Genomic DNA, 144,179 nt, shown 5'->3' on the forward strand with positions numbered 1-144,179 from the left:
TGTATGTACAGACGCATGTAAGTACTAAATAATATGTGTTTTAAAGGTCCCATAGTTCATATTGTAAAACTTATTTATTTATTCATTTAGATACGCCATCCATAGTTTTACATATACTAAAGGTGACCCATCTTGATATTATTCAAGAAACAGCATATTTAATTTCAATTATTATAGATAAGAATTCTTATTCATTAAATACAAGATACTTAGTTGCGCACTTTTGTATATTTTTTCATTTTCATCTTTTCAGTCCCACTACTAGGCATAGACCTCCCCCAAAGATATTCTTTACTTATTATAAATTAAAAAGTAACTTCATGTTATCAAGCAGCCTTAGAATCCCTGTGGCACGTTTGCTCTAATTGTATGCCGATGTAAAGTGCCTCTGTTACCCTGATAATTGAATTTTGGATTTCACAGGCCGTGCGTATGCGTCAACTCCGTTTTCGTTTCAGTATCTGATTGGCCAATTACGACTGCAGCTTTGAAATTCACTTTGAGCGTTCGAGAAATTACCAGTGCTTTACCAGGAAACGTGATTGATCTCCTTACCGTGTTAAGACTGGGTAGAATAACATTATGTACATAATAAAAGTAAACGTCTTATATTTCGTCTTACTCGTGTTAAACTGAAAATAACTTTATAACTTTATAAATTTGAAATTGTCGCGTTCATCTGTACTTAATCTTTGCACCAGTTTTAAAATTACTGTAACGTTTTTCGTAAAATATATAACCTAAAAAAAAAAATAATTAAAAAGTTTTAACAATTATTTAACTTATGTAGTATCATTTAATAATTATTATGATAAATTTATTAACTCTGTAAACAAATGCATTATTAATATCATTGACAAATAAATAACTAATTTTCTGTATATCAATACTTATTACGGAGGCCTATGTCCAACAGTGGATGTCCAAAGGTTGTTTCGTAAATTTTTATATAACTCAAAATAAAAATATGTTTTATAAAAATTAAAATATGTTTTTTATATAACTCCGTCGATTTATTATTGATAGCAGAACGATTTACGGTGATATCGAAACTGTTCATTCATAGTAATGAGCGATTAAAAGATCAGTAGCAAATACGGACTCGCAAAAAGATTTTTTTATCATGCGATGTTGACGCTGGAGTTAATGTGAACATTGTTGTCAGATCGGACATGCAGTCGCATTCTGTTCATATATTGAGAACATCGTATAAAGTGGTGATAGTAAACAAAACCTTAGTAGATTTAAATTTATAATAATGCTCAAGTGTGTACTTAGTTTGGCATTTATATTTAACTTAATTCTTATTAATGCTTTTCATAAAGGTAATATTTTAAAATACATTAAAACTTTTTTTTTAGTTTAGATTATACGTCCCATTATGTGCAATGGTAGCCCAGTGGTAGCTGACAGCGACTTACAATTGTAAGTCTCGGGTTCGATTCCCGTGTTAAATTCTTATGTAATTCACATTTACCACGCTGCGATTGCCAATCCGCCTAACCAACGTGGCGATTAAAATTTATCCCTCCATAGATATCTTTAGGGAAGAACTATGCTTCTCAATGGATGACGATAACATTTCAATATTGTAGTTAACAAGCTTAAACAGCCTTTTAAATTGTTAAAAAAATTACTACAAAACTAGTGATACTTTAGGCTAAATTTTAAACTTGAATCACTTGATTTGAACCTAGAACGAGATATATGGCGTAATAATTTTAAATTCAATTGTAAGGAAACTTTTCAAAGCTAAGAATCCGATTGTAAATAAATGACGTGCGAATTTATTCTATATCATATTTCGTTATGCAGAACATTGTGCGCCATGTGTAAGTTCAAGAATTTGCCGACAATTTGTTAATATGAATAGAAGAGAACAACAGAATTGGCGAAGGCAATATGTTTGTACACAACCGATAGAAAGTCTTGGACCTATCAATGGAGGAGATTATGTGATTATATTTTTAATACATTACATAACATTATTAATTATTCATTTTTATTCATAAAAATCTGTTCCAGGCAATGTAGTGTCACAAAGAATTAAAATATTTAATGTTTATTATTGACCTGAAAATCCTTGAAATAAAAAATCCATCTTAATTGGTTATCAAGGTTAATTGAAATTTCTAAGTTTTAAAAATAAGCCAAATGAATCACTATATTTTTTTAAAAAAATCTGTTTTGTTCAATAACAAAAATATTATTATCTGACAGAAACAAGTATCTCACACCGGTTTTGTTGTGTATATTTAGGTATTTTTATACCGGCTCAGATTCATTCCGACTTTAGACCTTTATCTCACACATGTTATTAAACGGAAAAAAACTAGGTAATGGTCGTAGTTTAATCAATTGCTACAACTATTCATTTTAATTATTTTGAATTATAGTTACTCTTTTTCTTTAAAAAAAAAGAGATGTAACAAATAAGTAAAGGTGGCTTAAAAGAAAAAACCTCTTGATTTCGTGACATAAACCAGCAATTTCTTTGCTAGTCGCTTTAAGAAATGGGATTGTGCATTTTGATTAGCTACCTTTTTTTTTCTTGCGCTTTGCTTTTTGCGGTAGTGCACACCAAGATAACCATTTATAAAAAAAAGCCTACTGTGTTAATCTTGGTCAACATATATTTAAAAGAAGCGGACCCTAATATTCTTACATGCCAGAAAGAATTTTAGTTCTTACCTATGTAGATAAATTATTACCATTCACGTTCGCACATTTATTTACGAATAATTTTTTAATAAAAATAGTTTTTAAGTAATTATTTCTTTTAGGTTTGTTGCCCCGGATTAAGTGTCACGACTAATGTTAATGAACAACAAGGACGTACAAATAATTATAGAATTAAACCAGAACATCAACCGCAATACACTGACCAAAATTTTTACCGCAACAAATTTACCAACAATGAAAGAAAAAATATTCGAAGACTAAATAATAACAAAAATTTTGGAAAATCCCCTAATGTGACCAGTAATTTACGACCGATCGTTCAAAATCAATATCCACCAAGTTCTAATCCAAATTTAAAGTATTTCTTACCAAAAGTTACATCATCACCTAAACCACAAAATGTGTTTACAACACCGATGGTATATAATAGAACGATGAATAATCAAATTCTTAGTTCAAAGAATATCAATAGAAATATAGACAGTCAATGTCTAACTACCATTTTACCACCAGTCCCAACATCTGGTTGTTGTGGCGTTGATACATTTGGTACTGTAGGAATGCCAGGTATGTTATATTATTAGCTAATTAAAAGAAAGGTAACAACACACTATATTTGCCTAAGTGCACATTTCTCTCTATTTTTTACATATTGTGTATGTTATCTTTGCTAATAGTATAGTTTGTAGGCACCTGAATTAGATACTCACAAAGTAATTCCTACCAAGGGCAATGGGTTATTACGGCACTATTAATTTTATCTGTCCACGGTAGTTGTCAATGTTGATGTGGTCTATTCAGCGCATAAATTCATTAGTGATTGTAGTTTCTTTTTTTGTTTTATGGAAATAAACAAATATGGCTGATTGTATCAGATATCTACTAAAAAAATCCAATATTCATTTCTATACATTTCACATATTTACAATTTTATCGATAAACGTTGATATTATCTTGAATGGCTACAAAAAGATGTTTCGTAGATTCTACCTCTGTATTGACTGGGGTAACATATAATTATATACACTTTATATGTACTCGTACCTGTTGCCATTTTTACCGAAATAAATAGAAATTACCCTTTGTTACCATAACACATTTGAGAGCATTTATGGTTTTCTTTTTAATATCTATAATCCTTGTAATAATAAAACCCCGCCTTTACGACGAAAGCTGTAAAGAAAATTTCCCACTTAAATTATAACTGGCAATAGGTGCGTGCTTGTTTTTTGTATAAAATATTTATAATATTTTTGAATTAAATATTACAAAATGAAATAAATAATTACAGATATTCGAACATTTGTTTCTCAACGTGTCTCCGATTTATCTAACAACAATAATAGAAGAATAAATCGGCAAACTGAAAATGACAATGTTACTGTAGATTTGGACAATCGCATTGCAGGTACGTTCAAACTTCTAAAATAATTTATATACCATAGAACAGTCTTTCCCAACGCGGAGCCCAAGCCCCAGTGGGGGAAGATTTGATTATTAAGGAGGGAAATTCGAAAGTGGACTCGTCACAATGTCAACCCTTTCGCTTTAATATAAAAATATAAATGTTACGTAGGGGAGCGTAAGAGTTTTAGAAAGGGCATAGCACATAAAAGAATAAAAAATATTCCCATAGATTGAAACATGTTCAGTCGTTACGGTACAGTCCGTTCGCGTTAAGAATTAAGTAAATCATTATTGTCCAACGGCCTATTCGAGTCACGCGACCTATCCAATCGTTTCTTTCGGTGTTGCGTTCAACTGAAATTCACTACTTAACCCGGCGGACAATGACGGTTTGCTGCACTCTTAACGCGAATGTTTTTAATAATTAATTTTTAACAGCTCTACTATAAAAGGAACAAGCGTAAGCAACCTTTTTCGTCATATAATTGTTGTAATTTTTTTGTTTACATAGGTCCGTTTTCTACAAATATTAATTTTATCGTAGGTGGTTCCGAGACTGAGCTAAATCAGTTTCCATGGACCGTGCGTCTAAAAACTACTTATGATTTCGGTAACAACATAACTGCATTCGAATGTGGTGGAAGTATTATAAGTTCTCGGTACGTTCTTACTGCTGGGCATTGCGTATCAGAAGATGGAGCCACTCTCAGAGAGTAAGTAGTGAATGGTATTGAATCGAAATTACGTTGTTATTCGTAAATGTTGCAAATAGATTTTGAATTGATTTATGGCATATTTTCAGTCTTGTTGTTTATATGGCGGAATACGATAAACGCACTTTTCCAAGAGATTGCAAAGTCAGTACTAATGGTATGTCGTCATGTGTCAATAATGCGGCGGTTAAAGCTGAAAAAATAATTCGCCATTCAGCATTTGACAGTAGAACCCTCAACAATGATATTGCATTGATTCGTCTCCAGGAATTCGTTCCTTTTACAGGTAATCTACTAATTATTTAATTATTGTATGAGCGTCTATTTTCACCACAGAAAAACGATTCTGACCATCTAATGTCTGATTTTATACATATCCTTGTTTTTTTCACTATTTGGGTAAATCTCAAAAATATTACCAAACACAAACTTCCTCTAACGCCAAATATTCGCGCAATATTACGGCTATAAAGAGATTAAAAATCATCTTGCATTCTATAATTAACTATATTGCCATTTTACCACATTGCCATATACCAATAGGACCCGTTGGCAGTGGTGGTAAATAGATTGTTTCCACCCTATCTTTCCAGGGAAGTCGTAAAAATCGACTAAAGGAAAACCGCTCACAGATAATAGGTAGCAGCATCTTCCGAACATACTTGAACTAAAAAATCTTGAAATGAAGTAACCAGATATTTATGTCATAAAATAACTGTGATGGATATATTTATCAATAAAAAACATAGTTCACTATTATTTCAACACTTTTAACGCATTTACAGTGAGTCTATTTTATACTTATTTAATAAATGTAATCAAAACCACACATTTTATTTCAGAATTCATTAGACCTATTTGCTTACCTTCAATCAACATAAATAACGAAGCACTCTTCGGCTTGCCACTACCTGTTGCCGGATGGGGACGTAACGGACCTTACGTATCAAATGTCAAACAATCAACGGTCCTTAACCTTGTTGATCGTAATACTTGTCTCCAATACTACCCATACCTACAGCCTTCACATATATGCGCGGTTGGAAAAACCGGAGAAGACACATGCAAGGGAGATTCGGGCGGTCCACTAATGGCTCTGTCCGGGGGTGTATATTACATCGTCGGTATTGTAAGTGGCAAGAGATCAGACGTACCCTGTGGTACAGCTGTACCTACACTTTATACAAATGTATTCCAAAATTTACAGTGGATCAGAGCTCAAATGGAATAATTCATTAATAACTACGTTGAAATAATATTCTCAAAAATATGAAATTTATAACAATTAACTTAACAAGCGGTTTAAAGTTCAATTGCAATTGTGTTTTATTTTTCACGTATAAACGTTTATAAAAAATAATATAGTAACAAAGTTAATGGAATATTAATATAAATTGTCCAAGTATGTTGTATGATTAGAAACGCAGGTTATAAACCACTTAAATTATTTATAATAATATTTAATACTTTATGACTCTCTCTCCCTCACTCGAGTTTATCGCTCGATATTTAAAATTAAAAACGGTTTACGTTTTCTATAAATTTATATTTGGTAAAAATTATATATCATTACTATAAAAGAGTACACATATTTTATCTATTTAATAATTAAGTATCATTAAAAAAGTATCATAATATATTTGTATACAAATACGATTGAATTCAATAAATAATAAAAATGAATCACACGTTACTTCTACTTTACTAAATCGCAAGAATTTAACTAGAGTTATAAAATAAAATCGTTTTTTCTGTTCATAAATAAAATTCTTCGTTTTATGCAACCTGTGGAAAATTAAGAAATTTATTAATTAACCACCTATGTAGCCCATCAGATAAAGGTAATTTAAATAAATTGTAGTAAAACTTGTATCTCCATGATTCTACTTTATACAATTCTTTGGGCTGCTCATCCATTAGAGCCTTGACAAATGTTTCTATTATATTTTCATCTTTCATAGAATCGAATCTCGCTTCATTTGCAGCTGCACCCAGATATGTACAGAGAGTCTTGATTTTCTTCGAATATAGTGCTCTCTGTTCCTCTGACAAATGTTCCATCATATCATCACCTTGATCTTTTTGATAAGACATTAGATTACTGGAAGTAATGAATCCTCCTAGAATAAACATAATGACATGTTATTTTTCGGTACATTTTTAATTTAATGCGATAAACTTTAAGTCTAGCTAGACCAGTGTTTTCTAAGGTGGGTCCCACGCCTAACAAGTGGGCCATTCGATTGATAAGGGGAGCAGTTCTAAAACTATCCCGACACAAGTTAAATCATTTTGCTTTTATATAAAAATTATGACTGTTATGTTGGGGTCAAAAGCATTTTATAGAGACCTAGGTAGGGCATGACATAAAAAAGGTTGGGAAACACTGGTCAAAACCATATTCCTTTACATTTATTTTAAAATACATTAATGATAAAAATTTCAAGCACTTACAAGAGTTTATTACCTAATTTAACATAAATAATTACAATAGTGCTACCGAAACTGCTGTACTACGCCTTTAGTATGTCCGCGGCGAGATAGGAATAGTTTCGCCCGTGCTTTTTTTTCGCCGCCGCCCCCCTAACCGCGCTTTCCCAAGGCGGAGTACAGCAATTTCGGTAGTACTAAAATAAAGCAATTTTTAAAATTATTTTATTATTTAATTACTCTCAGATCTTATGCAACCATGAATAAAATATATAAAAATAAAACAACATATGAAAAGTGATCGGTAAAGATCTTACCGTTTCGGAAATTTTGCAGTAATTGCAGGCAAATGGTAATCACGATTCGGTAAGCAAACCTTTTAGTGAATTAATTCACACAGAAACGTAAGGTATTAAATAATGTTTAATGCATATTTGGAAATTGTTTAGTACCTGGTATAAAAGCAACGACGTTTAAACCGTATTCACTTTGTTCGTGGCGCAAACTTCTCGTCCAAGCCAACAATCCCGCTTTGCTCGCACTGTATGGGCCGAAGCCAGGGAGTGGCTGTAATCCGCAATGGCTTGCTACGTTTATTATACGAGGCCGTACTAAATTCTAAAATCAAAAGTATTAAATATATTACGGTTAACGATTAGGCACTAAAATAATACAATATAAAACTACAACTAGATAAAGTGCTGACTTTTAATCACGTTTACGTAATTAATTCATTGTTAATCTTGGTATCCGCTAGCAAGTTTATAAATCCAAATTTTAAATTCTGTAAAACGAATTAAAACTTCTAGAATAAACTAGTTACATTGAAAAACAAATGACTATATTCGAAAGTAATGATCGTTAAGATATATAAATGATCGATAAGCGGTGCAAAGATAAATTAATAAAGGTAGATGAATCAAGTTAATATAATAAAATACAAAGGTAAAATCAATTCAAAATTCAAAATTAAGAGGAAAAATAATCACAAGAAAACATCTTGTATAAATATGATAATGAATACTACTTACGATAATAATATATAAATATATCATAATATATGTATTTAAATGTCTACGTGTACTATTTATATAAACATAATAAATAATGAAATCGAATTATCGTAATGATTCCGTCAGCTTGTCAAGCAATTACCATTATGTATATTACTATTAAGAGTTGAAGTCAAAAGTTGTTTCAAAAACTTAATTTTTTGCAGTATAGATAATATATAAAAATAAATAACTGCATTAATTTATTTTAAAAAACCGACTTAAAAATTTAGTACATTAAAGAAAATTCATTCATTTTACGGGATATGACTACACATTGAGTAATAAATAAAGACAGAATAACTAAATAAATAATAAAATGTAATTATTTTATATACGAACCATTTATTTATTGATATAAATATTACGAGGCAATTGATTTGGCACTTCGAAAATAAGATCAAGTTCGGTTTTGTTAAGCGTTATGTTTGTCTATCGCGTTTACCAAGCTGTCGGAGCAATGTGTGATAAAGACAAATTTTACATAAAACTGAATCCCACCGATTTAAGCTATAGTCATAATCTTCTGCTTCAATATGGCAAATTATATGCCGATTAATACACATGCATTAAGAAATTAATACTAAAAATATATGTAACTACATTTTTTCATTTTCCTAATATGTGCACAGTAATAATTTTGTAGCAAAAAACGCAAGTAGATGTCAGCATTATGATAATTTTTAGCTTTAATACATACATCGCCTTTATTATAAGATATACGCCGAGCTTCACTTTACGTTCCTTAGTAAGGTACGCTATTTTCTTTTCTATGTTTATTTAACAAAAGCACTTCATTTCCATAAAAAAGTAAAACAGTAGATATTGAAGGATAAATGATGAGGGTGGGTTGCGAGCTCACAAGCCGTACTAATAGGTTTTTCATATCGGTCATGACCTTGTACCAACAAATTCTATGAATTTAGATGTTTTGTAAAACTACGAAATATCTTGTCTAATACCGCACAGTGCGTTAAAAGGAAGTTCTACGACCAATGTACTACCAGCAACCACTCTGACTTCTGGCCTCATTGGCAAGCACACATTCGCTTAACGAAATATGGTAAAAGCTGTACTTGAGACTTCTCTGCGAGAAAGATTTAGCAATGAGGAGATTCGGGGAAGAATTAAATAACCGACGTGGCTCATCTGCTTGGCAAGTTGAAATGGCAGTAGTAGTAATAAAAACTAAGAAGTAAATAATCACAATTAAAAATGTATAAATCTTATAATAAATTAAATAAATAAAAATAAACGAGATAAACAAAATGTACTACCTATATTTATTCATTGAAGCTAGGCGACGTAAGCGAGGCGAAGTATGAAAGGCATACAAAGAATGAAGTGGAATGCAAGAATTTCTGACAAACAAAAGAGGTATGAATGGATGACATTAAGAAGAAAGGAAAAAGCGTATGGAGATAAGAAATTTTAGTTAATAGATTATGATTGTAATCGTTATCTCTTTGTACCCAGGACAGGGGAAGTACGAGAGGCCCCCAAAATCAGATGCTATAAAAATGTGGCAGTAGCCAGACCATATAGCGCGCAGAACAGACGAGCCCTGGGACTTAAACTTCTGACTGACTTAACCTTCTTAAAGGTTCTGATTTCAAGGTAGGATAAACGACTTCCTAAAGGTCGCAAAAGACACTGAATGCAGACCGCTTCTAACTGCTTTTATTGAATATCCATCCAGGTCTTTGTTAAGCACATCTTTGGACGTTCTACAGTTGAAATGAAGAAGAGAGATAGATGATGAGGTTCTTTGTGATAATATGATGGTGCAAAGAAAGTTCTAGCTAGATTTTATAATAAAATTACATTGTCACTTACGTTTTTTGCGCTTTTCCTGAGTTCTGGTAAAAATGACGACACAACTCTCATAGGTCCAAGCAGATTGACATTAACAGTATTTTCTATTATTTTTGGTGTTTGCCATTCATAATCGCCGATTGTCATCACTCCTGCGTTATTGACCACAGCGTATAATGCTAAATAAAAAAAATATATAAGATTAAATGTAATATGAAACGTCTGTTGGCAAATGGTGAAGAAGGTATGGTGGTGAAGTCACTAGTAACTTTACCATTCGTCTTTAGTACACCCCTACTCACCAAAGTTAACAGAAATATTTTTGATTTATACACAACACATATTTTTTACAATTTGTAATAAGGGGCGATATACCAGTGTATCCTTTAATAATATCTTTACAACTGTCGTGATGACTTATGAAACTGAAACACGGTCTTTTACTTTGAACCTCATGAGCAAACTGAGATTGACTAAACAAGCCGTGGACTATAGCAGATTAATAAATTAAAGTCGCAATGAGCAGGCCACAGAGCACGTTGAACAGATGGCCGCTGAAGCCTTCTTAGTGTCCACCATGAATTGGCATGGACAGCGCAGGATATCCAAGAAAAGGTGAACAGACTACTTTGTTTAAAGGAAGACGTTGCATGCAGGCTACAGGCCGCTTTCAACCAGTCTTATTGGAAATCTATGTAAAGCAGTGGACGTCCTACAGTAGAAAGGATGATGACGGTGATGGACATCAATATATTCACCATCAGGTCATGCAACGCTTTAACGCAGTGGTACTGTTGTAAAGCAATAGCAACCGACCAAGATCCGGCTCTCTTTACCGCCCACTTGTCGGAATAATAAATAGGTTATATCGAGACGAGGTCCCCACTAGAAAGCCCTTAGACTTAGTCACTGAAGCGTCTGCTGAAGTAATCTAAGAGGTCGATAGCTTCCCAATCCGGGACGCTTATATGAAATTACGTACCTGTGAAACTTAATTATTTCACTTGTTACGTATTTCCAATATGTGCTAAATTTTTCTATGCACTCATATTTATCTTAGTTATGCATTTAGTAATTAATATATACTTACTGGAATCCGGGTGATCATTTATAACACTCTGTACATATTCATGAAATCCAACCACGCTGTTTATATTAGTCACATCGAGTGAATATGGATAAGCGGATAAGTTTTTCAAGGCACGTGAAGCGTCCGTTTCTGTTCCTCGCAACATGCCCGCAACGGTAATCAGACCTTCGCGAGCAGTCCGGGCTGCAATAGCCCATCCAAGGCCACTGTCACAGCCGGTTATCGCAACTACTCTCTTCAAAGGCATTGGTTTAATCTGCAAAATAAAAAAAAGAATATAAACATCTGCTAATAACTTACGATGAACTATTTTAACTAACTCGTTTCTAATTTCTCATACGTACCATATTTTTCAGAAATAATCAATTGTTTGTACGTATAAAGAGAAGGTCAGAAAGACACTGACCCGTACGCGCAAGATCCTCGACTTGGGATACGTAAAACGAGTATCGGGTATCGTTGCATATGTATTTAGAATATCATGTTTGAATTATTCCCGCTATCAGCTGCGCCCAATATTAAAAAAATTAAATCGACGTGTATTCTTTGTTACGAAAGTTTACATGGGTGATAACATTATCAGTGATTTTACTTTTAATAGAAATTTCAATAATAGAGGGACGAAAATATTTTATAGTTTATTGTAATCGCAGTGCATTGTTACTGAAACCTCTATATAGCGCCGTAAGAAAGTGCGGTAAGGTGGGGGCTAAGGAAAAAGAGCATAAACATCATTACTAATACTCCCCCTTCTCTCCCCGTCTCGCCGCGCGCTTACCTAAAGCGCGGTATTAAAACTGAATAAGTTGATTTGAATCATCCGGTCTACTAAATTACCATTCAAATATTAAATTATTTTTTATTACCATATATTTGATACTTTACTGTTATCGTTTGACCCACCAAGCAATGACGTATAAATGAAATTTGTACCTGGTTTGAAGTGCCGTATTGCCAGCGATTTATCGAAGTAATAAGTCCAAGTTGAGAGTAACGGTGACGAATGTAAATGTGTCGTAACCAAAAAATTATATTTTAATATGCTAAAGAGGTCATACTCTTGTAAGCGGTACTTAATTATATATAAGTTGATTGATTATGGAAATAAAAGCTTAGGTGTTAATGTATAGTTCATTTTCTGTCAATTTAAGTATGGTACACGGTATCCAAAAATCAATGGTTTCAGAAATAATAAATATCGTCACGGTAATATATCAATAAAAATTGTTTTCATAATTCGGATTATTTCATATTAAAATTAATTATTGTTTACAGATTGTATGTACAGATTGTGATGTACACTGCAATACCGGAAGTTATTGTTGCATACTATGGAAATAATAAATTAATATAATATATTTCAGAGTAATCGGAATACAAGATAATAGGGAATAGATCTAAAATCTTTAAAGTTGTTTGCTGACAAATGAGCTATAATAATCACTCCTTTAAACTATAAGTTAAATCTTATCTCTCAAGACATGGTAGCAAAAGAGACTAAAAAAATTGTGAAATAATTATAATATTATTTGGAATTGAATTGTGCCAATCACCGGAATTGATTTCAAATACTTCCTGTCATATGAAAATGCCGAATAATTCAACAAAGAGACGCCAATAAAAGAGGATCGTTTCAGCACGAATACCCAACTGAGAGATTAGACCTATTGAACGGAAACAATCTTGTATTTCCGGTTGACTTAACTCACAATCGAAATCAGCGAACTCTAAGTGTTACGTATAATAAACCGCAATGGCATTTCAACCCTTCAAAGCAATTTATAATTGTAAACAACTTTTCATTTGTTTAATGTATAGAAAAATGCAATATGAAATCAGTTTTTTAATACTGTGTATAAGGAAGGTAATAGAATATAGTAAAAGCTTTAAACAGTAGAATATTTAACTCTTCTCTTAATAGCTTTTACATCCATTTCCAATCATCCTGAATAAAGAAATCAGTCTAAAACTCTACTTGAATGCTTAATGTATATCTTCTGACAGTACAAAGTCTGCAAGGACAGATAGTAAACAATAATTGATTTTAATACCCGTTAATTCGAATTTAGAAACATCTTTTTCTTTCGTTTTAAACGCATGCAACTCGTCGGAAGACATTTGGATGATATACTCTTTAAAAAATTAAATCGCGAGTGCGTACCATACATTAATTGTCTCAAAATTAACTATACATTGATCCATTTGAAGCTTTTGTACTCTTGAAAATTTTGAAAATTTTATAAGGTTGAAAAAATATACCAAATTGTAAATTGTTTTTTGTTTAATACACGAGAAACTTATTTTCAAAAAAAACTTGCTAGTAATATGTAATAAGGAAGAAAAAGGCTGCTATCATTCTTTCTTAAATATTTGGCCTATATCTTTTTTAAAAAGCAATATTTTGAGAACTACTTATAAATTAAAACATAATGTTTAATTGTTTATAAATACGTACATAGGTACAGTTAAAGCAAAGTTATACTATTATTTCCAAAAACGTAAAAAAAGAAATACATTTTTTTTAAATGTACTAATAATATATACATTACAAAACATTATTCTAAGTACAATCTATCCAAATAAGTAAAAGTTGAGTGTCTGTTTGTAATATTTAAATAACTAATAAATATTTGTCTGTTTGTTCCGGCTAATCTCTGAAACGGCTGGAACGATTTTGATGGGACTTATACTCGTAGGTAGCTGATGTAATACGGGATAACTTTTATTTATAAAATTTATTGTAGAAAAATTCTTGAACGAAAAAAAATTAAACACGATAAATTTTTTATTGGTTGTACGAATTCCACACGAACGAAGTCGCGCGCACAACTAGTTATAAATAAAAATACCAAAGTAACTTGGATAAGTTATGTTATTAAGAAGATATATTTTTATTAAAAATTCTTTGATAAATTACGTCTGTATTCAAAAAGCGTTACACAGTGAAAATGAAATGGGAAACTGAATCCTTTCATTCAATTATTACGTAGTTCAACGACGCGAAAAACCAATTTATGAACTATTCATAGGATTGTATTTAATGAAAAGCCAAATAATTTCTGAACACTGTATCCACTATAAACTGTAAAATAATATCAACTAGCAAGTAATAATAGTAAGTGGTTACTAAGGAATTACGAGGATTAATAAATCCATCCTTTTTGAATTTTTGACGTTGATATAATAAATATTTATGTGAAGTGATTGGTCATTGCTTATGATAGTTTTAAAGGGTAAATGCTGTCAATTGATGTAAGGTGTACCTATCCAAAAATTAATACTTACTGAAATAATTAAAAATAATTATTTTTTGATCTGTCTCTACAGACTTTGTACTGCTAGAAGTTAAAACATTTCAATTTTAATGGTTTTTCTAACAAATTACCTATAATTTTAAAGCCACCAATAACCCTTTATTTAAAGGCTGGTCGAAAAAAGTACGATGCCAAAAATAAAAATAAAAGTTTGAAGGTTAATTCGTCCATTGTAAATCTTTTTAATGGCACGACAGGACAGGGTGCTGGGAACAACAAACCATCCCTCGCAGCGGGACATGCACTAATTGTGACGCGGTGCGGATGAAGCGACGTACCCTAGTTAATTTGTTGCATTGATTTTGCATAAATTTATTGACAAACGAGAGATAATCGCCTACATATATATTTTTAACATTTATGCGTATACGTATATACATAGATAAACATATATTAACAAGATAATTTGCTATAACAAGAGCTTATAACAAATATGAAATGTTACTAAAATTTCCAGTATCTTAACATCTTGATTAAACGTATCACATATTGACGTTTATTTACGGACATCAAAACAGCGCTACTCGCTTACATTAGTTGTTTTTATAGCACAAGGTTTCGGTATTCTATTATAGAGCAGTATAGCCGAAATTAATTTATTAAATAAATTAGTTATTAAAACTTTAGCTTAGATATTGTACTGAAGCTTAGATATTGCTTGAAAGAAGTTTTTAAATGTTTTTAAAGAAATTGGTGCTCTAACTATTGATTGAAGAAATAAAAATTAATTCGCGACCCCATTGGTCTGATTATATATACATTGCTATGCGTATATATTAAAGTTCATACAATATATCTTAAACCTTCTTTTTCATAGTTTGAAATCTAGAAATTAAAATTTATTATTTAAATAATACTTAAAGGATTCAAGAATTTTGAGTTGATCAAAATATGTGCAACTTGCATTGCTGAAATTGTTGATTTTATAATGCAACAGATTGTATATCTTATAGTAGTAGCTTATTTACGAACTAACTACACTGACCTTCGTATGATGTTAAAAATAATAAAGGATTAAAAAGACATGTTTTAACATAGATATATTGAATTTGGCTTTAAATAAAAATAAGTCATTATTGGTAGCACGGTGATTGAAAATATTAGTACAAATAAATGTTGTAAAAAAATTATGCATGTCGTATAACAGGACAAATGTTGTATGAAACATACCATTAACTATCCTGGAACACAATCTGGCGGAAGGACACTTAAATGAGCAAACATTATTACCACGACCAAGTCAAGGGAGGGCAAATTTCCCTCGAGAGCACTTTTCTTTAAAAGTGTAGGTCCGGTGACCGCCGTAAATATGAGAAACTATCTGTAGCTTAAAATCTTACCAGTAAAATTTTTTAACATAAACAAAATAAAATTAATACGTAAATTATCTCGTATGCTTCTATATAATTATTTTATAAATATATAAGTAGTAGTAAATGATAACTAACTAGTAGTAGTCGGTAACTAAATGATTGAATTTTGATGAACATTAGAAATAATTACAAATTGTTTCCTTAACAAGTTATCACGTTTCATTATCATATTCTTTTGTCAACCTTATTCGATTACATATTTACTTTCCGACTCCACAGCTTTTAATAAATATGTACAATGAATGTAATTTTTTAAATGTTCTTAGATTTTAATATTTTTTACGAATAAAATTAGCGCATAATCTTTTGTAACTTCTTAACTAACGCAATAATGTCATAATTAAGTAATACACAAAAAAGACCTATAAAATTCACTGAATAAGACAAAACTTTAATATTCTGAAGTGACGAGTAATATACTATATATTACTCGTCACTTAAAGACACAACATTGCCAAGTAATTTTTGCAATAAACCTGTTATGTAAGAGTCCGTATAAAACAATTTAAATATTTTTTTTTAATTCAATTAAAGATGATAATGATTCTAGTCTTGATTCGACCCTCTCTTGTACTCTGAAATCGAAATGCTAAACGCGTAACAAGTGATAGCTTAAACCGAGATGCTCTCTCAGTGACCCTTGCGCCCAGTCATTCTGAAAAGCGTTCGTCTAAGATAACAATCAGCTTTGATGTCTCCCAATCTGTGAAAATAACCATAGAATTTCCTGTAGAAGCTCACGAACCAAATTTCTATAAATACCTTAAGGTTCATCTTGTTCTCGGTCTAAACCTGAGGTTCTTCGTTTTCGACGGCGCCTTGCAAATCTCGACAGGTTGTAATGAATATGGAATACGCAATTTTTTATAATTAACAGTCGCTATAGTTCTTAAAATAACATCTGCCAACATCGGAACTTGATTTTAGAAAACGGATAAATTTTCGTAGACCACCGCTTACAAACTATGAAGGCCAATATTTTTTTTCATGCCAACGTAGATCCCCGTTAAGTTTTTTTTGAACTCCAGGGTATCCACGTGGACCATTTCGGGAAGTAATGGTCTAAAATTATAATGTCAAAGCGAACACCGCTGATTTGTGAAAAAAATGTACACCCTGATCACCTATTTTGCGCTTAAAAATTATAAAAAATGCCTATGATTTTTAATAACAAATTTTTAATAACCAATTTAGCAAAAATTTGTGAAATTCAAATTCGACTGCCATTTTTGACGAGAAATTCTTTGGGCTACGTCGGTGATCTAGATTTTTCCGCGAGTCTCCACATTTTTGAATCGATCTCGCATCGAAACTCCGAGTATAGCTCTCTCTATTACTTTCTGGGTGACCTTGAACCTTCTTATAAAGCCCGTGTTAAGCCACTAAGTCCCGAATCCTTAGGTCATCACCGGTAACAAAAGCCAGTCAAAAACCTTCGTTTCGCCAATACACTTTGTAAGTTTTTTAATCGTAGGTGAAACTATCTTCCGCCTTTATTTTGGCGAAACTTTATTTCTTCACGGTTTATTCGGTTATTTTAGAATTTAAAGCCACAACATGGAAAAACACGTTAATCTTTCGGGCACTGGGTAATGCATATTAAAAACGGAAACAAAAACATTTTTTATAATAAGTCGAACATTTTAGTATACTTTTCTCTGATTTTATCAATTTATTAACAAAAAGAGATTTAATGTTAAAATTATAAAAACAGTAACCAAAATCCAAGTGACAAATAATGACCTAAAAGATTTTTATTATGATAATAATATGATTTCCTCACATAGTTATAGATTCAAAATAACCGTCGTATAGTTCAAATTAATATGATCTAGTGTCTTTTATGCAGGCAAAGAGATTTAATACTCATTTAAAAATAAATTCGTTTGACTATTATGGATATTTTAAAGTTTACCTGTCTATAACAACCAGCAATATAAGCGTGATATAGCGTGTAATAGCGTGAGTGACAGTTGTAAGAAAAGCACATTACTGCTAAACAATCTGATTTACAAAGACTCGATGTTAATATTTATTTTTAGGAAATATTATGATTATACCTTCTAAGTGTAATCAAATCTTATCATATATAAATTTATTTACAATTTTAACTTATTATATTTTTTTAATAGTGCATTGTAGTATTCTGCTTTTATAAGAAGTCCGTGTAAAACAAAGATATTCACAATTGTGAAAATGCTCTAATAATAGTCTTTACTCCAAATTGTATCCTGGATTTATATGACATGAATGATTTTACACATTTCAGAGAATTCTTATAACAAGGTTTGGTTAAGAATATCCCATATCATATAGCCTCAATAATCGTACAGAATCGATATACTTTTATAAATAATATAAATCGATAAAGTCTCTTTCTTCTTCTTCTTTACCAAAATTTTATAATCTGTATTTTCTGTTTGACAGATAACTACAAAATTACTATGTCTGACAGTTGAGTACAGGTTTCTTCAAATTTGGTTTCTATTAGAAATTCTTAACTAAAAGATCTATTAGTTAATAAGAAATTATTTTATTTTGTTAATGAGGAACTTCTGAAAAATTGACATTCACGATGGAAGTGCAATTCGGCCCAAATGCCGTTGATGAACCGGTAATTATAATAAGTTAAGGTTTATTCGGCACTTATTCTGTCTTATGAAATAACGTTCTAATATCTTTTAAAAATATCTATTAAAATCAGTAATTACTCCTACTTATATAGTTATTAGTTATCGTCGGATAGAGGGTTATTAATGCAATCGGGCTAAATATCCGTTTATATTGGAGGGAAAAATAGAACTGAGGTTGTTTTAATGCTTAAAGAGAAAAATATTCTAATTTTTATAATTAATATCGTAAATCCTGATACTTTCAACGAATAACATAATAACAAATGTTTTGGAACCAAAGTACTCTTAGTACTACATTTACTCTTTCTAGTAATGAGTATATTAATGTTAAAGTATATTGCTAAGATTATTTCAATATACATCAGTGTTAATTAAATATTATTTAATATTTTAAATAACTAATTTTCAGGATCTCTTGTATAAATTACAACGAAAGATAAAAGTTTTTAACACAAACAACTCTTTACCAAATCGCGGCTACAATTTAGTAGCTAGCTGCAGCAAATATGGAATTGTATTTATTATTGCACCTAATTGCACATTATCAGGTAAATATGAAATTCTTCATCTTTGTTTATTCAAAAAATGTTTTCTATTTACATCCCAGACATGTTTACTATTAAAAGTAAATATTTTTAAAGTGTAACCTTTATATATTTTTCTTTATATTGCAGCTTACTACTTGAAAGACCTTGTAGATAAAGATTGTGAACCAAAGTTTGTAATGTTGAACCTCCAAGGAGAACCGTCTCACATTGCTGTAAATTGTGACCAAGAGTGGTTGGCAGTTATATGCAAAACTATGCTTTATGTTTATAAAATAAAAGATTTTCAAAATCAGGCTAGTATACACAATGAATCTAATTTACATACTTACCAATCTTAATTTTCCAAAGTACTGTGTGTAAAATCACAACTAAAATTAATATAATAATTTAATCTAATAAGTTATTAATAAAAGTTAAATTTATATATATTTATTCTAACATCAATTATTTTCCATTATAACCTTCTTTACTTTCATTTGTCATAAATTAGAATAATCTTAAGTTGGATTTATAAATTATATCATAGAACAATTATTATTTTCAGAACATATCACCATCATTTTCTATAAAATTGGAAGTTGACCCTTCAACATTTGTTTCTGCTGTACAATGGAATCCATGTATAACAGACACTATAGCTATTGTCTTCTTTGATGGCACTTTAATAATTGGACAAATAACTACTATGCAAGTGAAAAAACTGCTTTCAGCAGCAAGGTAAAGTGTATTAATAACATTGACTAACATTAAGTTTTTTATAACAAAAAATTTCATAAAAACAAAATTATAAATTTTATAATATTGGTACAATTCTTTCCTCAATTTGTTTATATTATTCAGACCAGTAATATGTCATTAAAAAAGAAGTACTAAGAATATTTTTAAAATATAGATGTTTAGTTATACTCGATCATAATCAGAGATTGCATATTCAGTTGCACACTCACTTAAAGTTATAAAGGTGGCTTTTTAATAAATAGATAATTAAACGTTTATTTCACATAACAATTACACATACAAAATAACAAAAAATGAAAAACTGGACTGACCAGAATCACCCAGTGGGTGAAACACTGTTACAGATCATGACCATGTAAGCCGTCAATGTGTAATAAAAACATAATTTGAAAAAAAGATTTTTCCAACACAAAAGGATTCTGTAATAAACCAATTATTCAACTTTAATTACATTTGCAGGCCATAAGTAAATGCCCAAACTGTGATCAAAATTTTTTTTAAGTCTTGGACATTTTCTGTGATACTTATTTAAAGAATTTTTCTAATAAATAATTCCATTTGCTGTGATTTAATATGACTATTATAGGTGTATTTGCTGGAGTCCGAAAGGAAAACAAATTGTTACTGGCAACAGGGATGGATCTCTATGCCAGTATAAACCGGATCTATCACCAATGAAAACAATACCACCACCAAAATTATTTGAAGGTGCTCCAGTTGAATCCCTTGCTATTTATTGGATATCAACATACCAATTTGCAGTGGTTTATAAAAATGCAACAGATAATAGTCGTCCAGGTAAAATACATTTTTAAATTATCATTGCATTATTACTTTTTGATTAGTTGGTTTGATTATTTGCTATATGGTACTCCCTATCGAAAAATCAATAGTTTAAACAATAATAAGTAATGTAATGATAATATAATTAGAAAAAGCTTTTTCAAATTTTGTATTACTTCATATTAAAATTAATTATTATTCTACTAGCTGTCCCTGCACACTTTATACTGCGATGAGATAGTAGTTTATTAACACATTGAAATAAAAAAACAAACAAACATATGTACTTTACTTTAGTAGTACTTTATATTACCGGAGATTGGAAATAGGTGTAAAATCTTTAAATTTTTTTCCTAACAAATGTCCTTTACAGTTAACTATAAAGCCTTTACACTTATTATTATATTATTAATGAAACTTATATAATACTTCACCTATAAGTCAATCATTTGTTAATATTTGGAATATTAAAATAATGTTTGCTTTTTCTCTTTATTTGTATATTCAATTTTTTATATTACTTTTCAGCTGTTACCATTGTAAACACACCAAAAGGCGGTCAACCGTTTTGCTATAATTATGAAGATATATGCTACAGTTTAGGTGCAAATAGACCGTGGTATTATTATCTACATGGATTAGCCCAATGGTACAAGAGTTTTTTTTATTACATTGAAATAAGAATAATTCTCAAATTTTCGTAGATAATAAAAAACACGTACACAGAGTGCTTGCCGCTAATTAGCCCTTGTGTTCGAAAGTTTGCATGATATAGGTTACTGTAAGAGTTATCAATTAGAAACAATTTGATTGGTTATAGGGTGTAGTTAAGCTTGAGTGTGTAATAGTAATCCAGTCTATCAGTTAATAACTATTTTATTGTTAAAGACTATTTAGTGGATAAGTGGAGGTAAGTGTAATAAGTGGTTCAATTCCTTTAAGGAATTGAATTATACGGTTAATTATTTATTGGTATTTACTTAACCATAAAATTTTAATTATTTATTTTAAAAATGTAAGGTTCAATTCTTGATAGGAAATTTATATAAATCACTTTTATAAATAACTTTATCACTTCTCTATGACGAATTAAAACAAGTAATAATCTGTATCATTTCCTCTCACCAAACACCATGTGGCTAAAGTAATTGAATAAAATCAGTGTGGATTTTGAGTAGAGCAGAATACCCTGAAAATGTTATCAATAAAACACTAATGATATTCCATTAATATGTATTTCATTTTACGGACAATGCGGTATTTATTTTTAAGGAACCTGATACTCGCAGCTTCCTCAAACAGTATGGAAATAGCAACTCTTAGTTCGACAGATGGCGCTAATTGGCTACAATGGTGTCAGGTAATAAAACATTGTAAAATTATTTATTTAGAAACTAAAACATTAAAGATTGTTTAATAATAATATACTTGAATAATGTAAAATTGATTAATCAATTACTTTGGTTGTTTAAACAGATTGATGAAGCAAGGCCTGAATTGCCATTAACAAATAAAAAACAAGAGAACTACCCTGTTGGATTATCTATTGATACATGCGCCATTCATCAGTTACCGTGGGGTAAGGAATTAAAAACAATTCTACTAAGTAAATTGTGCATTTAATATTTTTAAAAAGTTTATGTAACAACTGAACCAGTATCTCCAGTAAGGATTTCTGCAGCATTTTAAAAAGAAAAATCCTACGCAGCATAACCTGTGGGATTAAAATCTTAAATATAAAATTTTAAATATAGTGTGTCATAACCAGAGACCAGAATCCATATTTTTCTAAAGTAATTTATGCCAAGAAGTGATTGCTATTTAACATTAGATTTATTTCTCATTCTTATTTAAAAATGTGTAACTACCTTTCTCGACAGCTATGCTCTTAGCTATGAATGACAATAATTAGGAACAAGACTGGAACCACAATACGACATACATAAAATAGTTAAAAGTGTTATTCCAATAAGTTACAATTTATTTTTTTCAATTCTTTTACATTAACTAGTAAGTATACGGTATTAAGTATAAACACAAAAATAAAAGAAATTAAATCGATAAAGTCGTTCTCTAGTTATAGCGTGATTAAATGCAATTGGGTTCTATTTTTTTTTATTCATATGGAATAAGCGGAAATCATTTGTATGTTCTTGATATATTCTTAAACATAGTGGTACTATTTAATTATAAATTATTTGCCAGGTTTCCGGGATAAAACTATTTATTTATTTATTCACCCTTTTGACTATTTTTATAATGGCGAACCTAATGTTTTAGTACTAATATCAATTTCTTACTTTCTATAGATATAGAAAGTAAGAAATTTTATTTAATTTGTATTAAAAAATCTTTTTTTAATACAAAATGTAATTCTTAATAGACAACACCTAAACCAAATAATTACGCATCAAAATTCATGCTTACGGAATAAAATTTATCAATCTGGAAACTGCGATATTTTTCCTATATAAATATTCAGGGGGAAGATACTACAAAATAACTTAAAGTAAGTTCGTATATAAAGGACTGTGTGCTATATTCCAACACTAAGATATGCTATTAATAGATAAAATACTTTATTATTAATATCTATTGATAATTATAACATAAACATCTTTTTAATTGATATTTTGCATGTAGGTGAAAATGAGACATTGCCACCAATGCCTTTACTCCATGTAGTCTCTCAAACTGGTCTTCTCTCCATTTATAATGTAATCAACTTGAAAAAAGAAGCTGCACCTCTCTGCGCGCCCCCTCAACAATTTATTTTGCCTGCTAACATTATGTCAAGGTAGTTTTATTTTGTTTTCATAACTTAAATGGCACAATGCCCCAAGCAAAAATATTTTTTATTTAATTTAAAACTGCTAGTGTTGAACCACGAATCTGTCTAATGTCGTTTATCTGAAAAAAATAATGTTAAAGAAATCCAATGACAAAATTTATTAACTATCGAGGGAAGTCTCATATCTAATGTGTACATTTTTGATACTTATCAAATTATAAAAACTTATAAAAACTATATATAGCAAAAACTATTTTTAAATTGATTCTTTTTGAAAAATAATAAAAAATAAGTACTAAGGATAACAAAAAACACTATATTTAATTCGAAATTAATATTAAAATTATCATTTTTAAATATACATCATATACACAAATTAATTTTCATTTCCATTTTCATTTCAGCGCTATTCCAGATGATGTTCCACAAGCAGCCCCTGTCAGCCAGCCAGTGGTATTATGTTGTATATATTTTACACTAACTATTAACAAAACCTTTTACTAATAATATTATTTATACATTTGATGTCTTATTTAATTAATCAATTTAGTATATACAATCAATTTTAATTATTTTCAATACTTAAATCAAAATTTAAACTAAAATAATGTTAATTATATTACATATGGTAGGTAACAAATGACAAAAAACAAAGATGTGCACTGCAAAGCTAAGGCCTTCCCCAAAGATATCTCTGAGGGGTTATACCATAATCGCCATGCTTGGTAACCGGATTTGAAATCGCAGTGTGGTATTATGGTGCACAGACGACGCTGCTGCCCATCCTCTGAAATATTGTTTGTGAGCAATAGCAATCCCATTTAATTAATGCACAAAGTGTGATTTGTAAGATGGTATCCCGCAAATCGAACCCCCGACCTTCGGACGTAATTCTCAGTCCCCACCGCTGGGCTACTGCTCAATAAAATTTTATCTGCATGAAATCTATATCTGTTTTTAAATTAATTATTATTTATGAAATGTAATATTAATGGCAAACTACAAATAACTGTTTTATTCGGAATCGTTTCAGCCTCAGCAAATCCCACAACAGCCTGTTCAACCACCAACGGTTATACAGCCTCAACCAAAACCACAACCTGCACCACCTGCCTTAAATCAAATCAATGAATCACTTGATAATTCGAAAATGCAACCATTTGCTTCATTCCAAGCCCAGGCACCCCAGGGATTATTTTCGGGTATAAATTTTACTTTCTAATATTTATGTGTAACTATTGTTAGTACATAAGCTAATTCTTTCATTTTTATCTCATTCAAACTTCAATGTTATTTTTCTATACACCTACTTATTATGTTTCATGTCATACTTTGCCACTCTATCCTTTCATCTTATTGACACATTTAACTTGAACTCATACATCTCACTACTTTCATATAACTCTTTTTAGTTCATTTAACTTGCACACTATCTGTTTCACATTCATTTTCATTCAATATTAATTGTGTCTGATTGTAGTAATGATAATTAAATAAAAAATATTTCAGCTTCTACAACTCAAATTACTGGAACAAAGCATATTGAAGAAAAGCCTCAAATTTCTGTCCCTCAAAATGTAGCCTTATCGGTAAATATGTCACTTAAGCATTAAATATGTTTTATTAGTTTATAATAAAATAAGCTTATTAAATTTCCTGAGGTCCGTTATTATCCTTGGCTTTGCTTTTAGGCTCCAACTAAACCAGAAACAGTAGAAATCCTCAAAGCTCACTCACCGATCCAAAGTCAAGAGATTAACGCAGCATTAAAAAGTGAACAAGAGAGACTAAATAAAATCAAAGCTAATGAGGAATTAAACAACATGTTATTGAAGGAAATAAATGACTTTCAAATGGAATTGTACATGTTTATGGAGAAAACTAGAGAAGCGCATATTAAGGTATATTATAAGAGGGTTTCAAGTATCTTTCAACCCAAAATTAATTTACCTTGCACTGCATTCCAATTTTTTTAATTTCTTTAAAAATCATAATAACACATATTTAAAAGAGATCTTTATTTTTTAATAATAAGAACTTTTTGAGGTTCGTTCGAGTAAAAAATGTATTTTATATTATTGTAGATTTTAGTTACTTGAAAAATGAACTAACACCTAAATTTCAATATGTTAACAAATTTTTGTGTATGCATATGTAAAAAAGTTCCACAAGATATCTTAGACCTTTCTTTTCTTAGTGTGACATCTAAAATTAAGAGTTTATTATTAAATAATTCAAGAACAGTTTTTAGTTATTTAAATGTTTGGAACTTGGTTTGTGGACTGGTTTATATGGTTGATATAATTATGTACAAATCAAAAATGTTTAAATATCTTTTAAAAATAGTAACTGTCGATTTTCTGGTCTGATCTTCTCATCAGATCAGCATTTTGAGCCGGTGGTAACTTCCTACTTATAATGTTAAAATAATAGATGTTTGACATTAAAAATGTGAAATGCCTACTTAAATAAAGATATTTTTAATTGAATAATTATTGTCTGACCTAACAACGCCCCATTACTTAACAATTACTTGAAAACAACCATTGAATTCAAAGAAACTGAGCCTTCAAGTAATCATTTGATAATTTAATTATAAAAAATATATTGCTTTATTTATGCGAACGAGTTATTATTAAAGACAAGGTATAAATTTATCAAGAAAGCATTCTTAATGACTGATTCTTTTCATTATCATATTTTCATTTTATTATAATTTTTTTTAATTCCAGTTGCAACAAGGCTTAGAATCCATTGGGTCTGACTTCAAACTTCAAGGGCAAGACATTGTGCAATTAAAGATGGACTGCTCTATAGAAGAGTTACGCGAGTCGATTGTTATGCTAAAACTGGAGCTAGTTCGCGCATGCGCCGTCGTTGCGGAAGCTCGCACTCACGCCGAGTATGTAAAAAAGTTTGTTACATTTCTGCATAATTTTCAAACACTTACGCTTGGCCACTGACAACAATACCTTTGTTGTAAATCATTCTTGCGCGTTTCAAATTCGAATTGGAACAATTTGAATTCAGACGCAATCAGTCCTGTGGTCGAAGCCATTACGGCTGTCTGCGGCTGTCTAGGACTGTCTATATATATATATATATATATACATATTTATATATATATTTATATATATATGTGTGTGTGTGTGTATATACATATATAAATATATATATATATATATATATATATATATATATATATATATATATATATACATATATGTCGCTATCTATGTCTAAAGGTACGTTTATATGCTCGCGTGGTCTACCCGCCATACGCGTATACACATATTAAGGCCATGCTATGATCATCATATATCAGATATCTCACTAATGATAGTAATGGTTGTATAAATATCAGGAAGAAACCTGACCTTATACTAACTTCACACAATTTTTCAGGGCTAAGCATTTATATGAATGGAGCCAAGCTGATCCACTCACAGCAAAACGTGTTGCTTCCGTGAAGAAACTTGCATATTATGTTAAAAACCAACTTGATCAAGCACATAAAGCTCTCGAACGTAAATGGAACGAAATGTCTACAGTAAATACAGTTGATAAGTAAGAAATTAAATTTCAAGTTAACTATATGTTTGCATGTACTATAATGTATTCGCTGGACAGAGCTAATTCGATAAAACACAGCTTATTTCATTGGTTAATCCAAACAAGGGAAGGAAGCGTTTCTATCGATTATCATCTTTCAGACCAGGACAGCGTATGCTGCGTCCAATACTGGATGATATCTATCAACCACTCGTGAAGCAACAAGAGATACTCAGCCGACAGGAAGCGGTTCTGCGTACTTTGCGAAATACTTTAAAAGAATGCGGTGATATTTCACCTGTTTTTAAGTCCACTTCAATTTTAAGAAGCACACCTTTTAGAAATAAAGCGTATGTATACTAAGTTAACCTAAAGGTTTAATTATACTTTTGTAACAGAAAGTCATGAGCAATTTAGAGGACTATGCTCGGTCCAACCAAGGTAACCGATGTGGCTCGAAGAATTGTTCATCTGAAGTGGCAATGCTCGGGGCACATCGCTCATGCAACCGTCAGCAAAGATTCTCGAGTAACGGCAAACGAGCCGGTTTACGCAGCGTGGGGAAGTCCCCCACAAAACAGACCGAAGTCGCTGGATGTGGACAGTGCAATAGTCATCGAGGCGATCGTTAGTGGCAGTCTATGCCTTGCTATGTATATCGACTGACATAAATTTGATAATAAACAGAAAGTCATGACTATTTTGACTTTCACATGATGATTCAAAACTACCGCAAGGTCTCAAAATTTAAAATGTGCCTTATTTCGTCTTTGCGGCCAATATAAAATAAAACGATTATTAAACAATACATAGCAATATTACAGTGTTTAGATTTTTTTATTTATTTAATGAAACTTTGGAATGATTTGTGCTCTAATTACTACTACTACTCACTAGTAAAACCGAGCCTTATTATATACCATATTGATTTATTCTTGTTCAAATTAAAACTTATTGCCTTATATGTACAGGTAGTTAATTTTAATTTGCTATGCAGTAATAATGGCATAGTACAGGGTGGGTCAAGAATATTGTATCATTTTAATTCACACCCCAAGCAAACAATCCGGTCGGGGCTCAGGGAGAGGTACTGCCACTAGGTCGGAGCGTCAAGGGGCTCCAACCCGTTTGTTATGTAAAACGATTTTATTGACTATTTGTCACACATTCAATAAGTTCCGATACTGGTGGTCTACGTTTTCCGGACAAAGCCTCATCTCACGACCACCTAGGATGCTCAGATATATCCCCAGAAGACTTCTTATTATAGGGTTATTAAGAGAGACGTGTCTACTCTAATCCATAAATCAAATATGCTGCGTCCACCGAAACAAAAATCAGCGGAAAAATGTCGACGAGTATTTGAAAATTTCCGCACTCTCTTTTAAGAGTGCAAAAATCGAAAAAATGGTCGTTAATAAGATGCAATAATTTTTAAAAAATAAATTCTAAAGACCCTTTCTGTTAGTAAACAAATTTTAAATTATAAATTTCCAGGGACCCTCTCTCGAAATTAACAAAAAATATTCTTAACATGAGTATAGACCCCGAGAAAGATAAGACAAATAAGCAAAAATTATCGAATCAAAAGCTTGATGCTTTAAGAGACATGCTGTCCAATCATAAAACTGTCAAAATTAAACCCGTCAATTTTGAACTAACACAACAATTGGCAACTATGCGACTTAATTACGAAAAGAGCTTAAAGGAGAAAGAGGCAAGGGAGAATGAGAGAAACGTTCAAGCTGCAGCAAAAGTAGTACAAAAAATGCCAGCTAAGGAACCATCCACAATAACTGGTATGGTCTTTATTTAAATCTACTTTACATGCTTTATATAACGTTTTGTAATTTTAACCAATTTATTTGCAGCAACCATACCTAGTGACGTAAAACCAGTACCAAAGTTAGAAAAGTCGACTATACAACCAATAAAAATACCAACCGTCCACCCGTCATACACCCCTGTTAGTAACGTAGAATTGATTAAACCACCAATGCATAGTGTAGCAAGAACGCTATTTACCGCTGGTACGTACTTCAAAAATTTTTATTCTGGAAAATCCGATTTTGAGTAAACAGAATTTCCCATAATTCAACGTTAAATGACACAAAACCAAGAACAGTATTTTAGACTAAATTACTAATTTTATGAGGTATTAGAAAATGAATATGGGCTTCTGTTTCAGATTTTAATTGTGACTGACTACTACTAATATGTTTATATACAAACATAAAAGTTGAAATAATTATAACGATACAACTTTGTAGTAACAATAATAAAGATAATATTACTTGCATTATACTACTTCTTTAAATAGTTTTAAAAATAATAGTCTGTGGCAACATAAGTCAAGACGAGTCTTATTTGTATTAGATGCCATTTTATAACCTTTAAAATAAAACTTTATCATTTTTTATATTATCAGAAATATATATTTTTTTTCTTATTGAATTTGAGTATCTAATATATTTTAGATCCTGAGCCAAAACCGGAGCCAGTTAAACCCTCAAGTAACCAACAACCAGGAATATTTCCAATACATTCACCCATTAAGACAGAACCTGCAAAGCTCCCATCGAATACCGGAACAGTTACCAACACCACCCGAGGTCTGCTCAAAGATATGTTACAGAACAAATCTCAAGCTAACGCTGAAGTTAAAAACGACGCCAATACCTTCATGGGCCAAAAGATATGTTCACCTTCTCCTTTCAATTGTACGTATGGTTATTAATATTATATAAATTCCTATTACATTTAATGTTATAACAACATGTAAAATACGAAAAAAAAATATGCTTAGTTATATGGTTACAAACTCGCTTCCCTGACAGAGTTCATATTGTAAAAGTTACTGGCCTGTTGCAGTCCAATAGAAAAAAATAAAACGTATTTTAGAGTTATCACTTAATTTATTTTGTCTTATTGATGAATCATAATTACTTACGAAAACAATTGTTTCATTGAGTACCCCGCAATACAAGAATAATAAGGTGCTTAGTTTCGATTGTACCAACACATTTTATAAATTAAAATTAATTGTTTATTTGTAATAAAATAAACAGGAAAACATTTAAAAATGAAAAAAACATAGATTTATTTCTCTTTCGTTCTTAAGTTGTCTTGCTCATTTTTAATTTAATAGTTATATCGAATATTTGGTGCCTTTTTATTAATATTTAGAGATTTCTTTAATAATTATTTCTTTATATATGAACATATAGATGATCTAGCATAATTATGGCAAGAGATGTGTATGCTTACAATAGGCAAAGATCAAATTGAATATTATGCTTTGCTGTTGTTGCCTAATTATTAAAATAAATTTATGTAATTAGTGTTGTAATACTAAATATAAAGGAACTTTATCTTATAATATTTAAAACTGAATACTATTTGGTATTGTTTTTTTGTGTTGATAGTATAGTTTGCAATTATTAACTATTTTTTTTATATCAAGTTAAACTAAGAAAATATTTACAGTCTCTAATACACCTGCAACAATGTCAGCCCGCGCCGCTGTGTTTCCATCGAATAAACAGGAGCCAATTTCTTTTATGGCTGGTCTAGGATCACAATCACAAAATGCTAATAATAAATCTAGTGAAACTGGTGAACCGGAAGGTGTAGAACTACCAACTAAGACGCTTGAAGAAAAACCTGCAAATGCATTCATTCTAAAATCACCCACACCTTTAACAACTGCTCAATTACAAAATGTACCCGATGTTTTAAAAAGTACTAAATCTTTAAGTATTAGCAAATCAGATGAGAAAGTCATAAATAAGGGAGAGGCAAAACTTAAAGAAAATATTCCACAAAAAGATAGTGATACGCCGACTATATCCAGGGAGTTACAAAAGCTTGGAAGTGACAAGAATAATGAAACAAAACCTTCAAATGTGAACATTAAAACCACAAGTTCTATTTCCATTACGCAAGCCCCTGCACAACCCAGTAAGTTTATTTTTTTCTTTGCACTCGTTTAAAACGATTCCCTTTCACTAACGATTTATTTTTTAAATTTTAGCCCCAAAACCAAAAGAGGTGAAACCAGAAGTAACCATTACCAAAACTGAAGTCCCGGAAAAACCTTCTGTTTTTAATTCCCCTAGCATTGACGCTAAAGGTAATTCTAGATTTTTTAAGATTGTTACAAATAAGGCACTGACTTTTTCTGTCGTATCATAAAGTCCTAAATTGTATCGCATGATAGCTAGAGCAATATTGTTTTTACTCTTTTTCGAACAATTTTTCCATTTTTCGCCATGAGAAACTCCCTCGTCTCTTAATAAAAAAATTAGACCAATTGATCGAACATTTCTTAATTTTAGGATTAGCAATATTTTTTGTCAAATTACATGTTATCACCTTTGTTTTACAGTAATTTATCAAAAAACTGATGTAACTGAATTAAAAAAACTAGATATTTAAATTTTTATCAATAACCTTATCATTGTCTAAAATATAATTATTATTCATAGTGGCACAACCTCAAGCAGTATCTGGAGCATCAACAACTCAAGCTGCTACAATATTTCAAACAGATATTACGCCATCAACATCTGCAAATAAAGTATCAGAGAAAAAGGTAGAGGCAGTCTCTACGCCGTCAGCGTCTTCTATATTTGGAACTGCGGTTGCGTCACAGAAATCACCAACTTCTGATACAAAACAACCTCTAACTGGATCTATATTTGCTGTCTCGTCTTCATCTGCAATGTTTGGTTCGTCGAGCATTTTCGGAACATCAATTACAACTGAAAAGGCTAGCACCACAACTGCTAAGTCTATTTTCAGTAGCGCTGCTAAATCAACGCCTTTTACTCCACCCACTCCTGTTTCCACATCGGTAGATCCGAAAACATCAATTTCCGACCCTCCAGTTTCGACTACCCCGTCAATCACACCTCCGACAACTTCTTCTATTTTTACCACTCCTCAACCCTCTGTCTTTAGTAGTTCTGCAGAAACAGCCGTTACAACTCAAAGTTTATTTGCCGCTCCTAAATCTGAGCCAGTTTTTGCTACGACATCTAGCACTCAAAGTATTTTTAATACACCAACACCCTCTCCCTCTCTCCCCGTATTTGGAACTGTGCCTACTACAGCTCAGAGCGTATTTACAAGCACAGCAACAACTACAAATTCGTTTTGGAGTTCATCTTCGCAGAATTGGGGTTTCGCAAATGCAAACCAACCTGTATTTGGCGGTGCGACCACTCAGTCATCTATGTTTGGAACTCCAACTCCTACTACACAAGCTTCAATGTTCGGAACTCCGACACAAACATCACAAAGCGCGTTTGGCTCAACCACACCTACAACTCAAACTTCAGTTTTTGGAACACCATCGAACACTGGATCGTCCTCGTTATTCGGCGGTACAGAAAGCAATCTGTTTGCCGCTGCAACAATATCAACCACAAAAGCAGCTTCACCTTCTAGCGGGGGAAGCATTTTTGGGACAAGGTAAACTTAAAACCTTTTTAATTACCTAAAGTGAAAATAGCATTTTTATATTACCCCTGTTTAGTTAATATAATAGTGTACACTGTTAAAGCGATACATAAACTGAATAAATTAAGAACCATAAAAATATATTGTTTAGTACTAAACTCGAATTAAGAATTTTGTTTTTATTTGCAAAATGATGATGTATCAAAAATTCCTTTAGACAATTAATGAAAACATTCTTAAAATCTATTCAATGCATTCTTTAAATATGTAAATCATGATCACGGCAGAAGCAGTGGTAGCTCAGCAATGGAGGGCTGCGACATGGGATCGTAAGTCGTGGGATCGATTGCCGAGATGCAATCTTATATAAATCACGCTTTGTGTATTAATTAGGATTGCCATTGATCCCAAGTTTCCAGATGATGGCCAGTCGGGGGTTATGCCTAGCAATTAGAGTCTTTCGGACTTTTGGACTGTGTCCATCTTCTATCTTCAGTTCTTCATATTGAAAATCTCGTAGATTTCCAATATATAATAAAACCGATAGCATCTAGCATCTTCTGACGATTTAAACAAGGCCATGTGCCCACCTTGTGGATGTATTGCCTACGCATCACTTGCCACGCCGAGGTTTCCACTCCGGAACTTTAAGGCTCCAGCAGTCGTCAGACACAAAAGTTACCAATCCGAAATAATATTAATATATCATAACAAGTTTCATTAATTCATTTATTTTAACATTACAGCAGCCCTGGTTCACTCTTTACTGGTGGCAGTACAAACGTATTTGGTGGAAAAACTACATTTGGACAATCTAATCAGTCTGCGGCGTCAATATTTGGTGGAGCGAATTCCACATTCAAACAAAATACGTCGACTAACCTTTGGAGCGGTGGTAATACAAGTGGAAATACTTTTGGATCCACTGGATTTGGTAATTAAAACTATCACTGTTCTCTCTAACATCCTCCCTTAATATTAATTGAATGTCAAGTATTCAGATCCGATTTTAGATTGATACTCAAAAGCATGGTCAGATTATAGCGTTCATTTGGTCAAATATTTATTATTCTCCATTTATATTTCATAATTTTAAGAAAGCCTACAGATAAGTTTATTAGTACATAGTTTCACGTATTTTTATCTACATATACATGCATGCCCACAAAAATAATATGTTCTAAGAATAGTCATAATAAATAGATAACGTAAAGATAAAAAAAAAATATTGTAGAAGCTTAAATAAGCTATGTATAACTTAATTGTTTTATATATTATTTTCCCTAAAACGAAATGGTAGCCGCGGCGTGGGTAGGTCCACTGCTAGGTGAATCAACTACGCAGTCAAAGTTGAGGAAATGCGCTGCATGACAGCACTGTTAGACCGGTAATTGTAACGACGTTTTGAGTGAGGCTAATTTTTCCAATGAGCGTCTGTCATTTGACATGATGATAATTAAAACATATATCTTAACTTAAGTACTGTTCGAGCATATATTACATTACGATTGTTAAGAGATCCTGATATGAACATGGACACTCTGTTGGTCTTTATAGATTTACTTTCCCAGAAACTTGACATTAATCACTTCGACAGGTCAACAAGCTACAACACAAGCGTCAATATTCGGTGGCGGTACTGGCGGAAGTTTTAGTGCCCCGTCTACAGGCCAACCTTTAGGAAGCCCACAGCCGACCGCGTTTGGGGGCGGTGAAGCCAAGTCATCTATTTTTGGTTCACCTCAGCAACAAACAAGTGAGTGTTATTTATATTTTGAACACTACATCTAAACTCAAATTTAACTAGAATTTAACCAAAGTACTTACGAAAAACATATTTTACGATTGGTAAAGTAAAAGTACGTCATTTTGTATTTAACAGAGAATTAAAGTTACGTAAAAAAATCATTCCAAATCGGTAAGAAGTCCTAATTAGTCAATAAACTTCGCAATGGTGGTCGCAATATTTTAATCAAATTACAGTTCAGTAATTACTTGGCGCTTTACTTCGATTCACACCTCCAGACTATCTTCTTTGAGAGTTTATTTCGCCGATTCATGGACGAAACCACATTTCTTGTCGCTGTGGAAAGATTCTTCCGATATCGCAGCGCACCGTAAATATATGCGATTAATGTTGAGCGGTGTTAACGTTTCCTGTTTTCAGTTTCACGGCACTAAGCTTTTATATATAATGGAATGTTCCAGAAGACTCGAAAACAATGAACCGCGAATTATCTACTCGTATACAAAAATTTCCAAGTAAACGATCTATCGTTTACTAGTAATATTTTTTTACAGCATCTATGCTGTCCTGTTAAAAATCCCGACGCTGGTTAAAGTAATCTTTAGTTGAAAGTAATAAAGTTTAGTTTTCAACGTAGTACTTGCAATATGTAGACTATAGGTTCTCAACAGGAGGTGCTACTGCCTTAAAGCTAGACCTATTCTAATGCGCGGTAGCGACTCCTTGGGCACATTGTCACCGTTTTAGTAAACACGTTTTTGAAATTTTACTACATTAATAATGACGAACCTCGGGCACGAAAAGCACGATTAAATATATAGACAATTCATTCTATATTTGTAATTAAGAGTTCATACTAGACAGACATGTAAAATTTGTATAATTATTTTGTGATAAGATTGCGTTAATATTTTTTATTTGTAATAAAATGGGTAGTCCATAAAACCTATAATCCAGACTGTTCCAGAAATTTCGTTACATATTCGGTATTTTTCTTTGTGTGTCAATATATCCCACTGCAACATCGCATTCCGCTGATACTTGACTACTTATTCATAATATTATTAAAGTGTGATGCTATAAAATAAGTTTAACGACTGAAAACTATTTAATTTACAGCCCACTGCAAAGAATACATATTGCTGTTTAAGTTGGTACATGTTTTGTGTTGCTAAAATGTTGTGTACTATATATAGTTTTTTATCACAGCTCCAGCCTTTGGCGGGTCTCCTGTGTTTGGTTCAAAACCAGTGTTTGGACAAACTGCAAGGTAAACATAATATTAAAGTTTGTACTATTATCATTACATTTAAGCATTATAACTATAGTTCGTGAGCGTTAAGAATGTAGTAAATGATCATTGTTCGCCGACCTTAACACGTCTAGTAATCAGTCAAACCATTTGATTAGAAAAACAAAATAAAAATGGCACACTTTGAACACAATAGCTAGGCCGGCAGACAATGATGACGCATTGCATTCTTAACGCCAATGGACTATATACATATTCAGAGTGATTGGTTATATATGTATATCAGCAGAAAATTCGAAACTTTTCTTGCATGTATTTCCAATCACCCTGTAGTAGGCCAATAATTTCTGCTAGTACAATAGCTGCAGGGACAAACTGTTAAGAATAATTAATTTTAATATGTAGTAATCCGCATTTTGAAAAAAGCTTTTTGTTATTATAATATCATTGCGTTAATTATTATTAGTTAAACCAGGTTTTTTAATAGTGTGTACTATACATTAATTGACACCAAATAAGCTACTCATCTCTTAAGCTTTTACTACCTTGACTAAAAAAAGCTTGTATATCTTTCAGTTTTGGCTCACCTGCCTTTGGTACAAGTAGTGGGTTTAACAAGAGCCCCAGTGGTGGGTTCGGTGGTCCTGCAACGTTCGGCGGTGCCCCGTCCTTCGGGAGCTCCGCTTTCGGTGGATCTTCGCCCGGTAAAGTGTTTGGCGGCACTTCACCGACGCCAGGTAACTTTTTAATATCAGGTCATTTGTTTTAAGTCTTTGCTCGTGAAAATCCAAACGTACTAGTTTTACGGTTCTAAAAGATCTTAACGTCAAGAAAAAATTTATTCAATATCTTTTATATATTTTCTTTAATTGTAAAAGTACTTTGTCCTTATATTTCCTTGCTTAAAGGAGCCTTTTCAATTAATATTAATATATAATCTACAAACATACTATATAATATACTAAAATAAAAAATATAAATAATACTATATAATCTATAATACACACAATTACACACACATTACTTATACAAATATATATATTGCATTGTCAAACAATAAAGGTGGCAGTCCCGAATACAAGCCTTTATTTTATTCTTAGTAGCGTAACAATCTTTTCTATATTTTACGTGAAATGTCACATGTAATGACATCGACTTGACGGTTGGTTAAACGTCAAAAAAACAACAGTGAACAAATAAGGTACTTTTAAGAAGTTATAAGTAATAAGTAAATAAAAATTTTAAAATTATTTAATCTTTAATTCACATATATATATAATTGTAGTACATACTTATGTACAATTATAAACTAATCAAAGTAAACAATGTTTTTATTAATTTATTATAGATCATTGTTTCAAACGGGGCAGTATGCGTGCCAATGTATATTTAAAAAGTTACAGTAAGAATTATCAGTATTCGTCCCTTGCTATTTAAATTATAAAAACACACACTTTTTTATCATCAACAGGTTTCGGATCACCAACGCAGTCGAATTCTACGTTCGAAAGCCTAGCTACACAAAACACACTCACTTTCGGTAATTTGGCCCAACAATCACCGCCACAACCTCAACCTCAAACTACATTTAACACGTAAGTACAAATTTACCTGTAGCACAAATTCATTGTAATTATATTTATAAGAAGTTGGAACATTAAAATACACTATTAACATTTCAATACTCTAAAGAAAATTTTGTAAAACTGTTGAACTGGGTGAAAAAAGGTTGAATATGTATTATTTTACGTATTACTTATTTATACGTATACTTTTAGTATTTAAAGGATGGAACATTGGAAAACATTATTAATTTTTCAGGACACGTAAAAAAATTGTAAAACTATGTGTTATGGCAGTTTTTTTTAATCTTTATCTGGTGTCTTAGACATTACATGCCGTTTAATACATAGCTTATATATGTCATAGTTTATTCTTTAATATTAGACTTCCACATTTTTTTTACTAAATATCTTTAATTTGTTGTATAGATCACCATCATTCACCGGTTGGCGAGGCTGATGATTACATTACAAAGAGCGTGCGGTCCGAACGAAATTAAATTGAAAAGAATCATTTGATAATGACGCCGTTCGTGAATTATTTTATGAAACATTCAAACGTTTGTGTGAGATAAACAAACTTGCTTTTTGTAATTATTTTACCATGTCAAATTATAATTATTAATAAAGATTAAAATATTTGTAGTTTTTTTTAATCCTCCGATTGTTAATAAAGTTTTATCTAGTTTTTTCATTTTGTGCAAAGGCGGACCTAGTGACTTGCAGGCATTCTCTACCAGTCAACCTTTGGTGATGTAACCAAGCGCAATTATGTATTCATAATAATACGAGAACGGAGACCATAATAGATATTTTAGAAATAATATTTTAAAATATTTTGGGCTTGATAAATTACTAAACTAATTTTATCTCAAATGGATACTTAATTTCTTACCTATTATTACGTAATTAAGACTTGGTTAGGTTTAACATTGAATAGATTTTATACAAGGTGAGCAAGAAAAACGAGGAATTTCATATTATAATCGCTGTAAAGTAATGTTACGTCGTTTTTTCTTTCCACTATTGCCATCAAATTTTACCATTGCCAAACAGAGGACAATTGCCAATTTCAAAATTTTTATCATGAATAAATATTTTACTACACTGCGTTTTATATTTCCGCCTACTCTGTTTTTTTTATTTAAGTATAGTAAATTTCATAGAAATGTGAGAATGAATGATATAAATAAAATGATATATAGACGAACGAAAACGATCATAACGGTTGCCCCAGCGGATTGACCTGAAATGACGGCTCATCTTCTATTGCTCGGGGCGGAAGTTCTAAATAACACTGGATTTAGCTACTGAAGGTTTTACCTGGTAAGGTCCCTATAGTATTGGACTACCATAACTCCAGTGTGTGGACTCCTGCCCATTCTGGACAAGGTCCTGGAAAAAATGACGGTCCATAGGTTCCGGTAGTACACTGCGCCTTATATCAGTCGCCACAGAGCCGCAGAGGTGTACCGAGGACCTCTGTATGTCCTGGTCCAGCATCTGCGAACTCTGTTGAAGGAGAAGGAGATCGCAGTGCTGGTATCATTGGACATAGAGGGAGCCTTCGATAACGCCCGGTGGCCTGCTATAAGATGCAGTCTGTGTCCGTACGGTTCGCGGGGGCAGAGGGGGCCAGACAGACCACCAAGGGGTGCGTACAGGGATCCGCAGGGGGCCCAACGTTCTGGACTCTTCTCATCAACCCCCTCCTCGAAGAGGTGGCAAATACCGGGACATACTACCAGGCGTTCGCAGATGACATCGTGCTGGTCTTCTCCGGGCCGAAGGCTCAGGACATCTCGTACCGGGCCAATGCGGTTCTCGCCCATGTTCATGAATGGGGGGTCGAAAATAAGCTGAGGTTTGACAACCCATTATTGAACAAGGTAAGCCGCTTGGCCGGACTCGGGAGGTCCGGATACTAGGCCTCACAGTTGACGATAGGCTCACGTTCAACACTCGTGTGAATAACGTGAGCAAGAAGGCACAGGGCCTCTATCGTCAACTGTGCAGGGCTGCTAAACTGGCAGTGATCGAGCCGATCATATTGCATGCGGCGAGTGTATGTGCGCCGGCGGCTAAGAAACTGCTGGTACGCAGGCAGTTGGACGCGGTCCAGAGGGACTTCGCACAGACGATCGCGAGGACCTATAGGACCGCGTTCCTGAACTCGGCCGTTATCCTTGCCGGGCTGCTTCCTCTGGACCTTAGGGTCCGAGAAGCAGCCCATTTATTTGAAATAAAAAGGAGTTACTCTCGGCAAGTGGTAGGAAACCGGGATCTAGAGTTGCCGGTCAGCTACCTGAGACTTCCACACCCGTCAGGTCAGTTTGGTGTGGAATTCTCCTGCTTGGAGGTGGGTGAGGAAGCTGTCCAACTTGCCACCGCGGCAGCCGATCTAGTTATTTATACCGACGGCAGCCGCATTGAGGACAAGGTGGGTGCGGCGTTCTGCGTTATGTGAGACGCCGTACAGCTTTACAATAAGAACCTCAAGATGGGCAGCTTCTGCACGGTATACCAGGCAGAGCTGCTGGCTTTAGCAAAAGCAACAGGGTACGCAGTCAGCGGGTCGGCGCAATCATGCGCGATACTGAGCGACTCGCGGTCCGCCCTGCAGATAGTAGCAAGATCGGACACCCTCCATCCTTTTGCGGTAAGAGTAAAAGACAACTGTATGAAAGTAAGAGAGAATGGTTAGAGCGTTAGATTCTATTGGGTGAAAGCGCACGCGGGGCCAGAGGGAAATGAGAGTGCGGACCAACTGGCCAAGGGCGCGGCCCTAAAGAGTAAAAGACGACCAGAATATGAGGAATGCCCTATCTCATTCGTCAAACGACAGCTTAGGCCGGGAACGCTTGAGGAATGGAATAGCAGGTACATGAATGGAACGACGGCATCGACAACGCGGAAGTTCTTCCCGGACGCCGTCGCGGCCTATCGCACGCTCCGTAACATGGGGGTGGATGCGGTTTTGGTCCAGCTCTTCACGGGCCCCGCGAGTTCTCTGAGTACCTTCATAGGTTTAAGCTCAGGGAGGAGGTGCTTCTATGAACCGGGCGTGGACCAGACCGCGATCCACCTGGTAGCAGAATGTCCCACATTTGGGGGGCTCCGGTACGAGACAGAATGCCGGATAGGCACAAAGAGAGAATATACAGAGGAGGCCAATCGCCTCCTTTATGACCGAAAAAGAGAAAAGGGTGGCCTTCCTCGGTTACAGCAGGTTTGTGGTGAATAAAGTAATAAAGAGAAATAAAACTTAAACATGTAATCAAAGAAGGTTTAGATTTAGATAAATTATGGTAGAAGTAAATTAAAATGTAACTTAAGTAAATTATGATACAAAGCTACGATAAAAAAAAAAACTTTAAGAAACGTTATAAATAAAAATCAGTAAAACATCAGTAAAACAATAATAGACTGCAAAACCGCAGTTAATGAGGATGGATGAGAGGAACTGAATAGAAGGGAAAGAAAGATTGAATTATGGAATGAAAGTAGAAAAAAAGACAATGTGAATCATGAAAGATGAGGAAGAAAATTAAAAATAATGTAAAAAATTTTTTGAGGAAATAAAATACCCTGTTACCAAATAAATAGGGGTCGAAAGAGAGGTCCCCAATAGCGGGGCCAAAAAAAACTCCAGTGTGTACATTTGATTTGTAAATTTATTTGTGAATACATATCTGCAGAATGTGAACTATCAAAGGATATAATTACATAAACACAAGAGTTTCCAATTGATGTGAGTCAAGTTTTCTTCCGCAAGCTGTCTCATAAGTAAAGCATTTTTTGTACTTTATTTTAAAAGTAAATAAAGGAGTTATTAAAGTTTTTAAACTTAGCCGATACGTTTCATGTACAATGGATTTCAAAATTTCTGTTTTAATTTAATTATTTTTATTGATATAATTACATTGCTATTTATATACTCTTAGGAATAATATTATAAAGGATACGGGCAGTAGCGCGGCGTATCAAATGGCACATACATTTGTCTACGCGGAGTCCTGTTGCGGCAGCGTACCTTGTAGTGCCTTGTGGCGGCATTCTTGAAATCGAGTCGCAAGAAGGTTGTTCAAAAGGAGGCAACATCGGTCTGGCACCACGACTTAACTATATTTGCTAGACATAATGTATACCAGAAAATGTACTACCTCAATGGTTAGTAATAACGAACCAAGGATGCGTTTACACGCGTACCAATGTTATGTATATAACTGTCAATGTGCGGTATGAACTCGTTCTTTTACTCTTCTTATGTTGATTGATCATATAAACACTTTTGCCAAGGTATTGGACTGATTTCTATTTTATCAGTGTCTGAAAGAGGTTGACGTCATACTTATTCATGTGTAAATTTAATTATAAATAAAAAAAATCATGAAACTGACAACGAATCACACAATAGAATCTGTGGATTATTTAAAAAAAAGGTAATTTTTTAAAAAAAATTGAAGTTTCCATGCATAAATGTATTTTTTTTTAACTTATTCTGTAAGTTACAGTTAAACAAACTATAAAAACTTAATTCTGAAAAAAAAAACCACAGGAATACTTGCATATTTGGCAACAGAAATGCTCGCTATAGTTCCCATATTACAGTCCTAATGAATCCGAGGGGATTATTGGTTTTGTGATTGGTGGTTAGTTTATTTCTTAATTCATATTTTTGTTATTTAATGTTATGGGTGTAAATGTAAATATGAAAAAGTAAATGAAATTACAATTGAAATCCGTGATCATAATCACATTTCAACTAAATATGCAGACGAAAACAAAAAATACTCTCATTTTAATAACCTTGTTATTCCTTTGTAAAGTTATGAAAAGATAAGTTTTTGAGAAGCGGAAATCTATTTCATTTCATTAGATGCTCGCGTTGATCAAGTTTTTTAAAGTTCACTCGTTATTCGCACTCCGGGCGGATGCGGACTGTGCGGGGCTTCACGGTTTGTTAGCGAGTTATCTGAAAGTGTAATGAGTCCGGCCAAAGTTCAGAAAAACTTAGCCCATTGCAAAACTTTAACACTTCTCTCTTCCTTAATGATCATTCCAACAAATTACCAGACAGTGTTTGGCTATTCGGCAACCTTATGCTTCTTAATTGTTTCGAGAAAAGACGAATAAAGTTAATCAAACATTTAGACAATTTAAACAAAAAATCAAACAATGCACAAATTACAGCATTTTTGTAATTTCGCCATTTAATTACTTTATTATAAAGTTATGCAATAAATTTAATAATAAAGTTTTTCTCGGTATTATCATATACATCACTATACAATTGAACATTTTAACAGACAGTTTGTATGCAATTTTATATGAGGGAAATCTTATATCTTCAATGTAAGTATAAAACGGTTTTTTGTTATAACGCATTAAAAATAATATTGCAATGCTGTAAGGGGTTGGATAAAACTAAAAAAAAAAACAATCTTTAAAGATTGAATGCATAAGATGAAATAACAGATTTGTTTAAATAAATCATTTATATGTAATGGTGTTGATGTTTATAAGAGTAAAACATAAAATTGTTTGTCCTTTACAAAATTAGATAAAATTCGTGATTTTTGGTTTACTACCATGCTTAAACATAAAATAACATGTTTAACTAAGAAATTCTAACGTTATGTTTTTTTTGCTAAATATTTGCTAGAATACACAATTTTAATCACAATTTTCGTTGTTGTTTTATATACATCAATGATGCAAAAGTAAACTAAAATATTATTGAGCATTATAGCTCATTTCGAACAATGTACAAGAAAATTTGTTATTAGTTTAATAAGTGTAAAAGATTTAAAACTTTTACACCGTTACGTTGCAATATTTTACATTAATTTATTTTTCAGTTGAAATGCGACCTACAAATAACTTACCACAGTTCAGAGTTTGCGGGGATAGATAGTACACAATAATTAATTTTAAAGTGTGCCTTTCCCGATTTTTAAATCGCTTTTTACTGTATTATCGTTACAATAAATTATTTCTAAAACCATCGACATTTGGAAAGGACCATACATTGATTGACAGTGAACGAGCTATACATTCACCCCTGTACAGCTGTTACGTCTATAATCAATCACCAGTAGAGGTACGTTATAAAATCTGCTCAGAAATAGTCTTTTTTTGGAATTAATCTGATAATGAAGGTTACTGTATTGGATGTGAGTACTATATATTCATTTATTTATTTAAGCTTCTGATGCAAAGTAATCATAATATGAAGAATGATGTAGCATTTTAAAAGCCGATTTATATTGTAAACTCAAATTTAAAATGTACTATTTGACACATAGATTTATTAAAAGCATTAAACGATGGAATACAAATACGAATTTAATTTTTTAAAGAGTATGTTACCCAAATGTCTTCCATCGAGTTTCACACACTTTAAAAAAAGCCTCTCAACGAATATTTTCTTTTAAATTATTAAGATTGTTTTCGTAAACTTTCTCTTTGGAGGTAATTCTTTTAATAATCCATTTTATTTAAGACGGGTGATCTCGGGATGTCCCCTAAAGGACTAATCAGTTTTGTGGCAAAGCTTCCCGAAGTAAATGATGATGAAATAAAAATCGAAGCTCTGACCATGTCTCTAGTCGAACCATCCTGTTGGAATCAAGTATGTGATAAAAGTGACATTCGTCATCTAGCCTTGAGCATTTTGGAAAAAAAATGGTCCAATTGTCCCTTCCGTGGATAAGGCACGCCAAACAGTTACCCTGGATCAGTGTAATGGCTTTTGGTGTTTTTTCAGGGGTTGCAGGTTCTGTGAAACCAATAACAGCAGTTTTTCTTGTTGGCGTGGCCGTTTAAATGAAAATGAACCACGACGCTCCAAAAAAAGAGATTTACAGTGCGAAAATACTCCATCTTCGTTTGACAAGTTTTATTGTGTGAAATAAGTTAGTTTCTTTCAATTGTTGAAAATTTTGAATTTTTAAAGCATGGAACTTCAGATCTTTTTGAAATAATAATTGCCCTCGGAAATCCCAGTGAGACTGCTTTTCCGCATTGAAAGTAGTGTATTTTTTCATAAACTGCTTTCAACCAGTTCAATATTTTCAAGAGCACTAGAAGTTCAACTGGTCTATGGCGGTAGGATATTCCTAACTGAAGCAATCGCACAAAACCTCTGCACCCGGGAACGAATTAAATTTACATTCGCTCCATTACTTATCTAACGAATACCGAAGCGTAAAAAATTGTTGACAAACAGTTTCGTAAGAATTAATCTAATCGTTAATCTTAAAAAATTCCTCGACGGTGAATGCGCGATGCTCACTCGACCACTGCATCTTCATGACTGATAAATCCACTTCCTTTCGGTTCCAACCGCACCAACCTCTCCTTGCACCGATTATAATTTTTTGAAATATACCTATATCCTTAAAAACATAAATCGGCGACCAAATACTTCTAAAAAGATTTAATTAATCGTAAATGTATCCTTTTTTTATTTCGTTGTCTTCCGAACTGCTTATCTACATATATTTTAGGACACGGATTGCAGATCGGCAATCGTTGAAATTGTTACAGTCAAAATGAGTAACAATATTGTTCACTTCAATTTAACATCATCAATATAAACTTTTTCAATTTTGTATGAAATGTGCTACAACCACGTAATTCAAATGACGTTTAATTTTTACAGTAAATTAGTACAGAAATAAAGTACTATAGTAATGTACACCTAAATATAAGCGTATAAGAACAATTAAGCTCCAGAACAAATCACCCTCCTTACTTGTTTACAACTAGCCTCGTGAAGTAATTGCGGACCTAAAAGGATTTAAGAAATACATGTTTCCAGACGTAATTAAACGGCTCTTATATTGTTGTTGGAATAGTACACATTTGTCTCAGATGCAATTAGTGCGGTACAGGCAACCTGCTTTGTACGGGATTGAACACATTTACCTCGAACGAAGCCCGACCAAATAGGACACACTTTCGATAAATTTTACCAGGTGGAGATATAGTGTCTATACGTACAAGAACTAAATCAAGCCGTTACAGAGACAAAACATTCTTCGTTCCGTACATTGGTACAAAAACAAACATCAATCACATGTCATGTTAACTCTCTTAAATGTTTGTAATAAAAAACAAAACATACATTACAGACTTCACTAAGAAAAAATATATTTCATTTATTAGATAGAATTAATATAGCTCTTTTGATTACACTTTTATTGATTGAAAGGGACAGATAATTTTACATCAACATGAACGTCGACAATTGTAAAGCAATATAAAAACGTGTTCACATGTGACTACTTTTTCGAAACGGTGTAAGTACTTCTATATTCAAAATTCTTTTTATGGTCTCAGAACATTTATTTTGAACTTTAACCGAATTGTGAAACGAGTTTAACAATATGTTGTACACAATTTTTAAAAAGAAATCAGTCCAAAACGTCCCCGTAAACGCATTTTAGCTCGTTATAACTAAACAATGAGATATGATTTGTGATTAACAGAAAATGAATATCTTTCATCTTACTTTGTAAATTCAAACACTTTGAATTACCGTATTAAGTAGTTAAAATCTTGATTAATAGTTCCAACGAGCCAATTGAAATACCGATAGTATGTTAACTCGAATACTGTGAAGATAGGTTACGTGTTCGATAAATTTAGCGAAACACATGACTTTAACGACGTACTCACATACCTCTTACTTAATTCTCAACTTGTTTCATTTTAACATCAATGATACTTATATTAATTGGACGTTACTAGTGACGACTTCAAAAATATGAAGAGCTTCGCAAAGAGCTCTCTATCAATTCGAGTGTCGGCATTTCAAATGAATTTTTTTTCAATAAAAAGGATAAAATCACCTTTTACTTAAATTATAATTAAATGATACCAAAAAGTTTTGATAATATTTAAAATTTGACGAAGTATTAGTAATGTGCAATTACTGATAAATGAATTGCAATAATACACTTTATATTGATTAGAATGAATAATACAAAAAACATTATGAAAGATTAACAAGAAATTTGATTTGTATTAGAAATTCTCTCTATATTAGTATTCCAGAGGTCTACACCATTGACGTGGAAGTTATCCGGAAATTAAATCGATGTACTGCAACTGACATTCACTTGGTTGGGTCGTAACTAAAATCTAAATCCAATTATGTGCAGTAACATAAATACTTGTAGTACTAACTCTCTTGCCTGGTTTTAAAATTGCAACCTTGGGTTAAAGGATTAAGTAATAAAAGATATTAGAAATAAATACTATCGAGGTCTAAATTATTATATAATATAAAATTTATTTTCTAAGTTAAACTATTAATCTCTACTTCGTTCCTATTCCTATATAATAAAATAATACTTGTAATGTAGACCACATGTACCTATATATGTAGTACTTCAAGAACATCTCTAGACAAAACCCAATTTTATACAGACACTGCCTCGGTTGGTTTACCGCTCTTTAATATTTATCACTGAACATATTTACCAGAGTCATCCAGAAAATGTTTTAATCTAAAATAAATTTTATATATCATTCTGAACATACTTTTCAACATCTTTTAATTAAGGAAACGAATTAGTTAATTAATGGTTGTTTTTAATATAAACGTACCGATATATTTTGGATATTCAGTTATATTAAATACAATTGAAAATAGAAATGTGCAATTTTCAGCAATTTTTTAAAGAGTAAGTTATTAATTTCTTGTCGACACTTTCATGATACATCAAGTGATATTATTGTATTTTATAATAATTGTTTACGATTTGTTAATATGAACAAGTTACCTATGTAACATATAGATGTAGCTAATATCATAAACATTAAAACTTAATGGAAAAAAATAAATGGTAGATAGTGTCTTTCAATAAATTAAATGCGGTTTGTACTATTTTCACTTCTGGCGATACAGAAATTTACTGTCAATATCGAATTTGACAAGTGAATCATAATTCACAACACAATGTTTTCCACTTTATTTATAAGATAAAAGCGTATTTTTAAATAGGGAGCTTTTGGTTTACAGTTTCTATATAAATGTACAATAAATTTATTTTTTTAAACAAGCTATTATTTAGCGAAACGATATGTTACGAATCTTTCTACTAGTTTGTTTAGTTTTCTCTTATTCTTATGCGTCCGACGAAGCCAAAATAGAAAAAGTTGTGTCCGTAGACTGTAGCTCTTTACGCTTAGGACAATACATATGCCCTGATCCCAGTATAAATCAAATAGATCCAGATACACAACAATATCGTGGCTGCACGAAAGGAAAAACAATTCCGTCCGAAGGTGAAGCTGATGGTAAATTATTAATTTTATTATTGCGTAAATTCATTAGAATTTTTTCACTTTCATTGTTAAATTTATTTAAAAATTATTACAGTACAATGTATAGCAGCTGAGGGAATTATGTGCATTGAAACAAATAATTCAACTTTTACCAAGAAATTACCTTGTAAATGGACGTAAGTTATTACTAAAAAAACTCTTTTTATTGAGAAACACTACAACACATTAATAGTTTCATAATTTTAACTGAAGGAGTAAGATCATTTATTATCATCTGAAATATCAATATACATCATTACAATGGTTAAAAATGGTTTGACAGGGAATTAAATGTCTTTTCATATAGCTGATTTGCAGTTTTAACGATTTTTTTTGCTAAGCATTAAAAAAAGTTTTGTAAAGTTCTCAGAATAATTAAATAAATATTAACTATTAAATGGCTAAGAAATTTTATATAATTATGCTAAAGTGAGAAATGAAGGGTATGTTTTTTTTTAAGCAAAAAAATTTAATGCAGAGAGAAAACATCATCAGAAGTACTTACAGTGACTTGACCATCACTAATTAGCTTGTAATCTTCAACAATCAAAAAATCATTGCTGTACTTTTCAATATAATAAAAACATGAAAAGTTTTTGGTCGACTTCGTTTGATACTATAATTACTATGTGGCAAGCCTGTTTGCAGACATTATCGCTAATGTAATAAAGTATCATATTTATTAACAAAGTAGTTTATAAAAAAAACCAGAAGACATAGAAAGGTGCATTAAATAAATTCTTGTGTGTTTATAAACCTTTTTTCAAATGCTTACTAAAACATTTTCTATTTTATTTTAGAAATGGATATTCCTTGGAAATAGCCTTATTGTTATCAGTCTTCTTAGGTATGTTTGGTTTGGACAGATTCTATTTGGGTTACCCAGGAATTGGCTTAGCCAAATTGTGCACACTTGGATTCATGTTCCTTGGTCAACTGTTAGATATTATTTTAATTGCAGCACAGGTATGTATACATTTATTATGTTATTAAATTATGAATGTTTCCTGTCATTACTATAAACAATGATCAAAATTTGTAATAAAATAAAGGATATTTTATCAGGTTGTGGGGCCATCAGATGGATCAGCTTATGTGATACCTTACTATGGAGCAGGAGTTACAGTTGTCAGAAGTGACAATGAGACATACCTATTACCCCAGGCAGATTGGCATAACATCACCTGACAGTGGGGATTTATAACTTTTGAAGAAGATGATGATTATGAATGGACTTAAAGGACCTATATTTCGTGGAGTGAATGATGATATAGATGATTAATAAGTTCAACACCTTCTAAACAACTATGAACATTGCGAAGTCTATTTTGAATTTTCAGCAGTGTAGAACTTGATGCTAATATATATCAAGTGCTGAAAATAATATCTTCTAAGTAATAATATCAATACTAGTAAGAGATGTATATAATTTTCTTTAATAATTGAGGCTAAACTGTAATTAATGTTATCTTCATAATTAGATACATATTAGTTCTTGATAATAAAATTTTTTCAAGAAAATATTGTAGGTAGTCCATTAAATTAAAAAAAAATTCAGAGACTACATGAGCATGAGCAGATGTAATTTGCCCTGCAAGTGAGAGAATAAAGTACCCAACATTTGATTTGGCACATTGTCAATATCTTTTGTTATAATATATAATATGCTACAGGTATGTATATGTATAAAGGTAGTTAAAACTGTTTGTGTATATTAAATATTAATATTTCTGACATTATTAAGCCAGTACTTGAACTTTAGGTAAATATGATTCTTAAAATCAAATTTCTGTTCATAGATAATATTGTAAATATTAGTATACTGTAGTTATATTCAATTATGATTACTAGTAAAGTAATTTCCAAGATGGTTCTAGAATATTAATGTAAATAAATTGTCAACAATAGTTATTTTATTTACATATTAAAAAGATTCAACTACTAATAATTTAAATTATTTCATTTTTATATTTTATCTTCTTGTGTCGCTGGTTGTGTTTCTTGGATTGCAATGTCGGTTGGTGGTGCTGTTAGTGTAAAAATAACTGGTATATTTGATAACACGGGATTACCATGCTTTTCTAACAATCTTATCCATGACAGAAGAGAATCCCTAGATGAAGTTCCTGAAATATAAAATGTGCATTTAATCAAATAATCCTAATAAAGTTTGTCCAAATCTTGTATTTTATTCAAACAATTTATTATACGTTTATATACTTGAATGTAATGAGAGAAAAATGATTATCTATAATAGCAACAAATACAAGGTTAATTATCTTTGTAGTACAATTATTCAGTACCACAATAATAAACTGATGGGTAATGATTTAATTTGCTAACATGCATCTTGCATAGAAGAAGAAATGGAATTGTGCTGTTAAAATTAATCAAGAATTAATGTCAAATGAAAATATCCACACAATTAAGTTTTTATTGAAAAACCTATTTTGTTAGGAAATTTACATGGACTATAAGATGGTATAACTACTTCAAATCGAAGAATGGCTCTATCCAGAGATCTCAGTCAAAATATTTAAAAAGATGGCTCAGAAAACTAAATCATATTTTTGTTAAAATATTATTATACCATCATAGAACCCTTCACTAGGTGCACCAATGACCGTGTCAAGATTGTGAGAAATCCTGAATTGAAGGCAGCATAATATCAATGTGGAGATCTTTGATGGAGACCTATTCCCAGCCTGCAGTGGACATCATCGGCAGGCATAACCATAATAATGAAAATTTCAGAATTACCTGTCGCACATACTGAAAGTATTGTACCATCATCCTGTTCGTGTACTGTACATTTAATTGCTGGTAGTGTTGTTCTTCCTATGAATCCAGGTATACCAGGTGGCTTTTCAATATTTGAAACATCTGAAAATAGTATGAATGTTAAGCCTAATTAAAACCGAATATCCAAACCTTTATCCAATGTCAAGCAGAAATCAAGTGCTAGTGCAGGTAGTGGCTATGTGAGAAAACTATTTATATATATAATCTTATTTTGAAAATGACAAATGCTCTATATACTACTTGTAAATTCAACAGCAAATAAAATCAATACAGGTATACCAAAAAAAGAAAATAAAAGGATCATAAGTGGTAATAAATTTTAGTTTTTACAAAAATCATATACCAAGTTAACATTTTTAATAGTGATAAACAACTTACCATCTAAATCTTTATCATCTTTTTGTTCCGGTCGTATTTTACCAAGCAACAGAAAATATGTTACAGTTTGATCTCTTAAGTAAACTAAGTATGGACCCTTTACAGTTAGCGGTTCATCAGGAGGTTGTTCTTCTAGTAAAGTCAGCTGTATTCGACTTTGTGCGCTCACTATCCAAGTCTTATCTAAAGATGCATCTATCTCTTCTGTCTGGCACAAATATTAATTGCCTATTATTTAATTAAATTTTATAAAATATGTTATTACATAATAGGTATATACAAACATCATTATTATGGTTATTTAAAACATTTAATGCAAATTTTAATAATGATCCATCTCAAGTGTGGTTTTTAAAAATAAGTGTATTGGTGTCCTCATACATTTTTAGTTTATACTCATAATAGTTAATAATTACCATAAATATTTAAGTTAAAGTTAAACCAAAATAACAAATTAATAGGGCTGTATATTCCTTGTACAGGGTCCAACTGTTGGTTACCTAGACACTTGCAGGTAGTTTGGTTGCCATGTAATTGGTTTTCATTTGAATGATCATCATCATTTCATCACCCTGAGATTTCCAACAGGACCGGTTGGCTACCTTTGGATTAAAATTATATGAAAAAAAGTAATACAATTGAATATTTATAATTGTTATAGCAAGCATTCATTACTATAAGACTAAATATAATACCTACCTTTACATCAGATACACACAAATATTTTACATATATTATTACTTGTAAAGAAGATAACATAAGATTACTATGAATGAGTGAATTATCAAATGGTGTATTTATCTGTTGTATTTAATATCTCATAATAAAGACTAACAATATATTAAAAAACTTGCAATCAAATTTTTTGAAGATGAACAACAATGGAGTTATAAATCAAATGGCTTCTAAAACACATTTTGAATTCATCAAAATGTAAAATGTGCATTGTTCTGATGAACATCAACAACAAATTATTTTTTTTGGTAAAGGTAAACGATTGGTGTGTTATTTACTTTAATGACCAAAATGTACTATTTTTAAATTAAGGGAATTGGGTGAATAAATAGTATCCCAAAATATTTTTTGAAATGATTTCTTGTGTTACTAGATTATACTCATAACAGTTTAAATATTACTTATTATTGCTATTTTTCCTAAAAAATTACTATCACATCTATAATGAAATTACTGTCCTGGAGAAAACATGATAATTAAGCCTTGCTAAAAATAAATAGATGTAGGTCAAGTGGTCAATTACATACTTGCCATATGCTGATGTTTGTCTCAGGGTCTACTGATGTTATTCTTTGTATTGCAAGTTTTGCCAGCTCCAAGGTGTCATTGGGTAACTGATCAGGCAAATACCAAGGGCTTAAGTTTTTAAATTTAGGCATCCAGTACATCATTCTCCAAAATTTACGTAAAGGTATACCCCGTCTCCCAAATATATTTAAAAGCATTTGTTCCATTTCAGTATCTGGCATTACACCTGGAGATAAAAAGAATCAATCAATATCAAGATTGCTATTTCAATATGATATTATTAAGTACATAAAGTGAAAGAGTTGGAGAATGTGTGGAGAAACGGAGGAAACACCGAAGTACCAAAGCAAAACTAATGTGTCAATAGATCACTATTCCTCCATATTTCTGTACTCCTACAAAACCAGAATGCTAAATCTAATACAAGAAAAAGGATAGATACATTTGAGGTATGGCAAAACTTGTGTTATTGAAGGGCCTAAAATTTATTTCTGGCGTTAATTTAAGGAATAGATAAAATTGTTTCGTACTATTATCTTCCATTTGTTCTAATAGATCAACGGCGCATTGTTGTTGCTTAGGATAATGCATAAATTCTGCTTGAAATATATTTGTTGGTATAAATTTTCCTTTAGGTAATACATCAACTAAAGCTTTATACACTTCCAAGTCTTTTTCAACTCCAAACTCTTTCATTCTCGCAAGGGAAGCATAAATGAACTCCACATGGCCTCTTCTCCGAATGTCATGTCCCTCAAACATTTTTATAACTTCTAAGTATGTCTCTTTATTTTTCTTTGGTTTTGTTACGTAGGGATCGTACACAGTAACTGTTTTTTCTGTATTCGAATTTTTCCATCGTATTGGAACGTAACTTGATGTCCGTGTAGTCTTTAAAATATTGTTAAACAATTTTAAGGCCATTCTTAATTGTAATTTATAAATTTCCTAATTTATAATTTCCTATAAACCTATTTCATTATAACATTAAGGTTATATTATTTTTATTTAGTTTGACATAAGATAGTTAAAAAAACGGGATGTGCAACAGACTAAAATTTCCTTTACTACGAAATTTATAAATAGTACAATAAACGACATAAGCTTATTAAATTTTTATATGACAAAAATATTTATCATAAGATGCTTGCTTCTTCATTATTCGTAATATAAACAACAAATCTATTGCGAAATAAATTTTAAGCCTTTTCTTTGGAAACCCAACTACGTTCCTCAGCCGGGTATAGAGTTCATCACTATCTCTGTCTTTTTCGCTCGATTATCTCTCTCCTTCGTTTCAAACTTTGTCGTATAGTTCAGAAGACGAGTATCATTACGCTTATTTTATTTAGTTCAACTTTTGATAGCGTGAGGTGAAGTAGTGTCTCTTGCAATATTTTTCTCACGTATTTATATACGTTTAACGAAAAACTTTTTAACTAGTATTTTTTTTTATTAAAACGTTACAGATTACTTTGTGTGTTGCGTTATTGGCCATTTGATTTAAAGTCCGTTATTTTCATTATTGTTCTAAAAAGATTTCCGAAACTAAGTTTTTACAAGTGTTAAATTATTATCAACATGTCGAAAGCTTTAATTTCCAGTCTATTAGCATTTTTGGTGTTCAATGTCACTGGTAAGTTTTATAAAAGTTATAAATAATTTTATTACAGCTTTGTTACTGAAAGAAGTGTAACAAATTTTGTCATTTTAGTGTTTTAATTTAAAAATACTCTGGTCATCTTAGCCATCAATAAAAAGAAAAAAAATGTTTATTTTGAAAAGAGAAATCTTTTGAATAAAACGCATCTGGTGTACAACATAGTATAAGTTAAAGCTATAAATTTTTAGTTAATTGCACGTTCGTAAAAAAATTCTTTTATTTTTATTTCATATTACTAGTTTTTTATGAGGTTGATACCGTTTTAATGATTGTAGATATGTTTATTATTGAACACATTAAATGTTATGTAGTTTATCGTTATATCAATTGAAATTTAAAAAATACTTTAGAACTGGTCAGATAGACTGTCTATTTTTTATGTAAGACGCTAGTGTCGTCACATTGATGGGCATTATTCCAATGTTACCGTCACCTCGATCTCTTGTATCACCTGAGAAATGCAAAAATTTAGAATAATTATGCCATCTTAATTGTAATTATTAAACACTATTTAATTTTCCGGTTCCATTTTGACACTTAATGTTTTACCCACATTTTATACATAATACTTATACTCATTTAGTATTATTCATGGATTAATATCATCATTATGGGCATGATAATCAACAGTTTAAATTTAACGTATTCTGTATTGATTACATTATAACGTATTAACAGCAATTATAAAACAACCATTGGAACGTGCGCGCTTAACTTGATGGTTGAAGTATGGAAAAAAAATAGTTGTTTGTTTAACGATTGCCTTATCTTATAAATGTAATTGGTAAACAACCTCTATCCTGAAAATATTTGCTGTACTATATTTTGACGTATATACTAATGGTATAATCATGACATCATTGATATTTCTTTAGCGTCTTGTTCTGTTAAAAATTTCGTACGTAATTTGTCTGTTATTTTTAAAAGCATATAACTATATCTTTGCTAAATATATGCTTTGTAGTAGTAGCTTTGTGGTCAAGCACGTATCTAAATTTCGAAAAGACAGACATCATAATTGTTTGGGGCGGCGAAAGGTAATATTTAATCATAAACCTATTGTAAACAATGGTTTACTACTTTGTAGCGTTTATAAAAAAAATACCTTATATTAATCATCTTAGTCCTTGAGGAAAACAGTGAGTCTAAAACTGTTTTTATACATATTTCTTAAAGTATGTTAATTTATATGTTTTTTATTTATTCATATTGCTCAATCGTGTGTTTAGTTTGCTTGAATTATTCACACTCATTACAGACATAATTTTTGAATATAGGCTTTAAAGGGATGAATGTGTAGGTAGCTTCTTTGCTGCCAATTAATGTACGGTAAACTCTTTTTCATCAAAAATCATTAGTTTTGGAAATAATAAATAACGTAATGATATTATAGCAGTAAAAAAAGCGCCTTCAAAATTCGGATTGACTTTATGTTTATATTAATTATTTTTCTATCTGTACCTGCGGTCATCATGTAAACGTAAGACCGGTCTTGTCGATTTTTGGGGGAGGCCTTTTAAATTGTATAGGGCGTCTAAAAGCAAATATGATAATGATCTCTCCCTATATACTGAACTGCCAGGTATTTGTCACTCGCATAGTAATAGAAAATAATAAATTAATGGAACATATTTTATAGAGAAAACATTATACAGAGCTATTGAAAATAAATGTTAAGGATTAAAGGCTTTTTGCTAACAAAGGAGCTGTACATTTACCCCTTTGTAGGTTTTACAAATATAATAAATTATTCTATATATACACTTTTACAACAACAATAATTTACAAATATCCATAAATAAAATTGCAAAAAATAATATAAAATAATTTTATATATTTTATATAAATTATCGGTATTTTTCATTAATTAGATATACTTAAAATGTGTTTATTTTAATAAGGCAATGTTTGTTTCTATGTACTCGTGCGTAAGTGAATTTCGCGTTCGAAATGTACTGTATTTTAAACAGTTCGGATCTGTAGTGCGTATTAATTATACCTTTGATTGATTTCACGTGTTCCACAACATTACGTACTTATTTCAAATTAATTTCGATGTACAAATAATGATTAACGTCAATGATAAACAGTTTTCATTTAAGTTCATTATAGACTAAGAATTATCAAGTATTTGTGTAAATATACGAATGCTTGATGAATTATATAAAAAAAAATATAAATGGTGAAATACATGTAATTAAATGTGAGATTTATGTATGTACTAAAAGTAACTATACATAGACTTAATTATGCGTTAAAAATTATAATACTGGCTGTAATTATTTATATAGAATATTTTAAAAAATATATTTGACGAATGTAACCTTCGGAATATTTTATTGGTAAGCGTTTATAAACGTAAATTTATAAAAATCGAAAGCGTTCACGAATTCATAACGTAATTATTTATTTTTTAATAGATGTTTTGTTTCTTAACCGTAAAAATGTTATTGCAATTTCTAGGCAAACGTAAAATTATTTCACTAAAAATTAAAATATTACACAGCTTGATGATAGTTTATAATATATTAGAATAAATCTTTATGCAAATAGTTTGTATAAACTCTTAATAAAATCTCTTTGCTTATACTAATCCTATCTGGCTGGCTTTGATTATCTTAAAGAAAAACATTTATGAAATAGAAACAAGTTTAACATATTTTGTTATCTGCGTTTCATTTGTTTTTATTTGTGCCAAAATGAGTGAATCTAATGTACAATAGAAATTCGACACATTTTAAAATGTACTTCTGGAATTAATGAATAGAAAGGTGTGGTCTTTTATTACATATATAAATTCGATAAAGACCCATATTTAGTCGCTCAGACAAATTTAAGAGTTGGGCTGAGTGATTATAATAATATATTAATTACTATTAATATTAATACCTAACCTGGCCATGCACCTTCAGATTTCTACCTGTTATAGATCCTTAAGAATTCCTTAGGCAGTGTCAGGTTAATATCAAGATAATGCTGCTAACACTACTAGTCGTATCTTTTGGTCAAAAGTCTCGAAATTTCTACAGCAACTGCTTCTTGTGGTCTGTCATTCAAGATGGCAAAGTCATAGAACAAAAGACACCTAGATATTATTATTAAATGTTAATAAACGTAAAAAGACATGTCTAGAATTTTCATATTAGGTTATTAATATTAAATACTTACTCACTATTACAAGGTGTAATAAGTCGTACCATTGTAGTAAAATAACGTTATACATAAATGAATGTGTGTTATCAATTGAATCGCCTCATACTAAAGCTAATCGAGATTTATTACTATGACCGCATAGTTTGCGTTAGTCGGATGAAATTGTTTTGTCTAAATATATTGCCCGTAGAGGGATCGGATTACGGAAAATTGAAGCCGTTACCGATAAACAAGGTAATGATATACGTGTAGTAAAACTTGCAATTACATTTGTGCCAGTTACAAGTACGATACAACGGACACATGTCTCTAGTGTTGGAGCTTAAATGCAAATTAAACTTATTGACAAATCACACTCTTATTTTTCTCTGCTGTCAAAATAGCCTCTAAGCAAAATAAAGGTTACTAATTTCCTTTTTCATATTAAAGTACGTGGTCATAAGTAACCATACTAAGTTCATAAAAACATATTTTTAAATCGGACCGGACTTTCACTGCTGCTGGAGTAGCATTTGCAGAATCCGCGGGTTCTTATCGTCAGGACATAGAGTGGGCCTTGCTTAAGATTTTATTTAAGGTAGAGAAGGTCGAGGGCTCAGGGAGGGGTTCTGGTTGCTACATACTAGTATTTCACCGAATTAAGAGGCAGCTGAGTCCTTAGATCGCTACGACGGAAGCTCTTTGGGAAACATAAGATATATATTAATAAAGCTTTATTAATAATATTATTTTCATAGCAATAAAATATACGTAATACCATAGAATTAAATACGCAATTTTACTTTTCATTTCTTGATTCATATATTAACAGTTCTCCACGGTTGAAGACAAGGTCCTTGTTAAGTATTTCTTAGCAAAATCTGCTGTCATTTAATTTAGTCTCTATCAATTAACGATAACCCCTCTCAATGAAAATAAATGTGATGACGAGAAAAAAAAACACGTCGTTTTAAATAAGTTGATTTTTATTTATTAAATTGTTTTAATGCCGATTTATTTTTGATAATGAAAGTAATTTGCCAGATAGAATGTAAACATTGTTGATGGGATTTCCGTCAGAATATGAGACGAGCTTATTGTTCACAAGCGAAAAGTGATGTTAAAAATCATATGTATAACTATATAATCATGTGTGTATAGACCAGAGTATCAGTGATAGAGTAAACTTAGTTTTCATATATACGCTTCAATCTTAACTTTCTTTTAATTATAGTTAACAGAGTTAACTTTATAAAGTAACATCCTTTTATACTGTATTTGTGATTCTTATAATCATCCAAAATGTTATTATATGATTCAGTATTTTTTTTGCATTTTGATAATAAATAGCTATTGTCGAATAATATTGAGTGTTTGTAAAAGTTGCAGCCTTTAGCAGATTTTCGGACGCATTAAGGCTCGTAGGCAAGTCCCTGATTTCTTCACAAAACTCGGGATGAAGTCAGCGGTCCGTGCAAAAAGTTATCCCATTTGAGAGCGATGACAAATGATCCGAGGCTGGCGCGGATATCAGTGAGATGGCCGATTTGCTTCGCGATTATTCGTCGGTTTATGTGTCAGGGAGGGTATCCCGTCGGGGACAGAATTCAGAGTTACTGTAGCCATCATGATAATAATTTGCTTTGTTGACAATTAAAATGATTTAACATATACATACAGCGAAATAGTTATTTAATGATATAAAGATTTACACAATGCTGATCTTTTTGAATACCTGTAGTGAACGATGAGTAATTAAATTGTAGACAGAACAAGCAAAAGTTTTGATGTTAGGTTTAATTTATCGCTCGTTTAGATATCAATTATAAAAGTTTTGATATTATATTTTTATAATCACTTAAGATCAACTTATACACGATTAGCATTTACTTCTTCCTCGCATCGTAATCTTCATCTTTGAGAGTTATGATCCCTCCATGGATCACTTTACTTTTAGAGGAGTTTCCTTGAGAAATTGTTAAATGGAGCGTTTCCACCTTCGTCCACTCTCAGACTTTTAGAATTATTTACCTTACTTGGTGTTCTGCAGCCCCTTGGTATTTTAAATAGCGACCAAGTTGTTGGGTCACTTGACCGCCGTCTGATAATCGGCGTCCGTCTCCCTCTGATAATCCATTATCCTTTTGCACCTGGATGTGGGGTTGCCAGGAATTTACTGGAAGCTGGCACCGCAAGACCAGTCAAAGTGGCGATCCGAGGGTAGGCTGATGCTTGGCAGTGGGCGTCTAGCGGCTGAAAAAAAAAGATGGGACTGGCACGGTGGACAATATTGTCCTATTAGTGGCCTTTTGCGTTTACCTAAGAAGAGCAGTAATGGTGCTAATCTCCAATGTGGATCCAGGATGACTTTTACTACTTATTTATGCTAAACTGTATTTAGCTTTAAATCTATATCATCCATTTTTAATACTAATTTATAGTACCTAAATTAGAAAAGTTCTGCAATATATTTTGCATAGCGCGAGGTAAGGCTATGTCAAGCAAGTTAGTGCCTACTTCTATAGGTACAACCAACAGCAGCGATTGCTTTCGCTCATCGAAGTCGTTTTAAATAAATTTTAACAAAGTTCAATATCCAATAATTTCCGCACACACCCTTATAGTATATCTAGCAGATATATCTATTTCTTATCATTAGTAAAATACATAGGAATGAAAATGACAGTTCCTTCATCATTTCGTTAGTTTCATTATTCTTGGTAATTGAAAAAGGTCTAATAACAACTGAAGCACTGTAAATAAATAATAGCGACGTTCGTAAAAACGTGAAAGTCGGGACAACCGTCTGGTATATTTTTATCAAACGTAATACGACACGCTTCATTGGCCTTCAAAACAAAAGAGTATCATTTGATAAGATTATATTTGATCATAATAACTGTGATACTTGATGTGCAACCTGATACGATATTGTCAGTATTTGTAATAGAAATGTTCTGCGCCTTTGTCTCATTACTCATCGAATGGAATCATCTGATAAAAAGTGTAATAATTTAAAGTAATTGATTTTCTTTGTAGATTTTTTATATTGTTTATTTAATGTTTATATCAATTTGCCTACGTTGCGCAAATTACGATATATTACGAACTGGGAAAACTGTTTTTAGTCCTTAATTATTTTCTCCTCTAATAATAGGTAATACCCTGGAAGTTCTTAAAATAATTTGTGGTTTACTTTTTAGATTATCTTGTATAAAATAGTAATTGAGACGAGGCGTTGTTAAAGTAATTGGGGTACATTTAAATAACTTTTTATTAATTTTGTTCCGTAGCTATTTCTATTAGCCTTGTTAGGTCTAATATGTATAACATAATTTCAATTTTGGAACACATTCTCTCTCTTCTGATAGCAGTAGTATTTATTTTTTTAAAGGTGCTACGAACACACGTTGGTCATTGAGTCGTGGGACACAAAATAACGAGTAAAATAATTAGGCAAATACTTCTTAAATTTTCTAGGAATTTAACTATGAATGGATATACATCGCATGTTTTAATTTTAAAAAAATCGTATTGTGATCGTATTGCAAGAGTTAAATCCTAACAAGCCCTTTTATTTTGATTGTTTTCAAAATTTTAACAGCTAGCAAGTTTCTGGTCTGTTAGGAATAGAAATGTAGTTTGACGCAATTTTTCCCGTAAGAAAAGAAGATCCGTCGAATTAATAAGCCGTGTCTGCGTCGTAAAGCATCACTGAAATTTTTAACATCTAATGCGAGAATTATTTGATATAATATATTGTTTAATTTATTCACAGTAAAAGTTTAGGTTAATATAAGAGTTTAATGCTTTATTTAAAATGAACAAAAGCGTCCAGTTTTAAAGATCGTTGTAAATGTATACAGGTTGCTAATATAGCGTCGTGTTGTGTGCTGGCAGTTTGTTACAATTACATATTTTAATTGATTTAGAGAAAAAGTGTTTACCTTTGGTAATAATTTTATTCATTAAAAAAGGAAGGAGTTTAGGCAATGCATATTGTTAGATTACTACCCTTACATTGTAATAGGGCTATAGCGGCATTGTCCCGGGAATTGAATTTATGTTCTTCTAGGGATTATAGCCCGTTATTAGTGACACAAACCCGGGTAAGATTTCAAAGGATTAACCCGACTTAATATAAGATGAGACAGTGTTCCCGCCCTGTCACCGCAGCGTCCGATTGCTAAATTAATTGTTATGCGTGTAAAACGATATATTCAATGGAGGGAAATATTTATCCTTATGTTAATTAATATCATAATTTAAATTTAATATAGCGTATAGAACAGATGGCAGCTCGGGCCTTAACGTTTTAGGGTGTCTAGTCTGTGATACTCTCAAAAACGTAAGACATCCACGCACAATGCGAACAGGTGGCCTTGTTACGTTCTTCGGAAAAAGCTGCCTCAGGCCTTTGCCTAGCAGTGGATGTTTTACGGCATAAATGATGATAATGATATTTTAATTTTTAAAACTATTTATTGCTATAATATAATATAAGCCTTGTTTATTTTTCAGGATTATGAATTATATCTGTGTATATTTATACTCCGATATATTTCTGAGTTACGTAGAAGTGTTAGTAGATAATCGAATTCATTAAAAACCGGAATCACTATAGTCAAAAAAAACATAAAATATCAGACCATGGTGCGAATACTCGAAAATATTTGTATACACTAATTCTATTCACCTACAAATTATTTACACTCTTCTACATAACACCTGTACATATATATCGAGACCTTTATTTTCGTAACAGCTTATATGTGATATGTTGGTTGCTTAAGCACCACTCCACTGTGTTTGAATACATTTCTTTGTTCGATATTCCGAATGTATTCACTTTAATAATGATTTAATCACATAAATCTTAATATTGTTAGCGTATTAGGACTATAATGTCACAAGAACAAGCTCAAAGAGGAATATCAAAAATAATGAAGGTATAACCGTTATGAGTCGAACGATACGGGGTGTGTTCTGTGTCGGTGGTTCGACAAATTAAAAAAAAAAACTGCTAGTAAAGTGTCATAAGAATCGAATTTCCGTAATTATTCTCCATAGCAGAAATCTCGCCGACAATATTTCGGCAGTGGAATCCCATACTAAACACTGCAAATAATATTGTGTAGTGTAGATAAAAAGTACAAAATATGTTTTTTTTTTTAAATAAATATAATGTTATTACACATAGTTTTATTAGATTTAAATGAGGGTTGTGTAGTAGTTACTACAAAAAATTCTCAACTCACGTAAGTAAAGTGAATTTGTATAATGTTTATGTCAATTAATGTGTATTTCTGTTATCGCTCGATAAAGAAGTTAAATAATATAGGTGGGAATATGTTAGCGATTCTTGTACCTCCGAACATACTACATTGAAGGGTCGCTGAAGTTTCTTCTGCCATTTTTTCAGCGCTGATCATTTCCAAAGTGATAGTAGTGTTATTAGCCAGGCACTAGCAATAGAGCAGATCGAGATTCGGCCCAGGTTCCCCTGTGAGGCTCTTCCAGGAGCTTACCGGGTTCACGAAGGCGCCCTCTGCACCTCGAACCTTTAAATCTGCAATTTCCACTTCGGCAGCAGTGAAGTCCGTTCAAAATAAAATCGTGTCCGAAAATATTTTAAAAATTATGCGAATAGAAATGAGTAAGATTATTCTCAAATTATACAGTGTAAATATAATTATAATAATATAATAAAGCATTAAATATAAAAAATATTATATTTTTACGAGGTGTAAGCTGTTTTACTTGTTATTATTCAACCTCCTTTTGGTAGATTTATACCTTTCACAGTTCTTTTAATCATAATTGAATAAAAATATTCTAAATTAATTCAACTAATTAAATAATTTTTTGTTACAATATGCCGAAATAATCTATTTCTGTTTAGTCTTGTAGTTAATACTTATTGAATTCAAAGCCCTGCACGTTACAGAGAACCCACGAGTACATTTATTAATAGTAGCTGTTGGGAAAACGTTTCAATATTGATAATAGATGAGTAAATTAGGATGGTGTTGACCACAGAAAATCTAGCAATTTTTTTATTTAATCTAAAACTTGCAGGAATTCTCACAATGTTTATCAAGGAGTGTTTAGTATATAAGAAGGGAAAACAATTTCAACCGGTCTCTGAGCTACCCACGGTTGTTCTGTATCAGTAGTAAAAATAACAACCGGCGACCTTAATTTTTAACGTTCACTCGTTTAACACCTCAAAGTTTTAATCGTTCATGGTTTTCAAAGAAGATAAATGAATTATAGTAGAATAAATACAATTTTAGTACATTTATTAATATTTTCTTCTAAACGTTTCTTAGATTTTTCTTGATAAAACTTATGTTTTTATGCGATCGTGCGGTTGTAAGATTAAATAATACAATTAAAAGCAAGATGTAAAATATATTTAAAAGGAATAACATTATTCAGAGATGATATAATCATTCAAGAAATCATTTGTTAAGATTTAAACATGTGCTTTTTCTTTAACTGTTCTTAAATTGGCTCTCGATTACGCGCCGATTGACTGTGAATGTGTGCTGTGACATGTATAACTAACGCACACATCCACGGGGATCGTACGATATCGTTCAGCCAATAGTAGTGTGCAGTATGGTGGGCTTGGCGCCCCACCACGATTGGAATGTGTGATTGCGACTTACACCGGTAAAATTAAACACGTTTTACAACACAAGCATGAATTTCAAGGCCATTATCTAGACAGCTAAGAAAGGATCCAATTTTTATTGTATTTATCTTTGTTGATATGTGTAAATATACGTCAACAATAAAATTTATAACTGTAAAATCGTTTTTTATAAGAAGGATACTTGTTAAGTATCGCAGCATATAATATAAAATAGCTTAAACAATAGCAATAATGTTGAACAATATAGGCCCATAAAGTAATATAATCGGAACTCCGTAATTATTAATTTCGTTTTTATTTCTTGGAGAAAATGTAGGGATCTTCCATTAAGCGTAACATGCACGTGACACGTGGTAGTCAATTCGACTCGACATATTTATTACTTAAAAAATAAATATTGTAAATTAAATATTTTTTATTTATAAAATCGCATATATTTATCTATTTGCGCTATTAATACTATACCTTATAACAAAATGAATAAAATCATCTAATAACTGATTTGGTGAGACACTATACCATATATTACTAAATATTGAAAAAAATAACAACACCAAAATATTTTTTTTATTGTGTTAAAATTATACTTTCTAAACAAAATTATTTGTCGATTGTAGCACTAAAAAAATAAAGTATAGAACAAATTGAATAAAGTCGTTAATAAGTGAGCAAATTTTCTATAAACTTTGTGACTATTGATAATAATATTAATAGTTTCTTGCAAAGAAAGGCACAGATAAAATATATTTTAAAAATTGAAATATGGACACAGAGTATCATATTATGTTTCGTTTTTCAAATATTTGAATTATAGATTATCTGTAATATGTATATATATATATTTGTTCAATCTGTTCAATTTTTTCTTATTAATCAAGTCTATGCAATGGTTGTCTTTAAGAAATCGCGTTCGATGTTAATATTGCCTTCTGTACATAGTTTTTCGTCTATTACATATATTCAATTTTTATTTACTGTGTATGTATAAATTACACAATAAATAAACGAAGATTGTAGTGAACTATTGTAGCAGAACAGAGGTTCAAAGACGTTCAAAATTTTCCAATCGTTGAATACATACAAGTGTTCGTGCTCGGAGCATGAGACGCGTTTGTTCGCTCGTGACGATTGCGTGCACATCGTCTATACGTAGATAACATCGTATCTAATTGTTCAAACAAAAATATAAACAATGAAGTAATTCTATGGCTACGTTACATGGTAAAAATTAATATGTCGCTCTAAAGCCCCTTCTATTTCTTGTACTCATGTTATTGTGATACATAACTATTTTTTTATCTCGATAAAAAAGATACTATTAATACGTTATGTTTATTATTCATAATCTTCATTTTACATTTTACACGTAGAACTCCCAGTGATGTACATAGGCCTTCTATAAATTTCTATTTGTTAAAAGCGGTCTAAATCCAGTGTAGGAAGCGTTTTTACACCTTATGAATGAACGTCTTACGCTGTTGGTGCCGATCAATAGTCTCCACTATACAAACTTAAGACCCCAGAGGTCATCTGTTCTGTGTGCTGTGGCCTGCTCACTGCCATATGTTTAGTATTGATATGTTAACTACTTTCGTTCATTGGATCTCCATATTCCTGATTCGAAGTCGTAGAGAAATTCCTATCTTATGATAGGAATTTCTCGGATTATTCCTCTCCATAGCTCGTTGAGCTACTGCAAGCTTTTTAATGACGCCCAGGAGCTCCGGTTAAGGTGAAATAAATATAAATACAACACTCCGAATATGAACAATAACAACGTTTATTTCTGTATTTAATAGAATTTCTATGAGTAAATTAGTGGAATGATAATGTTTGTGTCCTTTGTAATGTTTTAGTTATGTTTGATTTAATCTTTGTTACTCAAATAACGCAACGTCTTGGTCATGTGCACCTTACAGTTGGAATGCAAATCGCGATTTAAATGACAGCTAATGCCGAGTTCACATCTCAGAAGCTTTTATACTCAATCACTCCATGAAGCTACTGTTAAAAGACCCTAAGTGTATGTCATCTTTCCAGTCGGATGCCATAAATAAAGCTGTAGATGTCAACAAGCACACAACATATATGATTAAAATTAATTTTGTTTTTGCTAAAATCATCCAATATTAAATCAAAAGGTATCATCCAATATTAATTTATATAGTATGATTCATTACAGGTGTAAAATAAAGGCATGAAAAGCGTGAATGTATAGCTCATTAGTCAACAAAATGGCTTTTATACCTACTTCCAAACGTTTTGCATATAAAAATCACTCTGAAATATGTTACCGTCATTTATTTTTGATATTGGAATTCGGCAGGCTAATAATATCTGGTAGTAAAGTCTGCAGGGACAAAAAAAAAACAATAATTTATTTTAATATGTAGTAATCAAAGGTTTTGAAAACGCGTTATCTTTCCAATACGTAATTTATTATTTCTCAAACGATTGATCAGTTATTTCATACATTAATTGACAATATAACAGCTATGATGTGAATGTAATATGCGCTGAATGTATCACCATTTAAAATTTAACATCTGCTACCGGTCTTTTCGTATATCACATGTTATAAAATTTGTACTAGTTTATTGCGTGAAATACATTGTCGAAAAGGTGGTCACCTTTCGAGGACTCTCATTCATCGAGTAAAATTCAAAGAAAAGCCACAAAGGCCCCGTTTACAAAACCTTTAAGATGTGCTTAAGTCAAGATGTAACAAATCTGAAACGATAAAAGAGGATGAAAAATATTTTTATATGTAAAGCCTTAGTATATTATTTTGATAATGCTCTGATATATAAACTTGTTGATATTTTTTTCTATACTAATTTAGATAAAATTTGATGTAGACATTTTGAGAGTGAAACATAGTTACTGTCAAAGAAATTTGAATTTTAAATGCTGATTTGTATACATTTTAATATTTTACAAGAAAAATCTGTGCATACAAAAAAAAATATGATATCCATGTTGAACAGACAGCCTTGTTAAGGTTATCGAAAGACCGTGGGTGTATGCCTATTCCAACACCGGTCCTATTAGAAATCTATGATAGAGACCGATCTGTGTTCAGCTGTGAACAATCTATGGTTCATAAATTACAAAAAAAAGAATCTTTTTCTTATATTTCTTAAGCATATGATATAATTGTACGAAATTATTAGGAGGACCGAAAAGTAATGTCGTGTCTGTCGATATATTTTACAGAAAAACCTATTGATTTTTATCACCTTGGTATTGAAAATTTTTATACTAGATGGCAAAAGGTTATTGATAAAGAAGGTGAATATGTTGTTGATAAGAAATAAAACTTATTAAAAATGTTGTCTTGTGTATTTAACTTAAGAAAGCGACATTACTTTCAGATTAATATAATGCATAGGTTTACAATTAAATTATAAACAATCTTTTCTAAAAATTAGAACAACTATTAAATCTAAAAAAAGTTTTACAGAACGTTTGAAGGTATACCTTCTACGCAATGATGACAGAGTCTAATTTATATTAATAATTAAACCCAATTAATTTTCCCCTTTGCGGTTATTGTTGCAGACAATGTGCAAGTTATGTGACATCTGTATGACTCTGTAATTACTGGATTGATGAATTGTCCTCAGATATTAAAGTTACAAGTATCTTATTAATTGTTTACGTGTTTCTGATAAGGGCCAGTTCAATGGTTTTAGCGTCCCGGGCAAAATTAAATTTGGCGCGGTAATGCAAGAATATACAAAAAAAATGTTAAGAAAATATATAATAATGTCAAAAAAACATATTATACAGTAAAATACCTGCGTAAAAAATATATTAAATAAAAAAATAACACAATAATTATTTACTTAAAAGTACAATAGACAATAGTAAAATAATTACAGATGTTGTGACCATTATGTGATATTATTTAAGAAAAAAAAAACAAATATTTCTTGTTGTAAATCGATGTCTCACGTAAAATAATCTATTTTATATAAATTCTAAAAAATATATTTTTATATCGGCTTCCCCCCAAATTTGTCACCTGTCCCGCCACATTATCCAGCTCTGTTTCTGATAAAAACGCTTTCTTTATTATTTTATTTCACAGGTGCCTTAAAAGAAAAATGCAACAAAGAAGAGGACTTGTTACAAAGGTGTTCTATGGCTCTACCAGTTTTAAGTTCGCCGGAGATTTCATTTGCTTTGACGAGAGAAGAATTGGACAAGAGTTGCGTGTAAGTCTAGTATTTTGCTTTATATATTTAAAAGTATTTTTAATTACTGCAATATTAGCTTATCAGAAGCTTAGCCTTTAGAGAATTTTATTCTTACACCGCCTATGTAAAATTCATAATTTTTAAATTAAAGAAAAACGCTTAAATTCGTGTCGAGTGGGCCCCACTTTGGGAAACACTGAGTGATTATGAAAATAAATGAAAGCTGTAATTATTTGGGGCCTCAAGGTTCTGAAGTGCAGATCTCTAACTGGCACGCGCAGTGTAGAACGTCCGTCTACAATGTGGACAGACAACCTTGTTGACGTTATCGGAAGACGCTGGATGCAGGCTGCTTTCAACCGGTCCTAATGAATCTACGGGAAAGACTTATATCCAGCAGCTGATATGCTACGGCTGAAATGATGATAATCATTATAATTATTTAATACCTAAAAGGGACATGTAAAACTTGCCAAAAATTTTATAACTAATTTTCAGAAAGAAAAATGATAATAAATTAGATGGTTTAATCATTTACTAGTTATTTTTCTATGCTAATTCATTAAAAAGATGGATTCATCTTGCAATTATTAGTTATAATCATTAAGCAATTTTTCAATGTAATGCAGTTTCTTTTGTTATATTAATAAATACGAATAGATAATGAAAAACTTGAATGAATCCTCTTTTAGAACATAATACATCTTGAGAGTTAAAAATAGTCGCATTAGATTAGTAAAACACGTTACGTCAGTTTGTTTACTTTTCAGTGCCAAATCTTACCTTCCTTATTCTATAATTGATCTTCAACTGACGCGTAATTATAAGTCTGCTACAAATAACATTGTTACTCTTATCGACTCTTGTCACAATGTATATATTTTTTTATGTTATTTTAATTAGTTGCTGTTTTAATGTTTACTAAACAAATAAAACAACTTTATTTAAGACTACAATAATGTAAAATATAAAGAACATGAAGAACAAAACAAAGAAAAATAAAATCAGTATTTTATGTATCATTTGCGTTGTTCAATTGTGTTTTATAAAATAATATTTACGTATAGTGAATGTTCACCGACGTAAATGTCAGTTTACTTTAATATAAAGTTTTTGCGTGTGCATGAATTAAACTTAAATAAAGAAAATGTAATCGACCTTTTGTTGATTTTATATCTTCCTCATTTAAATCGACTTACTGGCACAAAACATTTGTTAAACATAGAGCAACATTTTTTTTTATTCTTTATATGTGCATACTAAGACATTAACTAAGAAAAGAAAGCTTTTATAAGCCTTATTACGTGTTCCCAGTATAAGTGAAACACCTTTGGTTTCTTAATAAAACAAAAATAAAAGAGTGATCGTCAACGTTAGTGGAGTAAATCATTTGCAGTACTATAAAAGCTACGTATGTATTCGAATCCGTATTGATTGCTTTTGTAATGTGAATCTATTCAGATAGGTTCGACGTATTAATTTTTTCCATAAAGAATAGAATATATTGAAATTGAATTGAATCAAAAATTTTGTCATTTAAAAAAAAAACTGATTAAATTAAATTTGCAATAGTAGCCGTAGCAGTGCATAAAACGCTGCTAACTGTACAATGTTTTTAATTTTTAATTTTAACTTCACGGAGTAACGACATAGGTTTCGTTTTTAAAGATCCGAATGAATATTTCAAAAATACAAATTCTGAATTTATAAACTGTCTTGGGGATCTTGGACATCTTGAATTATTATTGTAAGAGGAGGGTTGTACATATATACACGTTTAAATTCATTTTATTTTGCACTTAACGAGTTATAACTTTTTTATTTACTTCTGTATTACAAAAAAATGTGGAGATATAAATAGTACAAGGTGAATTATAATTAGTGTAGATTACAAACTACAAACACATACATATATCTTATGTCTTGAGCCAGCTGTCACGTAAGACTTTTTTTGTTAAAAGATATAAAAGAGTTTATTAATTATGAACTTGTTTTTTTTTGGCGTTATGTCTATAACATTTAAACATGGCATAAAACATGAATGTTTAAATTCATGTGCTTTCTATTTATTTCGTGTATTTAATATGTCAAGAATTTTAAATTCAACATTAAATATCAATAATATAAAAGTTAACTTCATAAAATAGAAAGAGTTGAAAGTTAAAGTTTTAAATTTTGCGTAAGTGGCGCTATACAATGAGATTATAATAACTCATTGAATGCTTCGCAACTTAAAGGAAGTTGGTTTAAAGAGTTTCGAAGAAGTTTGCTTTGAGAATTTTCCTCAACTAAGCGTAATATTACTTACTCATCAACTTGCCATTAATTTATTTGAGGAAGAAGTAATTTTGAGCTTTTAATTTGTCTTATGAGCATTTTTTATTGAAGGCGGACAAGAAAAAAATGAGTGTTCACAATTTGTAAAAAGGGTTCTAGGAAAATTTATCTGATTTCAAAAGTCAACTTATATATTGGTTTGACTTCACCTTTCAATATAAGCAAATTACTTTAATTAACTAATAAATTTCCACTCTTTCTTTCGAAAACTATTTCCATAAGTATATCTTATCTCTGAATTTTGTTGACTTTTGGGAATATGGTAAATATATAGCTGCAGGCGGTCCAACGGAACCAGCTAAATTGTGAAGTAATCTTTGAAAAAAAATCTGGGAACCTCTGGGTTAAATAGTCATACAGTTAACTTGGAGTGGCTTAGAAAGTTTGAGTTGCAGGGATAAATATAAGAAAGAAGAAGTTTTACATCAAACAGGCCAAGTAAATATGGTTCTGAATAACTAAGATGTTCAGAATACGCCTTAATTTAATAAGTTTTGCGTATCCTGCTTAAGACAGTTTTAAATTTCTTGCTGTTCTTTAACTCCTTATTATGAGCTGGGCTGTTAGTTTTAGTTATAACGTATATTATTGTTTAGATAAAAACAAGATAAAAAGGCGTAGAAAATTATTGTTTTAGAACCATAACAAAATCTTTTGTAATATTGAATTTCTTTTACGTTTGTTTTAGGGAATTACGTGCTGGTATCAAATGCATAGATAATTATACAGAGGTCTGTATGGAGAAACACGAGCAGGTAGTATTTAGGCGGATATATGCCGGAATAACAGATGTAGTGCAAGAACTGTGCACGCGTGGTCAATATCAGGATGAATATTTGAGACATGCTGATTGTGTTAAAAACGTACGTCCGGAATATGAGGTCTGCAGTAAAAAATATGAGGTGACCCTTACTACACTAAGCAGTAACCAAAATGACCAGTATCATATGGACCAAGACGAAGGGGTCGACGAACAAGCACATACCATGAGGACGGTTTGTTGGTAAGTTATTTATGTTTTAGAAAAAGATATATGCGTTACATATCAACCTAACCAATGATGGTTATAATTGATTAATATTCTTATTTCTTAAAAGACTAATTATCAAAAAATTAAAGTTAAAAAGAAGCAGGAAGAAGAATTTTACGCACGAAAATACATGTGTATCAAAGGAACATTTTCAGATCATTATTTGAGTAATTTAAATAATATTAGTTCGAACAATCAGTTAAAATTACCACTTGTATGTTTCATTTACTACTATTATATAATTAAAATATACAGGGTTTTAACGTGTTTCATCATAATTTTAGCGATAATATGTTCACTTCTGGATATTTACCTCTTCCATAGATTTCTTAAAGGGTTGGAGTCTGCCTGTATCTCGTATTTTCTGACGACTTTAACGAGGTCTTCTGTCTACCTTGTGCCTAGAACTCCTATGCTGTGCTTGCCGCTCCGTAATCCCTACTGCAGAACCTCCTAACCAAGCGGGGTTACATTCTGCGCAGTATGCGGCCTGCTCATTATCACTTTAACTTGCAGATCCGCTGAGCTATTTCAGTTATTTTCGTTCGTCTACGGATCTCCTCATTCATAATACAATCAAGTAGAAAAATATCGAACATAGCCCTCTCCACGACTCACTGAGGATATATGAGTTGGCTAATTAGGCCCGAAATGTTCATGTTTCAGCTAAGCGATCACTGGTAATTCATTGGTCGTAGACCTTCGTTAAAACCAGGGATGACTAACACGCGGGCCGTGGGCTGCGTGCGGCCCGTTAAAGTATTTTTAAAATTGCATTAATTTTATCAATTTTCTCTCATCATATATTTTTATAATAATAATTATAATAAAATGGTAGTACATACTAAACCGAAAAAATAATCAAAAATGACCATCGATCAAGGCTTGAGTGATGCACGCTTAGAAAGCTGCGTACGTGTAGCTGCCTTATTAATACCTGCTGATATTAATCAACTTGTAATCGAAAAAAACTGTGCCGAACTTTTCATTAAACACTTGAAGTAATTTCGCTTTACTATTTTTTTTGTTTGTTTTTACATTTTATTTTTTAAATTTGTATGTCCCTACTTTTTATAAAAATAGATAATTATAATGTTTAATATAAATAAAGTTTTGCAAATTATTAATAATTTTAATTTTATATTGGACCGTTGATTAAAAAGGTTGCACACCCCTGGTCTAAACGCGTGTCAACATAGTGTTTCCAATTTTTTATGACTTAATTATTTAAGCAACATGATACACGATAAAGCAAATTATTAATTTTTGAAATCATATGTTTGATAACGTTACATCAATGTGTCTATTTGCTAAAAGTAGTCGTAATCCGCTTTCCTAAACGTGATTAATTATTCAGATATATTTTATACGAAATTATAAATACATTCAAAAACAATGCTGTGCGCGGATGATAATTATTGAGTATATTAAGTTCATTATTATAATTACCTACTTTCTGAAAATACTGAAAGATTTATAAATTAATATGAATATAATGAACAGCCGTAGCTTACCGTCTAACATTTTTTTATTTATAACATGCCATTAATTCGTATTCCGACAAAACAAAAATTACCTTAGCGTTACTAAGTACCGTTTAATATTCTTTTGGAATGCGATTGAACTCTTAGCGATTATTATAAATTATTGACGACGTTTTTACAAAAAGGTTCCTCTTTATTATCTCTTTATATACATTATCTATAAAGTTGTAAGGAATTATAAAGGATTTATAGAAAAAAAGAAGAAAAAAAGATAAGATCAACATTTTTGCGTGAAGGGTAAGATTAGGAAATGAACCGTTCATAGGGCTCTTTATATAAGTTTTGGTCACGTCAAAAATAGCTAACATAAACTACACTCACAATGCATTTACTACTACATAATGTACTTTAAAAATGTAAATTTAAGATAAATAGCACCATCAACGAAGTCTAAGGAATAAAAATTAACTTGCTGTACCCCCTATTAGACTTCAAAAAATGTCTTACTCATTCATAGGGCAATGTATGCTATTTTATAAGAAACTATCAAATGACGCGGAAATTTTAATCCTTTTGAAAGAAATTTGTTAAGCAGGGGTGTTGCAATAAGAATTATTATTTGAATGTTTCAGAGTATGTTTACAATAAAGACGTTTTGAAAAACGTGTACATATTTAAGAAAAAAAAAAATATTCGTAAAATCCTTGAAAAAAAAATTACAAAATTTCTTGTTAATTCTTCTGAGGCGCGTATGAACGAACTAACGTAAGCTAATTTTAAGCTGACAATTTAAATGACTGTAATGATCTTATATGATAAAGCTGTTAAGACAGAATATAAACATATCAACATTGTGTCCAAATTGCGAATCTATTTATTTAATCAATTCACGAACTTTAATCGATTAGATTGTCTCAATATAGACTGTTATTTTTAACATAACCTACCTTAACCTAAAAAAATAAACCGGCGTTGTTAAATCGCATGTTCGGAGCGGTCAATTAACAGTTGAATTATGCGATTGCGAAATTTAGTTTGTAATAAATTCATTGTTTCGATTGCTGTATGACGTTTCGCACGACACAATTCTAAACTATATGTTATGACCAATGCCCATATGATTATACTATTATGTGTAGAAAAATCCTTTAATTAATAAAATAACTTTCGTTCTAAACGTATTTATTCAAAGAGCTTGTGTTTACAACACTATAACATCTGTGAATACTATTAGTATTGATATTTTTTAACCTTTGTTTTTCAATTTATGAAAAATAAAATCAGGAGCGATCATTTGTGTGTAATTTTTAATCAAATTTTCCAGGTGTAGGCGCGTACCTAATATATATCGCTACGCGTCTCTCTAATTTACGTGATTTTTTATTTCACACGTGTACTGTTTTTTTTAAAGTATGATAACACATGTGAACACAGTGAAACACACTCTCTAATTTCGAGCTTTATGGCAAGCTTACACTCGAGCCATGGTTCTTTATGGCTATACTCAGAATATCTCAACGAGATAGGATCAAGAATTGACATATCCGTAGACAAACTATACTACGTAAGCGCGTAGAACAGATGACCGCTGGAGTTTTATGGTTCTAGGCAGTAGACATTGGTCATGTAAATAATAAAATTCTGTGAAGAAATTATTATTGTTATAATTTACCTGAGTATCCAAGACAGGGCCAGTACGAGAGGCTTCCAAAAACGGGGGCCATATAGAAAAAGAAAAGAGACCACGGATTGGTAAGCGCAGCGTGGGAAGTGCATTGACAAAGTGAACAAACTACTATAATAGGGTCTTTAAAGCGATAGATGCAGGCTGCTTTCGACTGGTTCTATTAGGAATCTATGGGGTAGGCCTATATCCAGTAATGTCACTTCTTATTGATGGAATGATGAAGATATTGTTTTCCGAAATAAATAAAGTAATAAGTTCATTTACTAAAATTTCCAATTTTCTGAACCAACCAACCAACTTTCAGTTCATTTCAAGAGTACCTGTTGTGCTCGGAGCAGACGGTGCAAAGATCCTGCGGCGATGAGGCTGCGAAGTTCACGAGTGCTTTCCTTAAGCGGATGGCTTCTAATATTATAAAAGTAAGATTCTATTGATCCTTAATATCTTTATTAAAAAAGCTTCTGCTGGCGGTGGACTAACCCGATATCTTAAAAATTATTGGTCATTGTCATTAAAAGAGAATTGCGATTTAGCTATTATTTAGAAGAGTGCATTGACAATAATAATATCAATCATGTATACAAAATACATGGCTTAAACAGTTCACTTAGAAAACTTTTTTAAAAAGTAAAAAAAAAATTAAATATTAGTATATTAAAAATGCTTGTCTCCTTTTCAGTTTTTGTCAATACCAATATGCTCCGAACATTAGTTGATGATGTTATAATATGGTTCAAGAGCCTAGCAAATTCTACAACGTAAATTAAATTGATAATAATTCAGATTTAATATTTTGACATATTAATTTGTTTTTTTTTAAAGTGTATGTAGTTGGTGTTTAGGCTTGTTTAATTATATGTTCATTATGTCTTTCAGACTACAGAAAAACGATTCTTTTAATGCATTATATATAGCATATCATACTCGGTTATTCTCTTTTTTGTATTGGTAAATAAAATATGTTTATGAAGTATTACTTTTAAATGTTAGATTATAAAATATTTAGTCGGAAACGTTTGAAACCGGCGCGTCTAAATTATTTTTTTGGTTCGAAGACCCAATGAGAAAAATTATTGTTGTGTGATAGCGTAAACACCATTATACACTCTGTTTTATAACAAAACAGCACTAACGCATAAAATATAATTATTTATTATTATTTAAAAAATTTTTTTTAGAAACAGTCAACATTTTGAAACAGGCTAATGTTTCCAACTTGAAGTTTCAACAGAAACAACAAAAAACTGAAACAGTTTAGATATAGGCATCATGCATGTTAAACTTTAGGTGTATCAAGCGATATGTCATTGTGCAAGTTAGCGACTTCAACGGCATAAAATTATAATTATTTTCACGATTTTTTTAAGTAGAAACCTTGATCAAATCATGAATATTAATAGCAGAGTATCGGAACAGGTATTTTTACGTAACGTTTTAAGCAAATGTCCGATTTTAGCGTTGTTCATTGAAGCCTAAAATTACTGTTTTTTTACAGAACTTCTGCCTCAAATACCGCGGACAGGTATGCGGATTGGCAGGGAAAGCAACCCGTACCCATCACCCCGCGTCTTTGGTAGGTGTTGTAATTTTAACGCAATTGCTGTATATAACTGGCAACTTGGTTCCGGCGTAAAGTTACATTGAACCCTGTAGGTAATGGGAGAATTATCTTTAAATTAGAACTTGTAGGTGGAAGCGTGGTTTCCAATAATTGGCGTGTCAGGAGTTTGTTGCGAGTCTAGTGTGTAATGGTTAGCGAACTGTAAATATTCAATGAAGTTAGTGAGTGTATTAGTTCCTCGAGTAAGATGAATCTATACTTGTAGTATTCACGTTGTGTTAAGTATTAAGTAATTGATTACGTAAGTTATCTTTAACGCATACGGCCGTGCTTTGACGTAGATCCATTCAAAAGGAAGAATATAAGAATCCTAATATTTAAAGAAGTAATAAATTTGCATATGCTAGATTTCTTTAAATACGGATTTATTATTTTAAAATATCCACACTTTACCATCTATAAAATATTATACAAGCTTCTACAAGCTTCATATTGCATTAGTAAAGTACTTGAGAGCATACATTGTTTCATATTATAGACAAAGTAGGGCTGAAACTACAAAGTTGAAGTATATGTAATCAGGAGTAAATAAATTGAATTAAAACTGGCATAATTCGGTTATTATTATTCAAATTGCAAACATCCAACTGTTTGTTCTAAATTTAATAAATTTACATCACATTAAGTTCGTATCGATACAGTGGCATAAGTACAGGGAAATATTTGGAAGAAAAACTCTCGGCTTTATGATCCTCATTTCAGCCACGAGTGGACATAGGCCTCCATAAATTTCCAGACCGTTAGGAAGCCCACATCTAGCTTTTTCTGATGACCAACAAAGATTTTATTTTTTTGTAACAGAATTAAGAATACTTATTATTATGTCTTACAAGTTGTGTCAAAAACGAAAACTTCCAGCCATATAGATGTCAACTCGGTCCACTTAGTCTTAGGTCCACTAGTCACTTATATACGGATGTTATAAATAAATTGTACTATAGAGTTTCTTAAAAATAATCATCTTCATCTCGCTTGTGTGATCTGTAAATTTGAAAAATAAATGAAATGTTTCGATATTTAACTGTCTGTGTTTCCTCATTCGTTCTCTAAATTCGCAATCTGTGTATGGTGATCAAGAGCTTGCGTTTTCGCTACAAAATTTATCTAACCGTATTGTATCATATACCATTAGATATTAATATCTAATATACTAATTATATAATTTTCGATCAAAATTTTGAAAAAAATTACATTGTCGAACAAAATCTTTGATAGAATAAACGTTTCTAGTAAAAAAAAAAAATTACCGGTATGGTCCGTTTAGTTAATATTTTCTTATGGGCGTCGAAAATTCTTCTTTCGTCACTGTATTGGTACTAATATTTTAGTTTGTAGTATTTTTAAGTTAAGCTCAAAACTCACTGTGATAATTGTTTAAATTCATTTGCAAATCATCATACAAATTCATAAATTGTTTATATGATATTCATTTCGTTTTAAAATTTTCGTCAAATTATGTTTTAATTTTGTAAAAGTTTTGTTTTTAAAATTAGTTATATATTTTAATTACATATAGAGTCATGTTAGTATATGTTTTAAACTAGTTTATTATTTTAAAAGTAAAAAATCAATAAAACTGAGAATTTTTTTTATTTTAAATATTATTATTTCATATATCTATTTAATGGTTAAGTACCTGATGTATTTAAAATCTTGAATTTGTGCTATATAAACTTTTCGAGTCCGTTTTAACTCTTGTAGTCGTTAATTTTTAATATTTAAAGTACCAGGTATCTGGGTAAGATTGAATTGGGTGTAATAAATTACCATAAGTTTCTTTTATTTCTATTTCACGATATTATTTATTTTAAAAAAAAATATGGAGACAATGCAACACTCAAATAAGAAAAAAAAAATAAAACGTTTTATACATGCAAAGACGGGACGTCTAGCGGACAATGTTAGAATATTATCTGTATTGAATATGTTGAAGCTCATGTACAGGCCATTTTAAATAGAATAGAAATGTGTTATGAATGGAAAACTGTAGAATATTTTATGCTTTAAAAGTTTATAAAAGTTTTAGACAAAAGAAATAAATTGTTTAAATTTAGAAAAAAATAATTTGTTAGTATTTATTATGTAGATTCTGAAACCTGTTTAAACATTTTAGTAAATATACAACCGTAATACATATATAATATTTGCAATGATTTTCTTGCATAACAGCAAAGGGTGATGCCATTAATTCGTATAAGTATTTATAGTATATATAGTTACCTTTATTAAATATTTTTTTTTGTAAAAAAGGTTAAAATTTACTTCTAACATCGTTACGTAACGTTCTTTGTTCATAACAAAGTATCTTACAAAAATAAAACCAATTTTTTCATTTACTTGTTGTACATGTTCAAAAGCGTTTCAATGTCAATATTCTATTCTTTGTAATGTATTTAAATATTATGTTTACAATCTTGAAATAAATATTTGTCTTTTTATATGCAATTTTGAGTATATTTCACATATGCATAAAGTTTATGTAATTAATAATGTCGTTTATTTGTGATTGTAAAGTATGTTAATAAAAATACTTATTTTATCGACTTTGTTTTTATTATCATAATTATTTCAATAACGGAAGTCATTGGTATATGAGTATATAAGGATATATTATTTTTAATGAAAATCTTTTTTATTATGATTGTTAAAAATTAGTAGTATACGACGTTTTGACATAATATTTTTGAATAAATAAATGTAAACACACACATGAAGATATTTCTTTGGTAACGAAATATTCACATGCAAGTAACTTCTCTTTAATTAACCGCGAGTGTTAATTATTACTGAGGTATAGAGTAACGCAGTATGATTTATATTACTTATTAATTACTGGTTGCTATACTAAGGTATACATATTTAATTATAATCAAATGTCATGATTATACTATATTAGTGTAACAATAACGACAATGAGGTTCTATTACTCAACATAACGACCTCAAACATAATGGTGAATAAAATTTCGTATGTCAAAAGTCTATGTGGATAAAAGGGAATATCATCATCGTGGCTATTACGTAATTAATTATATAAAATACGTATTTGTCAAATAATTAGTATGATTATAAAATCATCGATCAAGAGCTCCCTGTTCTTGCTGGACAAAGCTCTGTTCTTTAATGGAATAAAAATTACAAATCAAAATAACATGTAAGGGAGCGTCATGACTGATTATCATGGTGGTATTTGGAGAAGGCTTATGCAGTGAGTGTCTATCAACTGTCATCTGACATCTTGATCGCGATGAATCATTTATGTATATTTAAAAACAAAGGAAAAAATGAACGAAATCAGGGTTTCAAGAAAGTTTATACATTTAAATTCATTGGCTCGCCAACTTTGCCTAAACCATGGGAATTATTTGAAGAGTTTACGAGACGCTAGCGACATCACATTGACGAAACTTTGAGCCTTGCACGCACTCAACTCATCTTATTTTACTGCTCTTGTTTGCGGTAAATAGCAATTTGGAACTAGTTATCCAACTGTTTAAGTTTGCGGGTTGCTCGATTAAGTGTAGAATGGTCAATAGAGCAAGTTTGGATGACTGAATTGACGAAGTAATATTTTGGCTTAACAGATCACATAAACAAACTTTAATGAATGATTAACTTAGGTTTTTAAAGAACTTAATAAGAGTAACAGTGATGAACATGTGTTTTAAAATGTACCATTGAAACAGTTTTACGAAGCGCCTACATAAAATTAATAGCAAATTCACATGCGCAGAATTTTGCTTTATATAATTCTTTGAAATATGGAATGTGCAATACATAAATATCGCTAAGCTTCTTGAATTATTATCTGTCCTCATTAATAGGTAAAGTCATAACGACATTTTAGTTCTAAATTTTGGAAAGTAATTAAAATCTCGTGGACATTTCCTTACGAATTGTCAAAACCCATTTCTTGTCACGCCAACATAGACCCCCGTGCGCTCTGGGAGTCCACTTGGGAGGAAAGATTTTTTTTACTTTCTATCACCCTAATTTTTTATTTTGACTGTCGCCAAATGTATAACAATTAGGGACAGGTATTTTAATTTACTTATATACATCACCGTATATGGAATAAGAAAAAAGCTTCTTACATTGTTCTCGTGGAGAAAAAATTAAAAAGTATTTCCATTTTTTCTCTCCGTAAGAACCTTCTTTGTGTCTAAACTAAAAATAAATAAATGCTTAAAATACATACTTATAACATAATTGTCGACAAAATGCTTTGATTTCAGCCAAAATGAGATCAAAAGGTAAGTGTTAAATACACGGACTCAAAACTACACTCCCTTTATGTGAAAACAGATTCAAAAATCATTTCGCATATTTGCTTCCATGCTCAAAATATATTCTACGATATAATTCTTAATAATTAAGAATCAATTTAATATATTTATCTTTTACAATAACTCAAACTGGTTTCTACAAACCAGACACATAAGTTACTTACAGATTTTGGTGTACCACTTGTTTAAGCATAATTGCTTTAATCAGTTCGAAACAAACATCAAATTATACCAGCAATTTATTCAGTGTATTTACAATCGAGTGGCTTGTTAATCAATCTTTAATGTGTTTACATTAATTTTTTAATGTTTCATATTTATCTACATGCATATTTTTTATTTAACGATGTTGGCTTAAAACAGACAAGACATTTGTATCGAAAAATTCCGGCAAGCAAATAGACGAGTGAGACGATTACACTTGCTTGTGTGCAACTGAAACGATTGTTTCTTTTGGTAATTCACCTTTTACAACTCAATTGAAGCCGGTTACACAATTTCACCGGATAAACCGTTTTCTGTATATGAAAATTTAAAGCAGAAGTTTATAATTAATAAAGGTATTAAAAGTTTTTTTTCATTGCACTGGTAAGTGAGAAGAACATGTTGTAGACTGTGTATCCTTTTATCAACTAACAACAATAATAATACAATAATAATATTTCCTTACCCTGTATCATGGCGGGAACATTTTATCAGCAAAATAGATAAAAACATTTATATATCATTAACAATATCAATATCGTAAAAGTTTTTGTTGGTACGTTACAGTGTATAATTTCATATATTGCTTGCCAGGGAGTCCCGACCGACGCCAGAATAATTTTGTTGATAGAAAATAGAATTTAATTAAAATTTAAAATGCAACAGGTAGAGGAACTCTTCATAATATTATTCCCGCAGACATGTATAAACAGCCATGTAACTTTGCTGATAAAAGTAATCCGTAATACCTTTCCATATGGAACAGTTTTAATTAGGATGGAGAACCTCTCCCCACGCTGGTTCTCCGACTAGGTTATCTATTCCTAAATCATAAAAATGCACTATATTTATTTCATAAAAACAATTTACCATTTATAGAATTAAATACAATTGTTAGTTTATAACGCTGTGGAACATGTGCAATCAATTGCAAGTGTAATAAACATGCCCTACGTGTTCGAACTGTTTAAAAGAAACTACAATGCAGGTAGGAATTAAGTTACATAGTACGACTAAATAAAAATAAATATAATTATTAAAAGACAAATATTACCAAATTTGAATACATTTAAATAATAAAAGGTACAAGCTTACATAATTAGATAAGTTAATATTCTTAAAACATATTTTTTCTCGGGACACTTTAAAATAGTTTTTGTAAAAAATATAAATTTTTATAATTTATTAGTCTAACAGAATAGAAAATTTCGTGGTAACTGGTTCAGGATTCATAAAATTACCGCTTGTTTTTACTAAACTTGGCTCTTCTGTATAATTAGGATAAAGTAGATATCCGCTTTTAGTTTGCTGCCTTTTATTTTCAATTAATAAACATTCTTTAATTTTACCTTTATTATAACGAAATAATAATATTTAAACCAAAAACTAAATTTAACTAAATTTTTTCATAATGATAATGTTTATAGCAAAAAGTGAATTAAATGTTATAGTCCAGTGGCAGAAGATTTTTTAATCAGGAAACTATTCATTTCAGTCAGAGCGCTTTGAAACGAAGCCGTCCGGACTTCGCCTCGGGATACTTGTTTTTTACGCTCGACTGAAGCAAATAAGACGATTGTAAAGTATTATTATATAGTTGAAGTCTGTACAACCCATAGAATAAAATTTATAACATTCATTGAAATTTTTAAGTATGTTATTTAAGGCGATTAAAAGGTTTAATGATTTCCTATATTTACACAAATATTATTGAGATATAATTTATATTTATAGGAAAATACTCAGTTTAAATCACGGTTTAATTAACGCTTTAATAGATTTTACAAACAATACACCTAATATAAAATATCCTGCAAGATCAACGATAAAAGTTAATAAATTTGAATGTACCTCGGAATAAGTATTACATAGAAAAGTGAAGGAATGAGGAAATCTATAAACGAATGAATGTAACCGATACAGTCCAAAAGATTCGTAAGTTAAAGTAGCAGCGAGTAATGCACAAATTAGTGTACAAAAAAAATGACCGCTGTGGCCTGAAGGTTTTGGAATGGAGACCAAGGAGCCGCAAGTTGGACAGACGACTTTGTTAAGGTAATCGGAAGCAAGCCCATGCATAAAACGTGGGTGCTTTAAGACACTTAAAACGTCGAGAACATATAAATAAAATAAAACGCAGTGTAACGTTATTTGTTTCATTTCGATATAAAAGATTTTATTATATTCATTCTTGTTTTTACGCCAATCTGCTATCAAGTTGTACATCATAGATCAAATTGGTACAAATTCAATTTAATCCATTCTATAATAAACGTAAGTTATTTTTAATGACAATCTATCCAAACGACTTTGTAAAGATTGCGTAAAGTCTAAACCATAATAACGTGATTACAGTTTCTCAAGGCAATAAACAGGTTTTGATGCCAATTAGTTTTAACATATTTATAGAATACAACAAATGATTCGCTTTTAAATGTTATGAATACATGGTTAGATGTAATTTTGCTCCATTTTTGTGTTCTTATAAGCGAATTACTTAGAAACATGTTGACGATTGGCTGATATGGTTTCCGTATGAAGGATTTATAACAACCATTCTTTAACACTATATACACATTACTACACTATCAATACTTAATTGTAAAAACATTCATGTGCAAATTTAAAAAAAAAATGTTCTTTATATATGCTGCAGCTGGTAGACATTATATGCTGAACTTGCATATAACATGAATTTGTTTTGAATATTTGAATAAATAGCTTACATAATAATATAACATTTATTATTCATCGCATACATTTGTATGTAATAACTATAGTATTAAGATAAAAAAATAGAGGAAATAATTTGCAAAATATGAAGAAATTATTCTCCAGAAAATCTTTTTAAAATTTAATGTTCAAGTTAGAAAGAAACTAGACTTTAAGGCTGCAGTTTATAAAGTCGCGTGCGCTTTAATTACAAATACCAGGAAGGATATCTTATTTCAAAATAAATTTACAAAGGATTTCTCAGAACTTCTTCTATGTCATGGTATTTTGCAAACTTATAGCTATTTTACACTGAGATTTCCTAAAAATTATCTTTTTTAAGTAGGTGAAGAGCGCATAATTTTTTTCGATAAATTTGTTTTGATAAATTGTACACACGCTGCCTATGTGACGTTTTGTCAATCGTCGTATTTCGTGTGACAGATATAACGCACTACGAAGTCGAAATTAGCCGATTGTCTCCTTCAAAAGGTCGATGAGCAATATTAATCGCCGGGTACTGTAATATGATATTATGTCAAGTCGAATCTTTGCGGTAACTCTCAAAATTTTTTAAACCCCGCGACATAGATTTTTTACATTGGAAACTGACCGATATAGAAGAATAAATATTTAATAGCATGGGGGTTGATCATTTACGATTTTTAAATAAATAATTATAAGCAACACGGCATCTTTGCGTATACAGATACGCCTCTTTTAAGATAAACAAGAATTTTTTAAAAATTTGTTAGATTTCATTTTAAATTAAGGAGCTTTAACTGAGTTGAAATTGATAATTTCTGAAAGTTAAATCAAACAATTCTTGTTCGTAATAAAAAGTTATAGAATAAACTGCCTGAAAATAGTTTTAAGCAATAAAGAAAAACTACAAAGATTTCATAACGTGTTATGTACAGTTTTGAGTCCTAACAATAGACGCAAATTACCCAAAAGTTTCGGGCAAATGCTAAGTTCATGGAAGAGGTTTCGGAAAACTTTCAACTGAATTTATGCGATTTTTTATTTGTTATTTGTTATTTTATTACATGCAAAATTAATTTCCAATAATCAATTTTTATTTTGTTTTCGGTGCTATGAACATTTGTTGGATCGTCTTTGTTTATTTATTAATTATGAAATATCTGTTTAGGTCTTTGTCTCGGCGCCAAAATTACTGTATGAAATCTTTTCTTTTAAAAATATAATTATGCCAATCATATCTCTATATATTTTTATAAATATATTGTTATTTCAGGATAAAATAGATTCGATCATAACTATGTGCACTCAATTTTAGAAGTATCTTGTTACAGTTTTACGTAACTAAAAGTGCAGGCAGGATCTGTTCAACTTTATAAAACTTTTCTTGACTTTAGATGTCTCGGCCAAGTGCAGCTTAGTTGCATTATGTAAATAGGCAAACATTTTAAAAGTTTTCCATTTCCTATCTCTGTACTTTAATGGCCAAGTTTAATCCTTAACAATTTCGTCCAGGGTAATTTTCGAAGTATTTTTTCGCGAAAACTAAAAATAAGAGATTCGTCGAACTGATAGTTGTTTAAGTAAGAAATAGGTACTTTGAGATATCTGCTATAAAAAGTATTCTCTTATCTTTGTGGCCAAAAACCAAATAAGAATTTACATTACGGCATTTCATTACACTTCGCGCTACAATACGGCATTTCATTATACTTCGCGCTACAATACATGGTTGGTGTTAATTTTATGCGACTTATAACAAAAAAGACCCATAAGTCTATTCGATTTATAAAAAGTCTAATTATTCAAATTATAACTTTACAAAATACTTGTACCTTGTAAGTAATTAATTTTTACACTATGTTTATTTAGAGCAAATATCTTCAAGGACTTCGACTAACAAATATATTCTATTGTTGTAGTTCCTATCAAGTGCACAGGAAAAACCCATGAAAATATCCTGTAACCCTGAACTGAGTTCGCATGGTGAAATATAATCTTCCTTTTAGAAGTAAATTTGTCTCCCTGTTGTAAGAACATTAAAAGATTACAATTAGTGAACAGGTTTGTCGTTGTTCGTTTATTATTTTATAACGCTTTTATGAAAAATCTAGAGATGCATATGACGAGGAATAAGAAGATCCGTAGAAAAACGAAAGAGGCCGACATAGCCCAGCGAATTTGCAAGTTGATTGCAGTGAGCAAGCTATGTGAAGAATAGATGGCCTCTGGAGTCATGGCACAGCTTAGGACGTTAACCCAGAAAGTGGACAGATGACTTTGGTTAGATGATCGGAATACATTAAATATAGGCCGTCTTTAGCCAGTATTATTAAAAATCAATAAGTGAGTCTACGTCCAGCTATGGACATTCCAGAGCTAAAATTATGATGATAATACAACGATATAACAATAAACATAAAAATTAATATTTTCATTGAAATGTTAATTTTTAACAGTATGTATCGGTTTAAAATAAAATGTTCGCTGCAGAACTAATTAGCATCAATTACCATTTTACTACGCCTCCAGTCGGCAACTGTGTGAAATGCAACATGAAATAATTAATGAATGCGGCGTCTCCTTTTCTTTCCGTAGCTATTATTCATAAGGAAATTTTTAGTCGACGGCTTAATATTGAATCAAATGATTATTCAAACTTAGTGAGAAGAATTTTGTCTAGGTTATATCATTTCAGCCGTAGGATGTTCACTACTGGACATAGGCCTTCCCGTTAATTCCCAAAGGGCCGGTATGGAGCGGCCTGCGTCTAGCATTTTCCTTTAACAAGGTCTTCCACCTTGTGGGTGGATGTCTTACTTTGTGCTTTCTGGTCCTTGGTCTCCTACCTTAATACCTCAGCGGCCATCTGTTCTACCCGTAGTCTACCTACCACAACTTCAACTTGCGTATCCACTCGATTATTTTAGTTATTTTCGTTCATCTAAGGTTAACATTCGATCTCGCAGAGAAATCCTGGGGTAGATTGGGGTAGTATATGGCAATGTAAAATAAGCATTCGCTTTCAATCTTTACATAGTTTAACTTATTAAAGTACGAATAAAAATCTTCATCCATCCGAAAATATTTGACTCGAATAATTTAATAAAACTGTTTGTTATATACATGAATTTCATCATAATCGTACTATACAGTAACTTAAATTTTTAATACAAGATGCCCTATAAACCAACGAGAATTCGAAATCGGGCGATAAGATAGGTGGAAGCTAACTCTGGAAAATGTTATTATTATGACTTTAACTTTATACGCTATTACAGTACCCGGCGATAAATATTGCACATCGACCTTTGGAAAGAGACAATCGGCTAATTTCTGTTTCGTAGAGCACTATTTCCGTCCCACCCTATCTATGTAATCTTTTTGTCAGTCGATTTATTTTGTGAAGTCGATGTGCAATAATCATCGCCGGGTACTGTAATAAAGTTATCGTAATAGACGACTATATAAAAAGTTTGTTAAACTAACGATACACAGTATTCAATTTGTTCTCTTCTAAGGCGAAGTTTGTTTAATTAGCCAATTAAGTACAGTAACTACGACGCGCTTTATACCAGAAAACAGTCATAATAGTGCATTATTCTGCTGTAGAAATAGGCGCTGTTTTTGTACCGCTCTAAAGAGACTGTAAAAGAAAAAGATCCTTAGCGTTTCCCGTGTTGCTTAACGACGCAGAAACGTAAATGGTAAAAGAGAAAGTACATAGCGAAAGGTCAAGTGCGTAAAGTTCTAATTGTTACCACCATATCTTCAAATGTTTTTCTATAAGTAACGCTTTAATAAGCGTTTTAGTAAAAATAGATTAGTAAAGTTCTTTTGAAGTCATAATTTGAGAAGGACTTCAGTGCCATGGCTCAATCAAGGGAAACAGGAATCTCAGTTTCTCTTCGTACTCCTTCTAAAATCCTTATAACTAGAAATTAACCTGAATAACCAAAAAATATTTAATAGCATCAGAGTAATAAGAAAGTGGAACAAAAGTATCTTATTTTAGATAACTTTTAACAATTAATAGTTATTTCCCTACGATAGTATTTCCGAAAATATACTCCATGCTCTCAACTTCAGCTTTCCATACTAGTTGCAAGTATTAAGTTATATGACAAATTTTCTTTATAATGTGATTTTTAACTAGCTGCCTCATATTGTAGAGACATTATAACAAAATATGTTAACACATAGTTATAATCTATACAGTTTTTAATGTTTTTTTTAAATATGAATTAAACTGATTACTTTTTTTTACAGAAGTTCAGAGCTCTTAGGTTGTTTGAGCGGACGCTTCACTGAGCTACTAAGCGCAAGAACCCTCCGTCAGGGGATCTCGTCTTGAAATCATTGTGTGAAATTACCCCAGCTTGATCAATTGCTATTATAACTACTGGCTTAGGCTAGTACTGGTTTAGTTCTACTTCTGAATGCCTAAGCCCGGGAAAAAGGAGGCGAATTAAATATATCACGCAACACTTTTTTTTATGATTGAAGAAAATCTGTTTGGTTCGTGTAGTAAAATTATTTCCCATAGTCATATATCAAAATCGAAATAGCAATCTGGTACAAATTCTGTCTTTGTGAAAATTCGATTCGATAAATGACTGAAAAGCTACATCTCTGTGATTTGTGACCCAGAACACTTTATTCTAATTCAGAAGAAACAGTATGTATTGACTACTGTTCCAGATCGTTTTAGTGCTATCAGAATAACATTTGGCGATGGAAGTAAACGAGCTTGTTTCTAATATCAAGAAGACATATTGTGGCAATGTGCCTTCCTATTTCGGATATACAACCGACATAGGAAAGCATGCCTTGTGCTATTTTCGACGAATGTCTTTTATTATAGATGGGAGATGGACTACGCAAGCTTATCTGCCATGCCATTAAATCTGCTTGGGAACTATTGAGCTAAAACTTAAGTTAAGTCAGTCTAGTGTACTTAAAAATAATGTTTCTTCCAGAAGTTTCTCCAATTTGGTTGCGCCATCTTCATTTTATAAATTGAAGTCTGATGGACTGTTTGAAGATAAATTTGCTAGTTAATTCATTCACTATTAGTTCGTACATAGCTAATTTTATTAGTTTTTCGCATTTAGTTTTCATTCAGTCTATTTTTCTCTTTGTCTAGACGAATACTTTTAACTACATCGAATGCATCTGTTGTAACAGATTTAGCATAAATTTAAGAACCATTAACTTTTTCCTGTTAGTTTGGAGAGACTGTTTCAAAATATACACTTTAATTTTGTTAGAGACTTTGCGTTGTGATTTCTTTTCGACATGATGAAAAAAAAAACTCAAATTGTTACGGAACCAGCATCCTCTTGAAATTTATTCCCCAGCTCAATAACTACGAACTCTTCATAAGCGACAAATAATTTTCATAGACTAGTGGTAGATAAAGATAAAATAGTTGGAGTAGACATTTCACGGGATGGTTATTGTTAAACTCCGTCATCTAGTTTTGATCGAAGCAAAAGTTGTCGGTGAAATGGCCATATCGAACGCCAATAAAAGAAAAAAAGACCGATATTCGGAAATGATTTAACAGTTCGATGGCTTAGTTTTTGAAACTTGTTTAATGGCCCCAGGTACAAAATTGGTCGGTGAATTCCATTCCGCTTGGGAACTAGAAAAAAGTACAATTGAAGTTGGGACTTTGTTCTACTAGGAGCACTGGCTCCTTATTCTCGTAGATCTAATTTGAGCCATTACGGAAGAGGATTTTTTTGCCCTGCCATAAAATTGCTTAAAATAAGTTGCGACGGGTGTTTTGTAAAGTAAGAACGCGAATGTAACACATTATGTAAGTTTATACGAATATCTAATCTTTGACGATGAAATACTATTTCTTGGAAAATTGTTGACACGAAATACGTTGCTTTATATTGAAGTATGATGCACCTATGCTTTTTCTCCATAACCATTCATAAAAACTAAGTGCTAGCGGAAGGTTTCAAAATCACAAAGTATTTTTTTAAGGATACTATTATCACTAAATAATGAAAATATTGAAAAACAATAACGTTTCTCTTTACCAAAGAAATATTTCAATTCTTATTTCCTTTTCATTAAAATGTATTGAATACATTTACTATGACTTCACGATTGTCTTATTTGCTTTACTCGAATGGAAAAACCTAAGAGCCCGAGGCGAAGCCTGGACGGCCACGTTTCAAAGCACTGTGACTGAAATGAATAGTTTCCTGATTAAAAATCTACCACTACTTTACTGTAGCCTTCGATTCAGATTATATCATGATATATTAAAAATTTAAACCGGAAAATTATAGTTTTTATGTGTTAATAACTCTTTTAAGTTTGGTTTGTTTTTGGTAGGATATGATATTATTCATGTTAATTGAGATTTATACATATAGTTGCTAGTTTATACAATAGTGGTTAAAATCATAGTCTTGAACACGATTGACGTTTGAATATTATGTTCTATTTTCTATAAGTGAGCTATGCTTAAATTGTAACGTCATCGCTTTTTTGACCACGATGAAAAACATAACAGAAAACTGTCAAGCATTAGAATTGTAAATTCAACGGATTTTGATAGTTACTTAACCTGAATCGTTTCTTGTTCGTTGTTCGTATCTAGACAAAAGTCTACCTACTTTGGTCTGAGTATGAATGTTTTATGGCTTAAAACAAGCCATAAATTCGGAAATTATTGTTTATAGACTTTATGCGAAAAAAAATTAGTAAATATATAAGAAAAGTAAAAAAGTTACTTAGTTAAGGATAGTATTAATAAAGATATGCTTATTATAACTTTCTTTAGGCTCCGTTAAATAAGTACCTACATAAGACTAAAATTAAATGAGTACTCTTTCGTGCCTATATAAGAGATACTAATTTTAAACTGGCTAATAATTTTTGAGAGTACATATTTAATCTAGACAGGCAAAAAAAGGTAAGAGAGTCATTAAATAATACCACTTTATTGAGTTGCGTCGCATTAAGAGTTTGAATTCAAATAGTATTACTATTTCTCACTATGTGACATAAAAGGTTTATTTTCCTCTTTGTTCTACATAAACAAAAGATATGATTGTACTGTAAAAGAACGCGTAAAACTACACAAATAAAGGCGCCTTTTATGCAAGAACGTGCATTTGTAGTACCTTTCTCGCGGGGATGAGCCGCTTCGCCGGGAACTCCAAATGTCGTATTTGTAGAATGTATCCATACTTTTCAATTTAATTATTTTAATTCTTTATTTGTTATATTCTTGTTCGAGGAGGCATTTCAGACACTATTAAATCATCAATTATTTTAACATTATTAGTAGTAACCATCAGCTTGAAATGCTGCCGCTTTCTTTAAATGAAATTGAAAAAAAAATTGATGTATACATTGATAGTATAATGTATACATCAAACTTTGTTACATTTCATTTAAACAGAGCAACTGTTAAATTTAAATTCTGCAAATGCTTCAACAAAGTTCAACACGTTTTGATTAAGTAAAAACTTTTGAATACTGTAATAAGTTTCGTTAATACAATTTTAATTACAGATTTCATAGTAAAAATCATTTTTCAAAAAATTAAATTTAAAACAGTGATTACCATGTTGACTGTTGACATATTTTGGCTTTAGTAAAATGAATGTATGAATTTGAATACAACCAAAATGCAATTGCCACGTAACGTGACAGCTGTTGTTGAGAGAATATTAATAACAACCTTTTAACAGAGTAATAAACACATAAAACAGTAAAAACGCTATCATTACAAACTGTTCTTATTTCAAAATATGCATTATTAAAATGCTTTTTTGACGATAAAGATTTACAAAAAAAATTGCCGATGCCGAAATCGACTGCCATGAAGTTTTCTTTGAAGCTTTAAGAAACCAAACATGATGATGTTTATTTATTTAAGCAGGTTTTTTTAAATAACGAATACGTATTTTACCAGTCTGATATCGGTTTTAAAATTGTGATGGAAAGCGTTTAGCTCGCGTAATATATCTAATAATCTAAGTTAGCAATATTCAGATATACAGAATTTTAACTGAAACAAGTCTTTTGATTTTCTGCACTAGTTTTGGAACTCTACAATTCAAAGTTGCGTGCACCTGCATTCTGCGGATTTAAATTAATGAGGGAATTGAAACTAAACATTTCATGCTATGTGTTAAGGGTTAAATATGACAAAATCTCTAAACGAAAAGAAATCTTTAGAAACATCTGTCAATTAAATTCTAAAAAACCAATTAAGAAACACGTTATAATGCTGAAGAAATTTTTATTGTTATGATGTCGATATATGATTGTATACATTGACATTAAAGCTTTGTATAATAAATAAGGTTCTCAGTAATAAGTTCTTTAATTATTTTGTTTTATTAGAATAGTAATAAGCAAATAAATCGAAATGGTAATTTTTTAACAAATGTAGAAACTGATGCCGAAGTTTAACATATAACGCTAAGGAATGACTTGAACACCGAAATCATTATATTATTGTTATCAGAAGATGCTTGTAAATAACGACTTATCTTCATAATTTTTTAAATAAATGTCAGCTAAATAAAGAGAAAAAAAGTGAAGTACCCTATACAAAACCATCAACATGTTATATTTACTGGTAACAAAGTTGATATTTTTATTTATATATAGGATCCACACAACAGCATGTAGTAGAAGTACTAAATCAAAAACTCTTTTGTTAAAATGAAATATAATGAATCATGAATGGTATGCATTATAAGTTTTTAAATGAAAGTTTTTAATAAATTTTTATTAAGTTAATTAATTAAAAATTGAAATCTGGTGTTATTCGATTTATAGACATTAAGGTTGAGGTGAAATATATTGATTTTTATTTTTTCACTTATAATGTTATTATTATTAAGTTTATTATATTTTAAAGCCTGCACAGTCCTGAAAAAAAATGATGTAAAGTGATGTATTGTATTATTTTTTCTAACCTGTTACAATAAGATCTTAGGTTGATGAACAATTTTGCACAAATTAAACTGAATATTCATTTTCTTTTGCACTCTTACACTAAAACCGATTACCAGCCGAATAAACACATAGCTTAACATCAGCATTTTCAGTTTGATATCTCTATCTTTGCAAATTGGGCATTACGAAACGCTTGCTTTAATTAACAACGTATATTTAGTCGGCACTTTGGAGTTCCGATTTCAGGCATTAATTGCACATCGTTCATTATACAATGTTAAAGCGTTTTTACTTATTTATTTCCAATCAACGAAATAGTATCGTTACAGAAAATATGCTAGTGTGATGTCGGTGTTAGTTAATTCTAGGAAAGCTATGATAACCTACGAAATACTTATGGTAATTTTGACAAAAATTTTTTTTTGCGTAATATGCCAGTATTATATGAAAAAATGATGGTACATGACAAAAATAATGTCATGGGAAATTAGAATTTTTTTCTTAAAATGATATAGGTATGAAAATTATGATTATTTGTAAATATATAATTAGATGTTATATATAAAACAGATTTAATGATTCAAATCATTAAACTTTTAGTGCCACTTAGTGGATTACAAAGAGTCTCAAATTATTCTAATTCTAAAATAAGAAGGTGAAGATAAAAAGTATAGGAGAAACCACGAAAGAAGGTAAATGATATTCAAAGCGGTCATTTGTAACGTAATGGGAAAAGATATCGTTAATGGCTCACGGCGAACAATCTGACGAATTATGCAAATTAATGAATATTCAAGCAATAATTACAGCAGTTTAAGTATTATTTACTACGCTATTAAGAATGATTTTACAAGCACTTATAAAGACAGAAATGTTTGCGGAAAATTCGATAATTTTAATTTTAACTTGTTTATGCCAACATAAAATGGAATTTTCGTGGCTTTATATATAAGTTAATTTCAGTAAGTACATATGTTTCAGCTCTTCATTGTCTCTTTATTATTGCTTCCCGATTGTATAACCATATTTAATTAGTTTTGACCGCTGTTATTCTTAACAGCTCTGTAGGGTTCTAAACTAAGGTGGTTGCGACTTATGCTGTGTTCTTTTGGATGTTTACCTGTATCAAAAGATAGCGCTAGACAATTGACTATTAGCGCCATCTATTGGCATCGTCTAATGTTTATATGTGTACGTGAGAAAATATCTATATCGGGCTCGGTACAAAGAGGTGGATGACACGCTACTTGAATTTATGCTCATAGGACATATAGGTTCTACTGCAGTATTTCTTCATCAATTAGGAGTAGTGGTGGTGTTTTATAAATGGTAGAGCGTGGCCTTGTCAGGGGCTTCAAGCCAGCAGCCTCCTTATAGGTCATTGAAAGCATTTATGATTACACTTTTACATTTCTATTACTTTTTTCAGATAAAATGATAGGTAAATGGGGCAAAAAAGAGTTACTTTTTACCCCATATCTATGTGTCATATACGTCATTAGAAGTAAGCATGGTTATTAAGTCTTACTTTTATTCACAGAGGATCATTTACCATGATAACTTCTGAAACCCCATGAAAAGAAGAATACAATCTGATTAAAACTAATATGAGATTGAGCTCTCCTATATATCCTTCAACTGAAATGAGGTGTCCAAACACGCCCAGATTTATGAAGAACCTACAATATATTCAGGTAGGTTTTTTTTTTTAATCCAAACACTTTTACAATATCTTTGATACGGTAACAGAGCAATTCATTTCTAATCTTTATTACCACTGAAAATTCTTTAAGCTTGTGAGCCTATTGAAAATAGCCTATAGCCTTGTGAAACCTATTATACTAATGTTGTACATTAACAGGTATTCATAGTTTTAAAGACTACTTTGTTCAACGTGGTTACTTAAAATACTTATCACTTCATTAACGTGGTCATTCAAACTTGTCTTATTGGCCGTTCAGCGCTTCAATTATAGAGCTAACAAAGTTATATCACTAGTTCCAAATGGCTATACACCGCAAACAAGAACAGTAAAATAAGATGAGCTACGGGTAACTGCGTGCTATGCTCGAAACTTCTGCAGATGTGCTGATGCCGTCCTTACCTAAACGCTTCAAGTTCGGCGGTTTACGCAAACAGAAACTCTTACATAAATTGTTATTTTTCCCTTAAGTATAGTCAATCATCTTTTCCTATTTTTTTATGAAATAATTTTCAAGATTTATATCTCTCAAACCAGTAAAATTGTTTAAATTGACTTCAATGTTACACTTATTTAAAATTAACCGGCTAACGTGTTAGTTTTTATTTTTCTGACTCAATAATTTTAATAATACAAAATTAATTAGTAATATTCATTACGCAAAGAAATAATTAAAATACCAATTATAGTTAATTGCGATTCGTCGAAAAAACTTTATATATAATTAATTGTTTACCCTTGTCATATAAATAGACATTAAAATAAATAACATATATTTAAACACCATCTTTTAAGGAATATTTATATGTCTAAATGTATGAATACAGAGTTATGATATCTGTTATGTAATCTAAAGTCTTGTGTTTTGGTGCGAAGTTAAAAAGAAATAGAAGCTATATCATAAAAGTCAAGTTTACGTATGATACAAGTAGATGTTTTAAAATAATATATATAAACTGAAAAGATTCTTTACATAAATCATAAAGAATTTGTACCTGATTTCTCAACGCTTATAAAATAAGGAAAAACATATTTTCCGTTGATGAATAATCCCAAAAGAAGTCGTCTAGGGCTTTTCAGTGAAACTGTGTTCATTTTTGTATAACTTTTATACGAGCATATTGAATAGAAGTACAACAAGTAATAAACATTAATAACGTCTAATAAAAGGCGAGGATGTGAGTTCTATAATTTATACATAAGGTACTATATTTATGAAAACATTTGAAATATTTTTATTTTATAAACAGGGTAAATAACCCCATGGCTGGAATAATGGTAAAATAAATGTTTTGCTTATAAGTAACAATGTAAAGGCTTTGAAATATAAAATCTTGCCAATGGAACACACATAACTTTAGAGATCACTAAGATATATAGAGGACACCGAAACCGCTGTACCGCGTCATTTAGAAGTGTGCCGAGGTGGGGGCCGAGGAAAAAAAACATGAGCGCCGCGAGTGGATGGAACCCCCTTTTCTGCGCGAATACGGTATATAATATACAGTGAGGGTAGCATGATAATTGTTGGATATAATACAAATTATAACTCACATACTAAATATTAAACACCTGTGGGGGAAGCCAAGTCCAGCATTATACATATGTTCTACGGCTGAAATGATGTAACATAAAATAAATTATTTTCCAATATTTGAAAAAATCATTTTGTAATCTTTGATATTAAGACGAGTAAAATTAATGAAATAAAAACATGTTTATTACTAATAATGTACATGTTATTCAACAATATATGTTAGTATTTTAGTGTTGGAACAAGACGAGTGTAACCAACGCTCGCCTACTTCCAACTGACGGCTCCGCATGCGAATCGGGCTCTATAAATGTAGGTAACGGTTAGGATAACCAAATATAGTAAAATATTATTTAGGAAAAAGAACCGATCTTTCAAAATGTTTCCTCCTTTTATTTGCGCGGAATGTAAAATCATTGTTTAATTTACCTGACCTTCTTAGAGAAAAATTCAAGCAGTGTGTGTGTGAATACAAAGAAAATTTACGAATAAAACATTGTACATGCATGCGTATGCATGCGATGTATATCGTAAACTTTCTGTTTACAGTTACGACGCAAATTCTTTTGCTTAAAAAAAGATGCGAAAAAGTTAATAATACTTTTAAAATGGAGTATATTAAACTTTCTGGGTCTCCGAAATGAACATAAAAAAAATACAGACTATTCCACTAAAAACCGCCAGTATGTTTACCGTAATAAATCTACGTATAAATCAACTAGAGCAATATGAAATGTATTTATAATTAATTACTTGTAAAAAGTATTTATTTACATATTAATTTAGTCATAATAAATTAGGTGTATGTTTTTTAAGATTGTGTATATTTTAGGTTAACTAAAGATTGTGTATTAATTATTATATTTAAAAGAGATTTATCGTAAAAAGAGCAAAAAAATTATGCAATATCTTTTTGTGTGTATTGTGTATTTACACTTCCTTTTTTACCGAGTAGAATTTAATAACTTGATTACAATTAATCAAAGTTAATAGAATCGAGAATATTATATGTAAAATATAATATAATTAGGTACTACGATGTTTCCGAAAATTTTCGTAGCACTACATAATTTTGCTACGATTATGTCTACGTCGCATCTAGCTATTTGTAGTTCCTGTGTTATGTGGTGCTCTGTTTGAACCTTGTCTGCAATCAATAACAGTATGACCTTTGTTGCGTAGGGGACTTAGAATCATACAATAGTTGCTTGTAAGTAATTAACATTGTGCTACGCTATAATGTAGTATAATATAAATTATAACCCAGAACTTAGGTATTACGCTTAATACAGTAGCAAACACTTAATAACTTAGTACAGTTGTATATAACACGGATAATTCCTGCAAAAAGCTTATATTTAACGTCACTGACATTTCTAAGTATAAGAAACAAGTTTTACAATTACAGTATACACTGCACTATGTAATTATAGTTGTGTGTGAATATAAAATTCTCCATCATAATTTTGAAAGGTAATATTTACATATGCTGTTAAAAGTTATATATGACGGAGAACATATTTGTCGAATAATATATTTGAATTCTCTATCAGAATTTGATTCCAAAATATTGTCATGGTATTTATACATTCGATGCTTGCATAGTAAATTAAAATTCACCCACATTGATATGTACATATTTTAACATCCTCAAAATCATTCTCCATTCGTTGTCCTATAAAAAACATAAATAAAAATGAAACATATTTCAGAATAATCGCTCCATTTATTTACTTAACATCTTTATAATAAACAACGATTACTTAGAAAAATATGTAGTCTATTTCATACAAGGCAAGACTTTAGTAATAACGAGATTATATTTTCATTGTAATGCTTTATGGTACACAAAGGAAAAGGTGTTTTAATTTAATCTGTGGTTCGTATCCGTAGAAAAGGTGTTGCTATATGGCTTCTTTTCTTGCTGTTTTATAATTTTTGCCTATAAATAACTTCCACGTCCGTTAACAAAAATTAAAAAAGTAAAGAATTTGTTAAGTCGTTCTTAAGTTTTGCGCATGGCAATATGGCGAAATAATATATTTATATAATTTACTGTTTAATACACTTAAATTTGACTTTTATTTTTTTGCACTATTTTACTCTCCGACTTATATTTATTGTATATAATATATCCTTACAGTGAGGAAGCAGACCAGTGTATTTAACGTATTTAACGCCCGTCTCACTCCATTTCACGGCGCGTCGCAATAGATCGAGTACAAATGTACGTCGTCTGCGCTGTTTGCACTTAATAGACACTCGTGATCTGTATATCGATATTTATTACTGTTCATCCTTGTTATTGCAATTTAGTAGTTTACACGACATATTTAATGCATGTACACACTAATATTTTAATGCGTTGCTAATTTGATATATTTATGGCTATTCTAACAAACTTTGTGCAGTCAAAAGTTGTTTAACTCTTTGAGTTTAGTAAAAAAAATTAGAAGGACTATGTAATTATTCATTTAATACTTTAATTATAAATTTCGCTCAGCAACAAAAATAAGTAAAGTCTACTAAGAAAATACCAAGTACACTAGATATTATAATGACACAACAATTCTATTTTTCTTCAAACTGTATTTTGAGTAAGCATATCTTATTTCCATGCTGTCAACTTGACACGTTACACAGATAATCTTAACTCTCTAGTTTCTTTTTAGTGCCTATGTTTTTTTTTATCACTTTTATTCCTTTATTTTACACTTTTTTGTGCAACATAGATAATTACTAAAATAAACCATAAATATAGAGGTTTATTTCATTTATCTCGCAATTTTCTCATATCTTGTTTTATTAGAACTACCTTCATGTCGTAAAGGATTGATATTCTAAAGTTTTGGCGTAAGAAAAAAATTGTTGAATCATTATTATTCATATAAATTAATAATAAATCTTTAATATCCCTTTTATGCAAATAAAAAAATGTGGAAGAGATGCGTTTGCGCTAATCATCAATAAACTTACAACTCTGTCTCATAAGAAACGTTATATATCTTATTACCGCTTAAACCGAAGTATAGAAATAACTTAATATATAGCCTAAATTAATAATATAGTTATGGTATTCTTTCATGAAATAATGGATCATAGATGGAATCAATTAAAATTATTTATTGATTAAATTTAATTACTAAATATTAAATTATTCTTATTAATTATTATGTATGTACACGTCGACGAGCCGCTGCCTGTCCTTTTATTTTCATACTTTTTTGCTTTTTGAGTTTTCTTTTTTTATGTGTGTAACAAAGATGATTAAATAAATAAATAAACAAACACAATCTCCTTGCTGATTCTTCGAATACAGATTTTTTACTTGTAACAAATTTTAAGAAAAATTATAAATGGACATTTCTCAAGGAAATTCTTTTCAGAATAAATGATTTAAATTTTTGTAAAACGTCATCTTTTCTACATGAGAACATATTATATTTGAAGATGATGGATCAGAAAAACCAAAATAAATAAATAAATATTTTTTAATTTCAATCAATAATGTTTACCACTCACTTAATCAATGATATATACAGGCAATCAACAATAATAAACTATACAAATATTTTAAATTTTCTAAATAAAAATTCTGTATGTAGAATATTAAAATTGTAATGTTTAGTTCTATTGTTGTGTTGGAAGCAGACGAGTGTAACCAACGCTCGCCTGCTTCCAACTGACGGATCCGCAAGGTACAGCGCCCGACGACGTTTAATTTGCGCATGTGTAGTAAGCGGAAAACTTCTCTATTAAACATTGTAACTATACCACGTTTACGATACTAAAAATGCCTGAAACGCATAACATTGTATGTCCCTTTATAGTAATATTAGTAGACGGTAATTTTATTTATAGATTACAGATTTTAACAAAATTTATTTAATGTGTTAGTATCATGTTAATTTTCGCGTAACAAATCCAAGATTTATAACATGAAAATTGGCGTTAAAAAGAAAGTATTGAGTTATTTGTTGGAAATGAATGAAATATATTTAAAAGTTCATTGTATCAATGTATTGACTTTTAGAAGGTACTTACCAAAGCCTACACAAAAAAAATCACGACACTGTGATTACCATATTTGATTTTAAATTACAAAATAAAACTAACGTGAACGTTTCTATATGAACACAGCGATTATTTAATTTAAATTAATTGTGGCAATAAGGTTGATTTAACTACAACACAAAATTTCTCTTAAGTTGCATTTAAACAACCATAGTTCTTTATGACAGAAGGAAGTAGATTTTAAAAATATACCGTCTTCTTTACGAAGTATTCCTAGTTACACTCACATAATGTTATTGTTTTTAAAAAGTATTAACATCTAAAAACAATAACCTTATACGTTTTTATATGCTCTTTAATATTTACTCGAAGCTCACGTATATGTATCAAGAATAGCGTAGGTGATTCATAAAACTTAAATTAAATCATTAGCAGAAATATTACTTTCACGCTAAATTATATTACACACAAGCTTATATTTTCTCTTATTCACAATGTCATTATTAACAATCTCGGTGTTCTCGAAACTGCTGATACACTATATACGGAAGTTAAATATAGCAAAACAATTAGGATTATGTGTATTATTTGAATGATTTATTATAGTATTATATGAAATTATTTTTCACTATTACCTCCCTATGCGTTTTAGTGAAATTATCTGTTTTCTTAAAGAAGATAGAAACAGATTTAAAATATCGTTTTACCCACAAAATGGTTAATTTAAGAGACACGTATATCATTATACGAATCGAAAGATTATTGTTCAAAGATATAATAAAGTTACCTAAAATATTAAAATTTAATAATTATTTCCACTTGTAACATATTCAAATGATCCTATGTTAGGTTTTATTTAGAATAAAGTTCTTTTATTGAGTGTGAAGCCAACAAGTGTAACCAACGCTTGCCGCGTGTTTGACGTACACTTCGATAGAAAATACAAATGAAGGCCGTTCGCATGCGCAGAACATGATTTAAATTACTGTCATACAACGTTTTACATATGTATACAATGTGTAAAATACTTATTTTTAATTTTAGTAAAACAGGTTTTATATAAATAATATTATTCGAAAATATCTAACGTTTTTACCTTTCATGATATAATTGGATTTATTCGGTCTATAACAAAATAATTGAATTGGTCTGTGTTAGTTATTTATTTGTACAATTTAAATTTCGATTACAAAAAAGTATCGTCATCATGTGAGCCGATAGACGTCCACTGAAAGGCGTGGACAACCCCACAAGATGGCCACTACGACCAGTCAAGTCCTGCCCGCGTCTTCGGACTTCCCGCGACCCTGAGTTTGCTTGATAATTTAACGTTAAATTATTTTTTCGCCTATCGAATTAATTGTGTTAAATTTTAATCATCCGCGCCATCTAAGTCTGCACGTTATTTTCAAGAAAATGACATGTTTCTCGTCACTTTTACACACAATAATAAAAAGATGATCTTGGTTTATAGTTTCGAGGTTGTAATAATTCTTATATAACGCAGGTAAAGCTGAATATAAATATAATAATAGAAAATATTTATATAATAATATATAAATAGAATACCTTCATAAAGAGGTAAAACATATTTTTCTAAGAGTAAATATGAAATTATATGAACCTGAAACATATTTTGATAAAACAATATAGTTTAACAGAGATTTTACTGCGTTGACTATGTTAGAAAGTAATTAATTTCGCTGTAAAATGCAAAAGAAAGGTCGGTTGATGAAAACTCGATTAGCAAATTCAGTTTCTGACAACTTGGAAATTGGATGTTCCTCTTTCATGTGGTAAAAATTATATTTTTCCGGAGAACTTTTTGACAATTATCGAAAAATATTTGATAGCGATTCAATATGTTTCAAATTAATGTTTACCTAATTAATATATTTTTGTATAATAAATTTACAGGCCGTCCATTATATACATAAGTAAATTGCTTATAATAGGCTACAGTAAAACTAAATTTTCTAGAGCAGCTGCAATGCAAATTTCAAATTTTAAGTTCAAACTTCGTATTACGAAATCAATTAATATTTAAGCCGCATATGTTCCAGGTACAAGTGTACCCAAGTTAAGGTTTGTTGTTACTTATATTAAGTAAAGAAAATTTTATGACATAAATATGACAATTTTCATACTAATATTATTATATATGTTATTTTTATGGTTATGACTTTGTATGGATACTTTAATGGCGAAAACCGGTATCACACACACTGTCTTTTTGCCCTATAGTCAAATAATAATAAGAGAAATTGAAAGATTTAAAATATTTTTTGATGTCGCTGTGATTGTGAAATAAATGAGTTTAAATCTCAAATAATTTACAATGAACATTTTAGTTAAATATAAAAGAGCTTCGTATAATCTATTTAATTTAAATACAAAACTAAGATTGTAATTTCTTGCACAGGGGTTTAGTCTTTTAATTACGGCAGTTCCTGTACAATGCTTTTGAACTCTACCGAGGTTTAAAAATCCATTTTATAAATAATCCTACAAGTATCTTCTGTTAATGGATAATAGACTAAATAGTGTCTTTGTTAGTTAGTTAGTCAATATCTTAGTATGACCCTAACAAATTGAAGTGAAAAGTAACGTTTTTATGTCAAAACGTTTTTAGAGACCGGCTTTGCTACAAGTTCCAAAATATTTTAGGGAGTGTTATATATGAGGAAAGGTTAGTTTGGTTATATTAAGTTTATTCTTATGACAATTATATAATAGGATGATTTTTTTATTATGGTGCACAACAAAGTACAAATTAATATAAAATATTTAGCTATATTTTATACGTTTTATCCGTATCCACAAATCCCCACATTGTTTTGATCATTTAAAAAAAAAACTAAGAAATAAGCGGACAGTCACCGTTAATAGCGTTTTATATTTGAACGTCTTAATGAACGAGGAGGAAATTGCACAGTGTTGGTAATAACGGTAATTTGTAGCGATGAGGAAAATGAACGAAACAGTTTTTTTGGTATTTTCTTTCTATAGAATAAAACTATGCTATCATATGTTAAAGGTGTTAATTTAGGAAATTTTTATTTATAAGAACAAAATGACGCATCAGTTGTACAAAGTGTGTATAAAATCCTATAGTTACTGCAAGGATATAAATATAGGATTGAGTTTTGAAATTTCGTATTTTATTACTATATTATAAAATTTCAAATTTAAATAGAAATATTAAAATAACCACATACGTGTATACATACGTTCACATATGTTCACTCACAAACACATATACCCACACACTTTCTTTTTCTCTTTCACACACATACACATCAATAAACGAACATAGGCACAAACCTAAAGCCTTTACCTTTTTTATTCTTAAAGTAAATATTTTTGCACCTATGTAAGCACATCTAAAAATGATAACACCTATTTAATTAGTTGCAATAGTAAGGTTAGTGTAAACCATTCCACGTTTAATTGAGTGAGCATATGTAATTTTCAGCAGTAAATTGTTTTTCTTTTTATTTGTCATAAATACTTATCTCGTATTGTCTGTGTGTTTAATTCTATATTTTAAGTTATTGGCTACTGATAATATTTTATTAATATAATTAGTACTTTATTAACATTGTACTTTATCGTAACATTGATTTAATGGTCGTTTGAGAATGTTAAATATATATATTATATATTACTTTGAAATATGAAAGTTTTTACAAGTAACAGTCGATGAAAATATTATGTTAAGCACATTAAAAAGTAAAGTTGGCCATCACTTTTATTATTTTTTGTCCAAAGCAGATAATTTTTTGTGAAGCCCCGCTTATGAATCTGTAAACCCATATTTATTTGTTAAGCCAACTTAGACCTATCAAACTCCGGGGGTCCACCTGGACCACTTTGGGCAAAATGGACGTTTTTCAAAAGTATAGAAATATGTTAAATGTATTGATTGGTAGTTGATTTGTACGTTTTTATTTTTCAAATCGATTTAAGCGATAATAAGATTAAAAAAAAACATAGTTAATATACGGTAAGGAAACAGATAAGAAATTGATTATTTTGCTTCTCAAAATTACGACGAAGGCGAACGGCTACTCAGGTTTTTTATTTCAAAATGTAGCTAAGCGTAAGTCTGGTATCACTTAGAGGATTTTTATGTCTTTGAAATAATGGACATAAAAATTAGAATATTTAAACGTCAACAGATTGTAAGTAACGAAGGGAACCTATACCTTATGCGGAAATTTTCACAGACTCTAATTTCCTGAAAATAAGTATTCATCTTCCCACGGTTTCCTCATTACGATCCTCGTGATTTTAAATTTCGAATCTGGTTTTTTTTTATAATATCCGTTGTTTTTTGATGAAATGAAAAATGTGAAACTTGGATGTAAATTGTATTAAAATGTTATGTTTATTAATCTACCAAAGGAACTTATAACAGGTAATTGACATTAAAAGAATTCATTTAAATAAGTAATTTACTTTAGCACATGAGCAACACAGAGTTCTTGGTACGATAGTAGGCCGACGAAATACGATTAACGATTTCGTTTCCTTAGTTTGTAGTTACGAAGAATACGCATACGCAGCAAATTTTTCTTCGTCGAAATTCATTTTGTCAACGCCTGTCTCTCTTGTTATAATAAAATTCTCGGCGTCACAACCATACTCTCAATTGAGTAGGCAGCTGTCGAGAGTAGCAATTGCCTCTTGCTGGAATTAGCTCTATTAACAACAAAATGATGATTGTCTGTTTGGCGCCTTAATTTTTGTCACAAAACAGATAGTACGCTAGCGATATTGGGTTTGCAATTGAATGGCGTATTTAGCTTATAAAATTACGTGACAAATGAAACGTGTTATTTCACGTTTTAAGGTCTAGAAGGTATTTCCATGCTGAAAATATATGAAAGCAAGAATAGATATAAACAAATACTACCCGTTTTTGGATCCTTAACAATGTGTTGAGAATGGTTGACCATGATACTCTAGAATTGAGGAGTTAATAATTCCTGTATACATTATTACGTGCTCTTGCGTTATCCGTATCCTTGGACTGTCTGAGACTTTGAATATGTGGACGGTGAATATGTGGGTGGTCTACCTACTGTCATCGTGGCGATCTTTGGGGAGGCTTTTGCTTTGTTTGTCTCTCCGTATATTTGTATATATCAGAGCATCACATGCATGCCATAGGACGAAAGCAACACCATCTTTTCCTATGTTAAATTGGCGTCTGGAGTTCACTACCCTTTGCAAAACCGCCAGGGCAATAACTCCGATAATTGTATTTTTAAAATTATGAATTATATGCTGTAATATTTGCAGAATACACTAATGCTACTTATCAAAATGTATATATTTTGTAAGTACACTAAATATGCCCAAACTAGGAATGAGGAGATTTGTAAAGGAACGAAATTAACTCGATAGAACTAAGTGGATTAGCAAGTCGAAGTGGTAAGCCATATATCACGCAGAAAGGATTCCCGCTGTGGTTTTAATGTTGCAGAATGGAGACCAAGGACCGGCAATCGCAGAGTAAAACGCTGATGATGAGATGACTTTATAAAGATCGTCGGAAACTGCTGAATGCAAAGCGCTTCGAATCGTTCTTATTGGAGACATGTGCAAAAGGACAGTGTTGTGGCTTAAAAATAATGCTTTAAAAATAATTTTACGTTTGAAGAACACAAAAACGCTTACATGTTAATATAATCAAAATTAAATATAGTTTAAACTAAGTTTGGTACTTTGATTAAGTAAAGTTAGTGTAACTTACGAAATTTTTATAAAATTTTAATTGCGGCATCAGTGTAATCTACAAATATGCTGGCATATAATTATAACTTTTAAAATATAGTCATCGGAGTTTTGCCCTGGCGGTTCGGCTACCGATAGCGCACGCCAAATGCCAGGTTCATATTCTGTTTCACGTGAATTTGTCAGGTTTGAAAGACCACGGAAAAAATTATAAAACATAAGCTTTTTTCAAGTCTCAGTTATTTTTAATACGTTGTTATGTTATTTCATTTGCACCACTTAAAGAAACTCCCTCGGGGTTTAACAGCTCCGTCACGTGTTACGCGACCGCCACGGGTGTTCACGTTAAGAATACAGTCACGCTTCTCGACATCGCCTATTCTTTGTGGAATTTTTATGACTACATTTTATTCAAATTTAGATTCCAGTTTAATAAACATTATTAAAAAATAAAGAAATATCGCCATTCTGTAAAAAATATTGCTAAAGTATTTTAAAAATTCTTTTAATCATTTTTATATAAAATAAAGCGATTTATTAACGAAATAGTATCAGTAGCTTTTCTGTTATTATTAAAAAAAATTATATATTTAAAACAGTTTCCACAGATCCTAACCACCGGAGCGGTTTCAGCGGTATCCCTCCATGTGTTCTAACCCACTTACAAAACATAAATATTCGTCTCCCTTCAACCATATTTAACTAACATCTGTTTACAAGACATGTGTTTACTCAAGAATAATTAATTTTTAGCAATCAAGATTTAACAACACGGTTAGTCCATTTGCTGTAGAGGATAGCGTGATGAACTTTTAATCCAAAGGTCGTGGGTTCAATATAACCCGGGATGTATCAAAAACAACACAACAAGATTAAAGACTAATTAAGGTGCCTAAAAGTAACTAATGCTGACTAAACTAATTTGATTTATTCATTTGCTATTATGAGAAGACCCACAAAAGAACTGAGGTTACTGATTTAATTAGAAGATTTATTCGTCTAAAGTGTTCTCGAGTGTTAAAAATTCTCAAAAGAGCATGGGTGGAGACAACTAGGTAAATCGACCACATATTAAAGAGCGCAGGAAGTCGCTGGATGCGAGCAGCGTAATCGTGGCGCGATCGTGACGCGATCGTGGCGATATTCGGGGTGAGTTTATATCTTGCAGTGGGCTTCTATCGGCTGCAATGATTCCGCTGCTAATAATGAAGAAATAGTATAATTTCTATGTTAAACATTTAACTCATAATGTTCCATCGTCTCAAGTCAATTAGCTTAATGCAAACAAGCTGCGAATAATATTTGCTCAACAGTAAATGTAATTAAATAAACAGTGGCTTAAACGACTTGTTTTGCTGAGCAGTAACCAGTTTCTGAGTTAAATTTATAATGAGTAGAAAAAGATAACTATGATAATATTTGAAACAATAATTTATTCTGTTATGTTACACTTTACATTTAATATTCAATAATTACGTGGCCTACGATAAAACCTTCATTAATTTAGGGTGAGTTTCCGGTGTAAAGAGGGAAAATAATTAAAACAATTTTAAAAGCAAAAGACGAAAGTCTCTTTGGCCGTCCGGTTTTTAAAATTATGTGAAAACGGTTTTCATTAACATATTCATGGAGAGCAATGACTTTGTAGATGCGGCCTTTGAACATGTAATTACATCATATATTTATATTTATTTATAATAACGTAAAATTTTGGGTAACACTACATAGTTTGTGAATTTAACGAAATATATTATGATAACAATTATTTTTATTACTTTATTTCATCTATATTCTCACCTGAAAAGATGGCTGTCTTTTTATGATCATAATAAATAGAACATCTCACACTAACTCTTGTGATTGAATATATAAACAAAATTATTTACACAAATAAATAATATTTATTGCAATTTTAATAGACTCCATGTAATAAAAAACCAATTTATACGTAGTCTTTTCTGTCATTTTTATACATAAGACATACATAGGAGTAATATATTTGTAATATAAAAGTTAAAAATTGCTTTTGGTGACTACGAGTATTAAAACCCTTCAGTTCTTTTTGAGGTTGTCATATGTTAAAAACTATAGTGAAAATGTGAGTGATTTTTGGTTTCTTCAGCGGGATTTCCTTTAACATATCAATAAATCTCTTTTTATACATTGGAACATCAAATAATATCAAGCTATTGCTATAAGTAATAAGTATAGATGTTGGAGGTTCTTTAAGTGAGTATTATAAAAAATCTTAAGTTATTAAAAGGCTTACTTTTTAATTGTTATCGAGTGTATGCTATTGGACGTCATGAAAATAGTGTCAGTAAGTGTTGAGTAAAAGAAATGTACACGTGTGCCTTACATAAATCACAATAAATTTATCATGACTCTGCTGTATACAATTTCCAAGAAAAACGAAATTCTTTTTGCCCGCTTTCGTGTACTCGCGTGTCATGAATAATACCATGTTGTACACTTTCGCAGAAAGTGATTTTAATATTGTAGATCTTTTGCTGAATAAAAACAGTATTTGTCTATTATTGTTCATTCTGTTTTATATATATTTACGATGTGACGGAATAAATGGCTTAATACATGATACATCAAGTTATTTTTTTTTGTAATTACATAGATTTTAAGCAAATAAATATAAATCAAAAATTTAAATTTTTACAAAAGATTGCATAACATATAATGATGTAATAGATATAAAATAATTTTAGATACAACAAATATTTGAATAGAAATGTAGCATTTTTTAATTATTAAGATAACAAAACTAGTAGCACATATAATAAATAAAATAGTAAAAACTAATTTAACTCTACCGTACACCAATTACAGGTTTCCCTTATTTATTAAAACTTTATTATTAATACCCATGTTGTATATGACGGTAATCTACATTTTTGTAGAGTTTTTAGATTTCACAGAAATCTGAATGTACTAGTATAAATTTCTATTATTGTGTATTCGGGCGTATGTGTATAATTAGAAAGAATGGTTAGCATTTTGTAAAAATAATAATTACGCGAACACGTGCATGCGTTTTTACTTTCTATTATCTAAGTTATATGAAATAAAAAATCATTATCAATCATCAATATCTCTATTCGAATGTTGAGTTAAAATTTTTTGCTGTGTAATAATTTATACATTTAATATTTGGTTTAGTACTCTTTATAGCACATGTGACGTCAGAAAGAAGACCATCGAGTTATAGTAACAGAATAAGGTAAAATGGGCGGCCTCATCAATTGCGACAAATTTCTTAAATAAATTGACTACTTTTTTGTTATAAATTAACGCTGTTTGGTAATTAACACTCAAGGCTCTCGGATGTGGAATGGCAGAAAATGAAGATTGTTTATCTTTATTGCTGCAGGTCGTGACTTTTCTGGAAAGCCCTGATCGATAATTCTACGATTTGCTTGCAAAGGCCTCTCTATGGCCTGCTTTTATAAGTACTTTCGTTATTGTAAGATCCATCACCACCTGGGCTGAGTCCACGCATTAGGTTAGTAATCACGTTCTTGGTTTCATCTCTCACCTTGGTCTATTCTGCCATCCACTTTCGTGGTTGCCTCTTGGGAATCTTTCGGCCCCAACGGCTGTCGATTACATGGGAAACGATATAAGTATTAGTTTATGAACTGATTTACTTATTGCTGTTAAACTGTTATATTACGTAGATTATTTTGCACTTCGTTTTAACCTATAAGGATTATTTAATTTTCGATCCTGCTTACCTCTACAAACAGCGGTTTTGTTGTATAATTAATGTTTTTTTAACACAGTTTTGTGTTTAACAGACTTTATCTACTTGCACGTCGCGACGAATCAAATGAGTGTTTACACTATGAAAGCGTCTTCGTTAGTAGCACAGTTGTCGCTCTTAATTAAAACGTAAGGTCTGAATTTTACCTTTTCTCGGATATCTTCTTGGTCGCTATTCCTTAAATAATTTAAAAAAAACAAAGTCACGATTTTCGTACACTAAAAGTCCAAACTTTTCTAAAAATAAAACATTTTGTTATAAATAAATGTAATAAATGCTTAAGCTTTTTCTTTATGTTATTTAGGCAACGTTGTGAAGAAGGAAATTGGTACAGTTGAGTATTACACCAGGATTATTTGAAAGTCGAAAATTGAGGTTTATTCCGAGCTTCTTATTTGAGGTAATTTAATAATAGTTTAAATGAAAGTGTCTCTTTAACTTTATTTTATACGAGTTCGTCTGAAACCGTGTAAGTAAATTGTATCCACTTAAATAGTTGACTCAACCTTCGCGCAAATCATGTCACCTTCACGAAATTCAATATTTTCATAAAACGTCTACATGTTGAAGTGAATCCCTAATAGCGTTTAACGTGTTTTGGAACATTAAATTCGGGTATTTGCTCAAAATAAAATTGTATTATTGTTGAAGAGTAGGCTCACAAAAATATTGTAAAAGGTCTTTAATAAAAAGGTCTTTTTATTGCGCCATAAAAGTATTAACAGACACTTAATCTCGTAATCCGGGGCACCTTTTTCGATTCTTTTCTTAGCTTTGTTAATATAAATATAATTTGTATTAAAATGATATATTATAAATAATGTCATAAATGTTTATTGTACATTAATAATATTACATTTTGTTGTTGTAAATATAATAATTAATGTCTAAATCTAGTATAAATCAAAAAAAAATCATTCTAAACAATCAATAAAGTAATGATAACAATATACAAAGAAAGACTTGCGTTAATGAAATGAAGTAATATTTATTTTTCTATTTTCTCTATTCTTTCGTGGAAAGAAAACATCGCGTGGAAAGATTTATTTTTTCATCGAAATATAAAATAGGATCTTTAAATAAAGAAAGTTATATTTATGTGTGTTTATTTATTGTGAATAGTTATAAGGATTATTAAAAATGCTATTTTCTTTATAAATCCTATGTTATTTATTAAGGTAAGCAAAAATAATAAACAACTGAAAAACAAATGAAGCTAACTGAACTTGGAACGAGAAGAATGAAATATGGAAAACCATGAGCTGCTTTCGACAGATTAATTAATTACGTAATTAAGAATGTAACGGTAGCTTGTTGGGTTATTATAATACCGCAACTGATTGTTAGGAATTTATTAATGAAACTTTTGTAAGCTTTTTGTTAGGTAACTTTATAAAAACAATGTTCCTTTTTATCCGTATTAAAAATAAATTAAACTGTTTATTCTGAATATATGGAACCTTTGAACGATACTTTGCAAATTTAGCATTTGAATATATTGCGTCTTTCCACTTCACAACTGTGAGATTTGTAGCTGATACCATTATTCAGAAAATTAGCATACCGTATTTGCAATTTGCAAAGTTCATGTCGGATGTTAACGGGCCATTTTTACCTTGAAATAATGTTCTGGAAATCAATAGACTTAACGATGCTGATGTTTTAAATACTTGGAACTTCAGTTTTATTTAGTAACTTTCAAAGTTGTAGGTAAAGCTGTTTGAATACTATATAATAAAATTAATGAATGTAAATCTTAAGGTTTATTCATTTATTTGATGAATATTGTTAAAACAAATTGAGTACATACGTGAACGTCATAAGCATATATGTGTGCAAAGAGGTATAGACTGAATCTTCGTTAATTTCAAAATGTATTTCGTAATGAGAGATGAAACCAATATTATTTGTTGATTCAATTAAAAATATAAAAACATTATAAGGGTATTTTTTAAAATAAATGATATGATGCTAAAACGTGTAATATCCGTCTCCTGATTTTAAATGAGCTAATACCACAGATTATATTTAATCTGTACACAACCTTTGGTACTGAACTAGAGACTTCTCTAAACACTCTTTCAGACATTTTTCAAGAGAGACATACCGCATGCAATTTTTATAACATTTTTTTTAACTTTAAATAAAACTTCCAAAAAATAAACACTTAAATATAAAGTAATTATGAAGGCGGGATGTCTAGCTCATGCAAACTATGGCCTTTGGGGCCGAAAGGTTCGTTGTTCGTTCGTTGCGTGGGCCTTCCACTAGGTGGACTGACGATAAAGTTAATTTCGCTGGAGGTCGCTGGGTGTGAGCTGCGCAGGATTGGTCATCGAGGCGATCCTTGCGGGACGCTTATACTTTGTAGTGGGTCTATCGGGTGATAAGAAGATCAATAAGAATTAAGTTACGTTGTGTTTATAAGGATTTTTAAATTGTAATATGAATTCTATTTTTTTAAATAGGATGCTATTTTCACTTTTATTTTAATAAGGAACAAATACAGATTCTAATATTATTTCATAAATTAACGTAATAAATAAAATACAGTGCCATTAAATAACTTAATTTATTGTAACTGTTACAATAGTGTAAATATAATAATTATGATTTCAATTGAAAAAAAGACCAGGCTTACATGAACCGTTACTACCGTATTTTTTCAAACCCAAGTCAATTAAAAAAGAAATGCTTATTTTTAAAAATGTTAAATATAAGTTATTTTTAGTGTTAGAAGCAGACGAGTGTAACCAACGCTCGCCTGCTTCCAACTGACTACGCGGCGGACGGATTCAGCGTACTTACATCTAGGTCACTTTATATCTACGTATATTTTAGCTGTGTTTCATGTATTGCATACGTAGGTTACAGATATATACGGAAAATATAAGACTACACAGAGATTGTTATTATTGATTATTACCTAATCTTTTACAGTCTGAAGTTATTGGTCAATCGTATTCCGATAGAAAAAATAATATATTTCAAGGTGAAAACTATTTATTGATTATTAGTGAAATAGAATAATTTATTTTGTGATTAATAAATACCCACCGACAGCTGTTAAACGACAATATTAATTTGTAACGCATGAACTGTCAAATGCTTGCCTTTGTATCAACTAGTTTAAATATTAATAACAATTTATAAAAAATTCTAGTTTTTATGCAATTTTTTTAATGCATATTATCCCATAAGAACTTTTCTATTAGGAAACCTCATCGTGGCACGACTAAGGTAAAAGAGAAATAATTTTTTTAATTACAGATCAAGTCTCTTCCCAGGCGAGGGTATTTCTTTACAATTTTATGTCCTTGATTATCAGGATTTTTTACGATTTAATTTTTACGACGAGTAGTAAGTAATATGTAGTAAACTCGTATAGTATTTTGATTGGAGCATCATCCACCATGTAAAACTAATACGGATTGCTAGAAATCATATAAGTTTTGACTAAAGGATTCTATATTTTATCGGATTTTTATCAAGATTTTATTTCACCATTTCTAAGTAGTGGTGATAGTATGTAATTCACATAAAACGTGCGCTTGTTGCGAATCAAACCTGTCACCTACGTCCATTATTAATAGTCCTTAACCACTAATCTTTGAAGATGAAAAATAAAAGTACGACAAGACTCGTTGTGTCATTCATAGTCTTCGTTTAAAAAGCCAGCTTACTTTTTTGTAAATTTATAATGTTATAGAATTTTCAAAACTCGAACCTAATACGTAATGTTATCGAAAATGGCGATGTCACGATCAATCTTTCAAATATGTCAATTAAAACATTATGATGGAACGATGTTTGCTTCTAGAATCCATAATTATCTTCGCGTTCAAAAAATTTTCTTATTAATAAACGATGATTGATAACTTAGATAACGGAACATATCAAATGTTATATGTATTAAGAACACAAAAATTTAAGATTAAAACTGCCATTTGTACTACCGCTTCATAAAATAAACCTAATACATTTCTATTGTACAGTTAAGCGTAAATAAATTAATACGCTTTATGTTTCAACGAAGACGAAAATTTTGGACCAGTGTGTTGCTAATAATGAAATATAGATTTGAGACATAGTTATTCTGGATGAGCCTTAAAAGAAGACTCAAGGACACCCGGAGATCGATGGAAAGGATTGTGCTTGGACAGAAATGAGGTGGACAGGAAAAGTTTATGTGTGGTGACCATGAACCGGTAAACGCAGCGTGTGTAAGCTCCCCATTATATAGATCGACAACATAGTGAAGGCACTATGTTGTCGGTCTATATAATGTCGGTCACTATGTTGTCGGTCTATATAATGTCGGTCACTATGTTGTCGGTCTATATAATTTTCCGGTCGGTATTTGAGGAAAGCGGGCAATTTTAAAAAAATGCGGGCAGCGTAAGACAGGTTATTGAGGCTATGTTTGGGGGAGGCCTGTGCGTCGTGGAGAGCGTCTATCGACTGACATGATGGTGATAAATGCCATAACGTAGACAGAAGGACAATTTTAACAATTACCAATAAATAAAAGAACATAAATAATATATTTTTTTTAAATAATATTTTCATTATAAACTTTCTTCTTTAATTCGTAATAGATCCCACGTGACGAATTTCATCAAAACAATTTAGTATAACAACAAGAACTAACGCATTAAATTAAGGATGTTCTAGTTTCAAAGTTCGCATTAATTTTAACCCGGGAAGATGCAGGTGTTCGCCGTTAAGTTTAGGTTAGTGTTAACGTTTAGTACTTGAAATGAGTAAGGATATAGTGTTAAAGATGTTTCAACCTACTAGATGTGGTGATATTGTCTGGTTTTTGTAATAGGTTGTTTTTAAATATTTACTATTATAAAATATAATTTATTTATAAATATGTCTCTGCGTTACTGTAAAATTTCAAATGAATATCTATCAATGTTCAGAAGTTACACTAAAAAACTTAAATATTACTGCTTGTAAAATGCAAGAGATATACTTTTTTTGCTGAAATTTTCCTCTTTACAAATTTTCAATATTTTCTCAGAAGTTGAATACGAACATTATTAGAAATATATCTGTACGTATTTAAATGAACATTATTCGACAGATGTGTTGTTAAGCAAAAATTCGAGAGCAACATGACCATTTTTGGCTAAGGAACAAAGAAGGTTCTGCTAGTTAGAAAATAATAAATTTTTGCGATAAAAATAACTAACACGGTCGTGTCTAGCCGACAAACATTTGACGTCAGTCAAAACATTAAAAAATCGCGTTAGGAGAAATTTGAGTTACTCACATTGCATGTTTCAAGGTGTACAAAATTAAACAATAATTTTATATAAAGACATTTAATTAATAAATATGTAGTCTACAAGTCATTTGCAAAACACTTTATGACTGTACGAAGTTTGTCAGGGCAAATAATTAAAAATATTTACAGACAGTTAATAATTATTGTACGTAGTTTATGCAGGTTAAACTGCACATAACAAATGTCTGCTAGGACTATAAGGTTCTGGTCTGTAGACCACGGACCAGCAAGCGTAGCGTAAGACGTCCACCCACGAGGTAGGCAGGAGGCAGATTTCGACCGGCTTCCAACCTTTTAAAAGTGGTTGTTCTAAAAATGAAATGATTATCATGATGATACATGCTTCATCTATATGTTATATGTTATTGGTATATGTTACACATTATTATATAATAGTCTATGTATTATGGTTAATATTTATTTTTTACTTTCATTTAGTACAACTGTGATAATTTATAACCACATGTTCGATTTGTTTTCCATAATAACCTTTAATCAGCTGCGAACAATAATTAATTTTGCACTCATTAATCAATATTACGAAATGGCCTAAATATCAATTTACAAAATAATAATGACAAGACAGTTAACAAAACAGCGGAATAATGAAGAAAGTTTCTTGTATTTGGCAAGAAGCTCAAAAACTGCTGGAAATAAACGAAACGAGGGGAACAAAGACTTGCAACCGCCGTTTCATGGAACTAACACGGCACAATAGATATTTTCCGTCTTTGTAAAAAAACCTTTCTTTGTTCCAGTAAATTTCTGTTAGGACATCATAGATTTCTTTTCGATTATATGTTGATGATATTTTTAAGTATAGGACGAAATATGCAATCAATTAATTATTAATAACTTTCCTTTTTAAAAAACAAGAACTAAGTAGAAATGTAATCTATTTTTTTTCAAATTAGGAAATGTTGACATTCCAGTATGTCGTTGCCAAAGACGTATGCTAGTTAGTAACTGTGTGTGACGGCTGTACCAACAGAGTCCATTTCCTTAAATATCGAAATAATTTAACGATACAGGCAAATGTCCTAAGCAACAGGAAAATATAACACCACCTACGCATTAATATTTATTTATTCGTAACGTGTTTAACTTTCTATTGTGTGTGTGCTTTAGTGTATCAGAAAAAAATTGGACAGAATTTGCTCAGTGTCAAAAAATAAAGCTTCTCAATGTGCCATTTTTAAACTTTTTGCTTACTATCACTTACGTATTTATTGTAAGGGGGGAAATATTTATTTCATTATTTGCATTGTTATAAATATATTAAATTTCCAATAACGAGTTTCCAGCTAATAATTTTTTTTAAATAAAACAAAAAATTTCTTAATAAAATTATTTAATTGAAAATGAAATTTCACACGAAGTGAATTATTTACCCCCACAAGTCACAATCGTTTCCAACGGTCACGTTCGAAGATCACGTAGTAAGCATTTCGTCAAAAGGTGTAATCTAGTTTATTATTACGGTCGTGCCTTCACAAAAATGTAACAGCCTAGAAGCGAAGGGATTGACTTCAAAGTTTTATTAAATGTGAACAACTACCTATGTATAATCATGTTGCCACTACGTATAGGAGGACCGGAAGGTAATGTCGTTTCTGTCGACATTTTTACAGAAAAACCGGTTGATTTTTACCGCTCCGGTATTGAAAATTTGTGTTTTAGATGGCAAAAGGTTGTTGATAACGAAGGTGGAATATATTGTTGATTAGAAATAAAAACTTGTAAAAAATGTATTCGTATGAATTTAACTTAAGAAAGCGACATTACTTTCCGGTCCCCCTAATAAATTCATAGATATGTTCAAACATCCATATTTTATTTTTGTTACAGATATATTAGTTAAACAAATATACCTTTGTATGTATCATAACATTGTTAACCAATTGGCCATTTGAACATTATATTCACATTCATTCATTTAAGTCAGCCCAGCGTCGAACGTCTAGCCCATAGCAAGGCACAGGTCTTATCCAAATATCACCACAATGACTGATCTTGCGTTGCCCGCGTCGAGCAATATAACAAAACGACATACACGTTGTTTTAATATATCTAAATTCAATCTATAGTAAACAATTTAATTAAGAATCACATAGGTGTAGGGCCACTAAACGGATTTCAATATTGTAACCAGTGCTTGTCGTGGTCCTAGACAGTTGTATCCGATGTTCTGTTAACGTCTGAAGCACTTTCTTTTCTCATCTAATGGCATCAAATGAATGCCGCATCCGTTTAGAATCACATAGAAAATGAAAAGTTTTTATTGAATCAATAATTATATCATTCATTAAATATTTAGAAATTGACTTACTTTATATGAAAAATTGGCTGGGACATAAGAACTGTAAATGTTTAATTTAATTATAAACGTAAGGAAAAGATAACGTTCCATTTGAAATAGAAAAAAAATGTTAACATTTACGGTAGCAAACTATGAAGAAAGGTCGAACTGCTTGCTTACTCATTTCCCTTCACGTTTTTATACGTGCGGCCTTTTTTTAATAAGTAAATTCGCAATCTATGTAAATTGACTTGATTTCAATTATTCATCACTTTTTGAGTTCCTCTAATTAAAAAGTTCACAACAGATTCGGAAGGGTTTCAATTATTCGTGAAGTTTGTAAAACCAAAAGTTTCTCCAATTACAAGAGCTAAATTTAAGTTTTTATTTTCAGGAGTTATTTTATACTTTTGTAAAAAAACATGTTTTTTGTATGATAACAAATGTGTCCATAACTATTATATGGAAGTAACTAATAAGATGCTTATGTGATTTGTGTGTGTAAAAGTATTTTTAAATAGAATTAAACATCTGTGATTGTACTAAACAGTACAATAGAAATCGTAACATAGGAAAATTCATAAACTATCAATAATAACATTGTACCAAGACGACTGTATACTTTTCTGATTTTTGTAGCATTAGAAATGTCGTCTGAGGTAAAGAATTAGCAAGTAAATCCGTAAGTCACTTTTGTTTATACTATTACTTTTTTGGTTAAGCCAAGCTTACTATTTTGTAACGGTAAAGTTAATTACTATCCTTGGACCACGAGGGTGAGGGCTCTGCTGGAGTTTTCTCTATGAGATAGAATCAGGAATAAGAAGAATCGTAGACGAACGAAGGCTGGTTGCCTTATAGCGCGCAGAACAGACGACTGCTGGTGCTTCAGGGTTCTAGAGTGAAGTCTGTCCACACATAACGTGGACAGACGACCTTTAGTTAAGGTCGTAGGATGACACTGGATGTAGGTCGCATCCAATAGTTTTTTTTTGAAAATCTACTAGGGAGTCTGATAACGAAAGTTTAGCTATTGCAAATATATTAACTGTTTGTTAATTAAAGTTAATTTGCAGTGATACTAATTCGTAACACTTCTGTAAGTAGTTCGAAGGCGTGTTTGTTTCACATCTTTTTTTGTAAATCGATTGATCTGTGTCTATTAATGTTAAATATTGAAACTAAATTTTTAATTGAAAATAATACGATGAAATAGTAAAATTTAATAACAGCTTCATTAAAATTTATTATAACTTTACATCAAAAGAAAATTAAATTCCCAAATGTCTATTAATTTGACTCTTAATGCATATTAGAATCATGTTAAAATTTGTATTTTTTATTTAGAAAAAGTTTTAGTATATAATCGCATATTGTTATGTATCTTTTACAACGTACGACCGTGATCGGCCGAGTGTGAAGAGGTGGTACATATTTTTATTCACGATAGAATTTCGACGACAGCTTTCAGTTAAAAGGCATTTTATCGGTGAAATCGGACGCAATGTGCAAGAAACCGTAATCTGTGTATAACGTAGAATCGCCTTGAATTTATTTCTTGATTATAAAAGAAGAAAAAGAGATTTAATATAATATTATATTGTAAGTTTATTACTTTTTCATGTTCGTTACATTGAAGTAGTGAGTTTAATTTAAGTGTTAATACTCATAAATATATGCTGAAGTATGTAAAGCTAAAAAAATGATATGAGTCAACAATATAACTACTATTTACCATGACAAAGTCATCCTCTCAGTCAAAAGTCTATTAGTCTGTCGCAGTTCAATAGGAAAATTGAATAAATAAAGGGTATTTCAGCTTGTTTACTCTATTTTATGTTTTAATATATTAAAACTTAATAATGGATAATAAAATAGGGTTTTTTAAGATATAAAACATCTTTGATTTCAATTGACTTCAAACGTTAGGGACAAGTGTTTTAATTTTTACTGTGGTTTGTATGGGAAAACAGACGGGCTGTTTCAATTTTTATTAATCCTTACCTGTCCGTGTTTAACTACTGACTCGCCTGATGGGAAGCAAAGTTGTGGTCGGAGATAAAGCACGAAGATTCAATACCTATTTACTCTGACTGTGAAGAAACCTAGGTTATAATTCTCGGCAAGTATGGAAGTCGGCAGCTCATTCTATACTTGGGCTGTTCGGATCAGAAACATTGAATCGAAAGGCTTGGTACACTTTTAAAAAATTATCATTTTTTTACAGAAACAACATCACAATATCCTTATTTACCATCAATTTTTGTTTCAAATAACTGTGTTTATGTTGTGGCTGTGATGAATAAACTGTTTTTCTCCCTTTCTTGCTTGACAAAAAAAAAACAAAAATCAATCGAGTTGTTCTCGAGTTTTAAATTAATAATAATATTGATAATTTATGTTGTTATTTCACAGTAATAACATGCGTGCTTTGATTTGTACGAATTTAAATTGATTGTTATAACAATTACTGTAATTAATGTTACTGGATGGATGAATCCACTTCCAACCACTATTATTAGATATTTAAGAGGGAATCTTTATCCAGTAGTGGTACGACTAAAATGATTATAGATGTACCTTTTAAAATGATCGTAATGAAAGCTCGAAGTTATATAAAAATGTTCTCAGTAGCACATTTATTATTGATCTCGTATACTAACAAATCATTAAGTAAGGTCTGAACTCAATATTTTATCAGTGTGATATTTATTATTGAGGGTGATATTGATCAATAATCTGAGAGAGCGCATCAGAAAATGGAATTGCGCATAACGGTTAAAAAGTAATCGTATATTTAAGCATGAAAAATTAAATTTAAGGTAAAAGACCACTTTTGTTCAAGTAATTTATATTGTGTTACATTGCAACGGTATTACAAATAAAGAAAACTAATATTGGTTATATAGTTGCGAGGATGGTAAATCACCTTAGTCGGCATTGTGGAAATAAAACACGTGTTACGATTTGGGACTACCTCCTGGAAATGTTTGCTTTCGTGCAATTTGGCATTTTCATATTGATTAAAGTATGTATTCTTATATTAAATTATTGAAATATAAAGCACTGTCGCGGATATTAAACAATAAAAATAAAGTTGGAGAAATTTATTTCAAAATATGATAAAATATATTTTACATTGGTGAATTTTTTTCAGACTTTTTACCATTTCTTTTATAACATACTCGTAGGTTGGCGACATAGCAAAATACAATGTATTAAAGATGTACACCCGTGGAAATAAATTGTATCTTGTCACACGATTTTGCTGGGCCATTTGTTGGCAGACACAAGAAGGATTTCCCGAAATGGGAATCATAATAAATCTTTGTAAAAATAATAAAAGATATCTTTAGTAACGGCGATGTATACGTTATGTTTTTGCAAGTTAATGTGACATATGTAATAAATACATGTGTATAAACGCAAACAGAGGACAACTTACACAATTCACAGGAAACAATAGAACACGTCCGATATTTCCACTTAATGTTACAAATATATTTGAAGATATTACAGGAACCATAAGGCGATTATGATTCCAGTGATAGAGATTTGAAATTTAGAAGGAATATTCCTTCGAGTATACGTCAGATAAAGACGATTTTATGAAGTTCTGCCCGCAAGAGAATAAAGTTTTATTAAAGTAATACATGTATTCAAACTAAAACTCTTATAGGTATAAAACTAGGCCAGAAGATTTTTTTGGGCTTCTTAAAAACTGAGGATGGATTTTATGAAATAACATCCATAAAATGTAGTGCAGGCCTTATGAAGCGGGCGCACTAAAATTAGTACATGTGTAAATATCTCATTGGTAATATAGTTTCACTAGCTTTTGAGGTGGCAAAGGAAGAGATGTTTGACCTACCATAAACCACTTTGCACCTTTCTAGAAAGCCCAGTCTGAAATGGGTACATTACTTACTATACCAGATTCAGAGGCCACCAAACCCCTAGAGCTGCCTAGTTAAATGCTCCATGTAATGAATGGGCAGAAGGGTCGCAGGAAGGCGACCATTGCTTAGGTTAGGAACTAAATCGAGTTTAGCTTTCGATTGACGATTCAATCTTGTTCCTTCGGGCCATATTTTATTTAGCTTCTATTATTTGGTTTATTAAAGTATAAAAAAGCATATACAAAATTCGGAATACTAAATTTTTAATTTAATTATCGTTTATCATTTGTTCTTGCAGAATATGTACTGCCGGAAGGTATTGGTCTATCGCATTCAAATAGTATTTCATATCAATTACATTATACAGAGTAATTGTAATTAGTGTAAAAGCTTTTTGCTGACAAATGAGCTATACATTCATGCCTTTAAAGCTTTTACACCAAATAACTAATCAACCTGTATACCTGACGTTAGTAATACATAGGTACAGAGACATGGTTCCACACAGATTTCAAGCCTTTACATAATGCGCGTACGGTAGACTGCTTTGTAACATGAACCGAATATTGTGTGATCTTCCTTAAATGTCAATGACAAATAATGTTAAACATATTTCGGTGTAAATATTATCTACGATAAAAATTCGATATTTTAAATATACAATGCCTATTGCTTTATTGTATATTTTTTGTTTGTTTGTTTCTCATGTAATTTAAACGTTTGGTACTGGGGGTTTATAATATATTGTCTATAGAAGACATCCTACGGTTTTCATAAATATAAATCAATGCAAACACACATGAACCGTAAAGGTCATAAATCTTGACATTGCATTTTCTATCTAAATGAACTTAAATAATACTTATTTATGAAAAAACTTAGCTAGACGCTCTTAATCAAATAATATTCTTATATTGTTACGTCTTTAAAAACATCGAGGTATTAAAATTACAAAAAAAAACTAAATTGATACATAAATATATATTAGGTATAATATATATCGCGCAACTTGGGACAATGCCTAATTAACGATATTATCCCTTGATACAGGACACAATTAATCTCATTCATTGCATTGCTTCCTGCACGTGACTTCCATGAATAACTGATGAATTTAAATTAATCGACAACAACAAAATCTATAATTAATGTTTCGCAAATTTAATGATATACCGGGCACGCGTTGTGATCAGAATGTAATTAACAGTAACAATGTAATTTTTAAAATGGATTTAGCGTTTCATTTTTGAAAAGAAATGTACCCTTATTATTTGTGTAAATTGACGGTTACTAGATTTTCCTTCAATCATCACGTCTCATAAGGAACTTTAATGTTACTTTACACTTTACAGTACAGTAAAAGTAAAGTTATTTGTTAATATTAAAATCACTTACTTTAAAATTGTCAAAAAAATGGTAAAAATAAGTGCACATTAACTCAAGAATTATTCGTCTGAAGCGGTAATGAGCGGAGTGGAGTCGAAAAGTTCTCGTGAGGCGACCACAAGCCGGTAGACTTTCTGTGGGTCAGGGTCGCTGAAAATCACTCGATGAGGGCAGTGGATGACCGTTATCGTAGCTATCTTTGCGAGAAGTCTGTCTTGCAGTGGGCGTCTATCGACTAAAAAAAGAGGACTATGTACCTTAGGTTTAGGATCGTATAAGAAAATCATCAAATCAGTTTTGTTAAACTTGTTTAAAGTAACGGGAAAAAATATTTTACGTTTGTATCGCCGATATGCAAATGCATAGCGTAAACTAAAATATAAAGCACACGCTAAGTTTCACAGTACAAGCGCATGTTAGGTGAAAATTAAATGTTCATTTTTTAAAGTGAAATAATATTTTTAGCACGTAGTAGTGCATTCGTGTTAACGTTTATCACTTTGTATGTGCTGCATGGAGATGGTAGATTTTTAAATGAAAGCTTTTGCCGGCGCATAAAATATTTTTTTCACGAGAGCTTTTAACTTTTTATTGGATGTATTATACGGTGTAATAGAGATATAAAATGTAAAGCCTTTTTGTCTTCAGTACTTACGGACACTAGTAAATATTTGTTATTTATGTTTTTTTATTAACCACAGTGTGATTCGCTGTTCTTTAATCTATATAAATAAAAATGAATATCTAGAGGTGTTGCTAAGTAGAAAACAAGGGATGGTATCGACCAATTCGTTCATTTTTTTTCGTATTTTTGTTAAGGTACGAGGTAGAATCTACAAACATTTTACTTCAATCAAAAAGTGTTTTAAGAGATTTTCGAAAACAAGGGTATGCGTGTCGCCATAACTTAAGTTCTGTAAGTGATTGTTGTTTTTTATTAAGACCAAAATAGTGAAACGTCTGAACATTCTTTTATTTTTTTCTGATACACTGCCTTTAACTTTTAGCATCACGAATGCTAACAGGGTAGAGAATTAATAAAAATAATTAGATTTCCACAACGACATCTTTGAACGTAGTTCTGTAATAAGACATGCATGGCTTTGCTCGACATTTTATAACTTACTGTGATACTAAAATTGTTAAATATCATTGTTTACGATTTTAATGTTGAAATGTGCTTAACTAGCTGTTTTCTTTACTTAAAATATAACTTGAAAAATCATGCTTTATTTAATTAATCAATTTAGTCAGAAATTATTATCTTTCATCCGTAAGTAGTCCACTACTGGTCGTAGGCCACGCCCACAGATAACTAACTAGACCTGTTGGAAGCGGTTTGCATCAACCGTCTTCCGACAACCTTAACAAGGTCGACTCTTTTTTATTATGGCTCCTGTTCTAGGGGACCTCTCATTCCCCCTATCTTATAACTATAACAATATTTAAATTTTTATTAGCATATTCTTCTCACGTCCTTCACAATTTCTTCCATTCTATCCTCTTTCAAACATTTCATTTTCTTTACATTCTCTCTTCTTTCATTAAAAATTCTTACACATATCACCTTTCTTTTTTCGTCACTGTCTTTATATTCGTATCTTTTGGTTTTTATTAGTATCTTTATCTTCACTTTTTGGCTTTACTATATTATTTTTATATTACTTTTTTGTTACCGACGTTTTTAGTTTAATTTTTATTTATGATTTCTTTTATTATTACTTTATAACAAGGTCATTTGTTACTTTATGAATGGACGTTCTACTCTACACTTACCGGTCCGTGGCCCGGCTCCACAAATTCAGAAGTACTCAAAAATATTATAGCTATTTATCTTACATAGATTTCAAGTTAAATGATTATTAATTGCTATTTTGTAGGAGTGAATAACACCTACTGCAGCTTCGATAATCACCCGCTTCGCGCTTCCGCTATTATTTATAGTTGCCTGGTTTTAATTGAAATAAGAAATATTATATTATAAAACTTTCTATACTGGCTGCGTCTATCTATATTATTTGAAATAGACGTAGGCATCGAAGCGTGAGAAATAAAAGAGTCTTCCACGTTTTTGGTTCTTTTATTAATTTGTATGACATTTATCTAATTTTATTGTATACTTTACCGCAGTGTTTCCTAACGTAGGGCCTGCGTTCTTCAGGGGGACAATTTTAAAGTGGACTCGAGAAAAGTTTATTCCTTTCGCTCCGTCCAGTTTAGGTACTAAATATAACGTTAAAAGCGAATTGTTAAATAATTACGAATGTTAAATAGAGAAAGGGAGGAAGATGGACATAAGAATTTTAGAAAGTCTAGAGTAAAGCACGGCACAAAAATGTTTGCGAGACACTGATCTACAGAGTGAGCTTAGAGGGAGCTTATCCCTCTAAGCTTACTTCCCTCTTTTGAGATCGATGTAGGTATAACATCTTTGCACAGCTAACAGCACCAACCTCATCCTGAATAACTAACTCTATAGGTATTTTTTTAACTGTCTTAATAATTATCAGTTTTCGTTTACAACAAAGTGCATAACGATTTCAATGTAAATATATTAATATATACACGAGTACGTTTTATTTATTTTAAAAATTTAACAGTAAATATTTTTAACACTTAAAGTGTGTTAAAAGTTTACTATTAGAATTAAAACAAGTATGTTGTAGTAGATAACAGTTAAAGCACATGTACGATTAATAGAAAAGATATATATCAATTTGGATAATGCTCCTGATAATTTATCATTTAGAAAATGTAGAGTTGATACTGAATATATAAACATACAATAACAAAAAAAAAATCATATTTCGGTCAACAAAGTTTGAGTTACAGGATTGTATTGATGATCTTCCAAGGAAAACGAACTCCTTTTTAAAAAAAAATGCATCTAAATAAAGTTAGTTGATTAAAACTGATTAATATCATATCAGACAGTTACACACCTTTTGCCAGTCACGTGATGTGTCTTTAGCTTCACGAAGCACAAAAAGAACAAAAAGCATAAAAAGAAGTCAATTCATTCAAGCAGATTTCAATTTTAAAACACACATACCTCTAAAAGTGACAATAACATTAGTCATCATCATCATATAGGGAGACTGGTTAAACTGGGAAAAAACTTTAAAGGGCTACATTTTCATTACGTTATTTATTATTTCTTAAACTATGAAGTGCAATAATCTTCGTTAGTAAGACAGAGATAGCTTTAGAATAGAACGGCACCGTATCGCGCATGTCAAGTAAAACCCTTGTTTCGCCTGCGATGTTCAGAGTATACGCGTCAGTTGGAAGCAGGCGAGCGTTGGTTACCCTCGTCTGCTTCTAACACTAAAAGAAATATAGTATTATTTATTTTAATACATAATATTTATTTTGAATATATCACTTCGGAAAATTTTAAAATAAACTGTGATGGCTTAGATACAATTACACCTTAGACGACGTTAAAAGTGTTTTAATTCTAATTTCATGGAGAAACCATTGAGCGATACCTTCCCCAAAGAGAAATGTGTGTGGTTTTTACCGGTAAAATATACACCGTGTTGTCAATGTCATAATTAAAAATATGAAAATACTTTTACATGCGGAAGAACAAAGGCGTTTTATGTTCTACTGAAATTACAGATATTATTATTTACTGTATATGTAGGTGATAAAATATGACAAAATTATTTTCGAAATGATTTCGAAAAATAAGCATTAATATTGATTAACAAAATCATTATGATCGAAAATTATAAATATTACCGAAAGTGGCAAACTTTTAACAGTCATTACCTGATTATAACGATTAAATCGGCTAATAGTCCTGCGACTCATGTACGGCACAGGACCTCAACAAGAAATATCCAGTTTAGTTCAACATTCACCATCATCGGATTTGGACTTCATCTTCCTTCATAAGTTGCCAATGCGATACACTTTTGCCAGTACGGTGCAGTGCCAACTTTGATTTCATCTACCGTATTCATAATACTTAAAATCCATGATTTTGATAAGCTCTATGGTTAGAAACCCCTAAATAACGTTTGAAGAATCCAATTTCTCAAGTGGCCACATAGCGCGCAGTATAACTTGCCGTTGGGGCTTCAAGGTTCTGGAGTGGAGATCATTCACAATAAACAACATAATAAAATTTAAAAGTAAAAATCGAATTATATTAATAAAAATAATACACAATACACAACCTATAATAATGATTTATCATTTAAAAATTCGTCAACAGTATAATATACATTACCGATCAAAAGTGTTATGCTTTACAGACCAAAAGTATGTGCTAGCTTCGCGTGAGCAATCGATTCAGTCTCGCGGTGCGCGCGCGGCGGTTTGTTATATACCCGTAAACATTGCAAATAATTGTGTTTGGAAAACAGGTTTTTACATTTTGGACGACTAAGTTTTATTTCGTTTCGCTGGTCAAAAAGACATTGGTCCAAGTGGAACATAGCCCTCGTGAACGCATCAGTTTCGTAGATATACGAATCAATTAAATTTTGGCCTTTTCCTCGTACTCAATATGCTTTAAGTTTTTTTAATAACACGACGTTGTCTCAACGAAAGCTTTAGTCATAGCCAGTAACAGAGCAATGTGCATTTTTTTATCTATATTATTGATTATTTTTTTAATTAATTCATAGACGGTTACATTAAAGTTTTTTTTTTAAATTTTGGCTTGATTGCGAGAATATTATTTTTTTCTAAATAATTGTAAAGTTGTTCGTTAATTATCTTCTCAAAAAATTTAGAGAAAATAGAAATGGGGTCTTTATTATTTTTTTAAACAATGGCTTAATAATAATTAGCTACTAATATTTTTATTTTGCCAGGAACAATTTTTCTATACATAGTTTAATGATGTGGCATTAAAGGTTGTAAAATTATTGTTATAACTATACGTTGTCCTGTTTATTAAATTAAGTTAGTCAATTAAACTCTTATTAAAAGCCTTGCCAATGGCTTGGGTATAATTAACGAATCAATTGTCCTTTTGAATTTTGCATAACTTAAAATGTTTCATGTAGCTTTAGTTTTATTTAGTGAATTATATATATATATATATATATATACTACTCAAAACAAAATAGGGCCCACCATCATTTTGCCCCTTAATTTATGTGCATACATGATTATTAAATTTTTACAATTAGTCGATGTTGAATTAGGGTTTTTCGCAATACACTCAAATACACATTTTTAGAGAAAATGAGCACTAAGTAGACTGTCAATAAAAACTTTTATAGTCACTGTTTGTTTTTAATAAACTTGCTGGGAGCTTTTCTTTAGCATCAAGTAGGACCTCCTTTGCTCCGTATGCACTCTCTGAGCCTATCTGGAACACTCTCAATCAGATGAGTGATGTTTTGGTCGGGTATTCGTTCCCAACAGAGTTTCAGCGCGTTTATGCGGTCCTGTTGGCTGTTAACGTGGCTATGGGTCTCTTTAAGACTTCTTTTCCATTGATCCCATAAATGCTCAATCGGGTTGAGATCGGGACTCATTGCTGACCAAGGTAAAACCGAGATATTGGCATCAGAAAGTGCCCTCTGAGTGTCCCTAGCTGTATGCGCACGAGCGTTGTCTTGCATAAACACAAAATTATCACCTACTCTTTGTGAATATGGGATGACATAAGGTCGGATTACTTGCTCAACGTAACTGGCTGCAGTGACAGTCCCTTCGTTCAAGATCACCAGCTCTGTTTTGCCTAACAAGCTTATACCGCCCCATATCATCACACTCGGGCCCCCAAAACGATCAGTACCGTGCATGCATGGTTCAGTAAAACGTTCTCCTTCTCTTCTCCACACACGTACACGTCTGTCATCGCTAAAAAAACTTAACTTTACACTCGTCTGAAAAGAGTACTGTCCTCCAATTGTCCATGGTCCAGTCCAAATGCTCACGCGCAAACCTCAAACGTGTTGCCCGGTGAGCCCTTGTTAATTTTAAACGAATAACACGCATCCTAGAATGTTGCCCGTCCTCGTGGAGTCGATTCCGAATGGTTTGACCACTAACGCGTGTGCCAGTAGATTGCCTTAGCCGGGATTGCAAGGTCCGGGCGGTTGTCGTGCAGTCCCGGCGCGCAGTCAATCGAATGTACCGGTCTTCTTGAGCAGTTGTGGCTCGAATCCTTCCTGACCCAGGTCTTCTAGATACACTACCTGTCTCCTGGAACTGCTCCCATACGTTTCGAATAGCTCGCCGTGACACACCAAGGCGAGATGCAACCGATCTTTGCGATTCTCCCTCTTGAAGCAAAAGAACTGCCCTTGTCGGAGTTTCCACATCCATATGACAACGAGAACCTGGCATTGTAATCGGGAATAATGCCGAAACGAAAAAAACACAGCTAAACAAAGTGTGATCAAAGTATTGCGCTTAAAGCAAGACTGAGAACACAAACGATTGAAAATTTAAGAAATGGATAAATTTAAGCACTTTACTTTTTTGTCTACCCACTTGAAATCATCAAAAAAGTTAACTTTTAAAACATTATTATGAACTAATAAACATGTGTGCTAGAAGTGGTAGTGCTTCATTTTGTCAATGATTAGTATATGAGTTATTTATAAACACGATTAGAGACAAAGTTGCGGTGGGCCCTATTTTGTTTTGAGTAGTTTATATTTATTGTTCACCTTACTTGTCAAATTTGTTTTTTTTTTTATTATGGTTATAATTTATTTGCTAGTTATATATATTATACGTTACTACTTTGTGGAACCCTAAATTACGTAGTAAATGTCTTTTTTTACGACTCATGGTTAAATATGTTTCCCTACCGTGTTTGGGACAGGGTAACTTTTTTCAATATTTTAAGTTCAATAATTATTCTCTTTTCATCCTTCTCAATTCCTTATATACTTTCCTTTTGAGCTTTTCAATTTTTTTCCTTTTTATTTCATATCTTCTTTCACACATCGCCTTTCATCTCTTCTTCTGATTCCTAAATCGCTGATTATTATTACATTATCACAATTTGACTTGTTTTAACTATACAGAATGTCAATTGCTTTGAAATATAGTCAAAGTATCTTAAATATTTTTGACTATAAGTCAAATTCAATCTCGCAATACTTTAGTAGTGAATAAACAGTAGTAGTTAAGTAGGTTTGTCTGTTTTTTTTATTAAGTAATTTATTAAATACTCTTATTAATTTTAATAATAGACTATCAAAAAGCTAAAAGATGGCTTCTTAAAAAACATTAATAATTTCCAATTAACTACATGAATAAACAAAACAAAAATCATTAACTAACCTGTTTTTAAAAACAAGCTATATTTATATCTATAGACCAAGATGCATATAAAAACTATAATTAAATCAATACCTGTATGAATATTTATACAAAAACTGGAGTTACAGAACACTGTTTTACTATAATCTAATTTAATTAGGAAAGACTGGGACAAACGTTTTCTTTAAGATAAGTAGCCCTAAATTTACAAGCAGTGTGTAACTAGCGACCAACCAAGTTAATTAAATTTGTGTACTGTCATAAGCAAATATTGAAATGCAACTTTAAAATATTTTCTTTTTATTATGTTAATTGTTAAAAGGCATACAGCTGTGATATATGTGAAAACCAATATAAATATGAAATTTCTTTGATACATAACAAATACACAAATACACAAAAATTGACATTCGACAAAAACAATTGTTTTCGTTTCCTAGAAAGATGAACTGTTCTATTGTCAAAAAAAAATATCTTTTGTGTCGTTTCTTCTAGAATTTTACGGGCAAAAGTTGCTGGCATATTGAAGTCTAGTATAAAAGAGAAAAACCTTATCAGACTGTTAACTTTATGTACTGATTTAATATTGTTATAATTGACAAAGATTCTTTACAAACATTATTTTTTTATGTTGAAACAAGACTATAGTAATTATGTGATTATATTTTCACTGTAGTTCTTTATGGCACGCCTATTATTTTATGTTTTATTTATTAAATTGGTGTACCAATAGTATAGACAATAAAATATTTACATCGATCGATATTGTCAAATCACGCATATCATGTTTATTAAGCTATAAGAAAAGAGAACAGTATTATAAACAAAAAATGTGTATACAAATTATTGAAATCAGTTTCTAACATTAAAAATTATACTATAGTAAAAGATCCCACACGTAGGCTCTTTGCCCCATTTACTGTTCTTTGCTCCATTTATTCCCACGCGCACAAATAATGCGTGGGTTAACGGGCCAGGAACAATTGTGCACTACCGTCAATATAACACTTAGATTAATAATTGTAATGTTACTAATGATTATTTCATTTATAATCACTACATTTGTAATATTTTTGGATGAGGATGATAATCATGAGACTCTTAGAAAAATTGAAAACTATTCAAAACGTGTTGGACGTGCGAAGAGATTTGATATACTCGTATAACCTCATTCAAATCCTGAGTAATTTTTATTCATTATACACTAAGTAACTCCATAACATACACAATATGCATATGGTTTGGAGTTATTACACAAGCGGACTCTCCAACCCAAATAAAGTTTTATAATGTTTACACATTATTGTTTCACGTCAGAAACATAGAGCTTCGTAGCTGCGAAAGTAGTTTCGTATAAATTATAATCGTGTAAATGATATTAATTAAATGTACTTATATTACTTAAATAATTTAGGCAATTTAGTAAACAGTTTTAGTAAAATGAAAATACACAAATACATTTTTATGGTTTGGAAGCAGACGAGTGTCTCCGACACTCGTCCGCTACCAACTCCGACGAGGAACAGACGAGTCGTTCGCAAGTGTACAATGTAGGTCAAATGCCTATGTATACCGCGTAGGTACATTTGCAATTATAACCTACAGACATCGAATAATTTGCATATAATTTTATTTTAATAAACTTATTACTAACTTATTATTATACAAAAATCTCCTATAAAAAGTAAAAGGACTTATTTTAAATAAGACTTTTTTCTTTAGAATCAAAATTATTTATTTTACCTTACAACATTTATTTTACCGATCAAGAAAACTAAATTAGCACATAATTATAAGATTAAGTGGATATTTGAAGTATTGGATGGATCAGTGTAGAACTTGTAAAAAAAAACACAAACTATTAAACATGAAATTTGTCGGAGCTGGTATATAAATTATAATTAATGAAATGTCAACCATTTCTTAAGCACCATGAATCCTGATAAGACTAGAAATCGATCACTTGAGTTTAAGCGACTTGATAAATTGTTTAAATCCATCAATAAACGTCGGTTACGTGAAAAATGGTAGCAAAAGTTCCCTTTTGATATTTAGTTATAAAATCATTTATTTTATTTATCAAGTTTTCATTAGTTTATTGTATTTTAAACTTTTTTATTACGATCTTGGCACTTTCAAATTAAATGAGTTGTTTAAGGAGTAATCATTATGATTTAAAAAAATATTAAATGTGATAATGATAAACTTTGCTTAATTATTTCACACATTAATAATTTGGCGTTGCCGTTGTCTGTTACACTATCGATCTTTATATTATGGTGTGTTTTTCTAACAACACAGGAAAGCATCATATTTAATGGACTTTAATGAAAATTATGCAACAAACGTTTTATATTCGCTAATCGGTGTGGTATAAAGTTCTAGAACATATTGTTCATAAATATTTTGATTGAATTTAGGATATTCACAAACAATTGCATATTTAGAGGTGCGCTCGGATATAATATGATCTCGAGAGTTATACAGTGCACTCTGAAAGACTAGAAAGAATTCAAAATATGTTTTATACCAACTTTCTTACAATAATAATAAAAAAGTAACATTAGATGTTAAGTACTGCCCTATTATAGCGGCTAATTTAAATATAACAAAATGACATATTTGCGGTAAAATGTGGTCATTATAATGCAATAAATATTTCTTCATATATTCGTTCTAAAATAAATATAATAATAGTAAAAAAAACTGGAAGCATTTTTAGCTCATACGACTAATTTAATTTACTCTCAACTGAGAATCTATATAACAAGAGGGTAAAAAAGTAATTGTCGTAATGTCGTAGCTTTTGCCTATCGTCTACCTTCAGTTTTTAATATTTGATATAATTTTAATTTAAAAAGTATCATTATTGATTAATTCGAATAGTCATTCATATTTTAATAACACAATGTTAATTTTGTAATAACGTCATTGGTTTTAACAGTCGGTCTTAAATTATTAATTTTTAAAATACATCTTCAAAATATTTGTTTATTGAAATGTTTTAACTAAATTCGTGTCCAGTAACAATCCTGTATAATTAGTGCACAGTGTGAATTATGTAAGATTGTACAGCGGGAATTGTACCGGCGACCTACGACCATGAAAATCAGTTCTCTATTGCTCAGCTACTACTGCTCCCTATATATTAGTTTTGTATAAATAATATAATTCATCTTTTTTCGTCTAAGTCGACACCACTCTATTAAAAAAAAGTTGTTTACAAGAAATCGCGGAATTCAAAAAACGCCATTTGTACCTTTATAATGTTATTGTAACGTATAGACACGTTACAATAACTTTAAAATTTAAATTTAGAATATGTATTTTAAATTTTTAATTATTATTAGTTATTGTTAGTAGTCCTTGTTGAACTTAGTTTTGTTCTTTTTCTATATTAATTACGTCACATCATTAGACGATCGTTGCATTCGTAGATTAATTAATCACACTGTTCATTATTCGGACATTTACCTTTCCATTACCGAACATAATTGTCGGATATAGACTAAGGGCGATAACACATCCAGCCAGGTGCAACTATGTGTTAGATTAATGTGGTATTGTCTGGAACATCCATGCGGCATAATTCAATTACATTGCAGGCCGTAAATTAGGAATACAAGTTCATTTGTTTTATGCTAGGAATTGAGCTACGAAGATCTAAAATATAAATTTAATTAATCGTCTATATTTAATTCTGTTAGCAAAAACAAAATAGTTTTTGTGTTGAGTAGGTTGCTGTAAATATTACCTTGAATGATAGTCTTTTAATATTCGAAAGTAAATCAGTCTAATTGTTTACATGGAAAGTATGACACCGTTATAAAAAAATAAAAGGCATTATTGGTCCTACTGGTAAAAAGCATGTGACCGTCAAAAGCATCTATAACTCTATCTACAAAGGCTAAGATTATTTCTTATATCTCCCAAATAATATCCACGGATTTATGAAATATTTCCTGAGCGAGCTCGTGTAATCTATAAAAGTACAGGTTTTATACACACTGCTCTCGATTTCGCCGATACAAAGCCTTTCAACGGAAACGTTTCCAGAATCTCTACGTGGAATAAAACGTACAACCTCCGCACGCTTGGCCGCTCCTGATTTTTTTTATCCTTGTGTCAAATACGTTCAGATTTTTAGTAATTCGAAAAGATTTTATAGATTTTTGATATTTTTCAACAAAAGAAAAAATATTTTAAGCAGCTATAACCTGCTAGATTTTTGCGTAAGTTGGTAAAAATACATCAATCGATTTTTTTCACGGGAGCTTGATTCGTGGAATTTCTATTTGGAAGGTTCTTTATAGGATTTAAATATTGCCAAACCTCACAAGAGAAAAGGGAAAGAAAATCTGCAAGATTGCGGTCACCGCAGCGGAAAATAGTTTTTGTATAATTCTTTTCGTATTTTATATATTTCAGCATCTGTAAAAAGATTGTACTAAAGTACGTACAAGTATTTGTATATACGTCTACGAGTGTCAGTAAGAACTAACTAACTACTCATTCATGTATTTCTTTTTCCTTCGCTGGTAAGGAAAATGTTAGACAGTTGTAATTTGTCTGGTCTTAGTTCTTAGAAACTTATAACAGAAACGATGATTGATGATGAGAATTTACATGAACAATGGTAGCGATCAGTATCAGCGCTCGAATTCAAATCTGCGTTCGAATTTAGATTCGAACGAGGCATTAAAAACCGGAGTAACCACCCATAATAAGGAGCGTTCAGGTGAAAGCCCTATTCTGTACGTTATGATATGTAAATTTTTACAAATATTATTAGGATTTCGCAAAAAAAAATATTTTTAATTTTATTTATTTTATATTATTTATTTTTGCACACAATACTGACGTGCCCGGGAAAATAAATAGCAAGGGAATAATATGTGGAATAAATACCCGGAATCGGTTAATTTAGCTTTGTTATCCTATTTTCATAGTATTTTAAACTTCACTATGCATCATATTATATTAGTATATAATAACATAGAATTAACGTATTTGTTCATAAGCTTTATAACAGGTATAATAATTAACAGACTTAAGCGTTTTCTGTAATACAATGATACATGAATACATTGCATTATGTAACTATCTCAAAAACAAAACTTTTAGTGATGATGTCATATTTTTTGTATGATTAAAATATATTTGTACTTGTCGCTGGGGAATCTAAATAAATATCTTTGTAAATAATATGAACTGACATGTATATCTTTTCTGTACTTATTTTAAACTGACGCTTTAAAATCCTACTATACTCAATCACCGCTAAAAAAATGTCGTTTGCAGAGCAATGTGATTGTAAGTAATGATTTAAGATGAAATAATCCATGTTTTTTTATAATGGCTTTTATAAATTAAGTAAATAAAACCAATAAACTTTGAAAAATTGGTAAGAGATACTAGTTGTCTAATTCGTATTGGTCAAACACAAATATATATTTCACGATACAAAGCATTTACAATGAAAAATGTTATTACTTGATAATTCTGTAAGGCAAAACTACCCGTTTATGTTTTTATTGCTCATAGCGGTTGCGAAAATAGTTCTAGCTCGCATTTAGTTTGATTTACCGGAGATACGCCAAACCATTTCTAAAAATGATAAAATATATGGGAACGAAATTTTCTATTTAGTTTTAATTTATTGTAAACTATTTAATTAAACAAACAGTGGAACCACAGTGCTCTTTATAGTCTACTATAACATACGGGCAGTGTTCGTTTCGCGCTCATTAAAAAAAAATGTTGTTCTGAATAAGCTGTGCTGCAAGTGAAAATTCGTCCTTTATAATTTCGTGATTTTATTTAAAAAAAATTGATGCGAAAGGAACAGAAGAATCTGTTATTACGCTCCAACGCTACAGTTACGGACCAACTGCAACTTTTATATTTCTGAGCATTTTGCAAGCTATTTTTATATTCTTCGGTTCGTCCGTCGTATGTTAGCGTTACCAAAAATAGTAAAAAAAAAAATAATTAAAAACGATTTTTTAAGTTTCATTAAGCGCTCAAGCTAAGGCTCTGTCTCAATTAAAATTGGCGATAGTTGCGAATATCAGTGGTGTTTAAATATTATTTTTAAAAAAGTTTACAAAAAAATACTTATTACATTTTTTTCACTGAACTTTTACATCATTAATTTAAAATACCTTATGGCATACTGTTTAATATTTTTATAACCAATGCTCGAACACTGACAACGGTTATTCCAATCAGGACTGGTGCCAATTCAACGGCCAGCATGCACACAAATGTAGCTTATCACCTAAAGGACTAATTTCCGGTTCAATGACCAGTCCTTTTGTAGTCTAGATTCAATTATGACAAAATATGGAGGAAAAACACGGAAATTGGGACCAATGGTATTATACTCTTAAAAACTATAAAATGAAGGTGTGTACTTACTATACTATATATACATAGCCAGTTATTGGAAAAAGAACGATTTGATATTAAATTTTAGCTGTATTCTGTTGTGTCCTTTCCATGTAAATTAAGGAATCAATAAACTACTTGTTTTTTGAGTGACACGACGTATATATATAGCCAATTGAATCGATTGCAGTCTTTAAAAAATCCGTAAAATGATTAGTGAATAATTCGAAAGTATTAGTTGGAGTTACAGATTAATTCTCTCGATACCCGATTTCTTCATAAGCCGACAGTTATATTTTATGAATCACTATCTATCTACCTTTTGTATTCATATAGTTTTTTTTAAGTTATAAATAAATGCTTAAAAATAAAGTAATAGTACTAGAGAAGAATAGGTTCATTTAAGAATTTTTGGAAAGGTTCTAAATGAAACGAGATATGTAGCAGTATAACGTGACTTAACTAACGAATGAAGAGTGTTTCTCATGATAGATGTATTTTAGGATATAATTTTAAAGCACTGAGCTTTGTTGTTGAATTTGTTTTTATTTATATTTTACAATATTCTTGCCCAAAATACCACAAAGTCAGATGACGAAGGTCTGTGACCAATGTATGTTGCTATTGAAGATATAGATTTCCACCAGACACGAAAATTGGTAGCCTAAGCAACAGTTAGTCTACAACAAAAACAAATGTATTGTTTGCCCATTTAAAACTCTATGTTTGGCACTTATCGGTGTAACATAACTCCTGAAGATGCCCCGTGGATGGGTGAAACACGTGTTGAGTGATTTGACGGTGGCAGTTATGTAATTCGAATTGTTTGCCGCATACGTATTTATCAGCGGGCTGGCGGGCGGTGCACTTTGTTGCACGACTACCGCTGCATGTGCGGAAGTGGCTGAATATTGGTTCTTTTCTTACTTAGGATGGACTTTCGCAAGGTAACGCCTGATTCCATTAAACAATACTTAATACCCATTTAGCGTATGTCCCAGAGTCCACTTACCATAATAAATTAGAGAAACATTCTCTTAATAATCAATCCTTTACAGAATATATAATAGTTTAAGAAATAATGATGTCTTCATAATTAAGTTTGAAAGTGATGCTCATAAAATATAATAAGGTTACTATTTACGATACTTCGTTCGGGAAAAATTGGCGATTTGATAGCTTCCGCAAGTTTTACGACTTTCTTTTAGGTCTATACCGTACCCGACTAAAATAACGTAAAGAAGGTATTTGCTTTTCTATGGTATTTTCAAATAGACTTTTTGATATTTCAATCAAAGTAAATAACTGGTTAAAGTTTTAGTATAGTGAGTTAATTTTTCTTTAACACAAATAAATGTTGTATGTTACGTACAACGGACGGCATTTGGTACAAAAGAATCAATCCTCAAAGAGATTGCCATAAAAGAACAGTTGGTTCAAGTAGTTATACGTTTTCTCAGATTTTTAAATTTCTTTTACACATTATGCGACAAAGTTTAATACATTTAAAAATATTAATCCATATGAAAAGATGAATTGGAAAAGGTCACAGGGGCGTAGGGCTGCATGGTGGAGAGACTAAGTTCATGCTTCTGTATGTACACATCTAAAACAGTTAAAACTTAGTAGAAATGAAGATGCCTAATAAATGAATGAGATGAATACAGGAAATGACAGAATGCCGTATGCCGAATAAATTTTTGCATAGAGTGCTAAAGGAAGACTTGCGCCTCTAAAATCCATTGATAAAGAGATGTATTATGTCATTGCGAAAAGTGAAAAACGTTTTAAGATTTTCCTCGTGTAAAAATGAATATGCCTCCTCTGTAAGACCATAAAGCTGTGTTTAATTTTTATTTTCATTCAAAGATCGAATACTGACAAAGGGTATTCCTATCCGATTCAGTTCCAGTTTAACGGATACCGTGCAAGTAAATGTAGCTTATCACCCATAGGATTAATTTCCGGCTGGATAGCCTGTCCCCTGTACAAATGGCTGTTCAAGAAGTTTTATCTTTTACATCAGACTGAACATGCGGTTTCAAAAGGACGGTGTTAAATGATACACAGCCGATGAAACAATGAATTCGTTACAAACTCCCCGATCGCATAATATCTCGAAATTTCGTTGTTAATTGAATGATCATGTGATTTAATATTACTAATATCAGAGACTAATCTATATTCATAAAATATTACGCTTTCTATTCGCCAACATTATCATCGTCTATTTATATCAATACCCAACAATACTGTACTCAATGTGTTATAATTCAATGTCAATTACCAGGCCCGATAATGTGATTTAACATTACTAATAGAAGGACTTAAACTATCACAAACTTTTTAAGTCTTTCTCGGATTCGCTGACATTATTCACTCAGTAGCGTTTCAAATCAATCGACTATATGCAAACCTAATACTTTGGTAAATCTTTATAAAAATTATACATCTTTTTACAACCCATTTGCAAAGCTTCATAATAACTTTACTGTTTAATGATACAGATGGTATTACAGAAATGTATATTTTAATTCCACGCTTAGTGGTTTCAAACAACATATTAACTTAGACCATTAATGTCTAATGTATTATTATATAATACATTATACTATAATGTTGTTTTTATGATGCTATGTATACACAGGGGGTGGTCTTAATTGTTTAATGACTTATTGTATATACGGCTAATTAAATATATTTCAAAAAAAAATCTTAATGAGCAAATTCTGTAACGTGATTAGAGAAAGAGTTTTAAAGTCGAAGTAGATATTAAACATGATATCAATCATTTTCTTCTATGTGCTAATAGCCTAATGTAATTTTACACTTGTTGATATTTAAGAAGTATATTTATTAAAAACTTTAAAAAATAAATGTCTGACGAACACATGATATTCAACTAATGTATTGTTCACAATAGACTGTATTTTTATTTTATAATTTAAGAAGCTCAGGCTATGACATTATTTTGTTTAAGCGAACAATTTTAATAAGTTTTATTTATGTATGGCATAACACTAAAAGCTTTGATATGTTATTTATACATATTCCTGGAAAGACATTTTTTTCTTTCGTTATACGATGAATGTATAGTAAAAAGTACAAATGAAACCTACAGTTAAGTCAAATGTAAATAAAAAAGAAAATGTTGATATTTTCGATTAGAAGAATTTAATAATCTCTTATATGTTATTAAATATTCTTTTGTGATTACCACTACCACTTACAACTTTTACATGAAATATTAACATAACTAAAACTATTTGGTTAAAATGCCTGCAGTAGAAATTACGCTGTAAATACATCTATAACAAACATAGTAATTATATTTAATGAACAAATAGCTGTCATTCGCTACTCGATAAACCTGAAAGTGATGAAATTTAACGCGGACGAAGCCGGGTTTAATAGCATGTTTAAACTTAAAATTATTACTTACGTCGCCAAGCGGAAACAAAAGTACGTATAATTTCAATCTCTTTTATATATACATTAATAAAATTGTTATATTTTACTATGTCAAAAATACAATATTACCATTATCTTTGCTCGACGATTTTTTATTAAATAAGATCCGGCATCTTTTCACAATGTCCTTAAAAATACTGTAAATTAGAATAATTAATTGTATCTACAGAAGAAACAAATTTTACCTAAAATACTTTACATGTAATATTCAAAACGTTACGTTTATTTTACTTATTTACTGTGAATTTTATTTGGTAACACGTGTTAATCTTATAACGAAAGAAAACCGAACGTCTTTCTGGGAATATTTGTAAATATCATTTGCAGAGTTTCTTTAAAACTTGTTACTGTTATGACATAGAGAAATAAAGATAATTAAAATTGTTTTAAATTAAAACATATTTACCTATTTTATGTAAAACTAACATAAGATATACGAACCAAAAGATATGAAAATGGCTAGCAGAATGTGCAGAAATCTAAAAGTTGCAGTCGGCTTGTAACTGTAGCGTTGGAGCGTAACAAATGATTCTTCTGTTCCTTTCGTCTAGACTTTTTTTTAAAATAAAATCATGAGATGTTAAAGGACGATTTTTTTCTTGCGTGCAGCTTATTCGAAAGTAATAAAGAATTATTAATGAGCGTCGAAACGAACACGGCCCATTTGTTACAGTATAGTGCTATATAGAAGACTGTGGTTCCACTACATGTTCAATTTAAAAAGTATACAATAAATTAAAAATAAATAGAAGAATTGTATCCCACATATTTTATCATTTTAGAAATGGCTTGGCGTGTCTTCTGTAAATCAAACTAAATGCGCGTTACAAATATTTTCACAATCGCTTTGAGCAAGAACAGCGTAAATGGGTAGTTGTACCTTACAGAACTATCAAGTAATAACATTTTTCATTGCAATCGTTTTATATCACATGAAATTTATGCTGAATTAAATACGCATTAGACAACTATAACCTCTTACCAGTCTTTGAATATTTATCACGTTTATTTATCTAGTGGAATTGTCTTCAATCATTACAACCATATTGCTCTCTAAACAACATATTTTATGATTATTAGCGATAGTTGCGCATAGTATGCTCGCTATAAAAGCGTCAGTTATAACTTACTGCCTTTATTTATGTAATGGAATGTCTAATCAATGAAAAAGCCATTATAAAGAAACCTTCAATATTATGTCTTAAATCATTACTTACAACCGCTTTACATATAACACTTTTTATCGGCAATTGTGTATCGTACTTTCTTAAAGCTTCAGTTGAAAATAACTTTTGAAAAAATTTACTTGTCTATTCATTATATTTACAACAATATTTATTTAAATCGACGAGCGGTATACTAATCTTTTACAAAATATGACATTATCAGGATTATCATATTCGTTCTTTTAAACAAGACACAATATTTTGAAGAATCTTTGTATTAAACGAAACTATTGTCTCTATTATTACAACTCCATTTTTCGATTTTTAAAGGTTTAATATGCACGGTAAGAGTCAATTATATGCTGTGCTAATAAAGCAGTCAACTTCATGTTATTGTAAACATGATGCGATTTGTATGGTAAAGTTCAGACTATTACGAACATATGCGTAACAAAGCTAAATAAACCGAGGAAATGTATTCAATTGCCATATTATTCTCTTTTCAAAAATCCATCCCTGACATAAAATTAATAGGCACATTAGACTTTCATGAAAAAAAAAGTTTTATTATACTAATCTTTTAAAACATCATTCGTACTTTTGCTTGAACGCATATTATGGGTGTTCTGGCCACTACGATCTTTAATACTTTATTATTACTCGTTCGAATTTAAATTTTAATATTGATTTAATTCGGAAAATCAGCTGGGTCGTCGCCATTGTTGTCGAGTCAAAAAGTCTAATTTACCCCAGACAGGTCACAACTGGCTTTCATTTTCCTTGCCAAAGAAGAAAGAAGCAAAACGTATATGAGGGGTTCGTACAGTCATTCGCAAACGTTCTTTTGTAAAATTTAATTTTGGTTTAGATGGTAAAAAGAGAGAATATGTAGTATTATCAAAATATTTTTACATACGCAAAAAATTAATTATGTTTAAATTTTTACACTTGCAAACCTCTATAATTTTTAATTAGCCTTGTAATTTTTTACCACATATGACAAACTACAAAACTACCTAACTTTATCACTTATTAAATTCAAGAATTTTGGTATTCGAGAGAGTTAGGGGCCGGACCACGACTCGATCAGATGCTATCATTATATTATCTCAATTAAATCCTCTTTTGGAACTTCTGGTGGATCCCCGGCCGTTAATTTAACTGACGATTTCTTTATTTCAATTTATATCCTAATGGCAAGTTGTCGTAGGATAAAAACTTTTCTCCTAGAATTAGCTTTAGAAATAATCCCGGTAAACAAAGGTATGAGAAAAAAGAATTTGCAAGGTTGCGGTTTTCAGTCAATTTTCCATGACATATTTAGGAAAAAATAATAAAGTAGTGTTGTTTTTGTTATGATTATATCATAAACAAAACATAGTCCTGTAAATTGTTTTTCGATGGGTATGTTTTACTTTAATTTTCCGTTTTTTTTTGGTTTTTTGAAGTAGATTATTATTACAATATTATCAATATAATTTTGACTTAAAAATATTTTTAAATGATTTTCATTAATAACCTGTAGTATTTTGTACCGCTACATCGTACCCCACGACTTTTCTATTGTACGACGCAATTTCTTCCTTTATTGCAGCAATAATGTACAATTGACAACGTTAAAGAATGTTCCTGTGATTGAATATATGTGGATCCTACGTCTTATATTATTATTTTCTCAAATTTTGGAATATTATTAAATTAATAGAATCAATTTTTGTTAATTTGGATAATTAATTGTTATATCGCAAAATTTAGGTTCTCTATAAATATTTTGATAATTTTATACAAAGAAATTGGTCCTTTTAGAGCTACGTTTGTATTATAATTTTGACCATTTTAGCAGCAACGAAAGTAATAACAAGTATATAAATGTATGCCACATTGCACATTACATAAAGGAACATTAATGCTAATTAAACATAAAAGAAACAAGGAACAAAAAGGTCTTGAATTATTTATAATTATATTTAAATTATTATAATTCCGAGTTTGAAATTAAAATATGTGAAAACACAGACCCTATCCACTCACTATAGGGATAAATGACGAGCCCCAAAAACGGCACAGAAAATAAGAGTTTCCAAAGTTTTCAATAAGGTTTGAGATTGCATAACGCTGAAGTTACTTAGTTTAAATTTTATTACAGGAACAAAGTTCAAAGACTTCTTCTGGAGACTCCAGGAAAAATCGTGTAGTCAAATTATTAGGACACTATCAAAATATGTCTATATTGTATTTTATTAAGGCTTCAGTTTTTCGTTTGGAAATCAATGCCCGAACATTTATGGCATCTGTTTCCAAAAGGATCGCTATAGAATTTCCTATGACACTGATCAAGATTACCTTTTTAGAAAAAGGGAAAAAACATTTTCAGTGCAAAAATTAGCGCAATGTTTTAATTGAGTATTTCAATTAAAATTTTTTTTTAGATATTGTATAAACTTCTTCCAACCTCTCCGGTCAAACACAAGGAGAAAAGAATACACTGGCTGTATTTTTCAAAAGTGTTATTTTTGAAGCTAAAAAGGAGCATTTGCTCGGTAAAAGGATTGCGCGTATTGTGAGTTCTTCAATATATACGTTAGTCACGGATTTGTATTGACACAAAGTAGTTTTAGAAATAAACGATACTTGTCCTGTAGTGAGCTATATACCTCACGCAAATATAACGCGCGCTTTTATATTATATTTAACCTTAATTCCGTGTTATCCTAATGCAACAATCATGTGCAGACTAACCTAATATAACAGTTCTTTATTGTCATGTTTTGTAAATATTTAGTTTTACAATAACTTGTGACGAAGTACGTTGTGATTAAAATTGTAAAAAATATATACAATGTAGTTTAAAATAATGTTAATGAGAAAACTTACATAGCAAAACAATAATGTCCTTTGAAAAATAAATAAAAACAGTTAACAAACGGTAAACAACACGCGGTATAAAGTTCTGTTAAAATTCTTTTTATTTGATATTGTACCAAAGTGGACTCTAAATATACTGGAATAATGGTTTTACTGAAAGTATAATGAAACATGGTTATACATGTCCGACCTATATTTGCGAGCGACACGGTGGCTCCACGCCGGAGTTGGTAGCGGGCGAGTGCCGGACACACTCGTCTGCTTCCAACCCATAAAAAAAACCTTAATAACTTTTTATTAAAAATGTTATTAAGGTATTTTTTATGGATATATAAAAAGATATATAAAAAGTAATAGTTTTTTATAAATATATTTTTTACAGGTGTTATTATGAAGTGTTTGTTTTAGAGTCAATCCTCTTCACCCCATTTTTTTATTTTGGGCGCAGTTGCGTTAATGCAGTGCGAAGTTCTCTCTAAAGAATATGTGGAATATTCTTTATAATGGACATCACGGAAGTCGCTTTTGGTTCTGTGATTACCTGTATCTTTCTGAACGCAAACAGGTCATATGCCTCATTGTTACCTTGTAACCATATCATCAAATAGATAAATATTAGTAGTGTTGAAATAATTCTCATTTCGAAATTTGCCTTTCACACCCGAATTTCATTTAAAGGAAAGAATCGTGTAATTAAATTTGATAGTTTAGTCGGTCCACATTAGAGCAATGTTGTGTGAAACCAAAAATTTAAGAAACGTCGCGTTTTTGCTCATCGTTTTGTGGAACGGTCCGATTAATACATTTCTCTAGTTAATTTCCCAACATCTTTGCAAAATACATTGACTAACTGTGTAATGTACATAATTTTGCTTAGGGTAGTAAAATTATGAACATTAAAGGTATTGTTATTATTTTTTCCGGTTAACAGTCATATACGTTTGTGAAAAATTTGAGAGAGTTACATAAACAAAGTATAAACGAGTTTCAAAGCAAAACCGGTGTTATGACTATTTACACCGATTAGTACTTGCAATCAATACACACGTTTTTAGTTTTATAACAGATATTAATTTTATACCATTGTTCCGACATAAACCTGACAACAATACTAGACCTAAATTGAAATCGTTATCACAGTTCTATAAATCCCTCACTTTCGTACATAAAACAAAACATGGTGCAGTGTTCATTTTCCACTACCGGTTGGTACAGCCTGTGACATCTTTTAATCATTGAACTATTCATTTCAGTGACATCTCCGTACAATAGGTATACTTTGAATATATTTTATTTTGTATTTAGCGTGAGTTTGATAAATAAAATGTTTGCTGAATCTCGACATGTCGGAGCATAATTACAATGCGATTATTTTCTTTGTTATAGTTCCCTTTTTTATTTTTACATCAGACATCTTGTTTCGGAATATTTACAAAACTCATTTTAAATATTGTGACATTAAATGTTTTGTCATTAAGATAAGTAAGCATTTTCATTTTTGCGTATCTATTTAATGATCTTACAAATTTTATTTTTATTAATGCGTACGTTAGCTTAATAATTATATCCCCATGGAACACATATTAAGTTGATTTAATATTTAACTTTTAATAAAATAAGCATCTAAGAAGCAAAAAAAATAAGACCTCGGTTTAGTAAATTTGTTTATTTCCATAGAGCTGCTACATTTGTCAAACTATAACCATAGGTTTAACAATAGATACTT

At 30.9% G+C, this 144,179-nt stretch overlaps 7 protein-coding genes across 9 annotated transcripts; 5 read left to right on the top strand and 2 right to left on the bottom strand.

Annotated features, from left to right (window-relative positions):
* Positions 1–1,201: 1,201 nt before the first annotated feature.
* On the top strand, positions 1,202–6,161 carry LOC137932509 (CLIP domain-containing serine protease B8-like). Of its 2 annotated transcripts, none has more exons than XM_068776156.1 (7): positions 1,202–1,325; positions 1,816–1,955; positions 2,784–3,249; positions 3,974–4,090; positions 4,601–4,802; positions 4,892–5,088; positions 5,645–6,161. In XM_068776156.1, the coding sequence occupies exons 1-7, from the start codon at positions 1,259–1,261 to the stop codon at positions 6,031–6,033; spliced, it is 1,578 nt and encodes a 525-aa protein (XP_068632257.1). In that variant the 5' UTR covers positions 1,202–1,258; the 3' UTR covers positions 6,034–6,161. The 2 variants fall into 2 exon arrangements, with proteins under 2 accessions (XP_068632257.1, XP_068632258.1); XM_068776157.1 differs by having other exon boundaries at positions 4,634–4,802.
* Positions 6,162–6,577: 416 nt separating this feature from the next.
* On the bottom strand, positions 6,578–17,816 carry sro (SDR family oxidoreductase shroud). The gene is made up of 5 exons (XM_068775667.1): positions 17,792–17,816; positions 11,190–11,445; positions 10,121–10,278; positions 7,685–7,850; positions 6,578–6,922 (listed from the first exon to the last, which is right to left on the bottom strand). The coding sequence occupies exons 2-5, from the start codon at positions 11,434–11,436 to the stop codon at positions 6,579–6,581; spliced, it is 915 nt and encodes a 304-aa protein (XP_068631768.1). The 5' UTR covers positions 11,437–11,445; positions 17,792–17,816; the 3' UTR covers position 6,578.
* Positions 17,817–18,336: 520 nt separating this feature from the next.
* Positions 18,337–37,750, top strand: Nup214 (nuclear pore complex protein Nup214). The gene is made up of 28 exons (XM_068775668.1): positions 18,337–18,490; positions 18,919–19,057; positions 19,184–19,350; positions 19,602–19,774; positions 20,382–20,593; positions 21,107–21,227; positions 21,851–21,938; positions 22,055–22,157; positions 23,222–23,375; positions 23,774–23,822; positions 24,403–24,571; positions 24,879–24,958; positions 25,061–25,270; positions 26,102–26,271; positions 26,775–26,936; positions 27,083–27,271; positions 28,419–28,720; positions 28,793–28,951; positions 29,399–29,641; positions 30,408–30,881; positions 30,955–31,053; positions 31,409–32,396; positions 33,131–33,318; positions 33,982–34,140; positions 35,341–35,401; positions 35,960–36,120; positions 36,855–36,978; positions 37,375–37,750. Exons 1-28 carry the CDS (start codon positions 18,452–18,454, stop codon positions 37,403–37,405), a joined length of 5,214 nt encoding a protein of 1,737 aa, XP_068631769.1. The 5' UTR covers positions 18,337–18,451; the 3' UTR covers positions 37,406–37,750.
* Positions 37,751–38,540: 790 nt separating this feature from the next.
* On the top strand, positions 38,541–39,412 carry LOC137932285 (uncharacterized). Its single transcript, XM_068775891.1, has 2 exons — positions 38,541–38,834; positions 38,939–39,412. The coding sequence occupies exons 1-2, from the start codon at positions 38,541–38,543 to the stop codon at positions 39,410–39,412; spliced, it is 768 nt and encodes a 255-aa protein (XP_068631992.1).
* Positions 39,413–46,904: 7,492 nt separating this feature from the next.
* On the top strand, positions 46,905–49,429 carry bisc (biscotti). 2 transcript variants are annotated; one of them, XM_068775585.1, is made up of 4 exons: positions 46,905–47,256; positions 47,339–47,420; positions 48,084–48,249; positions 48,336–49,429. In XM_068775585.1, exons 1-4 carry the CDS (start codon positions 47,040–47,042, stop codon positions 48,420–48,422), a joined length of 552 nt encoding a protein of 183 aa, XP_068631686.1. In that variant the 5' UTR covers positions 46,905–47,039; the 3' UTR covers positions 48,423–49,429. The 2 variants fall into 2 exon arrangements, with proteins under 2 accessions (XP_068631686.1, XP_068631685.1); XM_068775584.1 differs by having other exon boundaries at positions 48,349–49,429.
* On the bottom strand, positions 49,094–52,702 carry ECSIT (evolutionarily conserved signaling intermediate in Toll pathway, mitochondrial). The gene is made up of 5 exons (XM_068775583.1): positions 52,257–52,702; positions 51,726–51,952; positions 50,464–50,671; positions 50,044–50,166; positions 49,094–49,409 (listed from the first exon to the last, which is right to left on the bottom strand). Exons 1-5 carry the CDS (start codon positions 52,648–52,650, stop codon positions 49,249–49,251), a joined length of 1,113 nt encoding a protein of 370 aa, XP_068631684.1. The 5' UTR covers positions 52,651–52,702; the 3' UTR covers positions 49,094–49,248.
* A 402-nt stretch (positions 52,703–53,104) lies between these two features.
* LOC137932216 (uncharacterized) lies at positions 53,105–76,933 on the top strand. Its single transcript, XM_068775816.1, has 5 exons — positions 53,105–53,362; positions 67,276–67,402; positions 70,410–70,724; positions 74,227–74,341; positions 75,418–76,933. The coding sequence occupies exons 1-5, from the start codon at positions 53,308–53,310 to the stop codon at positions 75,553–75,555; spliced, it is 750 nt and encodes a 249-aa protein (XP_068631917.1). The 5' UTR covers positions 53,105–53,307; the 3' UTR covers positions 75,556–76,933.
* The last annotated feature ends 67,246 nt before the right edge of the window (positions 76,934–144,179 follow it).

This window comes from Battus philenor, unplaced genomic scaffold (genome assembly GCF_028537555.1).
Source record: "Battus philenor isolate CCGP_79_NKW_IND1 unplaced genomic scaffold, ilBatPhil1.0.hap1 SCAF_9, whole genome shotgun sequence".
Taxonomy (NCBI): domain Eukaryota; kingdom Metazoa; phylum Arthropoda; class Insecta; order Lepidoptera; family Papilionidae; genus Battus; species Battus philenor.

What these genes read in the sequence shown, in the direction of transcription:
- LOC137932509 (XM_068776156.1), top strand. Translation starts at nt 1,259, where the DNA reads ATGCTCAAGTGTGTACTTAGTTTGGCATTTATATTTAACTTAATTCTT. An exon ending in TATTAATGCTTTTCATAAAG is followed by an intron (nt 1,326 to 1,815) that starts GTAATATTTTAA and finishes TTCGTTATGCAG; the next exon opens with AACATTGTGCGCCATGTGTA. An exon ending in CTATCAATGGAGGAGATTAT is followed by an intron (nt 1,956 to 2,783) that starts GTGATTATATTT and finishes TATTTCTTTTAG; the next exon opens with GTTTGTTGCCCCGGATTAAG.
- sro (XM_068775667.1), bottom strand. Translation starts at nt 11,436, where the DNA reads ATGCCTTTGAAGAGAGTAGTTGCGATAACCGGCTGTGACAGTGGCCTT. An exon ending in AAATGATCACCCGGATTCCA is followed by an intron (nt 10,279 to 11,189) that starts GTAAGTATATAT and finishes TTTTTTATTTAG; the next exon opens with CATTATACGCTGTGGTCAAT. An exon ending in CGTCGTTGCTTTTATACCAG is followed by an intron (nt 6,923 to 7,684) that starts GTACTAAACAAT and finishes TGTTTATTCTAG; the next exon opens with GAGGATTCATTACTTCCAGT.
- Nup214 (XM_068775668.1), top strand. Translation starts at nt 18,452, where the DNA reads ATGGAAGTGCAATTCGGCCCAAATGCCGTTGATGAACCG. An exon ending in ACCTAATTGCACATTATCAG is followed by an intron (nt 19,058 to 19,183) that starts GTAAATATGAAA and finishes TTTATATTGCAG; the next exon opens with CTTACTACTTGAAAGACCTT. An exon ending in CCTCAAACTACATTTAACAC is followed by an intron (nt 36,979 to 37,374) that starts GTAAGTACAAAT and finishes TTTGTTGTATAG; the next exon opens with ATCACCATCATTCACCGGTT.
- LOC137932285 (XM_068775891.1), top strand. Translation starts at nt 38,541, where the DNA reads ATGCAGTCTGTGTCCGTACGGTTCGCGGGGGCAGAGGGGGCCAGACAG. An exon ending in ACAACCCATTATTGAACAAG is followed by an intron (nt 38,835 to 38,938) that starts GTAAGCCGCTTG and finishes AAGAAGGCACAG; the next exon opens with GGCCTCTATCGTCAACTGTG.
- bisc (XM_068775584.1), top strand. Translation starts at nt 47,040, where the DNA reads ATGTTACGAATCTTTCTACTAGTTTGTTTAGTTTTCTCTTATTCTTAT. An exon ending in GTCCGAAGGTGAAGCTGATG is followed by an intron (nt 47,257 to 47,338) that starts GTAAATTATTAA and finishes AAATTATTACAG; the next exon opens with TACAATGTATAGCAGCTGAG. An exon ending in AAATTACCTTGTAAATGGAC is followed by an intron (nt 47,421 to 48,083) that starts GTAAGTTATTAC and finishes ATTTTATTTTAG; the next exon opens with AAATGGATATTCCTTGGAAA.
- ECSIT (XM_068775583.1), bottom strand. Translation starts at nt 52,650, where the DNA reads ATGGCCTTAAAATTGTTTAACAATATTTTAAAGACTACACGGACATCA. An exon ending in AGAACAAATGGAAGATAATA is followed by an intron (nt 51,953 to 52,256) that starts GTACGAAACAAT and finishes TTTTATCTCCAG; the next exon opens with GTGTAATGCCAGATACTGAA. An exon ending in CAAACATCAGCATATGGCAA is followed by an intron (nt 50,672 to 51,725) that starts GTATGTAATTGA and finishes TATTTGTGCCAG; the next exon opens with ACAGAAGAGATAGATGCATC.
- LOC137932216 (XM_068775816.1), top strand. Translation starts at nt 53,308, where the DNA reads ATGTCGAAAGCTTTAATTTCCAGTCTATTAGCATTTTTGGTGTTCAAT. An exon ending in TTTGGTGTTCAATGTCACTG is followed by an intron (nt 53,363 to 67,275) that starts GTAAGTTTTATA and finishes TTTATTTCACAG; the next exon opens with GTGCCTTAAAAGAAAAATGC. An exon ending in TGGCTTCTAATATTATAAAA is followed by an intron (nt 74,342 to 75,417) that starts GTAAGATTCTAT and finishes GTTTTTTTACAG; the next exon opens with AACTTCTGCCTCAAATACCG.